Source organism: Micromys minutus (genome assembly GCF_963924665.1).
Source record: "Micromys minutus genome assembly, chromosome: X".
Taxonomy (NCBI): Eukaryota; Metazoa; Chordata; class Mammalia; order Rodentia; family Muridae; genus Micromys; species Micromys minutus.
In genome coordinates, this window is record NC_137970.1 from 99797365 (window position 1) to 99941543 (window position 144179).

Here is a 144179-nt window from a genome sequence, read left to right on the forward strand (position 1 = left end):
TTCTGCATTTCAACACTGATTGCAGTTGGTTCAAAATAATTGCTGTTTGGGTGGCCCTACACCTGTATAATATACATTGTAGGATATTTTTTAACACCAATAATTGTTAGTAGTCCTTCCCCAAAGTTCAGCAAAGAACTTGCGATGAAATATCTTTTGTGGGGCAAAGTTTTCTTTGACAAAAACTATAGTTATAAAATTATAAATTCAATTTGTAAATTATTAATACATTGCTAATAAAAGAAATCAATATGAGAAATATTCAATATGAGAGAAGAACAGTATCTTCTACAATTTGACTTTTATTTTTTAATTGAATAACTTTATTTTAAAGCACAAAGATAAATATACAGATATTAAAAGCATTTTTCCATAAAAGTATATGAATACATTTTTGTCAGTACTTAATTTTTGATTTTTTATTTTTTTTGGACCAAAGGCCTCTCTTCACACTTATTTATTTATTTATTTATTTATTTGTTTATTTATTTATTTATATATTTATTTTTAATTTTTTGAACAACTTTATTTTAAAAAACAAAGATAAATGAATAAATTTTAAGCATTTTTGCATAAAAGTATACAGATAAAATTTTGTCAGTGCTAGGCTTTTTTTCAAAGGTACAGTACTATGCATTAAGGACTTACTAGTTACAATGAGCATAAAGTACATATAAAACAGAATGTAACCCAGAATTAGTCAAAGTTTTCTTGGTGTGTAAGGAGTGAGCATAATGGTTTTTGCTTTGTTTTCTTTTTTTGTTGTTGTTGAAATTCACACAGTCTGTGAGTTGTTTCTGCGTGTTCAGAGCTTTCTGGAGTTAGTATCCCATTATCAGTGACCACATATTATGTCTGTTCTTTTGTGATTGGGTTATCTCACTGAGGATGATATTCTCTAGGTGCATCCATTTTCTTAAGAATTTCATTAAGACACTGTTTCTGATAGCTGAGTAGTACTCCATTATTTAAATGTACCAAAATTTTTGTATCCATTTATCTACTGAAGGACAACTGGGTTCTTTCCAGCTTCTGGATTTATAAGTAGAGCTGCTATGAACATTGTGGTGTATGTGTCTTTGTTGTATATTGGAGTGTCTCTGGGATATATGCCCAGAAGTAGAATAGCTGAATCTTCAGGTAGTAAGATGTCCAAATTTCTGAGATATAGCAGACTGATTTCCAGAGTGGTTGTATCAGTTTACAACCCCACCAACAGTGGAGAAGTGTTCCTCTTTCTCCACATACTGGCCAGCATCTGCTATCTTCTGAGTTTGGAACTTGGCCAATCTGACTGGTGTGAGGTGGAATCTCAGGGTTGTTTTGACTTCCATTTCCCTAATAGCTAAAGATGTCAAGCACTTCCTTAGATGTTTCTCAGCCATTCGATATTCCTCCATTGAGAACTTATTGTTTAGCTCTGTACCCCATTTTTAATAGGGTTGTTTGATTCTCTGGTGTCTAGCTTTTTGAGTTCTTTGTATACCTTGGATATTAGGCCTCTATCTGATGTGGGGTTGGTTAAGATCTTTTCCCACTCTATACGCTGCCATTTTGTTTTCTTGACAGTGTTCTTAGCCTTACAGAAACTTTGGAATCTCCTTAAGTCCCATTTGTCAATTTATGACCTTAGAGCACGAGCCATTGTTGTTCTCTTCAGGAAATTTTCTTCTGTGCTTATGTGTTCTAAAGTTTTCCCTACTTTCTCATCTAATAGTTTCAGTGTACCTGGTTTAATGTGGAGATCTATGATCCACTTACACTTGAGCTTTATACAAAGAGATAAAAAAGGGTCTATTTTCTTTCTTCTGCATGCTGAGTGCCAGTTGGACCATGACGATTTGTTGAATAGGCTGTCAATTTTCCATTGAATGTTTACAGCTCCTTTGTCAAAAATCAGGTGACCATATATGTGAGGGATCATTTCTGGGTCTTCTATTCTATTCCATTGATTCACATGCATATTTCTGTACCAGTACCATGCAGTTTTTAGAACAATTCCCTTGTAATACAGCTTGAGGTCAGGGATAGTGATTCTCACAGATGCTTTCTTGTTGTAGAGAATAGATTTCACTTTTCTAGTCCTTTTGTTATTCCAGATGAATTTGCACATTGCTCTTTCCAAGTCAATGAAGAATTCGGTTGAAATTTGGATGAGGATTACATTGAATCTGTAGATTGCTTTAGGTAAGGTGGCCATTTATAAAATGTTGATCCTTCCGATCCATGAGCATGGGAGATCTTTCCATTTTCTGAGATCTTCCTAGATTTCCTTCTATAGAGGTTTGAAGTTCTTGTGATATAGGTCCTTCTCTTGCATAGTTAGAGTCACACCAAGGTATTTCATAGTTTTTGTGACTATTGTAAAGAATATCTTTTCTCTAATTTATTTCTCCACGTTTGTCCTTTTCATATAGGAAGGCTACTGATTTGTTTGAGTTAATTTTTTAACATGCTACTTTGCTGAAATTGTTTATCAACTTTACAAATTCTCTGGTGGAATTTGTGGGGTCACTTAATTACACTATCATGTCATCTGCAAAGAGTGATGTTTTTACTTCTTCCTTTCCCATTTGTATCCCTTTGATTTCCTTTTGCTGTCTAATTGCTCCAGCCAGGACTTCCAGTACTATGTTGAATAGGTAGGGGAAGGGTGGACAGCCTTGTCGAGTCCCTGATTTTAGTGGGATTCCTTCAAGTTTCTAACCATTAAGTTTGATGTTGGCTGCTGGTTTGCTGTATATTGCTTTTATTTTGTTTAGGTATGGACCTTGGAGTCCAGTTCTTTCCAGGACTTTTAACATGAAGAGGTGTTGAATTTTGTCAAATGCCTTCTCAGGATCTAGTGAGATGAACATGTGTTTTTTTTTTCCTTGAATTTGTTACTATGGTGGATTACATTGATGGATTTCCATAAATTAAACCATCCCTGCATCTTAGGGATGAAGCCTACTTGATCATAGTGAATGATGATTTTGATGTTTTCTTGGATTTGGTTTGCCAAGATTTTGTTGAGTATTTTTGCATCTATGTTCATAAGTAAGATTTGTCTGAAGTTCTCTTTCCTTGTAGGGTCTTTGTGTAGTTTAGGAAAGAGGGTTATTGTAGTCTCAAAAAATGAGTTAGGTAGTGTTTCATCTGATTCTATTTTGTGGAATTGTTTGAAGAGTATTGTTATTATGTTGTCAATAAATGTCTGATAATATTCTGCACTGAACCCATCTGAACCTTGGCTTTTTTTGGTTGGGAAGCTTTTGATGGCTGCTTCTATTTCTTTAGGTGTTATGGGATTATTTAGATGGTTTAACTTTAGGATCTTGTATCTGTACAGCTTTGTTGTGTATAGGCTTCTGTCATAGGATCTGATGATTTATTGAATTTTCTCAGTTTCAATTGTTATATCTCCACTTTTCTTTCATATTTTGTTAATTTGGACACTCTCTCTTTGCCCTCTCTTTGGACTGGCTAATGGTTTATCAATCTTGTTAATTTTCTCAAAGAAGTAGCTCTTGGTTTTGTTGATTTTTTGAATGGTTCTTTTGTTTCTATTTGGTCTATTTCTGCCCAAAGTTTGATTATTTCTAGCTGACTACTCATCTTGGCTGTATCTGCTTCCTTTTGTTCTTGAGCTTTCAACTGTGCTGTCAGGTTGCTAGTGTATGCTCTCTCCAGTTTCTTTTTGGAAGCACTCATAGATATGAGTTTTCTTCTCAGTACTGCTTTCATTGCATCCCATAGGTTTGGGTATGTCCAGTTTACATTTTCCTTGACTTCTAGAAAATCCTTAATTGCTTTCTTTATTTCTTCTTTGACCCTACTATCATTTATTAGAGCATTGTTTAGTTTCCATGTGTATATGTGCTTTTTTTGTTTGTTGTTATTAAAGAGCAGCCTTAGACCATGATGATATGGAAGGATTCATGGGAGTATTTCTATCTTGTTATATTGATTGAGGCTCATTCTGTGTCCAATTATGTGGTCAATTTTTGAAAAGATACCATGAAGTGCTGAGAAGAAGGTGTATTCTTTTGTTTTAGGGTGATATGTTCTCTAAATATCTATTAATTCTAGTTGGTTCATAGTCTCTGCTAGTTTTACAGTGTCCTTGTTTAGTTTCTGTTTCTATGATCTGTCTGTTGGTTTGAGTGGGGTATTAAAGACTCCCACTATTATTGTGTGGAGTGAAATGTATTTTTTGAGCTTTTGTTGGGTTTCTTTAATGAATATGAGTGATTTTGTATTTGCAGCATATATGTTAAGGATTGAGAATTCTTTCTGACAAATTTTCACTGTAATTCGTAAAACGTGACCTTCCTTATCTTTTTTGATAATTTTTGTTGTAAATTTACTTTAAGCAATATTGGAATAGCCATTCCAGCTTGTTTCTTGGGGCCATTTGCTTTTAAGTTTTTATTCCTAACCTTTTACTCTGAGATAGTGTTTGTCTTTGTCTCTGAGATGAGTTTCCTGTATGCAGCAAAAGGCTGGATTTTGTTTATGTATCCAGTCTGATAGCCTATATCTTTTTATTGGGGAGTTGAGTCCATTTATTTTAATAGATATCAAGGAATAGTGGTTGCTGTTTCCTGCTATAATTGCTTTTATAGGTTGAATTATGCCTGTGTGTCTTTCTTCTTTTGGTTTTATTGCTCATTGTACTGGGTTTTCTACCTATAATTCATTGTAGTGCTTGGTTTATGGTCAGATATTGTGTAAATTTAGCTTTGTCTTGGAATACCTTTGTCTCTCCATCTATGGTGATTGATAGTTTTGCTGGGTATAGCAGCTTTGGCTGGCACTTGTGCTCTCTTAGGGTCTGTATGATGTTTTTCTTCGCTCTTCTAGCTTTCATAGTCTCTGTTGAGAAATCCGGTGTGATTCTGATTGTTCTGCCTTTATATGTTACATGACCTTTTTCCCTTATTGCTTTTAGTATTCTTTCTTTGTTTGGGCACTTGGTGTTTTGACTATTATGTGTCGGGAGGAATTTCTTTTCTGGTCCAACCTATTTGGAGTTCTGTAGGCTTCCTTTATGATCATGGTCATTTCATTCTAATTTTTATGCTTTTCCTCCTGTTCTTGTTTAGGATCTCTATCATCAACTTCAGATAGGATTTTGGGTCTGAGTCTTCTTTTTCTGGAGTGTCTAGCATTTTGTTGTTTGCTGTGATGGGAGAGCTGAGTTCTATTGTTGCCAGGTTGTCTTGGTTTCCTGGGGTACATTCTTTTCCTTTCCTTTTGCCATCTTGTTGTCAGTGATTGGTTCTTGCCTTTTCCTTGTACCTGGCCTGTGTCCCTGCATCTCAGCACTTCCTGGTGGCAGATGGTCTGAGCACCTGTTCTGCAGCCAAAAGCCACCAGCTGATAACAGAGGGCCCAATGCCAAGTTCCTGGTCCCTGGATCAAGCAGGGCAGGAGCACACTTTCCGCTCACTCGGCAGAGATCTCTCTGCCCCCTGGGTAGTCGAAACTCCTTATCACCAGGCCTGTGTTTCTGGGTCTCCAGTGTTCCTCTTGATTTTTTTTAAAGGTTTGACAGTATGCCATAAAATTTTACTAGTTAAAATGAGCATAAAGTACCTGTAAGACAAGATGAAACATGAAAATTGTCAAAGTTTTCATGGTGTTTAAAGAGTAAGCATAATGATTTTTCATTTTGTTGGCCTTTGTTTTTCTTGAACTTCATATAGTCTGTAAGTTGTTGCTCAGGTGTTCAGAGCTTTCTGGGATTATTATCCCATTATCAGTGACTACATATTATGTCTGTTCTTTTGTGACTGTTTTACCTCACTCAGGATGATATTTTCTAGATGCATCCATTTTCTTAAGAATTTCATAAAGTCATTGTTTCTGATAGCTGAGTAGTACTCCATTAGGTAAATATGCCACAATTTTTGTATCCATTCATTTACTGAAAGACATCTGTGTTCTTTCCAGCTTCTGGTTATTATAAATAGGGCTGCTATGAACATTGTGGTGCATGTCTCTTTGTTGTATGTTTTAGCTTCTCTGGGGCATATGCCCAGGATTGGAATAACTGGGTCTTCAAGTATTACTATGCTAATTTTCGGAGGAACCCCCAGAATGATTTTCAGGGTGGTTATACCAGTTTACAACCCCACCAACAGTGGAGAAATGTTCCTCTTTCTCTGCATCCTCGCCAGCATCTACTGTCATCTGAAATTTTGATCTTAGCCTTTCTGGCTAGTATGAGGTGGAATCTCAGGGTTGTTTGGATTTGCATTTCCCTGATGGCTAAGGATGTTGAGCAGTTCCTTAGTTGCTTCTCAGCCATTAAATATTCCTCAATTGAGAACTTTTGTGTTTAGCTCGGTATCCCATTTTTAATAGGGCTGTTTGATTCTCTGGTGTCTAACTTCTTGAGTTCTTTGTATATATTGGATATTGCACCTCTATCAGATATTAGGTTGGTACAGATTTTTCCCAATCTGTTGGCTGTTGTTTGTTTTATTAACAGTGTCAGCCTTATAGAAACTTTGCAATCTCATTAAGTCGCATTTGTCAATATTTGACCTTAGAGCTTGAGTCACTTGACTTTTCATGTGCATGTACTAAATCAACAAGATTACAAGTCATACCTATGATAGTGATCCAATCTACTGTTTTAATTGAATAATGGGTCTCAAATTATTGCAAGTGCTTTTTCTTTCTAAATTTGAGGAGAAGCTATTTTTCAATTTTAATTTTATATACTATATTTTTCACATTCTTTCTCCTTCTCTAAATTCTCCAAGAGTCTCTCAAACTTGATACAAACCCAATTACTCAACCTTAGAGAGAGACGTGGGGGGTGACTAGGGAGGCAGGGAGGGAGGTATTGACCAACAACTTATAAGCATGTTGTCTGCACTGGAGTGTAGATGATATGCCCACCACCATCCAATTGGGAGATAAATAATTATTTTCTTCTCCCAACAAGTATCAATTGATAAGAGTAACTTGGCTAAGATTGGGACTTTGTGTTCACTTCCTCTTCTCCATGATGGGATTTTGTTCATTTTAAACTTGTAGAAGTTTTTTGGTCATGCTGTCACAATCATTTTGAGTTCATATGGGCATCAGTCTCTTTTCTCTAGAAGAAGCCATTTTCTTGACAGCAGCCCTCTCCACTTACATCTGTGAAATTTCCGGTTTGACAAAACAACTCATTTAAGGGTTAATGCTCCAAAATCTCCCCCATGCACATTTTCAGTAGAAGGTAAATTATTTTAATTGTGTGTTCTTGTAGTTATACACATACACATACACACACACACACACACACACAAACATACACTTATTTAATTTTTCAAGACAAGATATGTGTGTTGACTCAGGCCTTTAATTCTAGCAATTGGAAGGCTGAGGCAGGAGGCTCAATGGAAATTTGCATAAGGTTATGCTACAGTAAGTACCAGACATACCTGAAATATAATATACTCTCAAAAAAATTTTCCATAACTGACAAGCACATTTGCTATATTTAAATCAGGTTTTGTACACTTACCCTTAAAGCTTTCTCTTTGTATATTCATAAAAAGATATTGTCTATTTCAAATAGCTTGTTAATCATTAAATAACATTTTAAAAATTATTTACTACCTGAAATTAATAATTTATAAACAATTGCATTCATATGTTTTCTTGACTAAAAATTTATAATCATGCAGTCTGCCATGAATTATGTATGATATATGCACCACCATCCAATTGGGGGACAAATAATTTTTGTCTGATTTTAAGTATTATAAAATCAATTTTCCATTACTTGTATTTATTTACCTATATGATACTTTTTGAGTAAATGATGTCACTTTTATTTACCTATAGTTATGTATGTGGATTATGATATATTAATTTTCATGTTTTATTATATTCTCAGTATACATATATATGGTATTTATTATTAAGCTACACATATTATGTATGGATTTCCCCTTATAAACAAAGCTTCCATGAACATTCATGTATGTGAAATATTCTTGGTTATTGTATGTGGAAGTTGTACCAATTTATACTTTTCATAGAGCTGATAAGAATTTTCATCATACTATGGCTCCTTCCTATACAGACAAATTTGTATTTTCTTTCATGTGATTTGTTTTAAAATGATGTGTATGTGTGTTTAAAATTTGAATATCAATAACACAACATAGTTTGCAAAGTAAATCTTCTATACCTTATTCATATATGTATAATAATATAGAGGAAGGTATTCATGGTACCTGGCCAGCTCCTTAGCATACTGTTGACAAGTAGTCATATGTATCCAGGAATGGATATTATCTTTTCTGACCATGGACTTAATGAATTCAACTATATGAATGCCATCCTGATTTTAGGCCTATAGTTGAATCCTTTAAGTTATTTTCACATGAATTTTGATTCTCACAGAGGTACTTGAATTTAGCCAGTCATGTTTTCCTACCATTAACTCACACAATATACCATGGGAAACTTAAAGAATCATTCCCATTCACCCTAATTTTCACAAAGCCAAGACATAAAACAAGTGAGAGTTGAGGTCAATCTGTATCTATCAAGCCTTCATATTCTAGTGAAGCAAATAGAAGGTGAAGTGACAAAAGGACTTGTTCAATGGCCTATAGTCAATTTGTTGATCACTGAAAATGCCAGACAATTCTATTTTTTTTTCTTTTCTTTCTTTCTTTCTTTTGAAAAAATAAAAGTGAAAAGTGCCACATAAAAGATTATGGATGGAAGTAGATGTCACAGGCATGGAATAAGATGAAAGAGAGGCCTGAGATACAAGATGAGAGGCAGAAATGATCAGGCCAAGAAGGCCATGCTTTGAGTGTGCTTTTTGTCATCATTGAGGGATGGTATCCATCCTGCCACACATGCCTGAAATAATCAACCCTTGGTCTAGTCTGGCCAATGTTACATAGTGCTTTCAAATGGGGCACTTCTCAGCTCTAGAGTAGGCTGCCAGCCACCTTGACATGGGCTTCCAAAAGTCATTGTTCTAAAGCAAGCCCCATTGCACTTGCTGAAAATATCTCAGCCAGATTATCATGCTCTTAATTAGCCATGCATGATGGCAATCAATTAAGGATGGCATAAAAGCCAATGGAAATAATGCAACTCTCATTAGAGATTTCTCATTTGTTATATGAGTCTGTCTACTGGTTGCAATCCCATTAAAGCAAACTGGGGCCTATTATTCAAGCCATTTCAGTAGAGTACAGGGTTATCTTTTCCTTTGGCATTTATTGTACCTAGCATAAAGGTTAAAAACAATTATGTTCACTAGATTATTTATTATCTTAGAAGATTCAAGCAGAGTCATTATGTTTGTTTTCTTCTTATCAAAGCTAGTAAAGAAGAGACTTTTTAATGAGCTTGAGATAAATATTAAGGAATTCTTGCTTTCCTTATGCTCAGAAAGATAAATTCGGAAATAGTGATACTTATTAAAAACAAAATTGATACTTACCATTCATCATTTTCATACTGTTGCTACTTCACATGCTTTAGGTTAGCTCCAATTGACTGAAAAAGTCATATCAGCACATTCAGCAATGCACAAACTTATAAGAAAGAAGGCCCCAAACTGAGAATTATGGAGATCTTGTTCCATAAGCCTCATGCTTTTAGCAATTGCTTGCATGACTTTGACAACTATATCCTTCTGATACCTGGGACAAAATCCTTGATTTTTCTCCTTTTTTTTATACTTTTCTAAAACTTCAGCAATTCTAATTGTTATAAATTCAAAACAAATTCCAAAGCAACAGACAGTATTTATATACATTCACCATACTCTCCCTTATAAAAGATAGAACATAGTACTGGTTTTCTCTGTGAACTCCATCATATCCAACATGTTACATGTTGTTAGAAAATCACCAAGGAGATACCTCAACCAATATAGTAGTGGTATATATATATATATATATATATATATATATATATATATATATATATATATATATGATTTTGACTTTAGTTTCTGCAAAGTAAACTCTAATCTCTTAATTAGTTGCTTGATGAGAGTTACTTTATTCACTTGAAATATTGGCTACTACACAGCCTAACATTGGGATTTGGAATATTCACTGTCCCCTATGAGTTGGGACATGGGAAGAAATAAAGTGCAGATACATGGTATTAGATATACCACTCAAGAACTTCTAAAGTGTGGGTGTTATGGCTTAAGTGTGACATGGTACTTTTCTATACATATTTGAACATTTGTTGTCCAATGGGTTAAATTCTTATGGCAGATTGTGGAATCATAGGGAAATGGGAGTTCAAGCTCACCTCTGATTTCTGAACGTCAAGATATAAACAGGCCATGCTAAAACCTTCTACTGCCATGGACTGAGATTTTTCAGATATCATGTACTGGTGGATCAGTAATTTCTTCTTGTTAGTCGAGATTGTCAAGCATTCTTTTAATAATTGGAGAAACAACTCATGAAAGGGTTAGTTGTATAACGAAGCAAGCATGGAACTCTTGTGAAAATATAGACAAGACTCCTCAGGATAACTCTCTGGATTGGCAATATTATTAAACATTGAATCTAATTAAACAGGACTGTTTATTATGCTATAAAACACAATGAGAAAATCCATATTTCCAACTTTGACATTTTCACATGCATATTTTCATAGAATAATTTTAATTTGTATTATTTGCTGTTATAAATCATAAACATTAAATATAACAATTTTGAATTAATTATATGAGTGTTTCTAGCACATTATTGAATTTGAGTGTGGTTTTGAAATCCCACTACTATACTTGCTGTTGGTAGCACAAGTAGGGCAGGTCAATATTCTGTCAGATTCAGAAGCTCACTATTCCCTTGGCCAATGACAGGAAACAGTTCCCCTTTTTCTTTCCTAAGATATCATACATATGTACATACATACATACATACATAAATACAGTAAAATTTTCAAGTTTTATTAATAAATGATTTTGAAATATTAATCTTCCAGATTTTACCAGTAGTAAATTTTAAATACCATGAGGACCCAGAATCACATCAAAGAGCATGCCCTAAAAATCAGCTATTGGTATCTTGAGATACTGATGTTGAAGGTCAAATATTATGAAGATTCTTACTGATAATCACAAAGAGAGGGTCTTATGATGTGTCTCTGGCATTACTTGTTCAGGAACATACAAAGAAGAATGTTTACATACATAGAGCACCACTCTCTCCAGCTTCATCAGTCTTTCTCTGCTTTCTCTTTTGTTTTCTGACTCCTTCTCCAGTTCTTCCCTCTCTTCATACCTCCATATATTATCTTTCTTAAAATCCATTAGGTAACTTAAAACACTGTACTAGTAGAAGAACAGCTCAGTTCTAACCCTATTCTAAACATTTTGAACATATTTACTATTTAAAATGGCTGTCAATTTTAAAATGTTGAGTAAAGATATAGCAAAAACTGAACATTCTACATGCATTAAAATTATATTTGTGGCATTTTCAGTGACATACATAAGTTCAAGCTGCTATTTCAAAAGCAGTATAGACATTTTATATATAAGGCATCAACTATATTTACATGCATTAACACAATGCATATAAAATGAAGAAAGTGTATAAAATATTATCAGTGATTTTCGCTGCTATTAAAGTTATGAATAAACACTTTAGTTATATATTTCTGCCTCTTGAAACTTTTAACTTGCATCATCATTAGACTCAACAGTTCATAGAAGAATACATCACTCATCAGTGCCATGCACTGTTCTCATCTCAGGTGTCATATCTTAGAGCTTCACTGGTGATTGGCAGTCATTTGAGCATTTGTTCTTTGGAGTTCAAGGTTATCTTGTCTTTTTCCTGTTAGCTATCTATCACCTGTGTACTTTTTCCATATGTCTATGCGGAGTTGTGGTTTTAGTAGTGAAGAAAGACAATAATGTTTCAAAACATGAGTTTTCTCTTTCATCCAAACTTACATTCCTCCAAGAACTTCCCCGGTGCTCAGGGGACCTGAATCAATCTGAGATGATTACTTTTCAAGCCATGTGGTTGAGAATATTACAAAGCAGAGAGGAAAAATACAGTGCTTTTATCACAAAACAGAGTGATGGACCAATTCTTTACTCATGATAAAAGCACCACATCTCCATGGAGTTCCCCATTACTTTCTTTCCCACTACTCAATTAACAGCATGTTAAGCATCATTTATGTAACAGTTTTAATGTCAATCCTGGAGTTCCCTGTGGTTTTCAACTTCTTTCCATTTATACCAATGCCAAGGCATATTGCTCTATTTCTTGAGGTGGCTCAAGTAGAGCTTTATTTATTTACTGCAATAGGAAGCAATTCTTACCCTTTCTTAAGATCTCTTGTGGTTTCCAGCCCAGACAGCAGCCTCACACTAACAGACAATGTTGCCTATCTGCAAGGTCCTCTGTTACCCAGAGAGATTTTCTGTCTGTCTTTCAGAGTTATAACTAGCTATGTGACTGAAATAGATGCCACATTCCATCAGCAATATGAATCATTTGACAAACTTTCCAGCAAATATTTGTTACTTATCTGTCACCCCACCTCTAGAGACATGACCAAAGCACAATGCCTATTTTTGCAGCCTTTTTGGAAGAATATGGCAGTGTTTAGGGATATAATCAGATAACTGGTGAAACATTCAACGTTCCCTGAAACAACATTCTGTAAAGTCGTTTTTCCATACATTATAGGGGATAGACCAAGAGCAAAAAAACAGAAAGCTCCTTTGTTCAACACTATGAGAATCTGATAATTTAATTGTACAGGAATTCATAAATACAAGAGAAAAATTGCAAGTCCTTCTCAAATAACTATGAAGTACATACGTAATGTGCATTGTAAGGGAATATGAAAAGAATGACTATGGAACTAATCAGGACAGATTTCCTGGAGAAGAGACTGTAGGAAGACTTTTAACAATGAAGGGAATACAGCAGGGTCTCATTGGTTATCTAGAAATCAGTGATGAGTTGCAACTGTTACTACCCACTATACTATAGTAGAGTTGCATAGGTCAAGAAAAGGCCCGGCATCAAGTGAGTCTGTTAATCTTCCAGAACTTGTAGATAAGCAGTAAGATCTAAACTATATTTTATGGAAGTAATGAAGTTTCCTCAAGGTTAAAAGAAGTCCCAGTATCTCAAAAGAATCATCTAAAAATTTGCAGAAAACCATTGCCTCTTTGTAATTAATAATTTTTAGTGAGACTTTGCCTATCTCAATTCATGTACATGTTAACTCTGTCTCCTCATGATTCTGATTCCTCATGGGCAAATTTATACTTTGTTTGTGACTACGTCTATACAACTATTACTAAGGACAGACCAATATATCCAGCTCCATGATTTGCAACTTCACATTTGAAATGACAAAATAATTCAGAAGATACAGTCATATGCTGTCAAACCCAGTGACCTGAATGTAAGTCAATATGAGTCCTGTCAGTTTTCTTTACCTGCTATGGCATTCATGCAATCTCCCTCTCCCTCCCCCACCTCTCTCTCTCTCTCTCTCTCTCTCTCTCTCACACACACACACACACACACACACACACACACACACACACACACACACTTAAAGAAGAACAAATAAATGCAGAAATAAAAAAGTTTAAATAGAACTTTACACATAATATTTTGTTAATTCTTTATAACAACATCTTGAAGTGGCATCACATGACTTGGGTCATAAAACTAAAGGTAGAAAAAATAGGAACATTTATCTGAATTTTTTTCATATCAAATTGTAGGGGATATCATGGAAAACCGGAAATCTACAATAAGAGAAGCAGAGGAAGGAATATATAGAAAAAGTAAAAAGCAAGAGGGGTAAGTAAAATTAAAAATGTTTTACAAAGATATATTGTTTTACAATTACCTAAAATTGCATATTGTGTGTGTGTGTGTGTGTGTGTGTGTGTGTGTGTTTGTGTGTGTGTTTGTGTGTGTGTGTGTATGAAGTCACCCAACTTGAAGTGATAATGTTCACTTAAGGGTCATAGCCTATTTAACTAAAAATTCTAACAACAAGCATTTCTAATTCTTTCCTAATTGTTGGGCAGGAGAGTCCATGTACCTTTCTAAACATTATATGAAGGTTATTGCCATTGCACTTGGTCTCTCCCCAAAAACTAAAGTCCCCATGCCCAAAGTCCCTTTGGACATGGGACTCTGAGAATCTGAGCTGAATATGACCCAAAAGTCTTCTTCAGGGAGACATAGTACTAGATGCAAGATGCCAAGGGAAAAATTTATTTGTAGTTCTACACAGCTGTGATGCATATAAAAAATAACAACGAATATGGAGTATATATGCCTAGTAATATAATAGTGGCACTCATTTCTTGGTGGTAATCACTAAATTTCCAATTAGACATATGGCTTGATCGTTAAAAAGGAAACCATGACTTGTACTGAAAACCTAGAAAACTACCTGTGGCTCGTGAGGTCATAGTAGAAACTATTTTCACTGTATTAAATTAGTGTGAATTCTAATTGCATTATGAATACTATGAAATGAGTAGCTCTTACTCCTCAGCAAAGAAGCTTCTTTTTACAGCAGAAAAAGACCACTATGGAAAACCACAACTAGTTCAAATTAAGAGATCAACTGGTCATAGGATGCACACATTCAACTGATACACCTGTAACAAAAGAGTTACATCTAAAGTTCATGAAAAATTGCAGAGGAGAGGGCAGAAATATTTTAAGAACAGAAGATCTGGAGATCTGCTGCAATGTTATGTCTTCTAGATATAATAGAAAACTCCACCCATGAAATCTGAAGAGGTTGTCTTGTTGCCTAAACACGACATGAGTTGTGATAGCACCAAGAGCCATAGTAATGTGGAAGAGGAAAATCTCATTCAGTCCCACAAAGAGCTATAGGCAATGAATAGTTGCTGAGGGAAAAATTGGTCTTGCCCAGAGATAAGATCCATAGTTGGTTATCTAATACCAAATGGCCTGACCTGAAAACATATTCAAACACTAAGTAAACTCAACAGGCTTCATTCATATATTTACATAAATATATAATAGTGTGTGTCTGTGTTTAACAGATAATAAAGAAAACCTGATGGTTTGTAACCCACCCATTTTATTTGGTCTGAGACAATAATCTCATTTAGTTTGGAAGGCAATATTTTTAAGAAATGCTAAGGTAGAGAAAAATTGTCTCTGAAGCTAAAACTAGACTTCTTTCTAGGCCTCAGACTGAATCTGCTCAATGTGCCACCATCCCAAAGGGCACTTTAGCTCAATTGAGATTATGAGGCTGAATCAATATAAATGCACCCTGAGTGGTGGGCAGAAGGGAAAAAGAAGAGGAAAAATCTAAAGGAAGATTTCTAGTCAGTAAGAATTTATTGTGTGTTCCTTTTATGAAAGAGAGGGAGGGAGGGAGAGAGAGGGAGAGAGAGAGAGAGAGAGAGAGAGAGAGAGAGAGAGAGAGAGAGAGAGAGAGAGAGAGAGAGAGAAACAAATGGTATGTTATACTTACTGTGACCATGGCTGTTGGGATGAGCATTGCTTTCAGGCAGTAAATTGGTTTATTTATGTTTTACTCCCCCCCAGAAACCATACAAAATTTGCACATAAAACCATCTTTACCTTGGAACTGTACAATGCTTTTGTAATCAATACCACAGGAAATGCATGAGTTTATCATTTTTAGCATTTAAAATTAGTCATATAATTAGCATTGGAAATTTTGCTTGCTGGCTTTTCAAATGAGTCCCAGACCTGCAGAAGCCTATGCAGATAAAATCGTTGAGGACTTGTTTCCTGGATTTGTTTGAAACAGTCCTCGGGTATCCTTCTGGAAAGAAAAAAAAAAATGTTTCCTTTATAGTGGCAATAGAACTTCAGTCTCTGGGAGGTGAGCCCAGTAACCTGACAGAGGCCCTAGTAATCACTTTTCTGTGCCAACTCATTTGATTTCCACAACCAATCTTGAGGCAATTAAGGCAGAGCATAATGGTCTTCATTTCAGGGGTGAGAATAAAGAGAGAGGAAGTGATTTGCCTAAGGCTATACAGCTGCTTATTGGTTCAGCCAACCCTCTAGCCTAGGTCTTATGATTCCCACATGTTGCTCATGTCAGCACATATTTGCCTGACCAGTTTCAAGAAGTGACTCAGATGAGCTACACTATTGCTAGAAACTAGGAGTGTTTCCCTCAGTCAGCTGCACTGACCTTGCTGTAGGGATGAATAAATTCTTCAGGATACCTTGGATCTTGTCTGTGTCAAGAGTCTTACAAATGGCCTAACTAAAATAAATCAGGAAAAGTTAATGTGATGACAACTTTGGACTCAGGTATCTTGTAGGACTTTTCCAATCCTACTCTACTTCCTCATTTCTCCTTTGTCACCATTCATTGTTAAACTGACGCTGGTAAAAATAAACATGTCTGTTTCTCCAGATTTTTTTTTTCTTTTGTCTCACATCACCTTTCGATGTGTGCCTCTGTATTCTCGTTCTAAGAGTGGTATAATTTCCACCAAGTACATTGGTAAGTCCTTTCTGATACCTCCCTTTTCTACCTCTAAAACAAGAAATAAATTCTAATTTGTAAACTTCTTTTTTTAAACAACTTTATTTTAAAAAACAAAGATAAATGAACAAATTTTAAGCATTTTTGCATAAAAGTATCAAAATACATTTTTTGTCAGTGCTTGGCTTTTTTTTAAAGGTTTGATAGTGTGCATTAAGGTCTTACTAGTTACAATGAGGATAAAGTACATGTAAAACAGGATGTAACCTGGAATTAGTCAAAGTTTTCTTGGTGTGTAAAGATTGAGCATAACGGTTTTCCTTTTCTTTCTTTTTTCTTTTTTTCCTCGAACTTCAAACAGTCTGTGAGTTGTTTCTGGGGTGTTCAGAGCATTCTGGGGTTAGTATCCCATTATCAGTGACTGCATATTATGTCTGTTCTTTTGTGACTGGGTTATCTCACTCAGTATGATATTTTCTAGATGCATCCATTTTCTTGAGAATTTCATTGTCATTGTTTCTGATAGCTGAGTAGTACTCCATTGTGTAAATGTACCACAATTTTTGTATCCATTCATCTACTGAAGGACATCTGGGTTCTTTCCAGCTCCTGGCTATTATAAATAGAGCTGCTATGAACATTGTGGTGCATGCGTCTTTGTTGTATATTGGAGTGCCTCTGGGGTATATGCCAAAAGTGGAATAACTGGGTCTTCAGGTAGTACTATGTCCAATTTTCTGAGGAATCACCAGACTGATTCCCAGAGTGGTTGTACCAGTTTACAACCCCACCAACAGTGGAGAAGTGTTCCTCTTTCTCCGCATCCTCACCAGCATCTGTTGTCATCTGAGTTTTGGATCTTGGCCAATCTGACTGGTGTGAGGTGGAATCTCAGGGTTGTTTTGATTTGCGTTTCCCTGATGGCTAAGGATGTCGAGCACTTCCTTAGATGTTTCTCAGCCATTCGATATTCCTCAATTGAGAACTTTTTGTTTAGCTCTGTACCCCATTTTTAATAGGGTTGTTTGATTATCTGGTGTCTAACTTTTTGAGTTCTTTGTTGCTACGGACAACTGATAATTCTGCATCTATACTGGAATTATTTCAAGAAATCTAGAAACCTCCCTGAACATTTTAATTTTTAAATTTGTTAATTTAAAAATTTGTAGGTCTTTTTCTTATGATTTCTAACATTCCTTGAGAGTAGTGATTATATTTCAGTTTTATTGGCAGCTTCTGACAAGTCAGCCAGATAAGAGCTCAAATGTAAAACTGCAATGCAGAAAAAGTAACACATTAGAGGAAGATGGGAATCTGATATGTAAGGAAAAATAAAGAATATTGTATTTCTCATCATATATTCTTTACAATGAGAATGATAGAACAGTATTATCCTTTCATCCTGTTATCCAATAATTTGAGGTATTAAAGTAATTAATATAATAACATATCATAATACTTGAGCACTACCTAAGATATATTAATTCTTAAAATATGCCCTTGAGTTTGAGAATAGTCCTTGTCCATTTCTTGACCTTTTCATAAATGATTGAGTTCTATAAAATAAAGATTATCTTGCCTATTTCTAATAATTCCTGAAATTTCTGAAGTCAAACACAGTCATCAAATTTGGCATACAATGTAACAGCTATGTGGAGACAAATAATAAACCTAAATCTCTAGAATGTTAGAAGATTACTCTTTGAAGTACAATATGTTTATATCTTGACTTACAGCAAAGTTACAGAACAGAAAAACCAAGAAAACTGATCAGATACAGATGCTCCTAGAAGCTCACATTTTTAATAAATTAATATTAATAGTATGATAGGCATTTCTATAGTAATTTATATGATATCTTATGAATGCAAAAAACAATAGAAGAATAAAATTAGAAAACAGTTATCAAATGACTTATGGCCTGATACATGCATTTTTTTTAAACAAGAGTCTTCTAAGTTAAAAAGTTGGTCAGGATATACCATGGTTCAGAGTCACCAACTATAGTGATGTATTCATGGATCAAACACTTCACACATGTACAGTTCTATTGTATATAACATCAGTGACAGAGTAAATGTTTGCATATAATGGAAAGAGTCATTTCAAGAGCCTTATAGCCTATAATGAGGGTTCCTGGTTATATACTACGTGCAGGCTTATGAATATACCATTCTGTTGTAATATTTGTATTTTATCTTTTTTTAAAAAGCACTCTAACTTCCAAATGTAAGAAATGTTGGATGAAAGCAATTAAAAGATGAGTCATAACGTCCAAGTTGTCAAGTACCTGCTCAGAGCTATCTAGTTCCTGAAACAAACAGTACTGAAGGACAGAGTCCAGTATTGATGAGAACCAAAGGTGGGGAAATTAATGTCAAGAGTGTATACAATAGGAAGAGCAGGGAGAAAAAGGAATGCTTAAAGTGAATGTTTACTGTGCATAAAACACAGAATTTTATGTTGTATGCACCACATTGCCTCATCTAATGTTTCTAATAATCCAATGAAGTGGGTGTGATGATCCGAGTTTATAGACAGAGCTTCTACAGCAGACATGCACAGTCTGGCCCAAGGTCATGTGTAAGTTAATGGTGTAAACAAGATTCTACTCTACAATGATAATTACTCAGGTAGACTAGGGAAAAACAAGAATGAGTACAAAGAGATCAAAAGAGAACACTCAGCCAGAAAAGCAAAGCTGAGGATCAAGTGAAAGGTCAAAAACAAAGAAGAAAATGGTGAGAAGAGGCAGGTTATACTATTCATTAACATTATTATACACTAACATTAGACAGGAAATCACTGAACTTGGCCTTTAAGTCCTAGTCTATTATACCAAAGGTGCAAGTGAACATTTCCTTGACAATTAGTCTGTAGCGTATATCTAGTCATAAGCCTGACACTTTTTTTAGGCTAACTTACGAAACTGTCAATATTTGATCATTTTGCCTATGAAAACAGCATCCCATTAGCTTCCTACCACACAAACTTTAAAGTAAAATGTGTTCACAACCCAAGGTCACTTTTCTAACTTCAAGGCTTATCATTCTAAATAATCCTAGCTCTCAGTGTACGGCAGGAAGCTGGGCCTATGCCAAACTGCAGTGGTTGTTGCTCAGCCTTCATGGGAGGGAAAGCATTTTTTCCCTTTATTGAAAGTTACTTGTCCTCACATACTACATCCTGACTACAGTTTCTCCTCCCTCTGCTCCTTCCAGCTCCTCCCACCTCATTTTCCATCTGGATCTACCCCCTTGATGTCTCCCATTAGAAAATAAACAGGCTTCTAAGAGATGTTAATAAAATAAAAGATAAGATAAAACCAAATCTAATACATCAGAGTTGGACAAAACAGAAAGGGTGAAAAACACAAGAGAAGGTACAAGTATCAGAGACAAGTATCATTCACACATTCAAAAAATCCCATAAATACACTGTACTGAATGTCGTTAAATATATGCAGAAGTCCTGGTGCAGACCCACGCAAGCCCTGTGTGGGCTGACTCAGTCTCTGACTTCATATAAACTTTCCTCACTTTGATTTAGTGGGCCTTGTTTTTCTGGTGTCCTCCATCTACTGTGGCTCTTACACCATCACTCCCCCTTCTTTTGGTAGTTCCTGAGCTCAGAGGGGAGGGATTTGATGGAGACATTCCATTTAGGGCTAAGTGTCTGTGTGTGTGTGTGTGTGTGTGTGTGTGTGTGTGTGTGTGTGTGTGTGTGTGTGTATGTGTGTGTGTGATTTCTTGCTCTGTGTGTATGTGTGATTTCTTGCTCTGTATTTGTTCCCATCTACTGCAAGGAGGAAGCTGTCTGAGTAAGTAAATGATCAATGTGTATAGCAAAATGTCACTCTAAGTCATTGTATCATGTAGCATTTGATTTTACCCTGGGTTTGTGGGCTATCTAATATCAGGTTCTTGGTCACTCAGGCAATGTCAGGTACGGGTTACATCTTGTGGAGTTGGAGCATGTTCTTATTTGGAGCAACCTAGCTGGAAAAACCTACAAAGGTGGGCACGAGGGAAATGGATCCTTCTTTTGATCTGATTTAGTGAGGATGCATGAGCACAACCATAGGAGAATGAGCTATCAGAATAATAAGTACATTTATAGGGAGTGGTCTGAGATCCTCTGAAACATGTAAGCTTTTTACATGAAAGCTCATAACAGGATGCTCTTGTACTCCTGTAAAAGGCTGCTACGTCCAAGCTAACTTCAACCTTGCCTCACAGTACTTAAAAAAGCATTCTACAACGTCATATAAATTATTGAGTTAGTTCATAAAAGATTTCTAGTTACAAATGGTTGTTATCTCCTTGGATGGACTGCCTGTTTACTCACAAGAAGGAAATCACCTCCAAGTAAAGATGTACTGAGATGCACCTCTACAATGGACAGTCACCAGGCAATTTTACAACCAGTGGTTTTTAAGAAGCCCTCTTTTCATGTTAGTGAAACTCTTAAAATGAAGACTAGAAAACAGATAGGAAATCAGGAGAGGAAACACAAAAACCAGCTGCTATACATTGAATAGTTTTCTGATTATCAGAAACCAGTGGAAGAAGAAAAAGGAAAACATATCCCCTAGCAGATATAAATTATATTCTTTTCACTCCTTTCTTTCCTTTTTTAATAAGTCATCACCTACTGGGAACAGAGCTTAGATTCAATATTGAACATGAGAATTTTAGAGCTGGAAGGGACTTTTAAGTATTACTTAGTTTTACACTTCATTTCATGCTTAGAAAACCAAAAATCTCAGATAGTTTCTATGTTATTTAAGGTTAAGTCAATGGCAGGTAGGAAAAAGCACAGATCTTCTGACTGATAATTAATGTTTTGTTCCTAACAATAGGCTATATCCAATTTTGTGATTATATTTGAGAATAATCTAATAGAGTATCTGTAAGCATTTTCTAAACACTTTTATTTTCTTATACAATAATGTTTCAACCACTATTAATGCATAATTTTGCATGGATAAATGTACATTCCAGAAAGGTACTTTTTTTAGGGTCACCTAGCCAGCCACCCTGGTTTTTTCTTTATTTTACTATTTTTAACCTAGTTGTGCGTGCGTGTGTGTGTGTGTGTGTGTGTGTGTGTGTGTGTGTATTACAAGTGCTCTGTGTATGTGGGTACAAGCACCTATGCATGCACCTAGGCCAGAGAATGATGTCTCTATCATTCTTACCGTTATTTCATTTAGATGAGGTCTGAAACTGAACACAGAGATAGACTGACCAGCCAGTGAGCCACAACAATTCTACTGTCTCTATTGCCCAAATTACTAGGGCTAAAGGGTTGCATACTATAATATTCAGCTTCTTTACAGGAGTGTTAGCCATTTGAATTCAAGTTCTTTAGTGTGTGTAGCAAGTGAACTTACCTACAAAAGCACCTTACAAGCCCCATACCATTGTTTATTTTTAGTTATTATTCTATATGGCATACTGTTTTTCTTCTTAAGTTTGTCTTTTTATTTTATTGTTATTATTATTGGTAGTAGTAGTAGTAGTAGTAGTAGTAGTAGTAGTAGTAGTAGTAGTAGTAGTAGTAGTAATAGTAGTAGTAGTAGTAGTAGTAGTAGTAGTAGTAGTAGTAGTAGTCTCTCTTGTATTACAACTCACTATGGTTTCCCTTTCCTCTCTCCTCCCAGTCCCTCTTCCCCTCCCAATCCCTCCACTGCAGTTCTAATCCATTCTGCCTCCATGTTTTTGTTTTTTTCCCCATAAAACTGCAGGTCTACCATAGATATCAACCAAGCATGGCATATACAATTGCAGAAAGACTAGGCATCTATCTCCCTTAGTACTAAGGATAGAATACGTATCTCAGTGTGAAAAAAAAGGCTCCCAAAAGCAGGCAAGAGTCAGAGATAGGCCCTGCTCCTGCTGTTAGGTGTCCTACAAGATAAACAAGATACACAACTGTAACATGTATGCATAGGTCCTAGGTCAGTTTTCATGAAGGATTCCTTGTTGACAGTTCAGTCTTTGTGGGCTCCTATGAGCCTGGGTTAGTGGCTTCTGTGGGTTTCTTGAGACTGTTCTTCACCCCTCTGACTTCTCCAATTGTACCCACCCCTGTTCCACAAAATTTTCAAGCCTAATATTTGGCTGTGAATCTCTGCACCTGTTTCCATCAGGATCAAGATGTAGCTTCTCTAAAGACAATGGGGCTAGACACTCCAGTCTATGGGTATTAAAGAATATCACTAAAAATAATTGTATTGAATTTTTTTGCTAGTATTGTTTGGTTCTCCCCTAGGTCTGTCAGCTATCCTAACACTGGGTACTGGATTCCCATGCAATATAGGCCACACAAATTATAGGTCAAATGTATAATTGTTTGTTTGGCATCCCAATCCCTCCACTAGAATTCTTGCTAGGTTGTAGGAGGTGGCTAGTTCAAGCTTTTTATCCACCATGGTTAGGAGTATAAGCTAGGGTCACACTCATAGATTCCTAGAAGTTTCCAATGCTCTAGGTCTCTTGCTCATCCCTAATATACTCCCTAATTCTAGTAGTCTCTCCTGGTATTCTTCCTTCATCTCCCCCTCAATGGATCACTCCTGTTGCTGTCTCACTTCTGCCCCAAGTCTACTTGAAATAATTCTACTACCCAGTGACATTCCTGAGCCCTCCTTCTTACTTAGCTTCTCTAGATCTCTAGATAATAGCAAGGTTATCCTTAGCTTTGCAGCTATTTCCTATACATAAGTGAGTCCATGCTATGTTTGTCTTTCTGGGTGGGTCACTGATCTCAGGATGATTTTTTTCCACATTTATCATTTGCCTGAAAACATTGTATTATTTTTAACAGCAAAGTAATACTTAGTTTAGATGTTCCATGACAGAAGAATGGATAAGGAAAATAGAGAACATTTACAGAAAATGAAGCATCACCAACAGAATACAAGAGATAGAGGAGAGAATATAAGGGAGAGAAGATACCATAGAAATCATTGATACAACAGTCAAGGACAATACAAAATTCAGGACACAATGAGAAGACCATACCTAAGAATAATAGGCATAGAAAAGAGTGAAGATTCCCAACTTAAAGGAGCAGTACTTCCCTAACCTAAAATTTCAAAAATTCTGTAAAGCAAAGGACATTGTCAACAGGACAAAATAGTAACCAACAGATTGGTTACCAATTCTACATCCCATAGAGGGCTAATATCCAATATATACAAAGAACTCAAGAACTTAGATCCAAGAAAAACAAATAATCCTATTAAAAAATGAGAGACAGAGCTAGACAAAGAATTCTCAACTGAAAAATATTGAATTGCTAAGAAGCACCTAAAAAACTGTTCAACATCCTTAGTCATCACGGAAATGCAAATCAAAACAACCATTAGATTTCCCCTCATACCAGTCACAATGGCGAAGTTAAAAAACCAAGGTGACAGCAGATGCTAGAAAGTATGTGGAGAAAGAGGAACACTCCTCCATTGTTTGTGGGATTGAAAGCTACTATGACCACTCTGAAAATCAGTCTGGCAGTTCCTCAGAAAATTGGACATAGTACTACCTGAGGACCCAGCTGTACCACTCCTGGGCATATACGTAAAAGTTGCTCAAACATATAACAAAGACACATGCTCTACTATATTCATAGCAGCCTTCTTTGTAATAGAAAGAAGCTGGAAAGAGCCCAGATGTCCTTCAACAGAGGAATGAATACAGAAATTGTAGTACATTTATACAGTGGAGTACCGCTCAGCCATTAAAAATGATGACTTTATGAAATTCTTAGGTAAATGTGTTGAACTAGAAAACATCATTCTGAGAGAAGTAGTCCAATCAAAAAAGAAAACACATGGTATGTACTCATTGATAGGTGGATATTAGCCCCAAATCTAAGATTTTCCAATATACAATTCACAGACCCCATGAAACTCAAGATGTTGGAAGACCAAAGAGGGCTTGCTTTAGTATTTCTTAAAAGGGGAACAGAATAACCACAGGAAGAAATACAGAGATTAAAATTTGGAGCAGTGACTGAAGGAAGGGCCATTCTGAGACTGTGGTGATCTATCTTAAATAATGTCACCAAACCAAGACAATAATGTGGATGCCAAGAAGAGCATGTTGATAGGTTCCTGATAGAGCTATCTCTTGAGAGGCTACCAGAGTCTGAGAAATAGAGTCAGATGCTCTCAACCAACCACTGGACTGAAAATGGGGTCCCAGTGGAGGAGTAAAAATAAAATTAAGGAGCTGAAGGGGTTTGCAACTCCACAGGAAGAACAACAACAACACAAATCAATAGGACATCCAACATCTTCCAGAGACTAAATCACCTATCAAATAATATACATGGAGAGACCCATGGTTCCAGCAGCATATGTAGCAGAGAATGACCTTATCAGGAATCAAGGAGAGGAGAAGTCCTTGACCCTGTTAAGGGTCAATAAGCCAGTGTAAAGAAATACCAGGGTGGGGAGATGGGAGGGAGTAGATGGGTGCAGGAACACTCTCATAGAAACAGGGGGAGGGAAGATGGGATAGGGAGGATTACAGCAGAGAAACCAGGAAAGGGATAACATTTGAAATGTAAGTAAATTAAATAACCAATAAAAAATATCTTCTGTGAAAAAAAATAAGAACAATATCTCCCTACCAGATCCCCCAGAGCTCCCAATGACTAAACCACTATCCAAAGAGTACAATGCAGAGGGACAGATGACTCCACCTGCATAAATAGCAGAGGATGACTTTGTTCACCATCAATGGGAGGATAAACTCTTGGTCCTGTAAAGGCTTGAAGCCCACTGTAGGAGAACACCAGGACAGGGAGGGAGTGGAAGGGAATAGGTGGGTAGGTGGGGGAACACCCTCATAGAAGCAGGGGAGGGGGAATACAATAATTTTTCTGGGGGAGGGGAACAGGGAAAGGTTATAATATTTGAAATGTAAAAAAAATCCAATAAAAAATAAAGAAAAGGCTATCTCAATCAAAATTCCAACACAATTTTTTACAGACCTTGAAAGAACAATACTGAACTTCATATTTTAAAAAAATAGTTAAAACAATCCTGTAGAAAAATTTCTGTGGTATCTCTACCCTGATTTCAAGTCATAATACATGACAATAGCCATAAAAACGAGATTAAGGAAACAGGAGAAGAAGAAGAAGAAGAAAAAAAAAAAAAAAGGCATGGAGAGCAAAGGCCAGTAGTGAAGCTAGCCAGGGCTTCTCAGATAGTAGAAGAGGCTGAGAAGTAAAACTAAAAAAAGGAAATTAGACACCTCAACAGGAGGAGCCTAAAATGTGTAGCTGAGCAATTTGCCTTCACTATTTTGGAAGTTAGGAGGTATTTAAGAGTTTTAGCACAGGAATGGTGGGACTATTTTGTAAGAATGCAATCTGGGGGTGTTGGAAAAGCATTGACTGATCTTTCTGAAGCCCTTGGTTCAGTTCCCAGCAAATCTGCTCACAACTCTAGTTATAAAGGATCTGACACACTCCTTTGGCCTCCTTTGGCACCAGGCATACATATGATATATTTTCATACAGACAGACAAAACGCTCAACTCACATACTTGTTTTCACAAAGAAAATCAATCTGTCATCATTACACAGATTGGGTTAAAAGAAGATGGCAACAAGATAAAGCAGGGAATTTACTGTGTTGAACAGGACTAGGTTGCCACCTAGATGGGGCTGAGATAAGAAAGCTCTTATGACCACAAACACATAAGGATGCAGCTTCCTAAATGTTACCCACAACTCACTTCTACAGCCTTTTCACTCTCCAGCGGGATACTGCTTGATGTCTGAAGTCCTATAATTAAGCACTCAAAAGCACTTCTCCTCAACACTGATGCTGCCCAACTCACTGCTGTGTACTTCAGGAAAACTGGATGTGTCTAATCACCATGACCAAAAAAGGAGATTGTGTCAGCTGAATTCCGTAGCAAGCGTTAAGTAGTCAGGCAGCAACTTAGAGAGGTCAACTGCACCAGGTAAGTGCAATTCAAAGTGAAGACCCAGCCCAGAAACCAACGTCATTGTCTGCAGTAAGTAAAGAAATGTGATCTACACACTTCTCTATGTACAAGTCCTGGTCTTTGAGTAGAGATAGATTACTAATTCTAGGTACCCTAAGAACTTAGGTCCCAGTTTTAATCCTACCATAGTTGGGATCATTTTCTTCACATTGCCACAGGCCTCTCCTTCTGAATAGGTAGGAGAGAAAACACGTCAGAGACAGCTGCCTGCAGGAAGCATTATGCCTCACAGTGGTTTGCATGGCGCATGTGGGGCATTAGAAGAATGACGGCAGTTAAAATTTGTTTGCAAATCTGTTGCTTCCTGGTTTGCCTCTAAGAAAACACACCACCATCTGTCTCACTGGTCTTAAATCACATCCTGTCACCGGAACACTAGTGCTTGCTGTCTCTTTGTATTCTGTTCTCTGATTTCAGTTTTGAAGAAGTCCAAAGGTTGTACTTTGAGCAGCTGCATAGCCCAGCAATCTCAAGCAAACTAAAATCATTCTTTTGAAGACAAAGACACATGACTGCACCGAAGAAGGTGTCCTTTACCCAGAGCATAATGGGAAAAGGTGCTGCTTGGAACAGGGAACAGAGTACTGCTTTTGAACTTGTTCCCACAGACCTTGACATTATAAGAAAGGAAGAACTAAGTAACAACAACTGTAGAAAGCCCTTTCTCTCCTTCATTCTACCTTCCCCCACTTTCTGTTTTCTCCCATGGCAAAGGTGATGCAATTTACTCTTGAAAATCTCTTCCTTAGTAGGTCACTGCTGTATCCTTTCTAAGCCCTTTGCATCTAGATAAGATTATATAACTAATGCTCACCAGTAAGTAAAAGTGTTTTTTGTTTGTTTGTTTGTTTGTTTTGTTTTGTTTTTGCTTTTGCTTTACACTGGGTCAAAGAGCTTAACAGTTCTGAGTTCCTTTGTATTGGTTGTCACACTAACAAAGCTGAACACATTGGAGCCCTATAAGATGGCAGAGGCACGTGGCAGAGGAAGCTGAGTCCCTCATTACAGAGTGGAGTAGAGGGTGACTGCAGTCCTACACAAGACAGTCACATGAAAAACAAATACTTTTAAGGTGATATAATGAGAATTGGTCTGGTAGGTACTTTTTTATACACACTCCCAGTGTTCACACAGAGAACCTTTCTCCTACACTCCTGGAATTCTATTACTAAATGCCATGTAAATCTGAACAGATACTCTCACCTGGCCATTCTTAAGCAAAGTATCTGTGTTCCAGTCCCATGCTATTTAAATACTTTGTGTGTGGTGGGCAAATGATCTGCCACTGGGCTACATGCCCAACTCCCTATGTCTTGAGAATATTTTATGAAGTATAACCAAGGATTTCATAAACAAGGATCTAGTGAATTGGCTTGATACCTTAATCTAGAGAGTCTGGATGAAGGTAGAGTTCAGAATGGCTCATGTCTCTTACAGTGTCGGTTGACATCAGGATAAGGCAACTATGTGAAAAAATAAAACAGGAGTTAATGGTTTTAGCAGTTAGAAACAGCAGACTAATGACTCCAAAAAACTAGTAAGTGAAACTGTCTTCCAGGCCAGGAATGACCAAGTATAAATTTTGACTGCCACATGATGTTAAATTGATTCTTTGAGTTTTAATTTCCTTATCTCAAAAATGAGGAGGAGAGGTGAGAAGAGATTCTTCAATGAGTTGTTTAACGATTAAATGAGAGTTCATATGCAAATTACTTAGCATAATGACTAGCATATAATGGGACTCAATAAATGTTGGCTATTATAATAGGGTACATATGATATTAGATCTAGTCATTATGCCAGTAATCACTTTAAATATGTCAGGTATCAAATCTAAAGGAAACTCCATTATTTACAAATTCCAAAAGGCAGAAGAGATAAATGGCTATCTCTGGTAGTTATTTCATCAGACCAAAGCTCATTCTGGACTCCAGGCTCCCTCAAAATCACAAGTATCTGGAACACATTTGAAAGTTCATGCTAGCAGCCTAGCCTTCTCACCATGACTCCTTCACTAAACTTTCATATCTCACGGGCTTCCCACCCACCCCCACTCAGTCTTCTTAAAACCCTACCATCTTGACTATGTTCACTCTCTTTTTCTTTCCCTCTCTGTTTCTACCACCAGCATCAATCAGCATCAGCACCAGCACCCCCCTGCATTACCTTATTCTCCCCCTCTCTGTGCCCTCCCCACCTCTGTTGCTTTGTGTTCCTTTTGCTTCTCTGATGGCCTTTAAAGTTGCTGCTCCCCACATAAATTTTCTTGGCTCTCCGACATGAAACTTGATTTCTATTGTGAATTTCTCCCTGTGAGGACATGCTCTTCTGCTAGTATCTTCATAGCTTTTATCTCACAGGCAGATAGGGAATAGACTTGCCCTATGCCTAGCCCTTTCAACATAGTTACAGGTTGCTCAAGGGAACAAGTTCTTCTGTCTCTAACACTTTTGTCCTCCAGACAGTGGCTGTGCTCCTAAGAAGAATTTCCAAATTTCTAGTTTTGCTTATATATTGCAAAGAAACATAATGACAGGATGTTTCACAAGTCAAATCACAATAAACTGCTTGAATATGGTTAGAGGAGTCACTGGATACAATACACAAATCTGACACTCACCCCCAGCCCCCCACTAATATCTTAATTCCTGGCTTTCAATTATTCAGGTTTGCACTCTGGCTTCAGTTTAGTCATGGCAACTAGTTCCTAATCTAACAGCAGTACAAAAAGCTTTTCTCTCCCCCCTTCCTTCCCAGAGCTATAATCAAATCAATCCCCACAATGCTGCCTTCCTGGCCTGGGGCTGAGCCAGCCACAGCCTCTAGAAGAACTGCAGTGCTGAGGGCTTTGTTATTTGTCACAGAAAGAGATCTCACTATTGATCACTAAGGCAAAGAAAAGGTGGTGGCAGGAATGGAAAAGCTAATGGAAAGAGATGAGATAAAATCCAGCTGGGTGTCCCTGAGGTCATTCTGTTGATAACTGAGGAAGTTCGGGTGAGAATCTGAAAAAGTAAATAAAAGAACCCTAATTCTGCAAGCACCACACAGAGTATTTGACAGCCCTTGCTTTCCTGGTGTATGCATATTTTTTTCAGCTGAACTACCTAATGATCAAACATGACATACCCCATGCTTACTAGCCTTTGTTCAGGAAATATTCTGAAATTTGCTACCCAGCTGGAGGCTAAGACTGTGCACATTCTTCCCATTTTACTGGAATACACTTTTCAGCAGAAGTGTCTATGTGTTCTTGCTGCTGTGCAGATGAACATGGCATTATGCAGGTGTGTTTGAGAATGGTCTCCTAAATTGAAATTTTGTTAATCTTTCGGCACTTCCTTTCTACAACATAATATAAGCACATCACACCGTTATCCTCATTCAGGCTTTAGTCTCCACTGATAGGCTTGAAGAAGATTTGAGTCTGATGTTGACTTCAAGCTTAGTAGTTAAAAACATAAAAACATAGACAGAGGTGGAGGGATGTGGTAGGGAATCCTCTTATTTTGGGGTATTTCTTTAAAAATATCGATAGTCTCAACATATGTATTTCATTGATCACAACATACACATTATACCAGACACATTTTAAATATTATATTTAACCCAAAATCTGCTTTTGACATTGGTAATTTTATCTCCATTTCACCACGGCAGTAACTAATTATCAGAGATATTAAGTAAATTAATGAAGCTCGAAGGGTAGATGAGAGCTATCCCAGGCTGCACTTCAGCACCTTTCTTTTTTAGTCCCTCTCCACTACCTTTCTAAATTGAAGCAAAAATGTAAATATGGCTTCCAATGTATCTCTAAGTTGAATATGGGTCAGGGAAGGATTCCCCAATTGTTCTAATCAGTACACGGTGTTCAGTTTGGGATGCTCCAACCTACATTGGTAAGACTGGCAAACAGCTTCTCTTCCCTAACACTATTAGTTCCATTGCCTATGACTTTCAAATGTAAATTCAGGACATGTAGAATGTCCTTTTCAACTCCAGAACCTCACTGCTGTAACACTGTTAAGTTCCTAAGACAAGGACATTCATACTCAAAATCCATCCAGGTGCTATTCAATGTCACTCAGCTTCCACAAGTTCTTCCCAAACGGATCTGTTCCCACACTGAGCAGCTATAAGGTGGATCCTGCACTGAGCAGACATGAAACAGGTCCCTGGAAAGCCTTTCCATGTAAACTTTTTGCACTGAAACTACGAGCCAGCACATATTGCCCTGATTTCAGTAACGTCAAACAGACAAATTGACTGAAATTTTCTCTTTTCACTTGATCATTTTGACTCTGTTGTCTAAATGCCCTGTCTTTGGCAATACAATGATATCCTCGTGGAAAATGAGTTCTTTTGCTTCCAACTGGCCTTTTTTGAAAGCAATAAAGACACTCTGAAAGACCTATCATTAACCTTGGAGTAGTTAAAAGCAGGATGCCAGTGACATCTCAGAAGTGGACCTCCCTGCCTCCCCCAGCTCTGCTGTACTTTCAGGAAACTCTCTGGAACACCAACCCCTAAAAGAAGCTGTGCTTCTGCATACTCAAATGTGCTTCAAAAGGCATGCAAATAAATATACATGAACTGAACTGAAACAGCTGGGGAGTTCTCAACAGGGACCTCTAATGACCTCTGAATTGGAAGGTCCACAGCTGATCAAGGAATCATTACTAAGATTAAAGGCTTATACCAAAACCACTGTGAGACTTAAACTACTGAATTTACAATGTTGATCGCATAAACTAGAAAGCACTAACTAACCATATTAATGTGCTGCTTGAAAGTCAGAGGACACAGAAATGCTGAGTTATTTCTCTATCCTTTTCTGCACTTGCAGTTGAGACTCTGCCGCTGAGCTTTAGAAGATAAATTGCTTTGTTTCCCAGCCTGCATTATTGTTGATGCAGGGGAGCATTCTTGCCCTTTAGGTAAGTTGTTTACAGCACAGCACTAAAGAACTAGGAGTTTGAGTTCAATGAAGAGTCCATTTCAGGAAACTTGGCCACGGAGCATGCCAAAATCTCAGGGACAAAGAACAAAAGGCTGACTTAGAGACAAGGGAAAAACATTTGGCTATAACACTTCTCCTACACGTGATAGTTGTTGAAAAGGATGGTACCTACTAATCATCTATAATTTCAAGCTTCAGCAGTATTGGGAACGGAGTTGCTACCTTGGAAAGGATAAGTAGTCAGGACCTTATAATAGGGAACTGTACCAAAAACTCTGCATGCAAGGGCAATGCAATGTCAAACACAATGGAAAAAAAATCATGTTCTCTGTCAGTTTGACAAAACACATTCAGCAATACCTACATGTTGACTGATTTCAAGTTCTGTGAGAAAAGAGATAACACAAGGGCTAGGTAAGCACAGAGTAACTGTCATGAAATAAAGCATGACTAAGGAAAGGGCAGAGATACCAAAACAACTAGGTAGTTATACAAAACTCAGAGGTCTATATTCATGAGTAGCTGAAGAACTGGTGAACTGATCAGTTCAACATGTGAATGGACATACCACATGTACTACTGAAGTATTAGCCAGGATCTGATCACAACCAAATAAAGGTAGAAACATGAACATGAAGATTTTAAATTAAAGGTTTAGAAAAAGTTCACCATATTCAGAAAATAAGAAAATAAGATATTCAGAAAATATCTGTAGCTCATTCCAACTCATCTGGTTAGACTGCAAAGGGATGTTCAGAGTCCTAGCTTCACTACATTCAATACCACATGCTATTAACATTAATTCTGATTTTTCAGGGCCATAGGTCCATCTGTTTAAAAGCATTATTTCAGTGATAAAGTCCAAAAATTTCTTACATCTGCTCCTATATATGTCCAAGTCACTCTAGAGTCAGAAGTCAAACTTTCTGCATGACCTTGGGCATAACCATTAACCTGCTGAGTTCTATTAAATTAAAACAAGATGTTAATCACTGAAACATACTGATAGCATTACTGCATCTATTAAACCACATTAGACATATAAAGTATTAGCCTAAACCTGACACAGAGTAATACATACAATAATATTACTAAAATCACATATTTTGGGGCTATTAGACAAATTTTCTTCCCCTTAAATTGAGGTTAATAAAGTAAACAGAAATATGCACCCATGTTACAATCTAATTGGCAGCCTAAGGCTAGCAAACTGTCATCAAGAACTCAGGAAACAGACTAGAATAAAACATGATTTCCTGAGAAGAACAACATTTTTGATCCAATAATTAAAACTAAAGTTCAAAATAATACAAAGGAGAATGGCATGTAGTCTCATTGTCATAAAGAAAAAAATGTGTTAGCTGTATTTCTCATTCAAGTGACCAAATACCCAATAAGAAGCCAATTTAAGGAATAATGTGGCTTATAGGTCTGAAGAAATTCAGTTCATCATAGGAGGAAAAGCTGATTTTTGCGACTAGGAAGCACCTATTCACTTTACAGCAGCACTCCAGCTGTCATGAGTGCTGCTGCTTACCTTAGGTTCCCTTTTATATTCAGTCCAACATCCCAACCCATGGAATGATGCCACCGAGAGCAGGTGGAACATCACTAAAATGCAAAGATCTTGAGTCCTAATTAGGCTTTTCATTTTATATGTGAGATCTGTATTGTACAAAAGATATAATCTAGATCTCTGCTTTGAAATCTGATAAAAATTAAACCTTGGCTCAGAGAAATAGTGGTGATACACGTGTCTATCCAAGTATTGTGTGGCAAAAATGTAGAGCCATAAGACTCTTGTATGGAGACCTCAAGGATGGTATAGGAGCCCTGAAGGCAGGAGACTTTCTTGATTTTGTGCTCTACCCCTGTTTTATGTGGGTTTAATGATGTGGTGACCCATTTACAATTATAATGTCCTTTTAGTGACAAATTTTATATTTGACTTTCTCCTAAAAGAAAATTCATTTGATGATGGTACTTCTGAAAGTACACCTGAGTTCAGCCAACATTAGCTCTTCTTCAGGAACCTTTAAATTTTGCTCATGCTGCTTCTCTCTCTCTCACTCTCTCTCTCTCTCTCTCTCTCTCTCTCTGTGTGTGTGTGTGTGTGTGTGTGTGTGTGTGTGTGTGTATGTGTCTTCCTGTGCCTGCTGGATTGTAAAACTATTGTTAGTAGTCTATCAGTAGCCTTAAGTAACATCAAGGTTTTGTAGGCAGCATAATCCTTGTATGCAGAAAATAATACTATCTTGTGTAAATGAGACTCCCCTACCCCTGAGTTGTAAACTTTATAGACCTGCTCTAAGTTAGCTTTAGCACTGATATTTCTAAACTACACATCAAGTCAAGTATTTTTTAAAATATGAAAGAATTGTCTATATAAAACCTAAGAAAATGTCACAGAGAATGAGGTGAATAAGATTCAGTTCTATTCAGCAAAACTTGATTTATGTAAATATATGTATATATTGCATATATGTGTGTACATATACTGCATACATGAATGTAAATATAGTTTGCTATATTCGACTCTCTAAATACATAAATATTCACATTATAAAATACCTTTCTATGTGTGAGTCACAGTTGAATCTTTAAAACACACTGGTGAGTCTTTAACCACAATTTGATTGGCCCCAAACCTGCTAACACAGTCATTTCTCTCTACGGATTTCAGGGAATTAATGTAATTAAATTATTAAATGAAAAAGTTTCCATCTGAAGAAAAATAATAATGTTTTGATCCAAAATGTCAATGATCTCATATTGAAAAAGACATGTAATCCTGCCTATTTTTTTTGTTTCCATAGGAAGCATTCCACTAACTTGCTGTCAGTATTTATAATTTCACCTCTCAGTCTTCCCACATATTATATATAAAATGTAATATATAATGTAATATATATATATATCAGTCAGCAGTACACAGATTCAGCAGGTTGTATTTCTTTTATATTTATTTGTTGATATGCATATATAAATAGCAACTGTTAAAGAAGAGGAAGTCCCAGGGTTGCAACATTTAGGATGTAAACAAATAATATAATTAAGTAATGTATTTTGGGAGGAACTATAGGTGGTGGACCTAGGAGTAGAAGGAGGAGGAGAGGAAGAAACAGTAAAAAAAAGGAAAAAAAAAGAATTTTTAAAAGAAAGAAAAATAAAAACAATAGCATATATCTCAAAAACTTGTGAGAAATATAGGGAGTATATAATAATGGTAAACATTTTTTACTTTCTACTGCATGGTAAGCATTAGTAATAGGGGGCAACTGAAATAGGAACAGTACATTGGCAAATATTAAACAACCTTTAATGTCATTCCTTTCTACTTCCATAGTTCTGGAATTCCAACCTAAATGGCTCTGTATGGAATCACTGTCTATTGAGTCTGAGAAGGAACTGGTAAGGAGAGCAAGTTGAAAGGAATGCAGCCTTTTATCAGGCTCCCGCTGGCTTGGGAAAAGGGACTGTGAATGGTTGCAGTGAACAAATGAGATATCACTGAGAGCAGGCAATCATCACTGAAGGTGCAGAAGAGAAATGTAATCATGTTAAGAGTAACCGTGTGACTGATTCACTAAAGCCTACCATCTATAGTAGGAGCCTTGACGATATTGCTACTCTTATTGCAGTAGGTTAACAAGTCCCCACTGTCCCTGAGGGGGGAAAAAAACCTCAAAGGCCTTATTAACATGTCATATAAGGTGTCCCTTATTATGACTCCTGCTTATCTCCCCGGTGCCATCCCAGTCATTCTCATTCAGATAACCTACGGTCTAGCCACTCCATGCCATAGACCTCTCAGCAATGTATTATGAATGGTTACTCTGTATAACATTATGTTTACCTGTTTGACAAAAGTGTCCTTATTAGCTTTTCTAGCCAGTGAATTTATATTATCTCTTCAAGACCCAGATTGTAAGAACATTTTTCTCCATCAGGTTTTTCCTGGCAGGACTCCCTTCAGGAAGGTCTGTAACCTTGTATATTTTGTTCTTATAGAACTTGGCAGCAAGAGTCAGAAAGCTATTATCCAGCATGCCTCTCTTTGTTATCCCACTCATCCCTTCCAATGACTACTTTTTATTAACAATTATCATGTGACCTAAATAGCAATTGCCTCCTTGATAAAAATCTCTGGCTTAGGAGAATGTCTTTATCGAACAACTGTTATTTGAGTGGGCATGAGGGAATATAGCCAATAGAAGAAAAAAAGGAATGCATTATAACCAGAAATTAATAAAATAAATGTTATTTTCTTCTTCATCACAAATTCTATAAAAACACATATTGTGTCTCATTCACTGAAGTACCTAACACTGTGCCTGAATGACTTAACATACAAAGAAGCAAAAGCTAGATATCTTAAGACCTGCATAACTGTCTGTCTTAGGCTGTGAAGGATGTCTAGTTGCAGACTTTATATATACCCAGAAGCTCCCAGCACTAGGACCACCATTACCATCTTCTCCAATAGGAATAACTAAAACTGTCTTCCATTGTTGTTACATGATACCTGGAAAGTAAAACATTTTTAGTCTCAATAAACCTGGCTGGGAAAGGGTGGCTGCTGGACGACAGCCAAAATAAACTTTATGTGATGTTTTAATTAGCAAATCTCTTCATTCTTGTATCTTTTAGCATCAAAAGGGAAAAGAATGACAGATGGACAACTGAGCCCAAAATCCTGAAGCTTTCCTAGGAGCCAGGCACTCCTGTTTCCATTCTGGCTCCCTTCTGCCTAGCCAGCTGAAACCTTATACACCAGAAGACTGGGTTCTTTTCTTTCCACGTCAGTCCACATTGTGTTTTCCTTGCTATAAAGAAAACTGTATTTTGGCTGTGAATACTGTTCTTCATTTTTAGAATAGCTATCCACCATCCATTCAACTCTCTACATTTTTGTTAATTTTTAGCATTGTACTTTATGATCACCCACTGCATTCATTAACACATGACCTATTAGAGGAAGCAACTATTCTGTGTGTGGAAGAACAGTGAATCATCACAAGGCTTTCTTCCCACTGATTTTATTAGTCTTGTTTCCTGTGGCTTTAATCCAGGCCTTCTTGTGTTTCTCATTCCTAAGTCTCATATTCTTAGAACTTAGTTCTCCAAAAAGATACTCAAGTAGCAAAAACTACAACAAGCCCATTTGATCATAGTCTTTGGTTTCAAGACTATGATTTTCTTTTGTGAAAAAAAAAATGCTGCTTAAGGAGCTTCCACAACTAGAGATTGCTCAAAAAGTGGGGGGAAATACTTAGTGGTTACATGATATGGAACCCTTATGTTTCAGAGAGGAGACAGGCACATTAACAAAGATGGCAGCTAGTGAATAGTAGAGCTGGAAGGATAAGTCAGATCCCACAACTCCTGTCTAGTATAGAATCAGAAAAGTAAAAGTAATATCAGTCTCCCATCAAAAAAATTATTGCAAGTGACCCAGTGAAAACAGGCCAATCCTTTGTACAGTCTGTCGGATAGAATTGTGATATGGACATTTCTCAGTTTTCTGTACAAGGAAATGAGTCACTGAACCCTTTGGGGCCCTGGATTAAAAAAAAAGTCTTTGCATTAGGTCTTGCTTTCTCCATCCCTGAATCTCAATCTGCTATAACTTACTGCAAGCAGCTTGCTCTCAGGTAATGCCTTACTTCCACTGTTAACGAGTTCTCAGATTTACCACAATACCTAACATTCTCAGTTATTGCCTCAGCTTTTGGTGTGCCTATTTTTCCCTTTGGAGGACTTCCTGTCTACTTTTGAGCATCTGTGCTTTTCAAATCATTGTGGTACATAATACAATCATCTTTACAGGTCACAGATGCACAGAACTAAATCACCGAGAAAGCAAATTTATTACATTACTCATGATAGATACCTCATTAAGTTTTCATAAAGGATCTATATTAATAAAGTCACTACCTGTTCTAAGGAGGAAATAGTGACCATGGTAACATAGCTTTAGATAATGCACTCACTTAAGAAAATGTACAGTTCAGAGTGTCACATATAAACTGGGACAGGAGTCCTGAGATCAGTGACTGATTTTAGAAAAAAAAAAAAAAAATATATATATATATATATATATATATATATATATATATATATATATATATGGGAGAAGTACAGAGGAGGAAAACGAGGATCAGATGGGGTGTACCATTGGAACAAGCTAGAAACCTAATAAAATAAAACTCTCATGTTTCAGGGGTTCAATGCCCTTTCCTATAGTGCACTCTAGGTCATGGTACCCTTGGAGGTTCAAAAAGTTCTTTCACAGAAAGTCAGCTAATGCCATCAGAAAACACAGATATTTATCTTAAAATTCATGACAGTCAAAAAATTACAATTATAAGGTAGCAATAAAAATAATTTTATAGTTGGGAGTCACTGCAACACAAGGAACAGTATTAAAGGGTTGCAGCATTAGGAAGGGTGAGAACCACTGTTACACTGTCTCATCTAGAACGGTTCATTACTCTAATATACTAGACTTTCCCTGAGAAGCATTAAAGCTTTTCTCCCTTTTATCAATGACTTTTCAAAGCATCTAGTTACAAAAGTGTACTAAATACTTACTATTTGAGTGGTAGAGTATTTAAAATGTATGACTCTATGAAATATGATAGCAGGTTAGTATATTAAATATAAATAATGTAGGAATTTACACAAAATTTATAAGAGCTCAGATAATTAGAGCATTTTATGTGTTTAGACTGTACATTGTTAACATAAGGTCACAGGATGCTTTCTCACAAGACAGCTCTGCAAAAGGGAAAAAATTACAGTGGAGTAAAGACAATTTCTGGGAATAGAAAAATCTGAAGAAAAATATTTTTTTTTCTGATCCCTCTACTATACTTGACTATTTTTCTTTTCTCTTTGTGGACAAAAAGTGGAGCCTAGAATTATGAACATGCTTTATCTGTTATCTAATGGCTTTAGGACTGTTTCATGTCATTGTTCTTCAGACAAAAGTCCAAACCAGATGCTGAGTAGTTGATGAGAAGCTAGAAAGGACATTAACGGTCTTATCCAGTACTGTACCTTGAACATAACAATATAAATTCGCCCAGCAAGATGTACCACTGGGGAAACAGTGGCATAATGGTTTTTTTAGTAAATTTAGGATGGTCAAAGCTGGTGCCTGAAGTCAGCACCTATCACCCATTCTTGTCAAGCCAAGTAAAAGAGACAAATTAAAATGGAAAACAGAAAGGAGATATAAAACTGTAGTAGTACTGGCTAGAAGGACAAAGAGATCCAGTAAAGCCCTGAAGTCAATCTTCCCAGTCTCGAATTAAGATTGAAGTTCAAATAAAGGGCCAAGGATATGTACAATGAAGCTATCCCAGGTAAGGAGCAGTCTCTGACTCATCATTATTGAAATCTTCTTACTAGTATATTTCCATTTCCATTTTCCAGCATGAGGCACATAGAGAAACTCTCGTTTTTTGGGGGCAGGAGGAGGGGGTTGTTATTCATGGTTCTGACAGTCTGATAGTCAGATAGTAAGATACAAGTCTCTCTTTACAAGTTCTTCATTTATGTTAGATGTATTATACTTTATTTGAAATATGTTTTCTGATTAGATTTAAGACCTGGTCCAAAAAAAAGATTCCATGCCTGGTACTGTGAATCCAGTCAAAAGAATATGTCTGGGACCATCTTAGGTTCTAGATGGGAACATACAATTTTTATATCAAATAATACAGTCAAACTGTTTTCTGCATATTTATATTTATAACCATAGATTTGGGCTCCTCTAAATTTTGGTCAAAGAAGCTTCTTTTTCATTGGGTTTTAGTACAGTTATATAACTGGTAAACATGCCAAATAAACAACTGTGTGTACTCTGTTGTGGATAAGACATTTACATTAACCTCCCACCATCCAAGTCTCACAGAATAAATATGGAAGACTGGGCAAGAAAAAAATTAAACAGCTGAGATGGGTGGGGAGGATTGTTATGAAATGCAGGCTTCTAGACATGATAGAGCTCTTGCACCTATAAGCTCACATTAACTGTAGTTACCTGAGCAGAATGGAGCTAGTCAAAATTCCAACAGAAATAGGAGAAAGGCCCTGAAGCCTCATGTGTGTTGGGGGAACTAGAGAAAATAGATTATTACTGAGTGAAGGAGAGAGTCAGTCTCCTTCAATGACATACCCACTAGTTTCCCATGCCCTAGTGGATGTTGTACTGTCATGTACCTGTGAGCAGCTCTAAATGGACTCAGAGATTCACCAACAAAGTAAAGGTGAGGACACAAAGCTGAGATGTAGGGTGGATAGACATACTCAAAATAAAAGCTATAAATGTAACACATGCCAAAAACTAAATCCAACGTATTGTCCATTTAAAACTGAAAACACACACAGGTATCAGGACGTACACAGTAGAGCAGGAGTAGGTCACAGTCAATCAGTGGGAGAGGATGTGCTTAGTATTGCAGTGACTCGTCATGCCAGGGTGAGCTGATATGCAGGGGGGCCTCTTCCTTCTCAGAGCGATTGGGATGAACAGTGAATAAAGAAAGAAAATTCTGAAAAAAAAAAGTCTATTTCTCATTTTATTCTTAGTGGGAAAGAAAAAAACAATACAGGTCTCAAATAAGTAGTCATGAAAAAAAAAGCACCCCCTTCACTATGTGTTTTTCATTTCATAAAGAACAGAAAAATAAAAGGCGAGGGGCATTTACAATTTATTCAGTGAACAAGTAATACATAACTACAGCCAGAAGAGCAGTTAACAAAACAGCAATTTGCATATTTACTTTTTATACTAAGTAATAGGACATAGAGCTATATAGCCTTGGGAAAATTATTTAACCATTTGGTTTCCTTAACTATAAAGCAGGTATTCTAACTATAGGTAATTTCTAGAATGCCTGAGTGTTAGATAAACCAAGTCCTATACAACACCATCCCTCGCTTGATGTCCTGTCTTTCTGCTGGGGGTGGGTTCTACAACTTCCCTTTCCCCCTCTCCCCGCTGTAGTGCATTTCATCTAAGGTCCCTCCCTTTGAGTCCTGAGAGTCCTACCTCCCAAGGTTGTTTGTTTCCATTCTTTCTACTGGCCATGGGGCTTCAGTACTTATTCCCCTACCCAATACCAGATCATGTTCCTCTCTTCCCACTTCCAAACCCCCTCTGTCTCCCAGGTTCCTTGCTCCCTCCACCTTTGTGATTTAGAAAACAAACTTTTTTTTTAATGGAACCGGGGGGATAGATTAGTAGATAAAGTATTTGTCATACAAGCATGAAGACCTGCGTTTAACCCTCAACATCCATGTAAAACATTCAAGTGCAGCAGAAAAGGTCTATAATTCCAGCACTAGAGAAATGAAGACATGAGCATCCCTGGCTCCATGGCCAGCAGGCTTCAAGTAAAGTAAGAGACACTGTCTTAAAAACTAAAGTGAACAATGATTGAGGAAGACATGCAATATGAATCTTTGGCCTACACACACAGACACACACACATACACACACATTAACACACACATAACTCACACACATACACATACACACACTCACACATACACACACATTAACACACACATAACTCACACACACACACACTCACACAGTCATACACACACACACATCACACACATTCATACACACTCACACACATACCCACACAATTCATACATACAGACTCACACAACACACACACATACACTCACAACACACACACTCTCACACACATACATACACACTCACACACACATACACACACAGACACACACACAAGATTTTTTCTAGGGTACAAAAATGAGGTTAGGACCCTGAAATTTCCTGAGAATATTTCTTTCACATATGTACAGATTCACAAGGCTTTCTCTATGTTTGGCCTTATACCCTCATCTTTAAAAATCTCCTTTATATAATTCAGTCTAATTGACTACAAGAAATCATGAGATGAACTTAGAAATAGAAAAAAAAGAAAGAAGACAAGCTATACTTAGCTTGAGTGAATTCAAATATTATGGGTTGGTTTGTTTGAACTCAATTACTGAAATTCTGTGCAAAGCTACATCTGTAGCAAGCCGCAGAGTCTGAAAAGGGGAACTGTTAAAGTCCAAATGAGAAAAAAAAAAAAAAAGCTGAACTAGTTTGGCAATCTCCGAAGTGCTAAAAGTGTTGTTGAGAAGCTGCAGTACTAAGTGCCTGTTAAAAAATCAGAAATCAGACAGCGAACCATGTGGGGAACAAGGTTAAATACCATCAAAGAGAAGGATTGAAAGAAGGTCAATAATTGCCTGGACAGGAAGAGAAGATGAATAGAATTTGCTTTTCTGGCCCACACCACTACAGACCTCTGCCAGATGGAAAAGTATTGACAGAATGTGAAGTGACCAGGAAAAATGCAGGAGGAGTGCCCTCTGCCTCCCAACTTGAACCATGAAACTTAAAAGGAACTCGAGGGGGTGGGAGGTACCCCTTAGCTCTCGAGTCTGAGCATGTTCCTTTAAAAAGCTAAGAATTCCTGAACTTGAGAAATTGACACAGGACCGACCCTGATGGTGAGAACTGCTATCATCAAAAACAGTTGATAGAATATAAGAGATATAGGATTAGTTGATTTCATGTGCTGAATGACAGACATCAAACTGTTTTTTTCTTTTACCTTCTTATATTGAAATTAGATTATTTTCTCATTAATATATCCTGATTACAGTGTCTCCTTCTACTCCTCCTAGTTTCTCCTGCCTTCTCTCCCCAACAGATCCACCCCCTTTCTGTATCTCATTAGGAAAAAAAAAAAACAGGCCTCTACTTGATAACAATTAAACATGACAAAATTAAAATATAATAAAATGAAGCAAAAACCATCATATCAAAGTTGGACAAGGCAATCCAACAGAAGGAAGAGTCTGAAGAGCAGACAAAAGAGTAAGGGACCTACTAGTCTTTACAATCAGGAGTCCCACAGATGTAGACTATAAAATCTATAATGTATAGGTGCAGGCCCTGGTATAGACCCATGTAGGTTCTGTGTTTGCTGCTTCAGTCTCTGCAAGTCTCTGTCTGCCTTTCAGTCTCATATGAGCCTTGCTTAGTTTTTTCAGAAGACCATGTTCTCCTGGTGTCTTTCAACCCCTCTGGCCCTTATAATATTTACCTTCTCTGTTACAGAATTTCTTGAGCACTGAGGGAGGGGTTTAATGGAGACCTCCTATGTCTGGCTATGTGTCTCTCCAGAAGATCCAATCTGTTGCTGGAAGAAGCCTCTTTGATGAAGACTGGATAACTCATGGATATATGTGCATAATAGAATATCCTTAGTAATAGTTTTCTTGATTTTGTTTTCTTTTGGACCATTAGTGTTTGGTTTTGACCTAGATCTCTGTGCTATGGAGCCTTTGGTTCCTGGTTACCCACACAGCGGACAGAGCATTTTGAAAAGCATTCAAATCTCCATTTGGTTAATACATTCTTGTTATTCTATCAGTAACATAAATAAAATTTAAAATTATACATGTATGCATTTGCATATGTCATGTCATATCATATGTATTGACATATATAAGGCAACCATAGCTGTCAAGTAAATCATCGGTGTGAGCAGCAATGCTCCCCCTTTGTAAAAATCAGGGTACTGAGAGAATCTTATTATCCCTGCTCATCATTTTTGCCATATTCTCCTAAGACCTAGGAAAACAGAACGAAAACAAAAAAAACAAAAAAAAAAAAAAAACAAAAAAAACAAAAAAAAAAAACCACAAAGAGAAACCCAGGAAAATTACGTCAACCCATGAAAATGGAGCCAACTCCTTGTTCTAGAGAAAGTGTTCTAAAGATACTTAATAAGTTGTAGAATAATGATCATGTTAACATGCATATATGGATGTCTCTCATATTTCACACCTCAGCCATTCATTTGATCCATTTTAAGTAATCTTTTTCTCTTGTTATGTCTGAGCATTTTCCTAGAGCTTTTCAAGTTTTAGCATGTAGATTCTACTGCAGCATTGCTTTGATTTCCAAATATCTCTTTGGATCTCTTCACATCCTAATTTACAATCACTCTTTACAATCAGAAAAAAAAAATGGCTGTAGACCATAAAATCACACCTGAATAAAAAAAAATTCCCCTTCTTCAACAACAGAGCTTGAAATGGTAGTAGAACTTGAGAATGGGCTGTTTTTCACAAAAAAATCCATCCCTTTGAGCTAAATTAAGATGGGATTTCAAACCCCCTACTGTGAAGCTCTATCTTCGATTTTAGTCTTTCCACCCAGTAGTTGTGACTTGCTATTTTCTACAAGAATATTTCAGGAGGCAGGGATTCACAGTGCCCACAAAGAGCTACCACCAATGCTATGGGAATAATTTCACAAAACCACATAGCTAATTAACAGGATGCTCATAGAACAAGAGCTCCTAAAATATTGAAATAACATACTGACTGCTATATTAAGAAACTTACGGCAGAGGAGAGCACAAAGAGATGGTTTTTATATTGTAAGGTCTTCTCTTACTGTATGAGCTCAGATTTTATCAGTTCTATTTTGTAAAACAAAAAAAAGACATTTGTTTTAAATATCCTCCAGCTTTATTCTAAGACACAGACTTTGATTTCTGTAAGGGTATATAGTACCTAAAGTTATGATCTATTAAACCTAATATTTATGAACAAAATTTGGCATGTTTGTGTTTGGGAAGCAGTTTCAAAGCTAGATTTTCTCTGATGTTCAGAGTCACTGTACCTTAATGAATCTAAGAGAGGCTGGAAAATATAGTAAAGGAATACTTGCTACATAAAATAAAAGTTAAAATCAGGCTAGCAATTGAAACTTGGTTTTCTGTTAAAATTATTACTATTGAATTTGTTGGGATGGAACTTCACAATTTGATTCAACACGGGAAGTGTGTTAATTTCATTAGAGTAGATTTTCAGTTCTTATATTTTAGTTATTGTGCTGAGACTCAGAATCCCTACCAACAAATAAGCAAAATTATATTTTTAAATACCAGAGACTCTTGAAAAGAAAACTCAGACCTCTGGACCATTGTTTTCTCTGTCTAGAGTTGCTTATCCCTCTTAGTTTCTAACAGAATTTGGAACTCTACACTCAGACTCACTAAAGAACATTTAGATTAAAAAAGGTGAACCTGAGATATTTGCAGAAGTTACAGAAGCTGAGAATTTATTTACGGGGCATTATTTGTACCACACTCTACAGTCACGGCCATGAAATCAGACAATAGTTGAATTAATCCTCACAAAGCAAATTAAGACAATATTGTGCTGGGTCACGCTTGTAGACTATCAGATTTCTATCCATCAATCCTGAGCTATTGCTCCACAAATACTCAAAACTTAATTTGATGCTCTGTATACAATTGGGACAAGGACAACTGAATTTCCTGTCATTTGTTAGGATGTCATTCTTAATAAAGATAAAAAACTGAAACATGTTTATAACTGTAAATCAATGAGTTACTTTTTTTTTTTTAACTTGGAATCTTTTTTGGGTTCATTCATGTGTAAAGAAAAGCTGAGGGCAAAATACTATACATTATTGGACTAGGGCAGAACTGCATTCAGTTTCCAAAGAACACAGCATGTTGTCATCAATTTTATCTCAGGAGGAGAGTACACCATCAGTTTACACATTGATTGCAGCCATTCTTCAAGAGGGAGAATCAACCCCATTGTAGTTGGTTTCCATAGAATCTCAAAGCACAAAACTATATTCTAATGGAATTGTCCAAGGAGACACCAACCAATATTGAGCACCCACTGAGTGCAGAGAATTAGGCCAAAAGAATAATATAGATATTCTCACTTATAAGGGTATAGCTGTTGACAGGGAGAGTCAACTCAAATTTCACAGGAGTGAAAGAGAGCTTACATGATTTAAGGCATATTTTCACAGTGTTGCTTCAGCTCAATCCTTGTCCAGAGTTTCCTGGGCATGCTTGTTTGATTGCCATTATATCCCTCATATTAGAAATGACAGCACTCTAATAAGATGAATGTGATGCTCCCACATGCAGTCAGATAAAGCACCTTCTATCTCTGCTCTGAATGGAATGGAGGCTCAGAGAAATATAAAGAGACTAAAAAGGCAACACATCTAGCTGTGCAAAGCTCATTGATATTCACCTGTCTTTACATTTTTCTCCCCCTTTCTCCTGGAATTCCTATACCCTGGCCATACAGAATCACCATCATCAGTGTTTCATTTGAGCCTGGAGAGTCAGAATTTGCTCCAATCATGTCATGGGGTGATCTCCACCCCTTCCCCATTATCCACAGCTTGGGCATGGACAAAAAGGAGGGCAGTTATTTTACTATCCTCTCTCTATATTTCACCATTTTAGTAAATGTCCAGGACACTGGCCAGGGTTTACGTAGTTCTCTAGTGAATATTTTACTTGGCCCAGATGGGAGAAGGAAAAAGAATGGAGAACTAAGTTTATCTAAATCTATGCCACTAAATATACAATAACTTACATTTTTTTTATATTCCACTATGCATACATATGCTATGAATGAAGAATATTCTATGAATTATGATATATGTTATCAATAATCTGAATTTAGACTGTACAATATAACACATATCACAATGCTAGGAAACAACTTGAGAGCAAGGTTCTTTTTGTTTGAGTAATATTCCTGTGACTTTGCATGTGTATAGGCACATCTGTGCAGGTGTGTGTGTGTGTGTGTGTGTGTGTGTGTGTGTGTGTGTGTGTGTGTGTGCGAGTGCGCATTTTTCAATATCTCTCTTAATCTCAGAGCTCATAAACTTGGCTAATCTAGCCAGTCAGCTTGCTTTGACAATCTTTTCTTTTGCCTGCTGAGTGCTGAGATTACAGACTAGGACATAATGTCCACTCAGTTCATGAGTGAGTTATGGGTTCGAAGCACCAGTCTTCCCACTTGGGTAGCAGGTATTTTACACATGTGTACCATCTTCTCAGTCCATAAAACTAGGTGCCTAAGCACTGCTAGTCCAGTAGGACACATGCTACAGTGTTGTAACTTTACAATTCCTTTTCTTTTATATGAAAAATAGATGGTCTTGTCCCATTCTTTCCTATGAATTCTCTGATATAAAGAAGACTACACATCTAATTTCACTGTGTATGATATTATAAGTACAAACTTTTAGGTCCGTAGGAAATTCTACTTCCTCAAACTCCAAACTTTAGTACAAATATCTAGAAATGAGCTCAATCTAGATATTTGGAGTACCTTTTGAATACTGGAGAAATTGGAGTTTCCTTTGAACATAAATCAATATTATACTTTTAAAAGTGTAGGAAAAGAAAAAGGTGATTCCTCACCTCTATAACAGTTTCTGGCTGTTATTTTATTTATTCATTTATTAAAAATTACCCAAATTAGTACTATCTATAGGAGTTACCATGTGGGTATAATATACATTTTATAATCTTAAAGACCTTACAATATTTTGGAGGTGAATACATAGAAAAATAGTTTCAAAACATAATATAAACATAATATAAATCTTCTGAGAGTTGGAGAGAAAATCGTAGGAGTCTAAATGTGAACTATTATTTATCTGTCTTGGATAACAACAAGAATACAACTATCTAGTACAAAGTATATAATATATACCGAGGAAATGGTAATATTTTGTGCATTGTATTTTATTTCCTTCTCATATTGCCTATTTTATAAGGTTGTCACCATTTTTTTAGACTAAGAAACTGAGAGGTTATGCAACATGCTCAAGATCATAAAATGTGTAGGCAAAGTTTTCCTGCTTTACTAGACCCATTATTTGATCTGCAGGGGTATATGGCTTAAAAAACAAACAAATAAAACAAAGGCCCATAGAGGTTCAATACAGTAAAGAAGGTTTGGGCTAGGATATCAGTATGTATCAGTTAGAAACTGGAAGGCTAAACACATGAAAAATAAAATAATCAAAAGCAGTGGCTGCTATGCAGGTTCACCTGGCATGTTAATAGCATTGATGTGACATAGACTAGAGCCAGGTATGTCAGATATGAAGCATATGGGGAAGAAACATGAACTGAAAATGATTGACAAGAAAAATACATGTGATGGGCATCATTAAATGACATAGTACAAATGGGATGAATAGGAAAACAAATCAAAACGCATGTGAAAACCTGCCCATACATTAAGAATGTGAAGCAGAGGAGCTGATTGGAGGCAAAAATGATCAAGTTCTTTGCAGAAAGGTTGTATCTGAGCTTTCTGTTACAACCTAGAAATTCAAAGCAGAGAATTTATTTCTACTGCCCCACGACCACCTCTCACAGTTCCCTCTTGCAGATTTTCACACATGTAAATTAGATGTCACAGCCCAATCTTTTCCTGAGCTTTCTGAACAAAGCATTTGTATTTTAGAAAGCAGTGTCTAAATGAGAAATAAATCATCTTCCTACAGATCTACATTCGATCAGTTCATCACGTAGCTGTTTCTCAGTTCCCCATGTAGCTGTTTCAAACAATAACACTAACAGAAACTTTAAAATATTCCAGCATCACAGTATTCTGTGTGTGTGTGTCTGTCGGTCTCTGTGTGTCTGTCTCTGTCTCTATATGTGTCTGTCTGTCTCTGTCTCTATGTGTCTGTCTGTCTCTGTTTCTCTGTCTCTGTCTCTGTCTCTGTCTCTCTCTCTCTCTCGCTCTCTCGCTCTCTCTCTCTCTCTCTCTCTCTCTCTCTCTCTCTCTGTCTCTCTCTCTCTCTCCAAATATAGTAGCAATGAGTTACTATTTTCTTTATTTTTTTCAACATTTTCTTTGTCAGCACATAGTGACAAATCTGGATGGACACATTTTTTAAATAATTCTTTATTATTTTTGTTACAGTCCACTCTTTATCCCCCTCCAGGTCCACCCTCTGACTGTTCCCATACATCTGCACTCTCCCCAACTCCACCCTTGTCTCTAAGAGGATGCTCCCACTTGCATCCCCACATCACCAGACCGCCAAACTCCCTGGGGCCACAAGTCTCTTGAGGGTTACAAGAGGTACATCTTCTCTGACTGAACCCAGACCCAGCAGTCCTCTGCTGTATATGTTTTGGGGGCCTCATATCAGGTGCTGTATGCTGTCTGGTTGGTAGCTCAGTGTCTGAGAGATCTCAGGAATTCAGGTTACTTGAGACTACTGGTGCTCTTACAGGGACACCCTCTTCTTCAGGTTCCTCCAGCTTTTCCCTATTTCACCACAGGGGTCAGCAGCTTCTGTGGGTTGGGTATAAATATCTGCATCTGGCTCTTTCAGTTGCTTGTTGGATTTTTTTCAGAGGGCAGACATGCTAAGCTCCTGTTTTTAAGCACACCATAGTAATGTGTGTATACATAGTATATATCGGTAATAGTGTCAGGCCTTGGGACCTCTCCTTGAGATGGATCCCAATTTGGGCCTGTCACTGGAACTCCTTTCCCTCAAGTTCTCCATTTTTGACCCTGCAGCTCTTTTAGAGAGGAACGACTATAGGTCAGAGTTTTTGACTATGGGATGGCAACCCCATCCTTCACTTGATTCCTGCTCTTTGTACTAGAGGTGGGCTCTACAAGTCCCTTTCCCCACTGTAGGGCATTTCATCTAAGGTCACTCCCTTTGAGTCTTGAAAGTGTCTAACCTACAGGGTATTTGTCTCATTCTAGAGGGCCTCACCACTTCCTATCTCTCAAGATTCCCCATTTTCATTCTTTATGCTGGCCTTCAGGGCTTCAGTCCTGATTTCCCCTCATAATAATTGATCATGTTCCCCTCCTTCACTCTCTGTCCCCTTTCCTACTGAGGTCTCTCCCTCCCTCACTCTCCCTCATGCCCTGAGATTCCATTCTTCTCCATCCCAAGTGGGACTAAAGTATCCTTACTTGGGCCCTTTGACTTGTTCACCTTCTTGAGTTCTGTAGATTTTATCCTGGATATTCTGTACTTGGATGGTCACCTTTAAGGTTATACCTTTCTAAAGAAAATGATACAGTATCCATGCCATGGTAGCTGTTAGTGAATATCCTTTAATCTTACCCAAACATCAAATAATAACAAAACTCCAAAATGACATTTGCACAACATGAGATATTTCAAATTTTTTTATTGCATGCATGGTCACATTCAATTTTAATAACAATCTTACTGATGCAGATATCATTAACCTTTTTTTAAATCAGTGCAGATACTGAGGATTTGCAAGCTTTATGAGATTTCCCAGGCTCCTAACAGCTAGTAAATGTCAGAGTTGGGATTTGAATCCAAGTCCTCTGATGTGTTATTCTTTCTGAGTCACAAATTGTCATCCTTGCATAACTGAATGCAATTAATTTTTATCAAAAGAGAATAACTTTTAACTACCACTATGATCCCTGAAAGCAACTGTAAAATCGATAGAGCTCTGGTTTATCCTCAATAAAGGGAACTATAGTGGTTAATTTGCATTATCCTTACTGCATCATTAAAATCAAGGATTGATTCTGAGTAAACCCTGGGAATTGTTAATTACCAGCAAGTTATTGCCAAACTTTTTATACTTTAATGCTAATTTCAGTTGTTATTTACTTCTTCACACAATGGACATTGAGTGTGCACCCACTATGTTATTACACTGTGTTTGATGCTTTAAATAAGATGACGTATATGCTTGAGTACAGAAAACACTGAATCAAGAGTCTACCGTGACAACTTCCAATCTCTCTTAACCTCTAAGTGCCTATGTCACCTTGGGCAACATAGCACAAGTCCCCAGACCTTCATTTATTTACATGACTGTTGCACAACCAAAATAAGAAATGCAGATGAAAGAAGGCTTAAAATTCCTATCTGGAAATTCACATGAGGTTAATGAAGGAAATAAAGAACATGAACTAAAGACCAACACAAACAGTGATGGGGAAAAACATAATTAGTGGGTAATTAAGTAACAGGTTTTTTTTTTTTTGAACGAATTTATCTACCATTGTTGTTGGATACCTTGGGTAATGAGAGCTGCAACTGGTTACATATCCAAACACTGCTACATACACACATGTAAAATACACAAGGCAAGTCTGATTAATTTTATTTAGTTCCACTAGAAACAGCCATAGCATCTCAATGCTTTGGCTTTTGTGGTGTGTGTGTGTGTGTGTGTGTGTGTGTGTGTGTGTGTGTGTGTGTGTGTGTGTGCAGAAGTAGCCACTGGTAAAGACTCATAGCATGGTCCTAACAGAGTTTCTTTAGCAAACTTCTAGACATTTAAAAGTGCAACATTAATTCTTTATCTTAAATAACTCGAAGTTAAACAATTTTCTTCAGCCCCACTTATTTAATTTAAGCCTATATCATATTTCATCTGTCCTACCACCTATGATTGAATAATAATCTTTTTCATTACTTGTTACTATGTGGTCAGTGATAAATAAGTAACTTAACCTCTGAGCCTTAGTTGCTTCCTATGTTGCAGAAGAATGAAATAATCCTAAATGATGGAATTGTCATATGAAAAGTTGCCTGAAATATGATATAACATAATACAAAGTGCATTGCTCCATACTTTTGAATAAGAAAATATATGGAGCTATAAACATAGGAACGGGGGGATACTTGTTCAGAAAAATAACAGTATATGGGTTTCATGTTGTTTCAACATAACTGATCATTCTACTGCTGGATGGCCAGCAGGGTAGAAGCCAAAAGAATAAAAGGCAAGAGCATGAATGAATGTGTGCGAACCAGTGTCCATGGAGTAGGATTTGGGAGTTTTTTGGGCATGTTCTGAAGAATAGCATAGCTGAATCATATCACAGATTTACTTTTAGAATTTTGAGGATTCCCAACACTGATTTCCAGTTTCCATCCCACTGACAGCGAATGAGGCTTTCCTTTTCCTCCCATCCTCTCGAGAAATTACTGCAGATCGTTTTGTTGATCTTTGTCGTTTTCACTGAGGTAAGTTGCCTTGATTTGCATCTAACTGCTATAGATCATGAACTTTGTTGTTGTTTGTTTCTTTAATTTTCTTTTATAATTATTCAGTTATTTGTTAGCCAGATTTATTGGATCTTTTGGAAATTCTCTGTACAGATACCAAGTCCCCTTTTGAATGTGTTTTTGTTTTTGTGCTTTTGTTGTTTGCAGCTTGCAAAGACTTGCTCCCACTCTGTGGGCTTCCTCTTTACACCTGTGAATGTTTCTTTAGCTGTGCAGAAGCATTTGAGTTTTATGAGGTACCCCTTGTCAGTTGTTGGCCTTATTTCTTGGACAAATGGAATCAAGTTCATAAAATCCTTTCCCACACCTATATCATGTAGGTACTGCCCATAGTTTCTTCCAGCAATTTTCAGTGTTTTGGGGTTTCACATTTAGGTCATTGATCCATTTGTAGTTAGTTTTTGTGTAAGGTGATAGATACAAGTATAACATCATTCTTCTTTGTGTGAACATACTGTTTTTATTTTCCCAACATCATCTGTGGTCTATGTCATTTCTTTTATCAGTGTCTTTGTCAAATTTTAAATGGATGTAGTTATGGGCACTTTCTAAAATTTTGAACAGTAAACACTTTTCTCTTTTTTTCTTTCTTCATTCCCTTCTCCTTCAGTGTTTGAGTGTGTGTCTTGTGTGTGTGTGTGTGTGTGTGTGTGTTTGTGTGTGTGTGTGTGTAATATAATATTCCAGAGCAATATTCATTGATTTACCTAATATGCAGAGCACATTCACTATTTCCAGGCCTCAGCCCACAAATGAGTTGAGAGGGTTAACTAATCTGCTTGCCTCATATTCCAGTTTGGAATGCCAATCTTTTTTCCACAATTGGAGTTCTGTCCCAGTATTACAATATAGAACTTCCGTAATGCTGGCCTGTGGGGATATGGATAATGGTGCCATCTGACACTTATCATAATTTCATTCTAACTCATATTGCTTTTACATTGTATTTCTCTTTGCCATTCTGACTCCTGCCAGGAACATGCTCAAATTTCACCCAAATGGGAGCATTTTGACTTGGGGATAGAACATTTCTCAGTGCCATTTGCTTAATAGTATACATTACTGCAAAAGGAAGGTTCTGACCCCAGGCCAAGTTCCTGACATCCAGGGCAGAAGAAGTTTCAAGGGCAAGACAGCAGCTCCTGCCAAGATGTAACAACCCATGCTGAGCAGTAGATTTGAGGGCAAAAGAGAGTTCTAGTGGAACCTGTCACTCCAAGGCATGGCTGGGCCCTAAGCACCTAGTTACAATGAAGAAAGAAAATAAAACAAAGTGGAACATTAGTTTTCAGAGAAATGCATTTAACAAGTATCCTCCTCCTAACAGGTCCTCCAAACATGCAATGCTAAGTGAATTGTAAGCGCTAAAGGCATGGCATGAAATACGCTTTTGAAGAAGATGGTGATACAGGATGACAAAAGTATAGGAACAGATAAATGGTTTGAATTGAGTAGAAAATATATTTTAAATAGTCCCTGGAAATGGAGATGTTTATAAACTGAAATAGGCAATAAGCCAATTCTAAGAGATTAAATTGAATGTTGAGAAGTAATAATGACATGACCAGAGGTAAAGAAGGAAGGGCAATGTGTGATTTCAGAAAAGACTTAGTTTCCCTGATACAAATAAATTTATGGATATTGTCAGTTCTGGTGTAAAGAGACAAAAAAGTCACCAGGAGAAAAACTGAATGCAATTAATGGGAACAATGGGGAAGGAATAAAAGAAGTGAAGAGAGAATATAAAAAGAATTTGCTTGGGCACGGAAGAAGTTTTGACTGGGTACATAGTGTCATCCTCTCCTTTTACTGGCTGACCATATTCTAGTCAATAATTATTTCCTCCCAGGTTTCACTTAAATCCTCACTGTATGATTTCTTATGGGTTTCACTGACATATTTCCATGATTAGGTTTATCCTTTGCCACCAAAATCCCCAAATTTACACTATCTTGTGACAACACATTCCTTCTGTCTACGTTTTTTTCTACTGCTATGATAGATCATCATGACCAATATAACGTGTATAAAGAAGCTGTTTATTTGAGGCTTACAATTACAAGGTTATAGGGTTTGGCTTGGTTAGGGTTTCCATTGCTGTGAAGAGACACTATAACCAAGACAACTCTTAAAGACAACATTTAATTGGGGCTGGTTTATTGGCTCTGACAGTCAACCCATTATCATCATGGTGGGAGGCATAGCAGCATCCAGACAGACATGGGGCTGGAAAAGCTGATAGTTCTACATCTTGTTCCAGATTCAAACAAGAGAAGACTGGCTCCCATGTGGCTAGGAGGAGAGTCTCAAAGCCCATACTTACAGTGACACACTTCCTCTCATAAGGCCATACCTCCTAATAGTGTCACTTTTTGGACCAAACATATTCAAACCACCAAAAGTTCAATGACCATCATATCATGGAGCATGGCTTCAGGTAGGCAGGCATGTGCTAGAACAGTAGCTGAAAGTTTACCTGATAAAACAACAACCAAAGGGAGAGAGAAGTAGAGCTATTTAGGAATAAAACAGGCTTTTGAAGCCTACCTTCAGTGATGTATGTTCTTCAGTAAGGCTATACCTCCAATCAATCTCAAACTGTTCTATCAGCTGGGACACGTATTCAAATATATGACCCCATAGGCGTCATTATCATTCAAGTCACCATACATTCACAATGAAATGTCTAGGTGTCTGGAATCAACATTTTCTTGTGGACTCTGGAACACGGTGCTTACTTAGACTGGTTAGGTAGGCTTCAAATTCTTTTGATTCAAAATGAAACTTCATTTTGTACACTTAAGTGTGGAGATATAAAATAATTATTTTCAAAAGAATATTGTTGTCAGAAATTTTAAGACTACTGTAGTAAATGCTGGGGACAGCTCACCATGACAGAGACTGCCAGCAGTGGCCTGGATGGAGATATCTTAAAACCTGCAGCTCTTTATGTAAAAGGATGGTGTCTGGGACCCTGAGAAACTAGGGCACTCACCTGCCTGCAGTAGGCTGGAATGGAGATATCTTAGTAGCCTGTAGCAGCACTTTGTGAAAAAAAAATGGAAAAACAACTGCTCATTTTATTTTTTTAAACCTTAGTCTTGGACAATGGCTGTATAGATTTTATTTGTGTATGAGTACATCCTAGTTGGTCTTGGTTTGTATAATTATTTTACTATATCTGACTTCTTTTGTTTTGGTGGATTTTGTGAAACTAGATGGTTTTTGATGAAATGATTTTTTTCTCTATTTTTTTTATAAATTGAACAACTTTATTAAAAAATAAAGATAAATGTACAGATTTTAAACATTTTGCATAAAAGTATATGAATAAATTTTTGTCAGTACTTTATTTTTTTAAAGGTTTGATAGTATGCATTAAGATCTTACTAGTTACAATGAGCATAAAGTACATGTAAAACAGGATGTAACCTGATAATAGTCAAAGTTTTCTTGGTGTGTAAAGATTAAGAATAATGGATTTTCATTTTCTCTTTCTTTTGGCCTTTCTTTTTGTAATGCTTTTTAAACAATTAGAAATTGGGGCACAGGGGCACAACACAGCACAGTCTTAATGGGCCATGTGTATGTTGTGTGTTTTCATCTTGGAAACAATGTAATAATTACACAATGTTAGTTTTAGGTTAATGTTCAACTTGCAAAGAAAGCTTGTAGAAGTTATTAAAAAATGAAGTAGAGCCAACAGTGGGACTCCAAGAAAGGGAAAAGTTATTGAAATTATGAAATAAGTTTTATATAAAATTTGAGAGTGGTTTTTAGACAATAATGTATAGAATTATGAAATTATATACTAGTAAAACTAAGGAAAAACTATGGGATTCTTAAGAGAGTCATTGTGTGCAACGTGTAGGAACAGAAAACTAGAAGAACTACTGAGTTAAGGGTTAACCTGACTCTTTCTGGCCACCACCTGGCAGATTTACCCATGTCATTTATCATTAGAGCTTCACAGGAAAATGCAAGTAGCTGAACTCAGAACTCTGAGCTCTGAAGTACAATAAGTTAAAAGTTAAAGTTTAAATAATGATAAGTTTGCAATTATTACTTTGGCCACAGGCCTGGGAATAGGGGATGTTTGAAATTTTGAGGAAAAATTATAATTCTTAATTCTTTGTGGGATATGGTTATTTTTTGAATATGATTTGGCAATGATTATACAGTGTTTTTTTTTCCTATCTGCTTTCAGAGTATTAATAAAAGACTGGGGCAAGAGAAAGGCTAATGAGTGAACAAGTGAACGAGTGAGTTACAGAGCTAGCAAGTGATCAAGTAAGTGAATGAGTGAGAGAGTGCAAGTGACCAAGCAAATGTGAGAGCAAGTGTGTGTGCGTGTATTTGTGTGTGAAAGAGCAAACATGAGAAGAACATGTAAAGAGTGAGTGAAGCAAGAATGTGAGGTATGTATAGAGAGTGTGTGTGTGAGTGAAAGGAGAATGTATGTGGTATGTGTGAGATATGTGTGAGGTGTGTATGAAGTGTGTATATGAGTGTAAAAGGGGAATGAACAGGAATGCATATAAGTGTGGGAGTTTGAGAAAAGAAAAGCACAAAGAAATAAATCAGATTGCACAAGAGAATACAGAGTGTATACAGGTGAGCAAGTGAAATAAAAAGCGAACAGAGAGAAAGAATAACTTAAACTTTGAAAAACTGACTGTAAGATTGCACCCAAAAAAGTAGTCTGTGTTTATTTAGTATGTGCCTTCCAGATATCCCTGCTTCCAGTTGAGAACTCTAATCCTGTGTCCAGCCTGGACACAGACAAGTAAACACGGATTATGTCTCCTCCTGAAAACAATCCTTTACAGATCCTTACCTGGCTATCTGGCCAACTTTTCGGTGAGCTATCACTTGAAAAATACCAGTTTCTTTTCCCAATAACCCTATTCAAAGGACTTTTCTACCTTATGCAAAAAGTGTTAATATAAGACTCATATTATCTCTTGCAAATGTTATTCCAAGTCCTAGCTAAAATCAGACAAAATTGTTGATATACTTTTACTGCTCAACAACCTTCTTATGGCACTAGGAACAGGGGACATCCAGGGATTCAGGCCTGGAGACTGAGCTATGAGTAGCCAGGGCACAGAGAGGTCTCGGCTGAGCACCTGGAAAGCAAGCCCCATTTGTTCATGGAAGCAGGAACTCTGCCATAGGGATACTGTTTCCAACACAGGCCAGGTACACAGGAGAGACAATAACCAATCACTGATAACAAGATCATGTATAATCACAGATGACAAGATGGCAAGAGAAAAGCTAAAGAACTTACGCAAGGGAAACCAAGACAATCTGGCAACACCATAACACATCACAACAAACAGAAAAATATCAAACACTCCAGAAAAGGAAGACTCAGACCTGAAATCATACCTCAAAATGATGATAGAGATACTTAAAAAAAGAATGGTAGGAAAAGCATAAAGAAATAAAAGCTTTTAAAGAGGAAACAAGAAAAACACTCGAAGAACTCAAAGAACTAGAGAAAAACAGAACCATAAAGTTGAAGCAATTGAAGAAGGAATTTAAAATGGAAATGGAAACACTAAAGAAAACACTAAAAAAGACAGCTCTACAGGTAGGAAACCTAAAATAGAAATCGGGAGTCACAGATGCAAGCATCTGCAACAGACTACAAGAGATGGAAGAGAGAATTTCAGGCGCCGAAGACAACATGGAAAACATAGACAAAACAGTCAGAGACGATGCAAAAACCAAAGATCTCCTAAGCCAAAATGTCCAGAGAATCCAGGACACAATGAGAAGACCAAACCTAAGGATAATAGGAATAGAAGAAGGAGAAGAATATCAACTAAGAGGCACAGTAAATATCTTCAACAAAATCATAGAAGAAAACTTCGCTACTCTTAAGAATGAGATGACCATGAGTATAAAAGAAGCCTACCAAACTCCAAATAGAGTGGACAAGAAATGAAATTCCTCCATGCACATAGCACCAAGGGACCAAAGTAAAGAAAGAATACTAAAAGTAGTAAGGGAAAAACGTCAGGTAACATATAAAGGCAGACCAATCAGAATAAGGCCTAACATCTCAACAGAGACTATAAAAGCTTGAAGATCCTGGAAAGATATAAAACAGAACCTTGGAGGACACAAGAATCAGCCCAGGCTGCTATACCCAGCAAAACTCTCAATCACCGTAGATGGAGGGACCAAGATATTACAAGACAAAACTAAATTTACACAATATCTGACCAAAAACACAGTACTACCATGAATTATAGGTGGAAAACCCAACACAAGGAGAGAAACTACATCCTAGTAAAATCAAGAAACTACCTAAGCAAGAAAACCAAAAGAAGAAAGACACACAGACACAATTCAACCTCTAAAAGCAAAAATTTCAGGAAACAGCAACCACAATTCCTTAATATCTGTTAACATAAAGGGACTCAATTCCCCAATAAAAAGGTATAGGCTATAAAACTGGATAACTAAACAGAATCCAGCATTTTGAGAAAGCATTTGACAAAATTCAACACCCCTTCATGTTAAAACTCTTGGAAATAACAGGAATCCATGGCCCATACCTAAACATAATAAAAGCAATATACAGTAAACAAACAGCTTAAATCAAACCTAATGGTGAGAAACTTGAAGCAATCCCACTAAAATCAGGGACTCGCCAAGGCTGCTCATTCTCCCCCTACCTATTCAACATAGTACTGGAAGTCCTGGCTGGAACAATTAAACAGCAAAAGGAAATCAAAGGGATAAAAATTGGAAGGAAGAAATTATAACATCACTGTTTGTAGATGACAGGATAGTGTATGTAATTGGCCCCAGAAATTCCACCAGAGAAGTTCTACAGCTGATAAACAAGTTCAGCAAAGTGGCTGGATATAAGATCATCTCAAACAAATCAGTAGCCTTCCTATACTCAAAGAACAAACATGCGAAGAAAAAAATTAGGGAAAAGGTACCCTTCACAATCGTCACAAAAACTATGAAATACCTTGGTGTGACTCTAACTAAGCAAGTGAAGGACCTGTATGAAAAGAACTTCAAACCTCTAAAGAAATAAATTGAGGAGGATATCAGAAAATGGAAAGATCTCCCATGATCATGGATTGGAAAAATCAACATCTTAAAAATGGCCATCCTACCAAAAGCAATCTGCAGATTCAATGCAATCCCCATCAAAATTCCAACCCAGTTCTTCATGGAATTGAAAAGATCAATGTGCGATTTCATATGGAATAACAAAAGACCTAGAATAGTGAAATCCATCCTCAACAACAAGAAAACGTCAGCGGGAATCACTATCCCTGACCTCAAGCTATATTACAAGGCAATTGTGCTGAAAACTGCATGGTACTGGTACAGAAATAGGCATGTGGATCAATGGAATAGAATAGTAGATCCAGAAATGAGCCCTCACATATATGGTCACTTGATTTTTTAAACGTCCTGGAAAGAACAGGAATCCAAGGTCCATACCTAAACATAATAAAAAGCAATATACAGCAAACCAACATCCAACATCAAACTTATGGTGAGAAACTTGAAGAAATCCCACTAAAATCAGGGACTCTACAAGACTGCCCACTCTCCCCCTACCTATTCAACATAGTACTGGAATTCCTGGCTGGAGCAATTAGACAGCAAAACGAGATCAAGGGGATACAAATTGGAAAGAAAGAGATAAAAACATCACTCTTTGCCGATGACATGATAGTGTACTTGAGTGACCCCTCACACTCATCACAAAAACTATGAAATACCTTGGTGTGACTCTAACTAAGCAAGTGAAGGGCCTGTATGACAAGAACTTCAAATCTCTAAAGAAGGAAATAGAGGAAGATCTCAGAACATGGAAAGATCTCCCATGCTCTTGGATCTGAAGGATCCACATTTTTAAAATGGCCATCTTACCAAAATCAATCTATAGATTCAACGCAATCCCCATCAAAATTCCAACCCAATTCTTCATAGAGTTGGGAAGATCAATGTGCAATTTCATCTGGAATAACAAAAGACCTAGAATAGTGAAATCCATCCTCAACAACAAAAAAACATCTGTGGGAATCACTATCCCTGACCTCAAGCTATATTACAAGGCAATTGTGCTGGAAACTGCATGGTACTGGTACACAGATAGTCACATGGATCAATGGAATAGAATAGAAGATCCAAAAATGAGCCCTCACATATATGGTCACTTGATTTTTGACAAATGATCTGTAACATTCAACGGAAAAAGGACAGCCTCTTCAACAAATTTTGTTGGTCCAACTGGAACTCAGCATACAGAAGAATGAAAATAGACCCTTTCTTATCTCCTTGTACAAAGTTCAAGTGCAGGCAGATCAAAGATCCCCATATTAAACCAGATACACTGAAACTATCAGAAGAGAAATTAGGAAAAACCTTAGAACACATAGGCACAGGAGAAAATTTCCTGTACAGAATACACATGGCCCATGCTCTATGGTCAAATTTTGTGAAATGGGACTTAATGAGATTTGAAAGTTTCTATAAGGCTGTGAAGAAAACAAATTGGCAGTCTACAAATGGGAAAAAGATATTTACCAACCCCACATCAGATAGAGGCCTAATATCCAAGGTATACAAAGAACTCAAGAAGCTAGACACCAGAGAATCAAACAATCCTATTAAAAAATGGGTTATAGAGCTAAACAAAAGGTTCTCAATTAAGGAATATCGAATAGCTGAGAAACATCTAAGCAAGTGCTAGACATCATTAGCCATCAGGGAGATGCAAATCAAAACAACCCTGATTTTTCACCTCACACCAGTCAGATTGGCCAAGATCCAAAACTCAGATGACAGCAGATGCTGGAGAGGCTGCGGAGAAAGAGGAACACTTCTCCACTGTTGGTCGGGTTGCAAGCTAATACAACCACTCTGGAAATCTTTCTGGCGATACCTCAGAAAATTGGATATAGTACTACCTGAAGACTCAGTTATTCCACTTTTGGGCATATTTCACAGAGAAGCTCCAACATACAACAAAGACACATGCAGCACAATGTTCATAGAAACCCTATTTATGATAGACAGAAACTAGAAGGCACCCAGATGTTCTTCAGTAAATGAATGGATACAAAATATGTGGTCTATTTACACAATGGAGTACTACTCAGCTATCAGAATCAATGACTTTATGAAATTTTTAACAAAATGGATGCATCTAGAGAATATCATCCTGAGCGAGATAACCCAGTCACAAAAGAACAGACACAATATGCAGTCACTGATAATGGGATACTATCCCCAGAAAGTCCTGAACACCCCAGAAACAACCCACAGACGGTGTTAAGTTCAAGAAAAAAAAAAAAGAAAATGAAAAACCATTATACTTAATTTTTACACACCAGGAAAACTTTGACAATTTCCAGGTGACATCTTGTTTTACATATACTTTATGTTCATTGTAACTTGTAAGATCTCAATGCACACTATCAAAACTTTAGAAAAACAAGTACTAACAAAAATGTATTTGTATACTTTTATGCAAAAATACTTAAAATCTGTACATTTATGTTTGTTTTTTTAAAATAAATTTGTTCAAGTAAAAAAAATCAAAAAAATAATAAAACAGCCTTCTTATGGATTCCATTTCAGAATTTTTATCTCACTACAACTTAGTCTTTATTATTATTATTATTATTATTATCATCATCATCATCATCATCATCATCATTATCATTATCTTCCATACTGCAACCTGTAAACTTTTTTTTGTTATGATTTTGAATATGGTTCTGTATTTAATATAGAATTTATATATTTTATTGTTTGCATTTTCATTTCCCATTTTCTCTATGATTATTTAATATTTCATGATTTTCGGAGTTCTTTAACTTTGGGCACTTTAAAAAAGATATGTATAGGTTCCTTGGACACCTACAGGCCATTCCAGCCAGGGAAGTAGATCAGTGCCTTGTTCAGCCATTATCAGAGAAGTTTCTCCCTACAGCAAGTGGGAAAATATTTAGAGACTCACAGTCAGACATTACACAGAGTGTGAGAGACTCAGGAACACTCAGCCTTAAAAGGAGTGTTCCATCAAATCCTTTGGAAAAATTCTAATCCAACAACATTGCTGTTCTGGCAAGGCATGACATCCAATATTCTAGGTCTATGTGATCTGCCTGGAATTCAGAGACACTACACACCTTATATATATATATATATATATATATATATATATATATATATATATATATATATATATATATATATATATATATATTTTTTTTTTTTTTTTTTTTAAGGAGGAAAGGGATTATTTTTTTTTGTTTTTTTTTTTTTTTGCTTTCTTTCCTTATTTTATTCTATTGTAATTTTTTTAAACGACATTATTTTGCAAAACAAAGATAAATGTAAAGATTTTAAACATTTTTTGCTTAAAATTATACATTTTTGTCAGTACTGTTTTTTCAGACATTAAAATAAATTTTACATAAAACCATGTGAATATGTTTTTTAGTCAGTACTTGATTTTTTTCAAAAGCTTGACAGTATGCATTGAAAACCTACTAGTTGCAATAAGCGTAAAGTACATGCAAAACAAAACGCAACATGGAAATACTCAGTCTTCTTGTTTTGTGAATATATGTATATTTTTTTGTTTTCTTTATTTCTTGGACTTCATACAGTCTGTGAGTTGTTTCTGGGGGAGTGCAAGCCTCTGGGGTTAGCATCCCACTATCAGTGACTGCATATTATGTCTGTTCTTTTGTGACTGGGTTATCTCACTCAGGATGATCTTCTCTAGATGCAGCCATTTTCTTAAGAATTTGGTTAAGTCATTGTTTCTGGTGGCTGAGTAGTATTCCATTGTGTATATGTACCACAATTTTTGTATCCATTCATCTTCTGAAGGACATCTGGGTTCCTTCCAGCTTCTGGATATTATAAATAGAGCCGCTATGAACATTGTGGTGCATATATCTTTGTTGTGTATTAAAGTGTCTCTGGGGTATATGCCCAGAAGTAGAATAGCTGGGTCTTCAGGTAGTACTATATCCAATTTTCTGAGGTATCGCCAGACCGATTTCCAGAGTGGTTGTATTAGCTTGCAACAACACCAACAGTGGAGAAGTGTTCCTATTTCTCCGCAGCCTCGCCAGCATCTGCTGTCATCTGAGTTTTGGATCTTGGCCAATCTGACTGGTGTGAGGTGGAATCTTAGGGTTGTTTTGATTTGCATTTCCCTGATGGCTAAGGATGTCAAGCACTTCCTCAGATGTTTTTCGGCCATTCGGTGTTCCTCAACTGAAAATGATTTGTTTAGCTCTGTACCCCATTTTTTAATAGGGTTATTTGATTCTCTGCTGTCTAGCTTTTTGAGTTCCTTGTACACCTTGGATATTAGGCCTCTATCTGATGTGGTGTTGGTAAAGATCTTTTCCCATTCTGTTGGTTGCCGTTTTGTTTTCTTGACGATGTCCTTAGCCTTACAGAAACTTTGCAATCTCATTAAGTCCCATTTGTTAATTTTGACCTTAGAGCTTGAGCCATTGGTGTTTTGTTCAGGAAATTTTCTCCTGTGCCTATGTATTCTAAGGTTTTCCCTACTTTCTCATCTAATAGTTCCAGTGTATCTGGTTTAATGTGGAGATCTTTAATCCACTTACACTTGAGCTTTGTACAAGGAGATAAGAATGGGTCTATTTTCATTCTTTTGCATGTTGAGTGCCAGTTGGACCAGCACCATTTGTTGAATAGGCTGTCCTTTTTCCATTGAATGTTTACTGCTCCTTTGTCAAAAATCAGGTGACCATATACATGAGGGCTCATTTCTGGATCTTCTATTCTATTCCATTGATCCACTTGCCTATTTCTGTACCAGTACCATGCAGTTTTCAGCACAACTGCCTTGTAATATAGCTTGAGGTCAGGGATAGTGATTCCCACAGATGTTTTTTTTGTTGTTGAGGATGGATTTCACTATTCTAGGTCTTTTGTTATTCCATATGAAATTGCACATTGATCTTTCCAATTCCATGAAGAACTGGGTTGGAATTTTGGTGGGGATTGCATTGAATCTGTAGATTGCTTTTGGTAGGATGGCCATTTTTAAGATGTTGATCTTTCCAATCCATGAGCATGGGAGATCTTTCCATTTTCTGATATCCTCCTCAATTTCTTTCTTTAGAGGTTTGAAGTTCTTGTCATACAGGTCCTTCACTTCCTTAGTTAGAGTCACATCAAGGTGTTTCATAGTTTTTGTAACTATTGTGAAGGGTACCTTTTGCCTAATTTCTTTCTCCACATGTTTGTCCTTTGAGTATATGAAGGCTACTGATTTGTTGGAGTTAATTTTGTATCCGGCCACTTTGCTGAACTTGTTTATCAACTGTAGGAGTTCTCTGGTGTAATTTTTGGGGTCACTCAAGTACACTATCATGTCATCGGCAAAGAGTGATGTTCTTATCTCTTTTTTTCCGATTTGTATCCCCTTGATCTCCTTTTGCTGTCTAGTTGCTCCAGCCAGGACTTCCAGTACTATGTTGAATAGGTAGGGAGAGAGTGGGCAGCCTTGTCGAGTCCCTGATTTTAGTGGGATTGCTTCAAGTTTCTCGCCATTAAGTTTGATGTTGGCTGTTGGTTTGCTGTATATTGCTTTTATTATGTTTAAATATGGGCCTTGGATTCCTGTTCTTTCCAGGACTTTTAATATGAAGGGGTGTTGGATTTTGTCGAATGCTTTCTCAGCGTCTAGTGAGATGACCATGTGATTTTGGTCTTTAAGTTTGTTTATATGGTGGATTACATTGATGGATTTCCTTATGTTAAACCATCCCTGCATCCCAGGGATGAAGCCTACTTGGTCATGATGAATGATGGTTTTGATGTGTTCTTGGATTCGGTTTGCAAGGATTTTGTTGAGTATTTTTGCATCAATGTTCATAAGTGAGATTGGTCTGAAGTTCTCTTTCCTTGTAGGGTCTTTGTGTGGCTTAGGTACGAGGGTTATTGTAGCCTCAAAAAATGAGTTGGGTAATATTCCATCTGATTCTATGTTTTGGAATAGTTTGGCGAATATTGGTGTTATATCCCCAATAATTGTCTGATAAAATTCTGCACTGAACCCGTCTGGACCTGGGCTTTTTTTGGTTGGGAGGCTTTTGATGACTTCTTCTATTTCTTTAGGTATTATAGGGTTATTTAGATGGTTTACTTGGTCCTGGTTAAACTTTGGGACCTTGTATCTGTCTAGGAATTCGTCCATTTCCTCCAGATTTTCCAAGTTTGTGGAGTATAAATTTTTGTAGTAGGATCTGATGATTTCTTGAATTTCCTTAGTTTCAGTTGTTATGTCACCACTTTCCTTTCTGATTTTGTTAATTTGGATACTCTCTCTTTGCCCTTTAGTTAGTCTGGCTAGGGGTTTATCAATCTTGTTGATTTTCTCAAAGAACCAACTCTTTGTTTTGTTGATTTTTTCCATGGTTTTTTTTTTTTTTGTTTCTATTTGGTCTATTTCTGCCCTAATTTTGATTATTTCTTGCCGTCTACTCTTTTTGGGTATATCTGCTTCCTTTTGTTCTAGGGCTTTTAGCTGTGCTGTCAGGTTGCTGATGTGAGCTCTCTCCAGTTTCTTCTTGGAAGCACTTAGGGCAATGAGTTTTCCTCTCAATACTGCTTTCATTGCATCCCATAGGTTTGGGTATGTTGTGTTATCATTTTCGTTGAATTCTAGAAAGTCCTTAATTTCTTTCTTTATTTCTTCTTTGACCCTGCTATCCTTTAACAGAGCATTGTTTAGTTTCCATGTGTATGTGGGCTTTTTGTTGTCTTTGTTGTTGTTAAAGACCAGCTGAAGACCATGGTGATCTGAGAGGATGCATGGGAGTATTTCAATCTTCTTATATCGATGAAGGCTCGTTCTGTGTCCAATTACGTGGTCAATTTTCGAGAAGGTGCCATGGGGTGGTGAGAAGAAGGTGTATTCTTTTACTTTAGGATAGTATGTTCTTTATATATTTATTAATTCTAGTTGGTTCAATGTCTCTGCTAGTTTTGCAGTGTCCTTGTTCAGTTTCTGTTTCCCTGATCTGTCCATTGGTGAGAGTGGGGTGTTAAAGTCTCCCACTATTATTGTGTAGGTGAAATGTATTTTTTGAGCTTTAGTAGAGTTTCTTTTATGAATGTGGGTGATTTTTTATTTGGAGCATATATGTTAAGGATTGAGAGTTCCTCCTGACAGATTTCCTCGGTAATGAGTAAAAAGTGTCCTTCTTTATCTTTTTTGATAACTTTTGGTTGGAAATTTACTTTATTCAATATTAGAATAGCCACTCCAGCTTGCTTCTTGGAGCTGTTTGCTTGGAAGTTTTTTTCCCACCCTTTTACTCTGAGATAGTGTCTGTCTCTGTCTCTGAGATGAGTTTCCTGTATGCAGCAAAAGGCTGGATTTTGTTTATGTATCCAGTCTGATAGTCTATGTCTCTTTATTGGGGAGTTGAGACCATTTGTGTTAACAGATATCAAGGAATAATTGTTTCTGTTTCCTGCCATTTTTGCTTTTTTAGGTTGAGTTGTGTCTGTGTTTTTTTCTTCTTTTAGTTTTCTTGTTTAGGAGTTTTCTTGTTTTTACTAGGCTGTATTTTCCCTCCTCGTATTGGGTTTTCCACCTATAATTTGTTGTAGTGCTGGGTTTGTGGTCAGATATTGTGTGAATTTTGATTTGTCTTGAAATATCTTTGTCTCTCCATCGATGGTGATTGATAGTTTTGCTGGGTATAGCAGCTTGGGCTGGCACTTGTGCTCTCTTAAGGAGTGCATGATGTCTGTCCATGCTCTTCTAGCTTTCATAGTCTCTGTTGAGAAATCGGGTGTGAGTCTGATTGGTCTGCCTTTATATGTTACCTGACCTTTTTCCCTTACTGCTTTTAGTATTCTGTCTTTACTTTGGGCACTTGTTGTTTTTACTATTATGTGTCGGGAGGTATTTCTTTTCTGGTCCAACCTATTTGGAGTTCTGAAGGCTTCTTTTATGCTCGTGGTCATCTCATTCTTGAGGGTAGGGAAGTTTTCTTCTATGATTTTGTTGAAGATATTTACTGTGCCTCTTAATTGATACTCTTCTCCCTGTTCTATTCCTATTATCCTCAGGTTCGGTCTTCTCATTGTGTCTTGTATTTCCTGGACATTTTGGGTTAGGAGCTTTTTGTTTTTTGCATCTTCTCTGGCTGTTTTGTCTATGTTTGCAATGTTGTCTTCTGCCCCCGAGATTCTCTCCTCGATCTCTTGTAATCTGTTGGAAATGCTTGCTTCTGTGACTCCTGATTTCTTTTTTTGCTGTTCTGACTCTAGGGTTATCTCTTTTAGCGCTTTCTTTATTGTGTCAATTTCTGTTTTAAGTTCCCTCTTCCATTCCTTTATTTCTTTGGTTCTGTTTTCCTCTCGTTCTTTGAGTTCTTTGAGTGTTTTTCTTGTTTCTTCTTTAAAAGCTTCTGAATCTTTTTGCTTTTCCTTTCTTTCTTGTTTAAGTATCTCTATCAGCGTCTTGAGGCATGATTTCAGGTCTGTGTCTTCTTTCTCTGGAGTGTTTGGAATTCCGATGTTTGCTACTATCGGAGAGCTGGGTTCTGGTGTTGCTAGATTGTCTTGGTTTCCTTAGGATATACTCTTTCTCTTTCCTCTTGCCATTTTGTTGTCAGTGATATGTTCTTGCCTTTCTTTCCCTTGTATCTGGTCTGTGTCCCTGGTACTCTTTCCATGTGCACTCCGCAGAGATCTCTCTACTCCCCAGCAGCCCAGGTTCCGAGTGGCAGCTGGGCCAGGCTCCGCTCTGCGTACTGAAGTCGCCTCCGGGTGGCAACAGACGTTCCTAAGATCTGTTCCTGGTCACAGATGCTCAGCCTCTCTGAGCCACCTTTCCGGCTGGCAGGTGGGCCAGGCTCTGCTCTGTGTCCTGAAGTCATCTCCGGATGGGAACAGAAGTTCCTAAGATCTGTTCCCGGTCACTGGATCGGGAGGACAGGGCAGGTTAGGGCAGGGGGTGCCCTTTCCGTCTACACTCCGCAGAGATCCCTCTGCTCCCCCGCAGCCTAGGTCTCCCACTCACCAGTTGCTCAGCCTGTTCAAGCCGCCTTTCCGGCTGGCTGTTGGGCCAGGCTCCGCTCTGCATCCTGAAGTCGTCTCCGGGTGGGAACAGAAGTTCCTAAGATCTGTTCCCGGTCACTGGATCGGGGAGGACAGGGCAGGTCAGGGCAGGGGGTGCCCTTTCCGTGTGCACTCCGCAGAGATCCCTCTGCTCCCCCGCAGCCTAGGTCTCCCACTCACCAGTTGCTCATCCTGTACGAGCCGCCTTTCTGGCTGGCAGTACCACACCTTTAATTCTTCTGGCTAGAATACAGACCTGCTTTAGTATATATTTAATCCCAAACAATGATATCTAATTGAGGACCAGAAAAAGTAAGAACTCACAAAAAGATTTGACAGAATGAGTCAGAGTCAGAATAAGGTCAGCTTTTATGAGAACAGACATGAAAGGGAAGCCATTGAGAGTAGGACAGGGAGAGAGAGTGAATTGTGACTCAGTGCACTGAGTGCAGTGCTGTGTAGTTGAGTTTGTCAAGTTCACTGCAGATCAAGCACAGTCAGGTGAAGCCACAGAATATGAAGACAGAAAATTAGAACAAATTGTCATAGTTAGTTTGAGACCAAGTAACACAATTCAGTGAGAAGCCAATAACAGCCAGATTGAAATAAACAGCTTGGAGAGGGCAGTTTGAGCCAGAGAAGCAGAGTTGAACCAGCAAGCCAGAGTTCAGAAACAATTAGAATGCATGAGCTTATTCATCAGTAAGCCTCTGAGAGAACAATTTCATCTGGAAATATGAGTTATTGTCACAAAAATACCTCCACTTAGAGCTCAAGAAATCCTGCTGATGAGAAAAATGAGTTAAGAACCAGAGAGGATGGAGGACATCAAAGAAAAGCGAAACCTCTAAAACATGATTGACCACACATGAACTCACAGAGACTAAAGTAGAATGGAAAGAACCCGAAGAACTCTTTGGGGTATTTTTTCAGCTTCCGGGTTAGTGTTTTTATGAGGTGTGATTATGTGGGTCTGTACATCTATACCTGTTTCTTGTGTCTTTTGTTGGGTTCATTTTCCTCTGTATTGTCCTATTCTGATGTGTTAGTTTTAGCTTTATCATACTTTGATTTTATTTTATTTTAATATTTTCACTTAGAAGACTGATTGTTTTATAATGAAATACAGATGGAAGATCTAGATGGAAGTGGAGATAGGGAGGTAATGGAAAAGAGAGATGCAGAGACAGATACACAGAAAAAGAAAACAAAAATCATAATATATTATGTGAAAAAACTAGTTTTATTAAAGGAAAAAATAGTGGAAATGTTGATATAAATATAGATATAGACATATAGATAAAGTTACTAAATTTTTATATTAAAGCATTGGTTGCATCATTTCTTATCATCCAGTGGTTTAAACTTTTGTTCCAAATTTCATTTTCTCTAGGGTGTCTTTGTTTTAATAAGTGTACAGTGTATTGATGGTCATTAGGGCCATCCCCGCTTTTGACAGCATTTTATCTTCCTTCATAGATCTTGAATAAATATGTACACTAACTTTCATTCTTAAGCAGGCCATGCAGATACACATTGTGTTTCCCTGACCACCATGAATATTAGGTCTCAATGTCTTGCTATTGATGATTGCTTTATTACAAGAATTTAGATGCTCAAACAATATTTGGGTGATTAAATTTTTATTGACTTTCACATTTTATTTCCTTACATTGCCTTATAATAATGATGTAATTAAATACTAGGAAATATAAATAGACATCTCTGTATTTTTCCAAGTGATAATTATGTACTAATTTCTCAAGGGTGTATAATATTTTCTCAAAATCTAAATTCATTATATTTACAGCTGTTTATAATTTGATCCACCAAAATTTTCATTATCAATATCCTACGGTTTCCAAAGCTTAAATTTTCACATCTCTTTTTCTTTATTAGTATCATCCCCATTGGTCAAAATGCTACTCTCTACATAGTATACTTACTAAAATGATACTTTATTTTCAAGACCCATATCAAATACTACCTTTCTATAGTAATATTTACTTTACCTTCTTAATGAAACTTAGCTTTCCCTTACTTTATGATATAATTTTGTTACTTTTGTTTCTGTTTATAGACTTATTAAATATATTTTTTGAATTCTGGTCATGTATTCCATGGTTTCTGTGTCTCAATAAATGGTAAGAACCAGAAGGCCAAGTCTATATCTAACTCATTTAGTAACTGACTCTGGCCCCACAAAATACTGCTTTTAATTTGCATCACTGTCTATAAGCATACTTAATTTAGATTATGATTGAAAATTGCCTTCAAATGCTATATTTTTCATTTAATTTCCTTTTTTGTTGGATATATTTTAAATACATTCCAAATGTTATCCCATTTCATGATTTCTCATACTTAATCTCCCTATACCATCTCCCCTACACCTGCTTCTGTGAGGGTGCCCCTATCTACATACTCCCTTCTGTCTCCCTGCCCTGAGGATCCTCTACACCAGGGCATTAACTCTTGGCAAGACCAAGGGCTTCTCTTTTCCCTGATGCCCAAAAAGTCCATCCTCTGCTACATATGAAGCTGGAGCTAAGAGTTTGTCGATTTCTACTCTTTAGATAGTGGTTTAATTCCTGGGAGCTCTAGTTGGTTGGAAATGCTTTTCTTATGGGGTTTGAAGACCCTTAAGCTCCTTCAATCCTTTCTCTAACTCCTCCATTGGGAAACCTATTCTCAGCTCAATTGTTGGATGTGAGCATTCACCTTTGTATTTGTCATGTCCCCTCCAGGGACAGTTACATCAGGTTCCTGTCAGCAAGTATTTCTTGGCATCTGCAATATTGTCTGGGTTTGGTGGCTGTATATAGGTTGGATCTACAAGTAGGGCTGTCTCTGGACAGCCTTTTCTTTAGTCTCTGCTTCAAACTTTGTCTCTGTATATCCTCCTATGTATATTTTATGTTACCCCATCTGAGAAGGATTGAAGCATCTGCACTTTGGTTTTCCTTCTTGAGCTTTATATTGTCTGTGAATTTTATTTTGGGTAATCTGAACTTTTGAGCTAATATCCCCTTATCAGTGACTGCATACAATGTGTGTGTGTGTGTGTGTGTGTGTGTATGTGTGTGTGTGTGTGTGTGTGTCTGTCTGTCTGTCTGTCTCTCTGTCTGTGTGCATGCCTGAGATTGGTTTACCTCACTCAGGATGATATTATGCAGTTCCATCCATTTGTCTAAGAATTTCATGAAGTCATTGTTTTTCATAGTTGAGTAGTACTCCATTGTGTAAATGTACCACAATTTCTGTAATCATTCATCTGTTGAAGGACATCACTGTTCTTTCCAGAATCTGGCAATTACAAATAAGGCTGCTATAAACATAGTGGTACATTTGAATTTGTTATATTTTAGAGCATCTGGGAATATGCCAAGGAGTAATATTGCTGGGTCCTCAGGAAGTACTATTTCCAATTTTCTGAGGAAGTGCCAGACTTCTTTCCAGAGTGATTGTATCAGCTTGTAATCCCACCAACAATGGAGGAGTGTTCCTCTTTCTTCACATCCTAACCAGTATCTCCTATCACCTGAGTTTTTAATCTTAGCCATTCTGACTGGTGTGAGGTGGAATCTTAGGGTTGTTTTGATTTGTATTTTCCTGATGACTAAGGATGTTGAACATTTCTTTAGGTGCTTCTCAGCCATTAGATATTCCTCAGTTGAGAATTCTTTATTTAGCACTGTTCACCATTTTTAATAGGATTATTTGATTTTCTGGGGTTTAACTTCTTGAGTTCATTGTACATATTGGATATTAGCTCTCTTTCAGATGTAGGATTGGTAATAATCATTTTCCAATTTTTTGTTTGCTGCTTTGTCTTATTGACAATTCCCTTTGCCTTACAGAAGCTTTGCAATTTTATGAGGTCTCATTTCTTGATTCTTAATCTTAGAGCATAAGCTACTGGTGTTCTGTTGAGGAAAATTTTCCCTGTTCCCATGTGTTGGAGGCTCTTCCCCACTTTCTCTTCTATTAGTTTGAGTGTATCTGGTTTTTTAGTGGAGGTCCTTTATCCATTTGGACTTGAGCTTTGTACAGGGAGATAAGATTGGATTGATTTGCATTCTTGTACATGATGACCACCATTTGGAACAACACCATTTGTCGAGAATGCTATCTTTTTTCCACTGGATGGTTTTAGTTCCTTTGTCAAAGATCAAGTGACCCTAGGTAGGTGGGTTCGTTTCTGGATCTTCAATTTTATTCCATTGGTCTATCTTCCTGTCTGTGTACCATATACCATAGAGATTTTATCACTAACCTCTGTAACACAGGTTGAGGTTAAGAATTATGATAGCCCCAGAAGTTCTTTTGTTGTTGAGAATAGGATTCCCCATCCTGGCTTTTTCATTATTCCAAATGAATTCGCAAATTGCTCTTTCTAACTCTAGAAAGAATTTAGTTGGAATTTTAATATGGATTGCTTTGAATCTGTAGATTGATTTTGGCAAGATGGCCATTTTTACTCAATTAATCCTGCCAATTCATGAGCATGGGAGATCTTTCCATCTTCCGAGGTCTTTAATTTCTTTTCTCAGACACTTGAAGGTCTTGTCATACAGATGTTTCACTTGCTTGATTAGAGTCACACAGGTATTTTCTATTATTTGTTACTATCCTGAAGGGTGTCCTTTCCCTAGTTTCGTTCTAACCCTGTTTATCCTTTAAGTAGAGGAAGGCTACTGGTTTGTTTCAGTTAATTTTATATCCAGCCACTTTGTTGAAGTTGTTTATCAGTTGTGGGATTTCTCTGGTGGGACTTTGAGGGTTACTTAAGTATATTATCATATCATCTGTAAATAGTGATACTTTGACTTCTTCCCTTCTGATTTGTATCACTTTGACTTCCCTTTGTTGCCCTGGTTAAGACTTCAAGTACTATATTGAATAGGTAGGGAGAGAGTGGTCAGCCTTGTCTAGTCCCCGATTTTAGGGGGATTGCTTCAAGTTTCTCTCCATTTAGTTTGATATTGGCTACTCATTTGCTGTACATTGCTTTTACTGTGTTTAAGTATGGGCCATGGATTCATGATCTCTTCCAAGACGTTTACTATGATAGGATGTTGAGTTTAACCAAATACTTCCTCAGCATCTAATGAGATGATCATGTGGTATTTCCCCCACTTTGGGTTTGTTTATATAGTGGGTCATGTTGATGGATTTCCATATATTGAAATATCCCTGCATCCATGGGATGAAGCTTACTTGATCATGATGAATGATCATTTTGATGTGCTCTCAAATGCTATTTTTAAAGTTGACTGTCTATCTTACACTTATTATTGTCACTTAAGCTTTAAGTACTAGAAAAATTCTTCCATCATCCTAGGACTTAATTGCAATGAGAATACCATTACTTAAAGCATGAAAATATTTCTGCAAGAAAGATTGAAACAGGACTAGATATAACACTGAAAACCATTTGTTTGCAATTTGGGGTAGAAATGCATCAAAAATGCATAACAAATATGAAGAACGGGCTTTTTCTACATTCCCAGGGTCTTTAAAATTAGGATATTAACTTTATAATTTTATTTCAGCAGTTGTGAAAATTGTACACAAAAACTTCTAAATCAAGAGAAGAAAAATTCCCATAGATTGAGTTTGTTTGATGAAATTCACTTAAAAAATAACATATTTTCCCACAGCAAATTTTTCTTGCAGTCATGTGATTTGTTAATGTATTTATTTATACCCTACAACTTTGTCCCATAGTGGCACTTAAATAAAGACATATTCTATAAAGAGATGCTAAATATAAATTGGAAAATGGGACCAGATCAAGTACAAACACATTTATGTGTTTACTCATTGGATTTCTCAGTCCCTCACTAGACAATAGTCAACAGAAAGAAAAAGTTTATATCTTGTTCATTTGCTATTATATACACAGTACTTAGCATATATTGCATAGTCAATGAAATGTGTTCATTTGATAATTTTTAAGGTAGCATTCAATATAGATCCCTAAACAAAACCTACTGGGTAAAATTAATCCTCAAATATGAACATGAATACTCTGGCAGCCAAAGCAAAAAAAAAAAAAAAAAAGAAAAAGAAAAAGAAAGTTGGTCTATTCTTAAAAGAAAACTTTAATCTAGAATTCATTTTTATGTAAATTATTTACATCATGAGTGGCATGTTTCCACATGATATACTTTTTGTCAAATTTTTCTTTTATTAGGTTTTTTTTTTTTTTAATTTTTATTCCCGTTGTTAGTGATCTTCTGGGTTTCCCCTCAGGAAACCCCATATTCCATCCCCCTCCCCTTGCCTCTATGAGGGTGCTCCCCTACCCACCCATCCACTCCTTAAAGCCTCCTTGCCCTGGCTCTGGCATTCTCGTACAATGGGGCATCCAGCCTTCACAGAACCAAGGGTGTCTCCTCCTACTGATGCCAGACTACGCCATCCTCTGCTACATATGCAGCTATATATCACCCCATTTGTACCCTTTGATTGGTGGTTTAGTTCCTGGGAGTTCTGCGGGTTCTGGTGAGTTGATATTGTTGTTCTTCCTATGAGGTTACAAACCCTTTCAGCTCCTCCAGTCCTTTCTCTAATTTCACGTGGCATTTTTTAATTATACTCCAAACAAAATCCAGCAAACTCTTATTCTGACATTTTTCAAGAAGGAGAAACCACTGTACCAAAAACAATTTTGAAGTAGATATGGCTCTGATTCTTAAAAGATTGGGAAAATATAGATATATTGATATATGTGCTTCCTGGGTATCTGATGTCATTAAAAATTAGCTTTCATCTTCTTTAATCCTCTCTAGTATTTGCAATATGCTTAGTGCCAAGTGATTATTAATTTTATATACCAAATTTCATTGAGTATTACTCTTACTTCTTTAGTATTTGTATGCCTTTATTTTTCACTATTGTCTGGGAATTCTTCTATAATCCATTTTTTTTTGTCAAAATATAACCTAGTTTTGAAGAATAAGCAGAAATTCTACTTATTCTTTCAACTACTCTTTTATGTTCTCAACAAACTGATTCTTTGCAATGCTTCTATTTTTCTGTTTAATTTATACTGCTTTGTAGTCAAATCATATATGATTTTTAAGTATAGGGCATGTATATTTTTCTTATCTATAACTTATTCAAAGAACATGCCTTATTGATTTTGTTGTTGATGATGTTGTTTTACTAGTTAAGCATTTACTAAATACTCAGCTTAATAATAATGTGTTAGTCATTGTGAATTTGGGTAAATCTCACTCAATAAATCTCATTTGCTTGTTTTTCTTGCAATTAGAATGAATACATAAGGCAAGAAGTTTTTTAAAGATAACTTTAAAGTAACAATAAGATGAATGAATATAAATAGGGAAGAATATGTTTAAATGGTAGCAATGGTGTATAGAATAAAATTAAAGGGTCTACCAACTTTCTGGATATAATTATTGGATTAGCCAGTTAGTCTTACTTGCTTAAATGCTCATCAATTATAAAACCAATTCATGTCCTACAATCAGTCATTGTTTTGGATGAACATAATGCACTCTAAATAGAATTAGAAAATAATGGCTCTGAAGTTTCTGGAAGTATTATTATTATCATTTTAGTTCTATGAATTTTTATTGAATGTCATCATAAACTGTGTTAACACCTTGACCATGAACACAAAGATATCTAGAAGCCTGTGGACAACATATTCTAACTTCTAATGTTGCTATATATCTAGTGTTACATATCAAGATCTGACTAGTGCGTCTGTCCTTAATCTTCCCAGCACTGCCATTAATAGTTTTTTTCTTTGGGGAAACAAGCTGTATACTACTAACAGTTGACTCTTGTTTTCTCCTTTGGCAAGTTTAGGATATATAAGCCAGTCTGAGAGCATACTCAAAGCCAATAAGAAGATGCTGCTCACTATGGAAGCAATGCTGAAGTGAAAGAGAAATAATGATTGCAAGGACTAAGAAACTCAACTGCTTTAAAAATACTAAGAGCTTTATTGAGATATATCTCTCACTATGGAATTTATTCTTTAAAAGCATACATCTCAGTGTGCTTTACTATATTCAGAATTGTTAAACCATCACTTTAGTCGAATCTAGGAATGTTCCCAACTGTATTTGATGAATGTTTTTAATCAAAAATGGGACTGAGGAGGAGGGTATTAGATGTGAGCCAAGCCCCACTGTAGAAGGTATAATTTAAAGTGTGAAAGATCATGAATAGTAACATGGATGAAAACAGCAACTTTAGCACTAGTCTTAAATTATGTCCTTTTTATTTTGCATTAAAGCAGTATAACAACTTTTTATGCCTGAAAATATAATTATATAATAGTGATGTATTCAGCTATATCAACTTGACCAATTTAGAACACAAAAAGGTAAGTTTAATGTAGGTTCTATATATAGAATCTCTGAGCTGGATTTGTGCTGAATTCCACCCACATAGTTTTACATCAATCAGGAAAGCAAAAGTGCATTAGTGAAATCATTTTCCTTTCTTTCTGGTCATAATTCAAAATGACCACATATTTTTGCTGCTAAAAACCTTAATTTACTTTTCTTAAGAATTCTAGGTTTGATCTCTAGCTTAAAGATCCAGAATTCTTATGGTTGCTAGGGAATTAACAAATACATTTTCCTAAGCTTTTCCATTATAAAGGTTTAATTGTGGACTTGTTTAAAGAAAAACAGATATCTAAAGAATATTTCCCCAAGATAAAATTAACTAATGTATCTTCTCTATGCGAGAAATGAGTAACATTAAAGAGGAAGATAACAGTCAGTGTGATAGTAAGGGACTCATCTGAACTTCCTATTCTTCTTTCTCACTAGCATCTTTAAATTTACAACTTTTGATGAAATAACCTGATTTGGCCCCTGATGTAAAATATAGTCTTTTGTTTCTGCCTTCAGTAATATTTCATCTAGCTCCCCTCCAAAATTAGAAACAAGAAGCTCATTACAGTGGGTTATGAAATTTAGTCTTGATAGATTCTAAAATTTGTTATTAATATTTCATTATTGTGATTGCTGATGGTCTTAGGTTCAGGGGGAAGCTTTTCTGGGATAATCAATCTCCTGTCTTTATGAGAAACATTATTCATAAACTTATGTAAAAGGTCTGCTCTTTCATTATAGTGTAACCAGCTAACAATCTATCTGTGTGTGCTCATCTGACCTTGCAATTACTGGCTTAGCTCTATGATGCATTGCAATGGAATTATTAATTCCACTTCCTTAAGACTTTTATTCTTTTGCTCTGTAGGTCAGCCAGAGAGAATGATAGCAATCCCATTAATAACAATTATCAGCAACTCAAGAGGCATATGGAAAACAGTTTTCTTTTTTTTTTTTCAGAACTTGTGTGTCTGCTTCTGAAGAGACAAAAATGAAGATGCTTCCAATTCCCGAGAAACCCTATTTTCTAATTCAGAAGCATCAGCTCATCAGTAGTAGTTACTGGCTATGGAAATGACAGCAGGAGAATTCAATGTCATCAGAAGCTTTCATCTATAAATACACTGCTGGTTTCTCATGAGCCTTCTGGCAAAATCTCCAACTATTAAGTCACCCACCTTTGTTCACTTCTCATATTGGTGCTGTTTACTGAAAGATTTACTACTCTTTGCATGATAATAAGAAAAGAGAGATCAGTCTTTAAGATCTGTCAAAGTAGCAGTCTTATAGGCAATAATGCACCTATTGCAATAGTGTTATGGTGGTATTCATTTGCAGTGTATTCATCTCAATATAAAATATTTGAAAATCCCTCCTTCAGCAAAATGTTTTGTTTGTATCCACATATAAGATCATATTATATCATTACAGATCTAAAAATAACTCATAGAGAATTCTTTTTCTCAGCATAGCAGATGGGAGTAGGTTGTTAAAATTATTCTGGATTAATTATATTCATTCACTCTTATATTTCCATGAGCAATAAGGTTAATGATACTAGGAAATCTCTAAGACAATGATAGTATGGTCACAGCACAGATTCAATCATCTATTTTTCTCTCCACTTACATTTCTTTCTACCCTAGAACCAGCTTTGTTTACCTTATGACAGAATTACTGTGTGTGTGTGTGTGTGTGTGAGTGTGTGTGTGTGTGTGTGTGTGTATGTGTGTGTATGTATGTACAAATGCTTAGTGGATTTTTCCCAATCTAGCAATCATCACTAAAATTATAATAATCAATTCCTTCAGACCATTTGATTTTTCCCATGACTCAGTAATTTTACTCTACCTTTTTTCAGTTCCTAGTAAGAATTTTTCCAAGAGCCAGTTTTTTATTACTATGTTTTTATTGAATATGAGACAAAATTCATCATAGAACAGAAAAATTAGTCCAGTATATAACATATTAAATATGTAGAAATCTTCTCAGTACAATATAATAAAAGCCAAAAAATTAAATCCCATAAAAGTAAACATTCACTACAGAGTTGCTAATAAACTCATTGAGATTCTGCTTGACACCCTCAAAAACACCATTTTAAAACTTATTGAGAAGAAACAACCTTATCACAGGACTTTTGAAAAATGACAAATATTTTTTTTCTACTCAGTTGTATTATCAGAACAGAGGACATCAGTGGGGCAAGCAAAAGGAAAACACAAAGATATGCTTGTTCATAATTCAGCATACATATGAATAGACCTCAACCTCAGAGACAAATCATAGCCTGAACACTGATGAAATTTTGAAGGCATTAGGGCCAGTACTAAGGGGGGTAAAAATAGAGTGTGTAACATGAAATTTTAAGTCCTCTCTCCATTCCCCTCTTTTTCCGTCTATTTTCTTCTCAGTACATGTGCTGGCTAGGTTTATGACAAACTGACACAAAGCAAAATCATTTTGGATGGGAGTGGAAATTGAGAAAACAACGTCACTAGAATGTTCTGTGTGCAAGTCTTGGGGATATATATATATATATATATATAAATGATGACTGCTATAAGAGGGAGCAGCTCACTGTGGAAGGGCCTATACCTGAGCCAATGGCTCTGGGTGCTATGAGACAGCGAACTCAGCAAGACATAAGGAGGGATCTACTAAGCAGCATTGTACTTAAATTCTGTACAAAAAACCCCCCGAATTCTTACCTAATCCTACTCTAGGGCTTAGACCACTACCTGAAGGCTAAGAATTCCATAATTAAGTACTGAAATTGAGCTACCCTGGCAATTTGATCTTAATTAGGTCATTATTTTCTTAAAAAGCTGTATTTTTTATTGAATAATATTTTTTCTTCTTTTTTGAATTTGAAAATTAAAACTCGCATGTCACTATTGGCCTAGCTGGCAAATCTGGCTATGAAATCATAACTATAGCTTATGGAGTCTACAAAGTAGGACTGTTGTGATTTTTCCACCATCATGTAAAATACAAAAGATATCAATTGTGCATTCATGCACACATATAAAATTTATATTTTTCCTGAAAATGTGAAAGTGTATCTAATAGGAGTATTTTTTTTTTCTTAGTTAAATTTATTTACACATATTATTCACTTGTTTTATGGACACACTATTCTTTTCTCTCTTTCTCTTACAACTTTATTTTTTTTTTTTAAAAGGAATACATGTACAGATTTTAAAGGCATTTTGGCATAACACTATACAAATATTTTTATCAGTACTTAATTCTTTTAAAGGTTTGATAGCATGCATTGAAATCCCACCAGTTACCATAAGCATAAAGTACAAGTAGGAGAGAACATAACACAGAAACAATTTTTAAGGCAAGTATAGATTAAGCATAATGAGCTGTGAATACCAAAAATTGCCACAAGACTATATTCTTAGGTCTTGGATTATTCGTGATTTAAGGTCCAGGTATACGACATTTTGAGAGGGTGCTATACATTTATTTTTCCTAAGAAGAAGTGAGGGTTTCATTTTTTTTTTTTTTTTTTTTTTGGCCTTTGTTTTTCTTGAGCTTCATATGACCTGTGAGTTGTTTCCGGGATGTTCAGCGCTGTCTGAGGTTAGTATCCAATTACCACTGACTGCATATTATGTCTGGATAATATTCTCTATATGAATCCATTTTCTTAGGAATTTCATAAAGTCATTGTTTCTATTACCTGATTAGTAATCCATTGTGTAACTATGCCAAAATTTTTGTATCCGTTCATCTACTGAAGGACCTCTGGGTTCTTTCCAGCTTCTGGTTATTATAAATAGGGCTGCTATGAAACATTGTGGTGCTTGTGCCCTTATTGTATGTTGTAGCATCTCTGGGGTATATGGCTAGAAGAGGAATAACTGGATCTTTAGGTAGTACTATGTTGAATTTTCTGAGAAATCACCAGACTGATTTGCAGAGTGGTTGTATCAGTTTACAGCCCCACCAACAGTGGAGAAGTGTTCCTCTTTCTCCACATCCTCACCAGCATCTGCTGTCATCTCAGTTTTTATCTTACCCATTCTGATAGGTATGAGGTAGAATCTCAGCGTTGTTTTGATTTGCATTTGCCTGATGACTAGGGATATCATGCACTTCCTTAGATGCTTCTCAGCCATTTGATATTCCTCTATTGAGAATTTTTTGTTTAGCACTGTACCCCATTTTTTAATAGGATTGGTTGATTTTATGAGATCTCAGTTCTTGAGTTCTTTGTATACATTGGATATTAGACCTCTATCAGATGTGGGGTTGGTAAAGATCTTTTCCCAATCTGTTAGCTGCTGTTTTGTTTTCTTGACAATATCCTTAGCCTTGCAAAAACTTTGCAATCTCATTAACTCCCATTTCTCAATCTTTGACCTTAGAGAGCAAGCCACTGGTATTCTGCTTAGTAAATTATCCCCTGTGCTTTTGTGTTCTAAGATTTTTCCTACTTTTTCTTTAATGGTTTCAGTGTACCTGAATTAATGTGGAGATCTTTGATCCACATGTACTTGAGCATTGTACAAAAAGATAAGAAAGAGTCTATTTTTATTCCTCTGCATGCTGAGTGCCAGTTAAATCAACACCATTTATTGAAGAGGCAGTCCTTTTTCCATTGAATGTTTAAAGCTCCTTTGTAAAAAATCAAGTGACCATATATGTGAGGGCTCATTTCTGGATCTTCTATTCTATTCCATTGATCCATGTACCTATCTCTGTACCAGTACCATGCAGTTTTTAGCATAATTGCCTTGTAATATAGCTTGAGGTCAGTGATGGTGATTCCCACAGATGTTTTCTTGTTGTTGAGGATGGATTTCGCTATTCTTAGATTTTTGCTATTTCAGATGAATTTGTACATTGCTCCTTCAAACTCTATAAAGAATTGTGTTGGAATTTTGATTGGGATTGCATTGAATCTGTGGATTGCTTTTCGTAAGATGGCCATTTTCAAAATGGTGATCCTTCAGATCCATGAGCATGGGAGATCATTCCAACTTCTGAGATCTTCCTCAATTTCCTTTTTCAGAGATTTGAAATTCTTGTCATGTAAGTTCTTCACTTGCTTAGGTAGAATCACACAAAGTTATTTCATATAGTTTGTGACTAGTATGAAGGGTATCTTTTCTCTAATTTCTTTCTTCCCATGTTAGTCCTTTGAGTAGAAAAAGGCTACTGATTTGTTTGAGGTAATTTTATATCCATCCTCTTTGATGAAGTTGTTTATCAGCTATAAAGGTTCTCTGGTGAAATTTTTAGGGTCACATACTTATACTAATATTTCACCTGCACATAGTGACGTTTTTACTTCTTCCTTTCCGATGTGTATCCCTTTGATTTCCTTTTCCTTTCTAATTACTCTGGCCAGGACTTCCAGTACTATGTTGAATAGGTAGGGGGAGAATGGGCAGCCTTGTCTAGTCCCTCATTTTAGTGGGATTCTTCAAGTTTCTCACAATTTAGTTTGATATTGGCAATTGGTTTGTTATTATTGCTTTTATTATGTTTAAGTATGGGCCTTGGATTCCTGTTCATTCCAAGACTTTTAACATGAATGTGTGTTGAAATTTTCAAATTCTTTCTCAGCATCTAGTGAGATGACAATGTGGTTTTTTCTTTGAGTTTGTTTATATGGTGGATTATGTTGATGGATTTCTGTATATTAAAACATCCCTGCATCCCAGGGATGAAGGCTACTTGATCATGGTGAATGATCGTTTTGATGTGTTCTTGGATTCGGTTTGCAAGAATTTTGTTGAGTATTTTTGCATCACTGTTCCTAACAGAGATTGTTCTGAAATTCTTTTTCCTTTTATGTTCTTTGTGTGGTTTGAGGCGAGGGTAATTGTAGCCTCAAAAAATTAGTTAGGTAGTGTTCCATCTGATTCTATTTTGTTGAATAGTTTGGAGTGTATTGGTATTAGGTCATGAATAAATGTCTGATATAATTCTGCACTGAACCCATCTGGACCTGGGCTTTTTTTTTTTTTTTTTTTTGGTTGGGAGGCATTTGATTACTGCTTGTATTTCTTTTGATATTATGGGATTATTTAGATGGTTTTCCTGATCCTGGTTTAACTTTAGTATCTGGTATCTGTCTAGGAATTTATCCATTTCCTCCAGATTTTCCAGTTTTGTTGAGTATAAGCTTTTGTAGTAGGATCTGATGATTTCTTGAATTTCCTCAGTTTCAGTTGTTATGACTCCATTTTCATTTCTGCTTTTGCTAATTTGGATACTCTCTCTTTGCCCTCTACTTTGTCTGGCTAAAGGTTTATCAATGTTGTTAATTTTCTCAAAAAACCCGTCCTTGATTTTGTTGATTCTTTGAATGGTTCTTTTTGTTTATATTTGGTCAATTTCTGCAATGAGTTTGAATATTTCTTGCCATCTACTCCTCTTCAGTGTATCTGCTTCCTTTTGTTCTAGATCTTTCTACTGTGCTGTCTACTTGCTAGTGTATGCTTTCTCCAGTTTCTTTTTGTAGATCCTCACAGCTATGCGTTTTCCTCTTAGTACTGCATTCATTGCATCCCATATGATTGGGTATGTTATGTTTTCATTTTCATTAAATCCTAGAAATTTCTTAATTTTTTTCTTTATGTCATCTTTGACCATGCTATCATTTAGTAGAGCATTGCTTAGCTTTGATGTGTATATGGGTTTTTTGTTGTGTTTGTTGTTATTAAAGACCAGCCTTAGTCCATGGTGATCTGATAAGATGCATGGGAATATTTCAATCTTCTTATATCTATTGAGGATTGTTTTGTGACCGACTACATGGTCAGTTTTGGAGAAGATGCCTTGACGTGCTGAGAAGGTGTATTCTTTTGTTTTAGGGCGAAATGTTCTGTAGATGTCTATTAATTCCAATTGGTTCATAACCTCTGCTAGTTTCACTAAGTCCTTGTTCAGTTTCTGCTTCTGTAATCTGTCGATTGATGACAGTGGAGTGTTGATGTCTCCCACTATTATTGTGTGTGGTGCAATGAATTTTTTGAGCTTTAGTAGTGTTTTGTTTTGTTTTGTTTTTTATAAGTATGGGTGCTCTTATATTTGGAGCATATATATTAAGAATTGAGTGTTCCTCCTGATAAAGTTTCCCAGTAATGTTTGAAAGGTGTCCTTCCTTACCGTTTTCGAAAACTTTGGTTGGAATTCTACTTTATTTGATATTAGAATGGCTACTCTAGCTTCTTGCTTGGGTCTGTTTACTTTGAATGTTTTTTTCCAACCTTTTACTCTGAGATAGTGTCTTTCTTTGTATCTGAGATGAGTTTATTGCATGCAGAAAAATTCTGGATTCTGTTTATCTATCCAGTCTGATAGCCTGTATCTTTTTATTGGGGAATTGAGTCCATTTACGTTAACAGATATTAAGGAATAGTGGTTGTTGTTTCCTGCTATTTTTGCTTTTAGAGGTAGAATTCTGTCTGTGTGTCTTTCTTCTTTTGGTTTTCTTGCTTTTTCTAAGATGTAGTTTCTCTCCTTGTTTTGTGTTTCCCATCTATTATTCTTTGTAGGGCTGGATTTGTGGTCAGATATTGTGTAAATTTAATTTTGTCCTGGGATATCTTGGTCTCTCAATATATGGTGATTGAGAGTTTTGCTGAGTATAGAAGCCTGGGCTGACATTTTTGTTCTCTTAGGGTCTGTATGATATCTTTGCAGGTTCTTCTAGCTTTCATAGTCTCTGTTGAGAAGTCCAGTGTAATTCTGATTAGTCTGCCTTTGTATGTTACATGACACTTTTCCCTTACTGCTTCTAGTATTTTTTTTCTTTGTTTTGAACACTTGGCATTTTGACTATTTTTGGGGGATAATTTGTTTTCTGGTCCACTATATTTGGAGTTCTGTAGGCTTCTTTTATGCCTATGGTCATCTCATTCTTAAGGGTAAGGAAGTTTTCTTCTACAATTTTGTTGATGATATTTACTGTACCTCTGAATTGATATTCTTTGCCATTTCATTGTGTCCTGGATCTCCTGAACATATTGTTTTAGGAACTTACTGGTTTTTGCATCTTCTCTAAATGTTTTGTCCATGTTTTTGATGTTGTCTTCAGCCCCTCTGATTCTCTCTTACATCTCTTGTAGTCTGTTGGAGATGTTCACCTCTATGACTCCTGATTTATTTTTTTGGTTTTCCACCTTGAGGGTTGTCTCTTTTTATTTTTTCTTGGTTCTATTTCTATTTTCCATTCCTTCATCTCTTTGGTTGTGTTTTAATGTTGTTCTTTGATTTCTTTGAGTGTTTTTCATGTTTCCACTTTAAAAGCTTCTATTTGTTTATGGTTGTCCTCCTGTGCTTGTTTATGGGAGTTATTTATGCTCTTCTCAAAGATCTCCATCATCATCTTGAGATATGATTTCAGGTCTGAGTCTTCTTTTTCTGGAGATTTTGGCAATCTACTGCTTTCTGTGGTATGAAAGCTGGGTTTTGATATTGCCAGGTTGTCTTGGTTTTGATTGCTTAAGTTCCTACGTTTTCCTCTTGCCATCTTGTTGTCTGTGATTATATGTGGTCTTGTTGTCAGTGATTGGTACCCGTTTCTCCTATGGACCTGATTCCCCGTGGGTTCAGGGAGAAAACTTCTTTTGAGAGTTCTGCTTATGTGGGCAAGCAGTGAGTTCTTGTAGCAGTAACTCAACTCTGTCTTTGTGGGCTTAGATATGGGAGCTCTTGTGAGGCTGTTTTGGTAGATCAGCCCTATATCCCCAGGTCCTGAGTACTACTGGAAGGGACATAGCTCTTTCTCTATGCCACAACTGACCCTTTTCCTGATATCACAGTACTTTCTCCTCTGTGAGAACCACTGATGTTTTCTCATTGGACCTATGTGTCAGACTCCCATCTGGTCCAGGTGTAAGAGGTTCTGTAGAGTTAAACTTCAAGCACTGTCTTTCCTGGGCAAACCACGGCTCCCACCAACAAGGTCCTGTGGCTTACTGTGGGCCTCTGTGTCTAGTCTTTGAGCCAGGGATTTTTGGGTGGATCCTGAGTCCCTGTGCCAGAGTTCCAGCTCCATTGAACTGGAAGGCTGTGTTTTCTGCATGCCCCACTTAGCGCTCTCTGCATTTTGGCTACTCACAGCAACAGTCTCACCAGGCCTGTGTCCCTGGATCTCCACTGTTTCAGGTGCCAATGGGCCAGGCCATTTGGTCTGCACCCAAGGACTCTCTGGGCTGATCCTGAGCCCCTATGCCAGAGTCCTGTCTCTGCTGATCAGGAGGGCCAAGTTTTCCACGTGGTCCGCCTAGCCCTCTCTGTGCTTTGGTTACTCACAGCACAGCATCACTAGGCCTGTATCCCTGGATTTCTGCTGTTGCAGGTGCCAAAGAACCTGAGCATTTGTTATGTGTCCAAGCTATTTTTTTTCTTTTTTTAATTAAATATCTTTATTTTAAAAAACAGAGATAAATGTATAGATTTTAGAAGAATTTTTAAGGAACCTACACAAAGGCACATGAAACAGGTACCCACTCATTTGCACACTCAGGAATCCCATAGAAACACTAAACTGGAAGTCATCATTTATATCTAGGTATCTGTAAATAGAGAGAAGAAATATATATAAATAAACCAAAGAATAAACATGGAGAACCCATGGCTCCAGCCACATATGTAGCAGAGGATGGTCTTCCCAGTAATCAATGGGAGGAGGGGCCTTGGTTCTGTGCATACTCACCCAATATAAGAGAATGACAAGGCAGGGAGGCAGGAAGGAGTGGGGGGAACCACCCTCCCAGAAGTAGGGGGAGGGGAAATGAAATGGGGGATTTCCAGAGGGAAAACCAGGAAAGGGGATAGCATTTGAAATGTAAATAAAGAAAATATCTAATAAAATTATTTTTGGAAAAATTGTAATTAGCTCAATTGAGAAAATGAAATTGACTTTTGAGTCTGGATGAGTAATGACTATGAAATGCACACTGAATATAAAAGATTGTAAGAAGATGAAGATAAACGTTACAGTAATGGTTATACTTATTAATGAGATTAATCACAGTATATACATTGATTTAAATAAAATATGTTTTTAAACAAAACAAAGAAAAACATTATGCTCAATCCTTACACACCAAGAAAACATTGACTAATTCCGGGTTACATCCTGTTTTACATGTACTTTTTGCTCATTGTATCTAGTAAGACCTTAATGCAGAGTATCAAACCTTAAAAAAAAAGCCAAGAACTGACAAAAAATGTATTCATATACATTTATGCAAAAATGCTTAAAATTTGTTCTTTTATCTTTGTTTTTTAAAATAAAGTTTAAAAAAATAAAAATATGTTTTTACATTTACCTTTACTTATTTATTTTGCTTAATAAATTTGATCCCCAGAATATTATAAATTTTTAAAAAATCAAAATAAGTATTTTGTTAATGAAGTGTACTTTCTGTCCTAACACTATGCAACAACCTTCAAAGATGCCATTGAGGCCATTCCTTTTGTTGGTGGTAGTGGATATCTACTTCTGCAAATGTAGCCTACCCTTAAGAGTAGTTCATTTCCCCAGTGAGACTCCCTTGAAGCAAATTAAACTTTCATTTGCAAATGGTATACTGCTTCTGGTTTAGGGGATAGTGGCATTGTTTCCTTTCAGCTCTAGGACCCCAACTGGTACAAACCTATATAGGCTATGTTCATTCTACCTCTGTCTCTTTGAGTTCATATGTGCATCAATCTTGTTGATTTACAGTCTTATTTCCATGGTGCCCCCCATCTCCACTGGCTTATATACTCTTTCTGACTATACTTCTAAGCAGTTTCCTGAGCCATGATTTTATGGAGGTATCCTATTTAGAGCTGAGTGTTTTAAGGTTTCTTACTATGCTTATCTGGTTATAGATCTTTGGAGATCCCAAAGACTGAAGAAAGATTTTCTCTGATGACATCAGAACAGGGCACTGGCCATATTGGTCTTTCTGGGTGTGAGATATTTCACACAGTATTTTTTTCTAGTCCTACCCACTTATCTGAAAATTTCATTTTTAATGGCCGAAGAATATTTCATTGTGTAAATATACCATATTTTCTTAATCCAATCTTCTGTCAAGGGGCATCAATTTTTTTTCTAATTTCTAGTTCTGATAAATAGACCTGCATATGAACATGGTTCAGCAAGTGTTTTGTGGAAGGAAACATCCTTTGTGTATATATCTAAAAGTAGTATTGATGTATCTTGAGATAGATCCATTTCCATCTTCGTGAGGAATCATCACAGTGATTTCCAAAGTAGCTGTACAAGTACGTACTCCCTTTTTCAATGAATGAGTATTCCGTAAGAGCAAGTTTTCATGAAACTTCCATTACCACTATTTTAGAAACTGAAAATAGCAAAAACCCAAAATAAACAAAATTAAAAATATATAGATCTAACATTTTAATTAAGCTGCAATGATTAACAAAATCAATTATATATGTGTGTGGTATGTCTGATGCTGATCCAGAATAACACAGAAGCAAGATGAAAATTGCTAGAAAACAGAAGCAAGGCACAAATATTAATGGCTGGCTAAGAATTGTGCTATTTTGGGGTAGATTTCTTTTCTTATATGAATAATAAATCCCATTACAAAAACAGAAAATACATTTATAGCTATAAACATGTCCTATATTACCTATGCATCAGAAAAAGACGGGTCATAAAGGTATAACAATTACTCTTGTAAATATAATAGTTTACTTACTTAATAACAAAGAGTAGGTGGCTGACTTTTCAATTCCTAGACTGGCAAGTCAGTTTAGTTGTTCTTAAATGGGCTAGTAGGATAGCTCAGAAAATAAAGGCACCTGCTGCCAAGTTTGATGACCTGAGTTCAATAACTTGGACTCACCGTGTAGAAGAAGATAACTGATTCTGATAAATTGTCCTCTGATATCCATTCACACATTGCATTGTATCATGTTTACATACACACATGCACACACACACACACACACACACACACACACACTAACTAATACATGAACATTCACATGGACATAAAACTGTAATGTAAGATTTATAAAAGGAAAACAATTTAATTTGTGCTCGGATGGGAAGAAAGGAAGGATTGAAGGTGCAATAAAAACACCCAATTGTCCATAACCTAATATTTAGGGATGAGGAAAAGAAATGAAGAAGAATGTTTTCCTGTCAAGAATGAATGGTGGCCTATGCTTTTAAGATTGGTAGAATACTTGGAAGGAAAGAAAACTTGTTGTTGTGATGTACTTGTATCCAATCAAAATTGTATAATGATTGTGTTTCCAATTGAGCTGAGAGTATAAGAAAACAGCAACAAATCTCTTCAGCACAGTAGAAAACTAATAAGGATCAATTGACCAAGGGCAAAAACACTCTCTGCTTATACCCAATATATCCCAGGGGAACTGTGGATGGAAAAAGGAGTGGGAGTTTATATTAGTTCCCTAAGGTTTCCATAACAAAGTAACACAACCTGGATTTAAACAATAGAAATTTGCCCTCTCAGAGTTCTGAAGTCAATAAGTCTAAAATCAATGTGCTGGCATGGTTGATTCCTCTAATGGCTCTGAGACAAACTTCTCCATACCTCTTTTCTAGAATCTGGTTTTTGGTTTTAGTTTGACATTTCCTTCTTTAAGGATATGTTAAATTAACTTAGGTCAGACCCTGTACATGACATTTCTCACTTTTCTCTCTATTTGAAATCTCTATATCTTTCCCTATTATATCTATATCAATCATTGGAGCTTCTGGTTAATGGTAGCTGAAGATCTTTATATTGATTCTATATACAAAAATCCTATTTTATAAACGAAGTCTTCACAGAGAACAGGAAGAATTAATTCAGTTTATACAACTACATCTCCTCCTTATTTAAATGTGAAGCACCCCCAGTGGAGAAAAAATTCATTGCTTCGGAGCAAGACTCCTCTAAAACCTTATTTTGTAAGGTGGGTCTACACCCCAGTTCTCTTCCACAGGTCATCATGCACCTAAATGTTCTTGTTCCATCTATCTATAATATTGATTTTATTTTCCCTTTGGACTGAGATTCTGTCATTCTTGCTTGGGCCCTCCTTCTTATGAAGCTTTTTTGGGTCTATAAATTGTAGTGTGGTTGTCCTTTACTTTTTGGCTAACATTTACTTGTAAGTGAATACATACCATGCATGTCTTTGTGAGTCTTTACTACCTCACTCCAAATGATATTCTATAATTCCATCTATTTGTCTGCAAATTGCATGTCTTTGCTTTTTTAATAACTGAAAAATATTCCATTGTGTAAATTAAGTACATTTTCTTTATTCATTCTTTAGTTGACAGACATCTAGGTTGTTCCAAGTTTCTGACTATTATAAAACTGGTATGAACATAGTTGAGCAGGTGTCCTTGTGGTATAATGGGGCAGCTTTTGGGTAGATGCCCAGGAGTGGTATGGCTGGGTCATGAGGTAGAACTATTCCTAATTTTTGGAGAAATTGACATATTTATTTCCAAAGTCACTGTAAAAGCTCACACTACCACCAGCAAGTAAACTGTGTTTATCTTGCTCCACATCCTCGACCGCATGTTCTGTCATTTCATGATTTAATCTTAGCCATTCTGAACAGTATATGAACAGTATCTCAGAGTCATTTTGATTTGCATTTCTCTGATGACTAAAGATACTGAATTTTTCTTTAGTGATTCTTGGCCATTTGAGATTGTTCCTTTAGGGGGAATTCTCTGTTTTTTTAAATTGGGTTATTTGGTTTGTTGCTGTTTAATTTCTTGAGTTCTTTATATATTTTGGATATTAACTCTCTGTCAGATATGGAGTTCATGAAGATATTTTCTTATTCTGTAGGCTGCCATTTTGTTCCTTTTTCAGTCTTTTGCCTTAGATAGCTTTTCTCTTTCATGAGCTCCCATTTATTAATTGTCTTTGTCCCCAGGCTATTGGTGTTCTGTATAGGAAATTGTCAATGAATTCAAGGATATTCAGCATTTTCTCTTCTATGAAACCTATTGTATCTAGTATTATGTTAAGGTATTTGATCCATCTGGAATTGAGTTTTATGCATGGTGACAAACATCAGTCTATGTGCATTCTTCTAAGTGCAGACATCCAGTTAGACCAGCACTATTTGTTGAAGACACATTTTATTTTCCACTGTATAGTTTTGTCTTCTTTGTCCAGAATCAAGTGTCCATAGATGTGTGGATTTATTTTGGGCCTTTTGCTTTATTCCATTGTTCCAGGAAAATGAAAAGAAAGAGATAAAGGGATGGGAGAAAGAATGAAAATCAGTGGGTGAGGGAGAATATATGGGGCAAGATGGAGAACTGGGACAGGAGAGGTTCCCAGGAATCGATGGGGTGACTCTAGCTGAGAACTTTAGCAGTGGTGGATACAGAGGCTGATGCAGCCACCTTCTGTGGCCAGGCACAACTCCCAGTATATGGAAAGGGACATCAATGTGCCTATAAAACCTTCTTCCCCAAATTTGTCCTGCCTACAAGATTTGCAGGAATAAAGATGTAACAAATATTGAAGAAATGGCCTACCAATGACTGGCCCAACTTGACACCCACCCCATGGGAAAGAGCCAAGACATGACAGTATTAATGATACTCTGCTCTATTTGCAGACAAAAGCCAAGCATAACTATCTCCTGAGAAACATCATCCGGCCGATTATAGGAACACATGCAAAGATCCACAGGAAAACATCAGGTGGAGTGTAGGGAGTCTTGTGGAAAAATGAGTAGAAGGATTAGAGGGTGGAAACCACAAGAATACTTACAGAGTCAACTAACCAGTGGGAACTTACAAAGATTAAACCACCAACCAAACATGTATGAGCTGAACCTAGGGCCCCAAAACATAAGTGGCCATTGTGCAGCTTGGTCTTGATATTGGAGCCCTAACAATTTGGTGTGGGAGCTGTCTCTGACTATGCCACCTACATTTTGATCCCTTCCCCATAGCTGGGATGCCTTGTCTGGCTTCAGTGGGAGAGACTATGCACAGTCCTACTGCTACTTGATATCCCAGGGAAGGTACTCATGGAGTCCTCCCCTTCTCCTTAGAAAATGGAAGCGTGGAATGGGGAAAGGTGTGTGAGGAAAGTACCAGAAGGAGAAGAGGAAAAGGGGTGTGATCAGTGTGATCAGGATATAAAGGGAATAAGTAAATTTAGAATTAGGGCTAGAAGGATATATTTATTTTTTTCAAGTTTTATTTTATTGGATATTCTATATGTTTACATTTCAAGTGTTATTCCCCCCCCACTCCCCTTGATTCCATGAAGATGTTCCCTCTCCCAACCACCCTCTCCCACCTTGGTGCCTTGGCATTCTCCTCCACTGGGAAAACGAGACTTCACTGGACCAAAGACCTTTCCTCTCTTTGAAGCCAGACAATGCTATCCTTTGCTACATATGCAACTTGAGCCATAGGTCTTTCCATGTGTATTCATTGGTAGGTGTTTTAGTCCCTGGGAGCTGTGGTAGGTTTGATTAGTTAATGTGTACTCATTGGTTGATGTTTTAGTTCCTAGGAGCTCTGGATTGTTTGGTTGGTTGATAATGTTGTTTTTCCCATAGGGTTACAAACCCTTTCAGCTCCTTCAGTCCTTTCTCTAGCTCCTTCATTGGGGTCCCCATGTTCAGTCCAATAGTTAGCTGTGAGCATCTTCAACCATATTCTAGAATATCCATGCATTATGGTGTTCTAAAAAGAAATATTTTATGGCAACAGTAAAACCTTAAGAAAACTAAAAATGATTATATAGTAAGCCTAATAATTGGTACACTGAGTGCTGAGCTGCCTAGTGTATAGTAGAAACTCAAAACAAGCTAACTATGAGTGAAAATCAGATTTCTGTAATAAACCCACATTTATGGTTCAGCTATAAGAGAATAGTACTCCTGGGGTCAGAACTATGCATCTGATTTCCACATTGGGTGGTAATATAGAGAAAACTTGTTCTTTTCTCATAAACAAATTCTCTTCAGTATTCTAAACATCATCGGGGAAGTTGATAACTAAAACAAGATGTGTAGACTTTAGTGGTAGAACAAAAAAAAGAGAGAAAATAAACATTCTAGGACCCAGAATATAGCACGAAGCCAGGTATAGTCATGCAATGGCTACTGTAAATAAGTTCCCTTCATAACACTTTTCATGTTGACAAGACACATCCATTCCCTCCACTTACCAATGATGCATGTGATAGATGAATCAAGCATTACATCTACACCTCACTTTAGGGTAAAAATATTGAAGGGAAATAGCCAACAGTGCTCATATTTCCTATTATAATAAAGCCTCAAGAGATATATTGCTTTCTCAAATAGGAGGGTTGTGATAGAACACAAAATGAAATAGCCCATTAGCTCCTTCCTATAATATTATCTGGCATAAACTAGCCCATACCCCCTCCTATACACTACAAATCTTAAATCCAGGAGAGACCCTACAGAGTCCCTTAAGAAATACCTGTCACTTCCCTTTCAGAGCAAATAACAATAATAATGAATGCCTTAGCTCCCTCTCCCTTTATGGTTTATGTGAATACATTTCTTAAACTTACTGTGTAAGAAAATGTATAAAAATTAAATGAGCCTAAGTTGACCTGGTGGACAAAAGTAGAAGCATGATAATGAAAAACTGCCCTTCAGTATTTTCCCACTGTAAAAAAATCTAGGTCTTTTTTTTTTTTTGCCTGTAGATAGATCACAATTAGCCTAATTGACTTGTAATTTTAAGGTATCAGAATGTAATAAAATATATTTTCTTGGTGCACATGCTCATACACAGATAGAGAGAGAGAGAGAGAGAGAGAGAGAGAGAGAGAGAGAGAGAGAGAGAGAGAGAGAGAGAGGAGAGGAGAGACAGGAGAGACAGGAGAGACAGGAGAGACAGGAGAGACAGGAGAGACAGGAGAGAGGGGGGAACTACTTGGGTATGAATTTGAGCTCCTTAGAACCTCCACAGAAAAGGCTATAATGAAACACAAATTATTCTGCCTTTGAGCTATAAACTTGAGGGTTGACACCTTAACTTGCCTGTTTCTAGGTGTGTGCTTCTTTCTAGCAATTAACCATGAGAGTTTTATTATGGTCCATAGAACAGCTAATCAATAGGGTGGGATGCTAGTTGCAGTCCACAGCCGGTTCTGTGTGCCTGCATAATACTCACGATTTTGCTCCCAGCTGTTCAGTCTAATTCATTTATGGTTGTTTATGGCTCACAGTCAGAGAAATCTTCTATTTACAGCTCATTCATCATTCTTAACATTTTCACAAATTCAGGGCAAAATGCTCTGAGGTGGGAAATAAACCCAAACTTCCCTAGTCCTCTTTGCTATCTCAGCACATCAAACTTTCTTCTTCCTCTGGAAGGCTCACAAACAATATTCTGTTATACTACCAATTTATATTAAAGTGCTTCCCCCAACACATTTTATTGTGTTAGTGGAGGTTCAAAAGGGAAACCCACAATCCTTGTTTCTCTCCTGATTTAGAGAGATACATACCATTTTAAAAGGTGGTCTGAGTTCTTTGGAAATGTTGTAGGACAGGTTTTGGTGAAAACTCAATTATTAGTTGCAAATATCACCATCTTGTGGGTGAAAACTCAAAATATAAAATATCAGACAAGAATATTATTAATGTATCAACATAAATATCTCAAATCTAACCCTGTGATAGGCATATTTGTTGCTACAAGAATAATACCTAACAGAATAGCTTTAGAGAGACAAGGTTATATTCCTCAGGGTTTCATAATGCTCAGCCATGCTTGCTTGGTTACATGCTATTGAGAAGACCACAATGTCAGAAACATATGAATTTGGAAATTTTACCATCTTGAAGCAAGCAGGTAAACAGAGAAATAAAGTTTGACTAGAAACGATAAGCTTAGAAAGCAAGCTTCCATTTTATATACACCTATTCAGTTGCCACCATCTTCCATGACAGAAGCCAATACACAATCCTTTGGGAGCACTTTATAGTCAAATCAAAATATTATGCAATCCATTCACCAAGCCTTGTGATTACCCCACAATGTCAAAAAAATTTATTCCATTTCCAAAATACTTAAATCTTTCTATCTGGAACTTTTTAAAAAAATATTAAGTACAGAGTTTCTGCTGAACCTCAAAGCAAACTGGTAGTTATAAGGCCCCCCAAAACTTAACAATTTGTGTGATTCTAATATATAATTACACAGAGTAAATGCTCTTATTTCAAATGGAAGGCATTATGGCATCGAAAAATGGCATGGGACTAACGTAAGACTGCAAAACATAACAACACAGAGTAAGCCCTCTAACAAGTGTTCAGAGCACAGGAACATTATATGAGGTCAAAAATGCAAAGATAACTGTAAATCTGTGGTCTTCTGTCAGCAAACTATACAACCTTTCTCCTAGATTGATCATTCTTTACTTACTCTCTATCATGATGTGCCATAGCTGTCATGCCCTTCCTACCATGATAAGCTGAACCTTTGGAAACCATCAACAAACTAAAATTTTCCTTTTAAGTTCTTTGTAACAGACATTCTAACACAGAGAGAAAACTAACACAAGTCCTAACCATATCTGGTAGCTAAGGGATATCACATTCTCATATACATTATGATTGATACGTTATAAAATGTTTTGATCTATTCCTTTTTAAATGATTTTCTCAAAGTTTTACTGAAATTCTAATGAAATTTTTAAAGCAAATTAATCTCATCAGGTTGAAAAACACAATTATTTAGAACCCAATATGGTCAATATACCCTGAATCTGGATGTGGACTTCTACCTTACTGTCATGGCTATTAAAGATAAAATTTATATTTCATACCAGGTATTGTATTTAAGTTTGTCTGTTCTAAGAAATATTCTTGGAGTGGTCTGCTTTGTCAGTATTTACTACATGCTTATTGGCATGTATTTACATGTCTTTTTTATCATGTTTTTCTGAACTCAAACAACCTTCCTTGGATCATTGCCTCCTATGTTTCTTTTGTGTACAAAAAGTACATTGAAAGAGAAGTGAGGTTGTATATAGCATGAGACGATATATAATCACCCCAATTTCTTCAGGTCCTCAGATCCCAGGTCTCTCAGGCACAGATCTGCATATGTCAAGAGAGGTTGACGAGTTAGTTGTGGATTTGGACTTAGATGTGGTATTTGGGGAAACATTTAAACAAGTGTGGTCTTTCTTCAGATTAGGTTCCATCAGGAGACATCGATCATTCTGTAATTGGACTTTAATAACATTTTTTTTTGTAGACTGCGTGAGGGAATGGTAAGGATTAAACTATAATTGACAGAAAAGCATCAGTTTATGAGATTCATCAGGCGAAGGGCATTTCATCATTTTGTAGTTTATAAAGCATTTTTGGGTTTGTCTATAGCAAGACATGACTACAAACAAGTTCTCTTTTGTCTTCCTCTTGCATGGTCACAGAGTGACCTTATCTAGTGTACGTGCTCCAAATTCATTTTTATGTCCAACAGAATAGCCAAGTGTATCTGTGAGCACCATGCTTGCTCTCAGCAGATATCAAGCAGGGACTATGCTTTCCTCTCACATAGGTTTTTATGAAAGAAATGGAACTGGTATAAAATCTTAAAAGCAATCATAAACTTAGGTCAACATATAGGTATGCACTATATCACCTCATACCAAATATAGCACAGGCATTCTAGACAAATTCTGCCTAGTTTTCTTTATTGCTGAAAACTGACACAGTTCTCTCTAGTATCAAAGCTTGGAGTTCTAGGGGCTTATTTCTGATTTCTAATAGGATTTTCTATTTACTAAGTCTCTTCTAAGACAATGAGAAAAGTGAAAAATCTAAAGAATAAAAACAATGGAATTATCTGGCATAAAAGGGAAGAGAGGCCTTTGGTCCAGCAAAGGTTCATTTTCCCAGTGTAGGGGAACGCCAAGGCATTGAGGTGGGAAGAGGGTGGTTGAGAGAGGGAGTATTTACATGAAGGTAATCTGAGGGAAATGGAGTTGGGATTAGGGCAAAAGGGATAACATCTGAAATGTAAGACAGAGAATATCCAAGAAAAAAAGAAAAAAAAGAATATGTAAAATTATATTTCTATACTTCATGATGATGACAGTTCGGTCCTATAATTCTTTTTTTTCTTAAGAAATTCATACCCGAGGTGCTCAGGCCATCTGCCACTAGGAAGAGCAGAGATCCAGGGACCCAGGCCTGGTTAAGACTGCACTGCGAGTAGCAAGGGCACAGAGAGTTCTGGGCCAAGCACCCAGAAAGGACTCCCACCGCCCCATTGGTTCAGGGGCAGGAACTTTGCTGTAGGGACTCGGTTACCAACCAGAGGACTCCTGTATGCAGAACAGGCGATAGGGCCATCTGCCACCAGGAACAGGTGAGATCCAGGGACAGAGGCCTGGTGAGACTGCACTGCAAGTAGCCAGGTCACAAAGAAGTCTGGGCCAAGGGCCGGGAAACCTCCTCCCACCCCAGATAGATTCAAGGGAGCAGGAATTCTTCTATAGGGACTCTGTTTCCACCCCAAGAGCTTGTGCATGCAGAACAGACACTCAGGCAATCTGCCACCGGGAACAGCTGAGATCCAGGGACACATCACCATAGATGGAAAGACCAAGATATTCCAAGACAAAACTAAATGTGCACAATATCTGACCACAAACCCAGTACTACAATGAATATTATGTGGAAAACTCAATACAAGGAGAGAGACTACATCCTAGTAAAAACAAAAAAAAAAAAAATACCTAAGCAAAAAAGCAAAAGATGAAACACACTGAGGCAATATTAAACCTATAAAAGCAAAATATCAGGAAACAGCAACCACTATTGCTTAATATCTGTTAACATAAATGGACTCAATTCCCCAATAAAAAGACAGAGGCTATCAGACAGGATACATAGACAGAATCCAGCATTTTGCTACATACAGGAAACTCATCTCAGAGACAAAGACAGACACTATTTCAGAATAAAAGTTTGGGAAAAAAAAAAAAAAAGCCTTCCAAGCAAGCAATTGCCCCAAGAAAAAAGCTGGAGTGGTGATTCTAATATCAAATAAAGTAATTTTTCAACCAAAAGTTATTAAAAAAGATAAGGAAGGACACTTTTTACTCATTAAAGGGAAAATTTGTCAGGAGGAACTCTCAATCCTTAAAAATATATGCTCCAAATACAAAAGCACACATATTCATAAAGAAACCCTATTAAGCTCAAACAATACATTGCATCCCACACAATAATAGTGGGGGACCTCAACACCCTACTCTCACCAATGGACAGATCATGGAAACAGAAACTGAACAAGGACACAATGAAACTAGCAGAGGTTATGAATGAATAGGAATTAATAGACATCTGCAGAACATATCATCCTAAATCAAAAGAATATACCTCCTTCTCAGCACCTCACAGCACTTTCTCCAAAATTGACCATATAATCAGTCACAAAAACAAGCCTCAATAGATTTAAGAAGATTGAAATACTCCCATGCATCCTATCAAATCAAAGAACATTATGCACTGATAAGAATGTTTTTTTTTTTCTAATTTCAGTGGCTTAATGTATTATTGGAAATGCATGGTAAGTACTTGTTCACATTGTGCAGATTATCACTATAATGGTAAATGGAACTTATAATTCTGTTCAAGGAGAAGAATAAGGAAACTACTGACCTTCATAAAGGAATAACATTTGCATAAAATACATACATGGTCAAACAAATATATTTATGTATGTATGTATATATATATATTTTCTTACAACATTATTTAAAAATGAAAGATACATGTCAAGATTTTTAAAGCATTTTGGCATAACACTATACAAATATGTTTTTGTCAGTACTTAATTCTTTTAGGTTTGATAGCATGCATTGATATCCCACTAGTTATAACAAGCATAAAGTACATGTTGGACAGAACGTAACATGGAAACATTTTTCTTGGTATGTATAGATTAAACATAATGATTGTTGAATACCAAAAATTGCTGCAAGGCTATATTCCTAACTCTTGGATTATGAATGATTTAACATCTAGGTGTACCACACTCTGAGAGGGAGCTATAAGCTTATTTTTTTCTGAAGAAGAACTGAGGCTTAAAATTTTTGGCCTTTTTTTTTTTTTTTTTTTTTTTTTTTTTTTTTTTTTAGCTTCAAATGGCCTGTGAGTTGTTTCTGGGGTGTTTAGAGCTTTCTGGGCCTAGTATCCAATTATCAATGACTGTATATTATGTCTGTTGTTTTGTGACTGGGTTACCTCACTCAGGGTGATATTCTCTAGATGCATCCATTTTCCTACAAATTTCAAAAGTCATTGTTTCTAATAGATGAGTAGTACTCCATTGTGTAAATATAGCACATTTTTGTATTCATTCATCTACTGAAGTTTAAATTTTGTCAATTGATTTCTCAGCATTTAGTGAGATGACCATGTGTTTTTTTTTTCTTTGAGTTTGTTTATATGGTGGATTACATTGATGGATTTCCTTATGTTAAACCATCCCTGCATCCCATCAAGGGATAAACCACCCTTGATCATGGTGAAGGATTGATTTGATGTATTCTTGGATTCAGTTTGCAAGGATTTTGTCAAGTATTTTTGCATCAATGTTTTTAACAGAGATTGGTCTGAAGTTCTCTTTCTTTGTAGGGTCTGTGTTTTAGTAATGGAGATTAATGTGGCTTTGAAAAATGAGTTGGATAGTGTTTCATATGACTCTATTTTGTGGAATAATTTGGAGAATACTGATATTAGTGCGTCAATAAATGTCAGATAGAATTCTGCACTGAACCCATCTAGTCTTGGTCTTCTTTTGGTTGGGAGACTTTTGATGATAGGTGTTATGAGATTGTTTAGATGGTTTACCTGGTCCTAGTTTAACGTTGGTATCTGGTATCTGTCTAGGAATTGATCTATTTCCTCCAGATTTTCCAGTTTTGTTGAGTATAGGCTTTTGTAGTAGAATATGATGATTTCTTGAATTTCCTCAGTTTCAGTTTTTATGACTCCACTTTAATTTATGATTTTGTTAATTTGGATACTCTCTCTTTGCCCTCTAGTTAGTCTGGCTAAGCATTTATCAATCTTGTTAATTTTTTCAAAGAACCAGATCTTGTTTTGATTGATTCTTTCGTTCTTTTTGTTTCTATTTGGTTAATTTCTGCTCTGAGTTTGATTATTTTTTGCCATCTACTCCTCTTGGGTCTATCTGCTTCTTTTTGTTCTAGAGTTTCAACTGTGGTGTCAAGTTGCTAATGTATGCTCTCTCCAGTTTCTTTTTGGAAGCACTCAGAGCTATGTGTTTTCCTCTTAGTACTGCTTTCATTGTATCACATAGGTTTGGGTATGTTGTGTTTTCATTTTCATTAAATTCTAGAACATCCCTAATTTCTTTCTTTATTTCTTCTTTGATCATGCTATTGTTTAGTAGAGCAATGTTCAGCTTCCTTGTGTATATGGGCTTTTTGTTGTTTTTGTTGTTATAAAAGACCAGCCTTAGTCCATGGTGGTCTGATAGGATGGATAAAAGTATTTCAACCTTCTTATATCTATTGAGGCTTATTTTGTGACCTACTATATGGTCTTTTTTAGAGAAGGTGCTGTGAGGTGCTGAGAAGAAGGTGTATTTTTTTTGTTTGTTTGTTTTAGGATGAAATGTTCTGTAGATGTGTCTTAATTTCAACTAGTTCAAACCTCTGCTAATTTTACTATGTCCTTTTTCAGTTTTTGCTTCCATGATCTTTTCATTGATGAGAGTGGTGTTCTGAAGTCTTCCACTATTATTGTGTGTGGTGCAATGCATGTTTTGAGCTTTAGTAGGGTTTCTTTTATGAATATGGATGCTCTTGTATTTGGAGCATATATGTTAAGGATTAAGAATTCATCCTGATAAATTTCCCTTGTAATGAGTAAAAAGTGTCCTTCCTTATCTTTTTAAATAACGTTTGGTTGAAAATCTACTTCATTCATGATTAGAATGGCTACTCCAGCTTGTTTCCTGGGGCCATTTGCTTTGAAGTAATTTTTCCAGCCTTTTATTCTGAGATAATATTTCTTTGTCTCTGCGATGAGTTTTGTATATGCAGCAAAATGCTGGATTCTGTTTATGTATCCAGTCTGATAGTCCATGTCTCTTTATTGGGGAACTGAGTCCAGTTATCTTAACAGATATTAAGGAATAGTGGTTGCTGTTTCCTGCTGTGTTTGCTTTTAGAGTTAGAATTATGTCTGTGTGTCTTCTTTTGGTTTTCTTTTTTTTTTTTTGTCAGTACTTTTTTTCAGATTTTAAAATAATTTTTACATAGAACTGTATGAATATATTTTTTAGTCAGTACTTGATTTTTTTTAAAGGTTTGATAGTATGCATTGAAAACTTAATAGTTACAATGAGCATAAAGTACATGTAAAACAAAATGTAACATGGAAATAGTCAAAGTTTTCTTGTTGTATAGACATTTTTTTGTTTTGTTTTGTTTTGTTTTGTTTATTTCTTGGACTTCATACAGTCTGTGAGTTGTTTCTGGGGCAGTGCGAGCCTCTGGGGTTAGCATCCCATTATCAGTGACTGCATATTATGTCTGTTCTTTTGTGATTGAGTTATCTCACTCAGAATGATATTCTATGGATGCAGCCATATCTGAGGAAGTGCTCGATATCTTTAGCCATCAGGGAAATGCAAATCAAAACAACCCTGAGATTCCACCTCACACCAGTCAGATTGGCCAAATCCAAGACTCAGACGACAACAGATGCTCGAGAGGTTGTGGAGAAAGAGGAACCCTTCTCCATGTTGGTGGGGTTGCAAACTAATACAACCACTCTGGAAATCAGGCTGGCGATACCTCAGAAAATTGGACATAATACTACCTGAAGACCCAGCTATTCCACTTCTGGACATATACCCCAGAGACACCTTAGTACACAACAAAGATATATGCACCACAATGTTCATAGCAGCTCTATTTATAATAGCCAGAAGCTGGAAAGAACCCAGATGTCCTTCAGAAGATGAATGGATACAAAAATTGTGGTACATTTACACAATGGAATACTACTCAGCCACCAGAAACAATGGCTTGACCAAATTCTTAAGAAAATGGCTGCATCTAGAGAATATCATTTTTTTTGTTTTCTTGCTTAGTTATTTTCTTGCTTTTTTGAGGATGTAGTTTTCCTCTTTCTATTATGTTTTCCATCTATTATTCTTTGTAGGGCTGGATTTGTGGTGAGAAATTGTGTAAATTTAGTTTTGTCCTGGAATATCTTGTTCTTTCCATCTATGGTGATTGAGAGTTTTGCTGGGTATAGTAGCCTGGGCTGACATTTGTGTTCTCATGGAGTTTCTTTGATGTCTGTCCAGGATCTTCTAGCTTTCATAGTCTCTGTTGAAAAGTCAGGTGTGATTCTGATTGGTCTGCCTTGATATGTTACATGACCTTTTTCCCTTACTGCTTTTAGTATTCTTTTTTTGTTTTGAACACTTGGCGTTTTGACTATTAAGTGTTGGGAAGAATTTCTTTCCTGGTCCACTCTATTTGGAGTTCTGTAGGCTTCTTTTATGCTCATTGTCATGTCATTCTTAAGTGTAGGGGAGTTTTCTTCTATGAATTTGTTGAAGATATTTACTGTGCCTCTTATTTGATATTCTTTCCCTTCTTCTATTCCTATTATCATTTGGTTTGATCTTTTCATCGTTTCCTGGATCTCCTGGACATTTTGTATTAGGAGATTTTTGGCTTTTACATCTTCTCTGACTTTTTGTCTATGTTTTCAGTGTTGTCCTCGGCCCCTAAGATTCCCTCTTCCATCTCTTGTTGTCTTTTTGAGATGCTTGCATCTGTGACTCCCAATTTCTTTTTTAGGTTTTCCATCTCCAGGGTTGGTTTGTGTGTGTGTGTGTGTGTGTGTGTGTTTTCTTTATTGTTTCTATTTCCATTTTCAATTCCTTCATCTCTTTGGTTGTGTTTTCTTGTAGTTCTTTGAGTTCTTTCAGTGGTTTTTGTGTTTCTTCTTTAATAGCTTCTATTTGTTTACGGTTGTCCTCCTTTACTTGTTTATGTGCGTTATTCACACTCTTCTCAAAGATCTCCATCATCATCTTGAGATATGATTTCTGATCTGAATCTTCTTTTTCTGGAGTGTTTGGCAATCCACTGCTTGCTGTGGTGGGAGAGCTAGGTTCTGATGTTGCCAGGTTGTCTTTTTTCCATTGCTTAAGTTCTTTCCTTTTCCTCTTGCCATCTTGTTGTTTTTGTTTATACGTGGTCTTGTAGTCAGTGACTGGCACCTGTCTCTCCCATTGATCTAAGGGCCCATGGGATCAGGAAGAAAATTGTTTCTGAGTATTCAGCTTTACTGGATAACAGTGAGTGCTGGTAGCAGTGACTCAGCTCTTTCTTCTTGTGAGACTGTTATGGTAGCTCAGACTGTGCCCACAGGGCCTGAGTACTACTGGCAGGTATGTGGCTCTTTCTCTAGGCCAAAAGGGACCCTTTTCCAGCTAGCACAGTACTTTCTGTTCTCTGAGAACTCCCGATATACTCTCCCTGACCCCATGCTCCAGGGTCCCCTCTGGTCCAGGTTTAAGAAGGCCTGTAGGGTTGAACTTCAAGCACTGCCTTTCCTGGGAAGATACAGGCTCCCACTGACAAGAGCCTGTGCCTTACTGTGGGCCTATGTCTCTATGTCTGTGATCCTGGGCTTTCCGCGCAGACTGGAGTCCACCTGCCAGAGGTCTGATCCTACTGTGGGCCACAGGCGTTCATTTTCCACGTGCTCAGCCCAGTCCACTCCATGCTCTGGTTACCCACAGCCCAATCTCACCTAGCCTGTGTTCCCAGATCTCTGCTGTTCCAGGTGGTTAAGGGCCTGAGTATTTGGTCCGTGCACACAGGCTTTCCAAGCAGATCCCAAGTCCCTCTGCCGGAGGTCTGACCCTACTGTGGGCAGCAGGGACAAGTCTTTCTCAAGCTACGCCCAGCCCTCTCTGTGGCCGGGTCACTCACATTGCAATATTACCAGGCCTATGTCCACGGATCACTGCTGTTCCCAGAATGATTGTTTTAAAAGCAAAAAAAAAAAAAAAAAAAAAAACTTATCTTTATTTATTTGTTTATTAACTTATTTATTTATTTATTTATTTATTTATTTATTATTTTTACACTCCAGATTTTAATTCCCTCCTAGTCCACCTTCCAACTGTTCCATATCCTATACCTCCTTCTCCCTATCTCCGTGAGGATTTCCCCATTTCACCCGTCTCACCAGACCTCTAAACTCCCTGGGGCCTACAGTCATTTGAGGGATAGGTTCATCTTTCCTAACTGAACTCTGACTGGGTAGTCTTCTGCTCTGTATGTGTTGGGGACCTCAGATCAGATGGTGTATGCTGCCTGGTTGGTGATTAAGTATCTGAGAGATTTCTGGGGCCCAGTTTCATTGAGACTGTTGGTCCTTTTACAGAGACACCTTCCTCCTCAGCTTCTTGCAGCTTTACCCTAATTCTACAACAATGTATAAATTGTGAACAGTTCAAAGTGTATATTCAAGGAGAACATAATGACGATCTGTAAGGGCAGCAGACATAGTGATAAACAGAACTTCTGGGAGAGGCAGGAAACATGAGGAGAGAACAAGAGAATGAGAGGTATAGAACTACAAAGCCAGCGCTAGTGCCTGTCAAAGGAGGAAACTGACTCCTAGAAATAGCTTTAGCACAGTACAGATAGCTTGTCAGACTACCTTATAGTAGATGCTGAGACAAAGACAACTAGGGGAGGAGGCACAACATGAGTGAGATTAAATAACTATGTATAACTCCAGGCTTCTATATAAATTGTATCCCCTATGTCCGGACCATAAAAATGGACTAGGAGTGTTCGTGAATTTCTTCAAACTGCCATATGTGACTGCATCAAATAAACTTTTTTTCTTAGTTTTTACTATTGATGTGGCTCTTTTCATTTTCTTATTGAGGACAGTTGTTCCTCATTAAGACAGTGGATTATTAGGATTGCCCAGAACAGACCCAAATTCTCATAACGACTTCACTGTCACAGATACCACAGATTTGAATTATTTTCCAATAGTCTAGATAATAGAAATGAGGCAAGGCAAGGTAAGTTGGGTACCTAAATTGCCATCCCTGCTGGATAGGGAGACAACAGGTTTTATTACGTACATATGCAAGGCTTTCATTTTATTAACTTAAATTTATTTATTTGTTAGTTTGTTAACATTCCAAATGCTGCTACCTGTCCCAGTCCCTCCTCATCTGTCCTATCCTCTGAGAGGGTGGACCCTCTTGGCTATCTCCCCCATCCTGGTACATCAAGTCTCGGCTAGATTAGGTGCATCCTCTCCCAAGAAGATGACAGGGCATCTTCAATAAGTGGTGCTGGTTTAACTGGATTTTTAAATGTACAAAAATGCAAATAAATCTATATTTTTAACCCTGCACAAAAATGAAGCCCAAGTACATCCAAAGTCCTCCACATAAAATCATATGCTAAATCTAATATAAGAGAAAGTGGAAGGAGCCAAGAACTCATTGGCACAGGGGAAATTTTCCTGAATAGGACACCAATGGCTTGTGTTCTAAGCTCAACAATTGACAAATGAGATCTCTTGAAAATGAAAAGCTTCTATAAGACAAAGGGCACTGCCAATAGTACAAAACTGCAGCCTACAGATAGGGAAAAGATCTTCACTAACCCTATATGTGATAGAGGGGAAACATCATCTTTAATGAATGTTAGAGAAATAAACAAACAAACAAAATCAATTCTGTCTGATAAGAAAGGGAGTCCATTAGATAAACTGCTTTTCTCTCCTGTAGTTCCAGTTTTGGATACATTACTTATTTTGAGATAGTGAATAATAAGAGTATACTCAATAATGTTTGCGAGTGGCATTTATATCATACTCAGGAAACAACAAACTAGGAAGTGAATGAGTTCTCTAGTTGGTACCAACTCTTTAATACTAATGCCCACCCCACCCCCGAAGAAAGTATAACTTCAGTCTCTAAGACCTCCTGCCAGGGAAATTTTGCCAGAACACAACCTTATTTAGAATTAGTACATTCTAAGGAGAGGAGTTAATCTCTCTTGGACTTCAGATACTGAAATTTTATGATACAAAATAAAAAATAAGATTTAAATAAGTTATTAGGATTTAAAAACTCAGTGGATATATTAGAAGAATTACACAAAGATGAATATGAAAATGTAAAATTAAACAGAAGTAACCAGAATAAAAGAAGAAGTGACAGAAGTAAAAAGACCTGACATACAAAGACATAAAAGACATAATCAGAAGGCTTTAAGTGTGCCTAATTGAACATATTAAGAAAATGATGAAATAAATATTCTAAGAAATTATGGTTAATGAGATTCCAGAATAAGTAATTAAAAAACGAAACAAAATGAAAACAAATGTATTCTTTGCTTTGACAAAAATAAAATAAAATAATAAAAACAATATTTACGAGTCTACTTAGAAACATTGGTAAACCATCAAACAAAAAATGTTAAATGCAATAACAGAGAAGAAATGGATAACTAATAAAATTTATAGTGAGAATAGCATTCTCTACAGAAAAAAAAAAAAATCAAGTAGTAAAAGAATTGTTTTCAAAGCACCAAGGAAATTCATCTGAATCTTAGAGGTGTCAAATCTCTTTAATCAAGGAGAACAAAATGTCAAATGAAAGTTCTGTTCACCACAGAAGGTGGTAGCACAAGCCTGTGATCCCAGCCTTCAGAAGACCACAGGAGCAGGATTAAAACTCTGAAGCTCTGGCTAACTACTATGTGTTTCAGGCTAGTCTGAGCTACACAAAAAACACTGTCTCAAAAGTCAAGTTTCTTACCAAGAAACCCTGACTGAAGCAAATGAAAAATCATCGCTAGGAAGCATGTTACTCTATAGACTTTTATCTGGAAGGATAATGTGATAATTCCCTCAACATCTTATAGGAGAGGTTACCTAGGCCATGGAGAAATGCCCACTAATTATCCTATTGCAATGAATGCTACAGTGAATCTATGTGCACTGTAGTTATGATAAAGATGCTGGTTATCCATAGGATAAAAAAGGAATTGAAACATTACAAGACTCCCACCTAGGATTCAAGCTATTACTTGCTTATGTCCTTTTCCAGCTGCAAGCGGTCTTAGGAAGTTTCACACTTCCGCGGGAAGTGGAAACAGAAATGGCAGGAGGACTCCAAGATGCATCTACCATGAGGATATCATCCATAATCAGATGAGACTTTGTCAACAATGCAACTTCTCAGGTCATTCACATTTCTGTAACTGATCCTTTACCTACAGGAAGACCAGTATCCACCAATATACTCATTTGTTTGGCAAGTTAGACTTTAGTAGAATCATACGGTGATCTGATTGGTGCCCGTTCAGGTGAATCACATTTTGACCATGTTTCCATAAGTTAATGCAGTGAAACAAACTGCCTTAAAATGTGATTACAAAGAAGTAGAATGGAAATGATATCATCAAAATGATAAAGTCACACTCCCTTGGCTCTGAATTTCCTCCTAACAGCACTACAGCAACAACAAAATGTCTGTGGGAAGAAGTATGCTGCTTTAAATATAAGGAAAGCTATATTGGAAAAAGTAGAATGGCTCACGTAGAAAGACATTCTAGGCTTCCTTCGAGGGAAAGGAAAATCTAAGGTTGCATGTCAAACTGCCTATGCACGACAAGGCTTTCTAGCAGGGCCACTGCTATCTCATCGCATGGCAGACATGGAAGAAATTGCCAGGACTCTAAACCTGGGATCAGGCAGAAATGCCAGAGGTTAGGGCTCACAACTAACTCTTGGATCGTGGCAGCAGTGCTTCTGACAGCCCAAACCAAACCAAAGTCTCAAATCTAAAGCCGAGTCAGAGCCCCATCTGGCCAACAGCAAGGCAAGCAGTTCTGCCTGCATGACATGCATAACCAGCAGTCAGTTATATCATGGAGCACAGAAGTCAAGCATCTTCTCTGGGCAGGAAGCCTAGCCAACAAGCTGGCTCCAGCCCCATTCAAACAGGCCAGCCTGAAGCCCTACCCAAGTGTGAAACACAAGCTAAAGTTTCTCCCGGACACATAGTACAGTCTATCAAAGCACCTGGCCAGGAATTCCTCCAGAAAATCCTTGTAAACAGGGAGACTGCAAAGCATATCCCAGGACATAAAGTCAGCCGTGCAGTTTTACCTGATGAGAGTTCAGCCAGCAAAATCACGATACTTCAGAGCCTAGCCATCAGAAAGAGAGAAACCCAGCTATGGATTTTCAATGGAGCCCAGAACACAACAAATTACATTGAGAAAATGGATATCCACATGCAAAATAACGAAATTGGACCATTATAGCAAACAAAATCAACCCAAAAGGACTTTAAAATAGAATGCTTGAAATAAAGTTTCTGATAAAAGGAAAGTTATTTAACATTGGTCTTGCCAGTAACTTATTTTATAAGATAACAAATAGACAAGGAAGGAAAATAAATAAATTGGAGCAGCACAAAAGAAAAAAAAAACAGCTAATTAAATGAAAAAGTTGGAAACAAATAAATACAAGCTATACACCTGATATCAAAAATATAAGGAAATTACTAAAACACAAGCTTAAAATAATCTTATTAAATCAAGTTCTATAATTTAGATATAGAATGTCTTAAGAACTACTAAATATAAAGTTTAAAAATAAGTCAAATGTTAAGTAATCACTTAATATATGGATATAAGAATACACACACACACACACACACATATAGTAATAAAAGTTCAAACACTGTAACAGTTATCTACTTGGAGAGAAGTGTAGCTACAAAAATGTTTTTATAATTAGATAAAAATTTATGATGAATTCATGTACTCAATTTTCAAAAACATAAAAACGACCAAATGGAACTTAAAAATCAATTCAAAAGAAAACAAAGGAAAAAGAAATAAAGAAAATGAGATAAATGCAATTCTTGACATGTAACAGCAAAATTTTACCCAAATTAATCAATAATTACAATAATGTGAAAGACATAGTATACATAATGCAATAAAATAAAGTTTAAAGACACAAAATAATTGAAACATGGTTTCAACTTGGACATCTACTGTCATTGTACTAAGTGTACCTCCAGTTTACTGCCAACTCACTTTCTTTCCGCGGTAATGAGTTCCAGAAGTTTGCCACCCCCATCATGAGAGAGAAGGTAGATTTTTCTCTACTTAAAACGACCACCTGAGATTCAAGATAAAACAATGGAGGTTTATATTCTGGCAGTTGCTAATAATTGTGTAATTTGTTTGTCAATTGTCTCCTACTTCACTGCACATTAATTCTATTACCTCTCCCTTTTTATTTTTCTCACATTGCAAAGGTCTTGCTGCCATGCTCTTTCCATAGACTTAGGTGTGCACACGCTCTGTCTTATTTTGAGACCTTGGGAACTAGTCCAGATGGCAAAACATTAATACATTCATTAACTGCTGCGAAGTAAACCTCATCAGTTTCAAGAAATAGTAATGCCCCAGTGACAGAAAATATCACAGCCACCAGATTCATAAATTCATAATAAAATAAATAAAATTCCATGCATTACATTGTGTAAGAATAAAATTTCATCAAGGCATTTTTATTCCTTTTTGTTCTAAGATATCATCCAGTAAATTCTGAAAGTTTTTTTATTTTTTTTATTATTTTATTGGATATTCTCTGTATTTACACTTTAAATGTTATTGCATCCTCCCTCCCATTTTCCCTCTCCCTCCACTTGTTTTCATGAAGGTACATGCTCTCCCAATCACCCTCTCTATCTCAGTCCTTTGTTATTCCCCTATTCTAGGAAGACACACCTTCACTGGACCAAAGGCCCCTTCTCCCACTGATGACAGACACTGCTATCCTCTGCTACATATGCAACTGGAGCCATGGGTCTCTACATGTGTGCTCCATGGGGTTGATGTTTTAGTCCCTGGGAGCTGTGGAGAATTTGGTTGGTTGATAATGTTGTTCTTCCCATAAAGTTGGAAACCCTTTCAGCTCCTTCAGTCCTTTCTCTAACTCCTTCATTGTGGTCCCCCTGTGCTCAGTCTGATGTACTTATAAGAAAAAAAAAAATGTTATATTTAGATTATTATATTTTACACATTTTAATGCTGAATTTAATTTGAACTTGTTCAATTACAAGCAATTATAATTAATTATTTTATATAATATTTGGTATATTGTCAACCTATAGTTTCCTATATTTTAGGATTTTTTGTTTGTTTCTTTTTGTACCAGGTGTGTGCAAGTCATGGACACTATACCTCATTCAGCCTAGGATAGATATGACTATAGTCCAACAAAAACTGGCAATTTTACTTAAGATATTCTGAGGTAATCTTTTTGTTTTTTACTTCTAATTTGATTGAACAGTTCTCAAGCATAAACTGTATAAACATAAATATCTTGTCCCAATGACATGCAAGATAAAAATGAAATGCTCTTGCTACTTGTACCCATATGGCTTTATCTACATGGTATTGTGTGAGTATCTCCCAAGCTCAGACAACCAAAACAGCATGATAAGATACTGCATGCTCTTGTAGTAACTTTGGATGTTAGACACAATGATTATCTGATAATGTTTTATACTATTATTGCATACAATAAGGACTGAATAATATTTGAAAGTAAGGTGAGAATTCACATTTGATTATTAAGAGCACTTCCGTACCTTACGTGCCCCTTGCATGTTGCCCACTGAACTTCACAGTTACCCTATTTTATGCTGCACCTGAGATGTTGAAGGACACAAACCTTCCTTGCACTCTATATTCCTGTCAGTTCAGTCTCATAATAAAAGTTAATATAGGCACCCATCTGTGATTATCTTTAATTCCAGCATGGCTTCCAAAGCACTTCAAAAGAAAATATCAAAAATATATTACAGATAAAGGAAGACAACCTAAAGAAAAGTGAAGAGATGACTGGTTTTTTTGTTGTTTTTTGTGTGTTTGTTTGTTTATTACTCTTCTTTTTGTAATGTTGAATATCAAGGCACTTTTTTGTAGAGAATTTGTAAAAAGTTTCAAAGGCCAAAGTTTGAACGGGCATTTTATGGAAAACAACGATGCCAAATTTTGTCTATAATCAACTGTATCTTGCTGACAAAATAACAGAACTGAAAAAAAAGTTTGTCTTTTCAACAACTTTTTTTAATAAAAATGTACAAACCATATGGTTTCTGTAAAAGTTAAGTATGGGATACAATATTTAAATGTAAGTAAATTCACACCACTTAAAGATATTGTATTTGAAAAGAAAAAAACAACTGTAGTCTCACTACATATGGAAGCTAGAGTATGCCCTGAAAAGAAGGAAAGATATTTCCAAAATCAGTGTTTCTCACTGAGACTTTAGCCAGGTGAGTTTAAGAAAAATATTGCAAAAATCTATGGAAAGAAGTTGGGGACAGAGAGTAGAACCACTAATTCTAAGTTTTATGCTTTAGTGATGGATGCCAGAACTGATATCACAAATTGGGCTCAGTCTTCGACTTTTATTAGAGGTACTGATGATAAATAAAATGTCACTCAATAAATGGATTCTTTATGGCCACTAAAAGATAAAACAATATCAGTATAGCTATATGAAGCTATAGACAATATTTTAAGCCATATTCTTTGTCCACCGTCAACACATCTAATATAGTTACCAACAGTGCTTTGTTCATAATAGATAAACAAGAGTGATTTGTAAAATTACTAAAACATAAAGTGATTAATGTACCTAGACATGTTTAAGGAAACAGTCTCAAGTACCTCAAGGAAATTCATGTGGACAAAAGAACATTTAAAGAGGATAAACATCATGCTAATCAGTATCAGCAATGGAGTTTCTAAGGAGGTTTAGCTCATCACTAGTTCTGGGAATTCTCAAAGACTACTGATGCCTCCTACCTTGACATCATTTACTTTCCAGAAGTAAGATGATTACCTGAAGGCCAAATGTTGAAAATATTTTATGATTTGTGACAAGTTATCGAGTTGTTTATGGTATGAAAACAAAATTCGGTTTGGATGTGAAGCGTCGATTTCAATGGTAGTTTTTAGTGGATTTAACAGGCCAATTACGTGAGTTAATTATGCATCTTCAAGGTGGAAACTACTATATGAATGTGATGCTTGAAGTTATAACAACCTTCTGAATGACAGTGAAATCAAGGCAATTGAATTTATGGAATTTGTTTTTGTCACATTGGCCAAACACAGTCTTGTGAATTATAAAAACACATAGCCAAGTTTTGCACTTTGATACGGGAATTTCAAAACAAGGTTCCATATCTGTGTATATAAGTGGCTCCACATTCAGTCTCCACAGATTTGCTACCTGCTAATTTTCAAATAAAACAGGGAGAGCCACAATCTGACTTTCAACCTATAGAAATATTTGATTATTTCATTTTGCCAGACTTTTATATATTCTACTTTGCTCGATATGAATATACTCTCACAATCAAGCCTTATTCATGTCATCAGATCTTGGCAGTACCTATATTTTTGAGCAATTATTTTGAAGAATGAAGAACACTTAATAAAATTGGAACCAAAGTATCTGATGAGCACTTTGAGAACTCAGTGACCTTTGAAACAACATCGGTCAAACCAGAAAATGATGAATTCATTCCTCAAACATCAAAATAGCTTTCTTGTTGCCCTCTTTTCTTTTACTTTTATAACAGAAAATTAGAAGCATAAATGATATTTTATTGCTTAGATGTGTTTGTTTTGTTCATTAGCAATAGTGAACTGGAAACCAGTTTGATTTTAGAAGTCTCTGAACAAGGTGCTGTATAACTGAGATTATTTGAGGACATTCGTGCTTACACAGATCCTTTTAAGCTCATTATCATTCTTTATTGAAATAAATTTAATGTGAGTCACAAGAAAGTCCTTTTCCATCCAATACGTCGCAGAGAAACTGAAAGGTTGGGTACTCTCGGTTTATACAAAAGGAGGTTGAAAATCATAAATCTTTTTCTTTTTTTTTTTGAAAATATTAAATCTTATAGCATCAAAATGAAGATGAACTGATTATTGATTGGAGCCTTTGCATTTTGTGTTTAAAACAATAAATTGCTTATTTTCATAAGTTGGCTGCTCATTTTCCAAATGACATAATAAACATGCTTGTGGCATTTCACTCTCTCCCACATAATGCATTGTTTGTGAAATATTTATTTTAAATTAAAGAAAAATCAGACATAGCTATAATTAATTTTCCTTTTCCTCTTGTACTCTCAATCTAGGTTTGAAGACGAACTTTTACTATATCAAAACAAAAATAGGGATTAGATGAGGGCAACTGTCTAGTAAGAAGCATCTAAAGATGCATGCTTTATTTTCTTATTCTTTTTGTTGACATGTTTTTAGCATCTTTTAAAAATGATTTCTGCCTTAAACCATCATTGCATTGAATATATTTATTTCTGTAAATATGGATATAATACAAATAAATAAAAGTGTGAAATGGCAAAAAGAATGAAATTGATTTTAGAAATAATGATTACCAATACAGCAGCTAATACATGAGTACATCAATCTGGTTATTACTTATTACCAGACATTATCATTCCATGTATGCTAGAGAACACTAACTTGTCCTTTCTTAGGGGTAATAGAAACATATTTTGTATGTGTTGAAAGAAATGCCAATTATTAATGCCTTTTTCAAAACAAATACTTACCTGGACAAATTGTTAAGCATGAGGACTGAGCATTTCTATATAAAACAACTATCGAAAACATCACAGAACATCTGTAAGCTGATTATTCCTTCAATGAAGCTTCATGAAGAGAAATATTTACTACAGAGGTATGCCTATTGCTGGGAAATAAATATGACTGAGTAGACCCAAGTCAAAACATAAAGGAAAACTACAATGTGAGAACTTGCATGGAAACTCAGCAAAGGGTGGTCACAGTATAATAAGACTTACTTCAACAAACAGAAGTGATACACCATTAATAGTGAAAATTCATCCACTAGGAAAAATGGACATCTTTTGAGGAAAACTACCCAAGTTTGTGATTACTTTTATTTACTTTTTATGTTGCTTTCTTTAATTAGATTGCTCAGAGAATTTAATATATATTCTGTTCACACCATTCTTGCTTCCATCTTTTTCCTCTAATAAATTCTATGCCCTATCTCAATTCATAAACCCCCTTTACTCAATAATTTTTGTTTTACATACAGATATACACATAAAACCACTACTCAGTCTGTTAAAGGTTGTGTGTTTTTAGACCTGAACACTTGGTTTTTGATAACCATCTAGTTGTTTCATTCACCCAGAAGACTGATTTCGCCTTTCTTGGCAGTAATTAATAGAATGTAGCTCTTCATCTCGGTGTGCGGCCTTGAGAGATTTTCTTCTCAATATTGGCATGACAATTGGTGCTGCCATTGTTCTTGTTTTATCTAAACATGTAGAAAAGGAAGGAATCTTGCTTTGCTAAATTTGAAAATTGCCTTCATACCTTCTAACATGTCCAGTCTTTGCTGTTAAGGTGAAACATCTAAGTACATTGAAATAAAAATGTCTCTTCTTAATCTTACATTCTACTCATAATGTCTCTTTTAAACTCTTTGTTTATTTTTTATATTTATCCAATCTCAAAAGAATAAAGCCCGTCATAAAAGAGATTTAGAGTGCTATTCTGTTCTAAAACCATGTATTATATTTTTAAAAAATCTATGACTGATCATATAATTTATAATATATATTCCTCAGTTTTAGAGCCTAAAGGTTCAATATCAAAGAAGTCATACTTGGCAAAAACATAAAGGTATAAGAGTGAGAGGGAATCAAAATCCTTTTTACAGTGGGCCCATCTACATCTGGTGTGGAGCACTGATGACCTAATCACCTCTTACTACATCTCAATTTCAAAAGTGCAATTAAATATCATTTTTAATAATGACCTCTGGACTCATTCTAATAAGCATACCTTTTTCAGTATTTATATAACCCATTTATTAAATTCCTAACTCTTTCTAGGCTGTCCAACTTATAATTCTAAACTTCATGTAGAAATAGTTTCTTTTCACTTAAAACTACAACAAATGCTTTAAAATAACCAGGCATCTTCTTCTATTTTTCCATTAGAAATTTTACTTATCATACATCCATGTTGCCTGTTCTTACATTTAGTGATTAGGCACAGACACACTTCAGCCAGGCCTTTTTAAGGCATTACCCTCTACTTTCCAATATCAAAACATTTCTGTCTCATTAGCAGGGCCTTCATTATTCATTTTTTTGGGTTAGTTTTTCCCTTTTTTAGATTTTTTTCTTTTTTTATTGGATATTCTCTGTATCTACATTTCAGATGTTATCCCCTTGTCTCCAATGCCCCCTTCCCCTTCCATTGCCTCCATAAAAGTACCTCCTCTCCTAAACTTCCCACCCACAGTTCAGCACCTAGCCATTCCCATATGCTGGAAAAACCAGTCTTCCCTGGACAAAAAGACATCTCCTCTCCTTTATGCCAGAGAATAATATCTTCTGCTGCACATGCACCTGGAGCCATGGGTCTTTCCATTTGTGCTCATTAGTTGGTGTTATAGTCCCTGGAAGCTGTGGTAGGTTTGGTAAGGTAATAATTTTGTTCTTCCTATGGGATTGCAGACCCTTTCACCTCCCTCAGTCCTTTCCCTAGCTCCTTCATTGGGGTCCCTGTTCTAAGTCTGATAGTTAGCTGCAAGCATCCTCCTTTGTAACAGTATGGCTTTAGCAAGCCACTGAGGAGGCATCTATATCAGATTCCTGCCAGTAAGAACTACTTGGCATCAGCAATAGTGCTTGGGTTTAGTGGCTGCATATGGGACGGATCCGCAAGTGAGGGAGTCTGGAGATGATGTTTCCTCCAATCCTTGCTCCTCTACTTGTCCCATTATTTCCTCCCATGTGCATTTTGCTATTATTTCTAAGAAGGGATGAGACATCCACCTTCTGGCCTTTATTCTCTTTGAGCTTCATAATTTCTGTGAACTATTCCTTGGGTATCCCGAGCATTTAAAACTATTATCTCCTTATAAGTTAGTACATACAATGAGTGTTCTTTTGTTACTGGGTTACCTCAGTCACAATGATAGCTTCAAGTTCCGTCTATTTGCTGAGGAATCTCATGAAGTCGCTTTTAATGGCTGAGTAGTACTCCATTGTATAAATGTACCACAATTTCTGTATCCATTCCTCTGTTGAAGAACATCAGGGTTCTCTCTAGTTCTGGCTATTATAAATAAGGCTGCTATGAACATGGTGGTACATGTGTCCTTGTTAGATGTTGGAGCTGCTTTGGGGTATATGCCGAGGAAAGGTATAGCTGGGTCCTCAAGTAGTACTATGTCCCAATTTCTGAAGAACTGCCAGACTGATTTCCAGAGTGGTTGTACCAGATTTACAACCCCACCAACAGTGGAAGTGTGTTCCTCTTTCTCAACATCCTTGCAAGGATCTGCTGTGACCTGAGGTTTTGATCTTAGCCATTCTGACTGATGTAAGGTAGAATCTCAGGGTTGTTTTGATTTGCATTTCCCTGATGACTGGGGATGTTGATCATTTCTTTAGGTCCTTCTTAGCCATTTGATATTCCTCAGTTGAGAATTTTTTGTTTAGCTCTGTACCCTATTTTTAATAGGGTTATTTGATTCTATAGAGTATAAATTCTTTTTTTCTTTTTTATTCATTTTATAAAATATTATTTTAGCTCTCAAAATTTGTTACATAGTAATATACGATGAATACACATTTTTTCCTTTTTCTTCTTCTTTTTTTCTAAGAAGGACTAAGGCTTCCACATTTTGGCCTTCCTTCTTTTTGAGAGTCTAAATTTTGTAGTTCTTCATATATATTGTGAGATCTTTTCCCAATCTGTTGGTTGCCAATTTATTCTTTTTACACGGTTCTTTGCATAGCAGAAGCTTTGCAATTTTATGAGGTCCCATTTCTCAATTCTTGATCTTAAAGCAAATGTCATTGGTGTTCTGTTCAGGAAATTTTCTGCTGTGCCTGTGTTCTAAGCTCTTCCCCATTTTCTCTTCTATTAGTTTCAGTGTACCTGGTTTTATGTGGTGGTCTTTGATCCACTTGCACTTGAACTTTGTACAAAGAGAACAGAAAGGATCTATTTGAATGCTTCTGCATGCTGACTGCCAGTTTAACCTGCACCATTCGTTTAAGAGGCTGTCCTTTTCCACTGAATGTTTTTAGCTCCTTTGTCAAAGATCAAATGACCAAAGGTGTGTGGGTTTATTTCTGGGTCTTCAAATCTATTTCATTAATATACCCGCCAGTCTCTGTACCAATAACATGCAGTTTTTTTTTTTTTTTTTTTTTTTCACAATTGCTTTGTACTATAGCTTGAGGTTAGGGATGGTGATTCCCCCAGAAGGGATTTTATAATTGAAAATATTTTCTGCTATCCTGGGTTTTTGTTATTCAAAATGAATTTGCAAATTTCTCTTTCTAACTCTATAAAGAATTGAGTTGGAATTTTGATGGGAATTACATTGAACCTGTAGATTGCCTTAGGGAAGATGGCCATTTTTACTATGTTGATCCTTCCAACCCATGAGCATCAGAGATCTTTTCAGCTTCTGAGATCTTCTTCAATTTCCTTCTTCAGAGACTTAAAATTCTTGTCATACAGATCTTTCACTTGCTTGGTTAGGGTCACAAGTTATTTTATATTTTTTATGACTATTGTGAAGGGTATCTTTTCCCTAATTTCTTTCTTAGCCTGTTTATCCTTTGAGAAGAGGAAGGCTACTGACTAGTTCAAGTTAATTTTATATCTAAACACTTTGTTGAACTTGTTTATCAGAAGTCAGAGTTCTCTGGTGGAATTTTTGGGATCATTTAAGTATACTATCATATCATCTGCAAATAGTGATAATGTGATTTCTTCCTTTACAATTTGTATCCCTTTGACCTCTTTTTGCTGTCTGTTATCTCTGGCTAGTACTTCCAGTACTATATTAAATAGGTAGGGAGAGAGTGGCAACTTGTCTAGTCCCCGATTTTAGTGGGATTGCTTCAAGTTTCTCACCATTTACTTTGATGCTGGCTACTGATTTGCTGTATATTGCTTTTACTATGTTTAGGTATGGACCCTGGATTCCTGATCTTTCCCAAACTTTTAACATGAATGGTGGCTAAATTTTGTCAAATCCTTTCTCAGAATCTAAAGAGATGATCAGGTGGTTATTTTTCCCTTTGTGTTTGTTTATATAGTGGATTATATTGAACATTCAGTGTCTTGACTATTATGTGTTAGTAAGTGTTTCTTTTTTGGTTCAATGTATTTGAACCTCTGTATGCCTCTTGTATGTTTATGATTTATCTCTTTCTTTAGGTTAGGGAAGTTTTCTTCTATAATTTTGTTGAAGATATTTACTGGGCCTTTCATTTGGGAGTCATTACTCTTTTCTATACATATTATCCTTAGATTTAGACGTTTCATTGTGTCCTGTATTTCCTGAATGTTTTAGGTTAGGAGCTTTGTAGTTTTTACATTTTCTTTGACTGTTGTGTCAATGCCCTCTGTGTTGTCTTCTTCCCCTAAGATTGTTTCTTCCATCTTTGTATTCTGTTGGTGATGCTTGTGTCTATGATTTATGACCTATTTCCTAGGTTTTCTAAAATAGCCAGGGTTGTCTCTCTTTTTGCTTTCTTTACTGTTTTTTTTTTTTTTCATTTTTATCTATCTCATGGATGGTTTTGTTCAGTTTCTTCATCTGTTTGCTTGTGTTTTATTGTGTTTATCTAATGGGTTGTACTTGTATAACTGTTTTCTCCTGTATTTCCTTAAGACAGTTATTCATGTGCTTCTTGAGGCCCTCTATCATCAACATGAGGCACGATTTTGAGTCCAAGTGTTGTTTTCCTTGTGTGTTGCATTATACACTACTTGCTGTGTTGGGAGACCTGGGTTTTGATGTTGCCAAGGTGTCTTGGTTTCTGTTACTCAGTTTCTTGTGCTTGCCTCTTGAAATCTTATCTTCGATGATAGTTGATCTTGTTGTCTCTGAATGGAGCTTGTCTCTCCTGTGTGTCTGTGGGCCGTGGGCTCTAGAGGGATTTCTGGTTCTGGGTCCTTCAGTCCTGGGTGTTCAGCTGTCTTTGGGGAGGATGGGAGTTCAAATGGAGATTGTCTGGCTCTAGCTCTGGGTGCAGATGGATGCCTGAAGGGCACAGAACCAAGCAATGGCATAACACCTGTGCCCTGAGTTTTTCGTGGAGATCTCTCCTCAAATAGGCCGTGAAGAGAGGGTGTGGGCTCACCAGTGGGCTCCCGACGGAGAGTGGTCCTGTGTCTCCTATGGGTGCTCAGTTCTCTGCATGCAGGCCATGAGTTCTGATAGCTGTGTGCAGGCTCTGCCTCTATTATTCATTTTTTGACAGCATTTGGGTCATGACCATTTGGATATCTCTAAGACATTCCAGGAATTTCTAGAGTATTCTTTTTCCATGAAATTTAGAATGACCATTTCTAAAACTAAATTAGATTTTTGGTGTATTTAAAATGAAGGCCTATTACATTAGAACCAATTTTCTGGTTTATTCAATATACACATAGGAAAGAAAAAAGGCAAACAAATGTATTTTCTCTTATTCTGGAATTTGAGCAGTCTGTTATTAAAGAATGGGCTTTCTGTGAGTACCTACTTTTATGTATCTCCCATGGCAGAAGGTAAAAGAGCCAGAGAGTGCAAGAGCAAAAGAGTAAGGGTGGGGGGCGCTGAACATGCTTTGTGAAAACTCATGTTCTTCTTAATTGTATTATTTTTCAAAGTTCATTTATCACAATCTGTTGAGTATTTCTTATAGCATTTTATCATAGAAAATGCCAAGGGTGCTTAGATATAACTAGAAAATATCATGCTGAGTGAGGTAACCCAGTCACAAAAGAAAAGACATGGAATGCAGTCACTGATAAGCGCATAGTAGCCCAAAAGCTCAGAATATACATGATATAATCCACAAACCATATGAAGCTCAAGGACAAAGACCAAAATGTGGATGCTTCGGTCCTTCTAAGACAGGGGAAAAGTACTCAAGGTGAAATATAAAGAAAAAGAGTAGAGCATAGACTGAAAAAATGACTTCCCCACTTGGGGATCCATCCCATATGCAGCCACCTAACCAGTCACTATTGCTGATGCCAATAACTGGTTGCTGACAGGAGTCTGATAGGGATGTCTCCTGAGAGGCTCTGCCAGAACCTTACTGATACAAATGAGAATGCTTGCAGACAGCCACTAGACTGAGAACAGGAACCCCAATGGAGGTCTTAGAGAAATTACTTAAGGAGCTGAAAGAGTTTGCAACCCCATAGGAAGAACAACAATATCAATCAACCAGAACTCCCAGAGCTCGCAGGGACAAAACCACCAACCGAAGAGTGCACATGGAGGGACCCAGGGCTCCAGCTACATATGTAGCAGAGGATGGCATTATCTGGCATTAATAGGAGGAGAAGCCCTTTGTCCTGTGAAGGCTCATTTCTGCAACAAAGGAAAATACCAGGGTAGTGAGGTAGAAGTGAGTGAGTGGGAGTGGGAGCATCCTCATCAAAGCAGTGTAAAGGGGGATTGGAGAGGGGATTCTGGGAAAGAGGGTCTGGGAAAGGGGATAACATTTGAAATGTAAATACATAAAACATACAATAAAAAAGAAAAAATACTTTAAAAAATAGAAAATGGCAAGTTCACACAAAAGTATCAAGATGATGATTTCCTTCTTTTCAATGATTTCAGCTTTTATGGTTCCAATTTCTATTACTCTATTTACTCATAAAAACTTGGGACTTAATTGCCTCTTACTGTCTTTCTCTTTTTCACAAACAATTGCATCCGCCATTAAGTTCCCAACACACCAAGTGTACCAAACACAAATTGTCCCAATTCTGCCATGATGTAATTTTTTAAATTGTGTCACTCTAATATACTTTCTAGTCTACTTACTCGAAAAGAAAATGGAGGCATCTGTTGCACATCTTTGACAACTACATGAAATATTTTCACCTACAGTTGGAAAAGAGACTATCTTTAAATTGTATAGATTACAAACTTTATCTACCCAGACCTGGTCAATGGTATGGTGATAGCTTCAGACAATAAGTAACTAGAGCATATAAAAAAATTAAAGAAAAACCTGGGGTTTCACAACCACTTAAAAACAAATTCCTTGATGCTGAGACCACATAAAAATACTTATGATCCAATTGTCAAAAAAAAAGTTGCCTGAATATTTCAACACTATATGTAGGATATAACTCTAATGGTTACCTTTTTAGATCTGTAACCAAATAGCTTACAAGAAGTAGATGAAGAGAACAAAGGTTTGCCCTGGCTTATAGTGCAATGGTATACTCCACTGTGGCAGTGTTGGCATAGCTGGAGAAGGCAGATAAGACATCCTCAGCAAATGAGAAGACATGGAAAAGAAAATGGCATTAAAGAGCTCTTTTCTTATTCTGTCTAGGAACCCAGGCTATGGAATTGTGCTGCCTATGTCCAGTGCAGACTTTCACTCAGCACTTACACTCTCACAAAAACACAGAACTTATATCTTAATCTGATGTACTCAACAGTCAAAAGTAAGTATCACATTCATAACCTTACTTATATAGAAATGTCTGATCTAGTATTTGACTGTTACTGAGCATTTAATACTTAGTAGCTGATAATTTTATATTCTCACAGAGTTTGACATGAAGATCTTCAAACCACTAACAATAATTGTCCTTTTTTCTCTGTGTCTAACACATACTTACTCCATGCAAAATCAAGAAGAAAAGGAAGAGGCCAGGAGCCCATAATGACTAGTATGAATGCACAAAAACACCAGTGTAATTTAGCCATCCTGAACACTATGAATTCTATTTCAACCTTTAACAACTTTACTGCCCAGGAGATTCCCATGCTCCAGGGAGACTGGTTTCTTCTTAGCACTGGGAACAGATAAAGAGAATGCCAGAAAAGAAATAGAACAAATGAAGAATCAAAGTAACAAGAACTTCAGCGATTGAAGTATGAGTGCTTAGGTCCCAATCTAATCACTCCTCAACACTACAAAATTACTTTTGTCGTGCTATCTTGTTAAGCCTGCATTTTCTCATCTATAAGTAAATAAAATATAGTCCTTATTAGTCATCCTTCTAAAGTTCATGCTAAGGATTAAATGGGATAAAGATAAGAAAATATTCAGCCAAATACAGTTTTACCATACAAAGGTAGCTAATATGATTGTATTCATTAATGCATTATGAAGGAAATGAGTACACATTGCCAGTGGAGGAAATAGGACATGTGTAATAACAGGAAAGTGAAGCTTATTTTTACCAACCACCTAACTCAGAACCACCACCACTATCATGTAATTCATAACAGTAGAACTCTAGAATCCATGATTCCCTTAGAAAACTCCAAAACCTAGCAGTTTAGAAATTCATAACAAAAATTGACAAATATTAGAGAGGCACACAGCATCACTGCCTTTTTTTCTGTGTTCAAGGTCTATGATATTCATTTTAATAGTCTATATCCATGCGTATTGCAGAAAGTTCAATGTAGTAGTATACCATACATCTACAGTAATGCTCATAAGCCTACTAATGTTTATTCTTGATGAATCAGGACCTGTTCTTAAAGAAATACATTTTTAGCCACAACCTACATAATGAAAAAGAATCAGAGGTAACGTGGGACACTGATTGTATCATAGAAGGGTCAGCATTCTTTCTGGGGCTTCCAGTGAGCTAAGTCACAGCAGTAAAATGCTTGAGGGACCTTAGTTGATCCCATCATAGGATAATGGTAGTTTGCTTTTCAGATTGTCATTTCTTGTTTCCCTACATTTTAACTTTGTGCTTTTCTGCCACCATATCCCCACTTTCTTCCTTTTCAATTCCTCTGGCCAATTTCATATGCCATTATCCTCTTTTATGAGAAACTTCTTCTCTGAAAAGCTGGCTGATAATCACCTCCCCATTTCTATGCCTCCTTTCTGACATGTGAAATGCCTACTATCAATTCACCCTCATTCATTTCTGTAGGTTCTTTTTTATTCTTTGCCTTAGCTGTTCATTTTCTTGGCTATCTCCTATTCTTGATTTTATGGGATTTCCCAGTTCTTTTCATAAAATTTTGCCTACATTTATCTCAGTCACCTTAGAAAGTTCTTGATTCTGACAGCCATATGATTTTGAGCTGTTTAGGCCTTTATAATAAAAACAATTTTGAAATTTTATCAAAGGCCTTCTTTATTCTCAAAAACTTAACTCCTTTAAAAGAGGCTGTAACTTAAAAATGTCTACTGTTACCAGAGTGTTTGGAAATTTATTATCCAAAATAATACAGGAAGAATATAACACTTAAGCTTGAGAAATTTTTTTCTGTTTTTGTTTTTGTTTTGCTTTTTATAAAGGCTAGCATCTCTGTATTTAGTGTGTAGAATACTGGATTTTCTTTTTATATTTTTTAACAAATTTATTTTATAAAACAAAGATAAATGTACAGATTTTAAGCATTGTTTGCATAAAATTATGCAATACATTTTTGTCAGTACTTTTTTTTTCAGATTTTAAAGTAACTTTTACATAAAACTGTATGAATATATTTTTTAGTCAGTACTTGATTTTTTTAAAGATTTGATAGTATGCATTGAAAACTTAATAGTTACAATGAGCATAAAATACACATAAAACAAAATGTAACATGGAAATAGTCAAAGTTTTCTTGTTGTATAGAGATTTTTTGTTTAGTTTTGTTTTCTTTATTTCTTGGACTTCATACAGTCTGTGAGTTGTTTCTGGGGCAGTGCGAGCCTCTGGGGTTAGCATCCCAATATCAGTGACTGCATATTATTTCTGTTCTTTTGTGACTGGGTTATCTCACTCATAATGATATTCTCTAGATGCAGCCATTTTCTTAAGAATTTGATCAAGTCATTGTTTCTGGTGGCTGAGTAGTATTCCATTGTGTAAATGTACCACAATTTTTGTATCCATTCATCTTAGGAAGGACATCTGGGTTCCTTCCAGCTTCTGGCTATTATAAATAGAGCTGCTATGAACATTGTGGTGCATATATCTTTGTTGTGTACTAAGGTGTCTCTGGGGTATATGCCCAGAAGTGGAATAGCTGGGTCTTCAGGTAGTATTATGTCCAATTTTCTAAGGTATCGCCAGACTGCTTTCCAGAGTGGTTGTATTAGTTTGCAACCCCACCAACAGTGGAGAAGGGTTCCTCTATCTCAGCAACCTTGACAGCATCTGTTGTCATCTGAGTTTTGGATCTTGGCCAATCTGACTGGTATGAGGTGGAATCTCAGGGTTGTTTTGATTTGCATTTCCCTGATGGCTAAGGATGTTGAGCACTTCCTCAGATATTTCTCAGCCATTCGATATTCCTCAACTGAGAACGTTTTCTTTAGCTCTGTACCCCATTTTTTAATGAGGTTATTTGATTCTCTGGTGTCTATCTTTTTGAGTTCTTTGTATACCTTAGATATTAGGCCTCTACCTGATGTGGAGCTGGTGAAAATCTTTTCCCATTATGTTGGCTGCCATTTTGTTTTCTTGACAATGTTCTTAGCACTATAGAAACTTTGCAATCTCATTAAGTCCCATTTGTTAATCCTTGACCTTAGAGCTTGAGCCATTGGTGTTTTGTTCGTAAAATTTTCTCCTGTGCCAATATGTTCTAAAGTTTTCCCTACTTTTTCATCTAACAGTTTCAGTGTATCTGGTTTAATGTGGAGATCTTTGATTCACTTACACTTGAGCTTTGTACAAGGAGATAAGAAAGGGTCTATTTTCAGTCTTCTGCATGCTGAGTGCCAGTTGAACAAGCACTATTTGTGGAATAGGCTGTCCTTTTTCCATTGAATGTTTAAGGAACCTTTGTCAAAAATTAGGTGACCATATATGTGAGGTCTAATTTCGGTATGTTCTATTCTATCCCATTGATCCACATGCCTATTTCTGTACCAGTACCATGCAGTTTTCAGCACAATTGCCTTGTAATATAGCTTGAGGTCAGGAATAGTGATTCCCGCAGATGTTTTCTTGTTGTTGAGGATGGATTTCACTATTCTTGGTCTTTTGTTCTTCCATATGAAATTGCACATTGATCTTTCCAATTCCACGAAGAACTGTGTTGGAATTTTGATGGGGATTGCATTGAATCTGTAGATTGCCTTTGGTAGGATGGCCATTTTAAAAATGTTGATCTTTCCAATCTATGAGCATGGGAGATCTTTCCATTTTCTGAGATCTTCCTCAATTTCCTTCTTTAGAGGTTTGAAGTTCTTGTCGTACATGTCCTTCACTTGCTTAGTTAGAGTCACACCAAGGTATTTCATAGTTTTTGTGACAATTGTGAAGGGTACCTTTTCCCTAATTTCTTTCTCCACATGTTTGTCCTTTGAGTATAGGAAGGCTACTGATTTGTTTGAGTTGATTTTGTATCCAGCCACTTTGCTGAACTTGTTTATCAGCTGTAGGAGTTCTCTGGTGGAGTTTTTGGGGTCACTTAAGTACAATATCATGTCATTGGCAAAGAGTGATGTTTTTATATCTTCCTTTCCGATTTTTCTCCTCTTAATCTCTTTTTGCTGTCTAATTGCTCCAGCCAGGACTTCCAGTACTATGTTGAATAGGTAGGGGGAGATTGGGTAGCCTTGTCGAGTCCCTGATTTTAGTGGGATTGCTTCACGTTTCCCACTGTTAAGTTTGATGTTGGCTGTTGGTTTGCTGTATATTGCTTTTATTATGTTTAAGTATGGACCTTAGATTCTTGTACTTTTCAGGACTTTTAACATGAAGTGCTGTTGGATTTTGTCAAATGCTTTCTCAGAATCTAGTAAGATGACTATGTGATTTTGTTCTTTGAGTTTTTTTATATGGTGGATTACGTTGATGGATTTCCTTATATTAAACCATCCCTGCATCCCAGGGATGAAGCCTACTTTGTCATGATGAATGATCGTTTTGATGTGTTCTTGGATTCAGATTGCAAGGATTTTGTTGATTACTTTTGCGTCATTGTTCATAAGTAAGATTGGTCTGAAGTTCTCTTTCCTTGTAGGGTCTTAGTGTGGTTTAGGTACGAGGGTTATTGTAGTCTCAAAAAATGAGTTGGGTAGCATTCCATCTGATTCTATCTTTTGGATTAGTTTGGAGAGTATTGGTGTTATATCCCCAATAAATGTCTGATAAAATTCTGCACTGAACCCGGCTGGACCTGGGTTTTTTTTTTTTTTTTTTTTTTTTGGTTGGGAGGCTTTTAATGACTTCTTCTATTTCTTTAGGTGTTATAGGGTAATTTAGATGGTTTATTTGGTCCTGGTTTAACTTTGGGATCTTGTATCTGTCTAGGAATTCGTCCATTTCCTCCAGATTTTCCAATTTTGTGGAGCATAAGTTTTTGTAGTAGGATCTGATGATTTCTTGAATTTCCTCAGTTTCAGTTGTTTTGTCCCCACTTTCCTTTCTGATTTGTTAATTTGTATACTCTCTCTTTGCCCTTTAGTTAGTCTGGCTAGGAGTTTATCAATGTTGTGATTTTTTTCAAAGAACCAACTCTTGGTTTAGTTGATTTTTTCAATGGTTCTTTTTGTTTCTATTTGGTCTATTTTTGCCCTAATTTTGATTATTTCTTGCCGTCTACTCTTCTTGGGTATATCTGCTTCCTTTTATTCTAGGGCTTTCTGCTGTGCTGTCAGGTTACTGATGTAAGCTCTCTCCAGTTTCTTTTTGGAAGCACTTAGGCCTATGAGTTTTCCTCTCAATACTGCTTTCATTGCATCTCATAGGTTTGGGTATGTTGTGTTTTCGTTTTCGTTAAATACTAGAAAGTCGTTAATTTCTTTCTTATTTCTTCTTTGACCCTGCTATCGTTTAACAGAGCGTTGTTTAGTTTCCATGTGTACTTAGGTTTTTTGTTGTCTTTGTTGTTGTTAAAGACCAGCTGTAGACCATGGTGATCTGAGAGGATGCATGAGAGTATTTAATCTTCTTATATCGATTGAGGCTTGTTCTGTGTCCAATTGTGTGGTCAATTTTCGAGAAGGTGCCATGGGGTGGTGAAAAGAAGGTGTATTCTTTTACTTAAGATCATATATTTTGTACATATCTATTAATTCTAGTTGGTTCAAAGTCTCTGCTAGTTTTGCAGTGTCCTTGTTCAGTTTCTGTTTCCATGATCTGTCCATTGGTGAGAGTGGGGTATTAAAGTCTCCCACTATTATTGTGTGGGGTAAAATGTATTTTTTGAGCTTTAGTAGGGTTTCTTTTAAGAATGTGGGTGCTTTTTTATTTGGAGCATCTATGTTAAGAATTGAGAGTTCCTCCTGACAGATTTCCCCAGTAATGAGTAAAAAGTGTCCTTCCTTATCTTTTTTGATAACTTTTGGTTGGAAATTTGCTTTATTCAATATTAGAATAGCGACTCCAGCTTGCTTCTTGGAACTGTTTGCTTGGAAGTTTTTTTCCCCACCCTTTTACTCTGAGATAGTGTCTGTCTTTGTCTCTGAGATGAGTTTCCTGTATGCAGCAAAAGGCTGGATTTTGTTTATATATCCAGTCTGATAGCCTATGTCTCTTTATTGGGAGTTGAGTCCATTTATGTTAATTGATATCAAGGAATAGTTGTTTCTGTTTCCTGCCATTATTGCTTTTGTGGGTTGAGTTGTGTCTGTGTCTTTTTCTTCTTTTAGTTTTCTTGTTTAGTAGTTTTCTTGTTTTTAACTAGGCTGTATTTTCCCTCATTGTATTGGGTTTTCTACCTATAATTCATTGTAGTGCTGGGTTTGTGGTCAGATATTGTGTAAATTTTGTTTTGTCTTGAAATATCTTCATCTCTCCATCGATGGTGATTGATAGTTTTGCTGGGTATAGCAGTTTGGGCTGGCACTTGTGCTCTCTTAGGGTGTGCATGATATCTCTCCAGGCTCTTGTAGCTTTCATAGTCTCTGTTGAGAAATAGGGTGTGATTCTGATTGGCCTGCCTTTATATGTTACCTGACCTTTCTTCCTTGCTGCTTTTAGTATTCTTTCTTTGCTTTGGGCACTTGGTATTTTGACTATTATGTGTCTGGAGGTATTTCTTTTCTGGTACAACCTGTTTGGAGTTCTGGAGGCTTCTTTTATGCTCGTGGTCATCTCATTCTTGAGGGTAGGGAAGTTTTCTTCTACGATTTTGTGGAAGATGTTTACTGTGCCTCTTAGTTGATACTCTTCTCCCTCTTCTATTCCTATTATCCTTAGGTTTGGTCTTCTCATTGTGTCTTGGAATTCCTGGACATTTTGTGTGTGGAGCTTTTTGTTTTTTGCATCTTCTCTGGCTGTTTTGTCTATGTTTGCAATGTTGTCTTCTGCCCCCGAGATTCTCTCTTCGATCTGTTGTAATCTATTGGAAATGATTGCTTCTGTGACTCCTGATTTCTTTTTTTGGTGTTCTGCCTGTAGGGTTATCTCTTTTAGTGTTTTCTTTATTGTGTCAATTTCCGTTTTAATTTCCCTCTTCCATTCCTTTATTTCTTTGGTTCTGTTTTCCTCTAGTTTTTTGAGTTCTTTGAGTGTTTTTCTTGTTTCCTCTTTAAAAGCTTCTGAATCGTTTTGCTTTTCCTCCCGTTCTTATCTCTATCAGCATCTTGAGGTATGATTTCAGGTCCGCATCTTCTTTTTCTGGAGTGTTTGGACTTCCGATGTTTGCTGTTATGGGAGAGCTGAGTTCTGGTGTTGCCAGGTTGTCTTGGTTTCCTTGGGATATACATTTTCGCTTTCCTCTTGCAATTTTGTTGTCAGTGATATGTTCTCGCCTTTCCCTTGTATCTGATCTGTGTCCCTGGATCTCCACTGTTCCAGGAGGCAGATGGGCCTAACCTTGTTCTATGCCTCAGAGTCGCTGGGTGGGAACAGAGGTTCCAAAGTTCTGTTCCTGGTCCCCAGATCAGGCAGGTCGGAGGGTGCGCTCTGCGTGCACACTCCGCAGAGATCTCTCTGCTCCCAGGCCGCCCAGATCTCACACTCACCAGTCTCTCAACCTTAGGAGCTTGCGGTCCACGTGGCAGATCTTTTTATATTTTTTTAATTGAACAACTTTATTTTAAAAAACAAAGATAAATGCACAGATTTTAAACATTTTTGTATAAAAGTATACAAATACATTTTTGTCAGTGCTTGTTTTTTATTTAAGGGTTGATTGTGTGCATTAAGATCTTACTATTTACAGTGAGCATATTAGATGAGAAAGTAGAGAAAACCTTAGAACACATAGGCATAGGAGAAACTTTTCTGAACAGAACACCAATGGCTCATGCTCTAAGGTCAAAAATTTACAAATCGAGCTTAATGGGATGGCAAAGTTTCTGTAAGGCTAAGGAAACTATCAAGAAAACAAAATTACAGCCAACAGAGTGGGAAAATATCTTTACCAATCCCACATGAGATAGAGGCCTAATATCCAAGGTATATAAAGAACTCAAGAAGCTAGACACCAGAGAATCAAATAATCCTATTAAAAATGGGGTACAGAGCTAAACAAAAAGTTCTCATTTCAGGAATATCAAATGGCTGAGGAGAATCTAAGGAAGTGCTCAACATCATTAGCCAGCAGGGAAATGCAAATCAAAACAACCCTGAGATTCTACCTCACACCAGTCAGATTGGCCAAGATCGCAAATTCTCATTACAGCAGATTCTGGCAAGGATGTGGAGAAAGATGAACACTTCTCCACTGTTGGTGGGGTTGTAAACTGGTACAACCACTCTAGAAATCAGTCTGGTGATTCCTCAGAAAATTGGACATAGTACTACCTGAAGACCCAGTTATTCAACTTCTGGACATATACCCCAGAGAAGCTCCAACATACAACAAAGACACATGCACCACAATGTTCATAGAAGCTCTATTTCTAATAGCCAGAAGCTGGAAAGAACCCAGATGTCTTTCAGTAGATGAATGGATACAAAAATCGTGGTACATTTACACAATGGAGTACTACTCAGCTATCAAAACAATGACTTTATGAAATTCTTAAGAAAATGGATGCATCTAGAGAATATCATGCCGAGTGAGGTAACCCAGTCACAAAATACTTGGTTTTCAGAACATGCACTGAATATTTTCCATATAGTAGTGGTTACAGTTTTAGTGAAAGTATTATTATGACCCAATTTGACCAAAGATTGTTTTCCACATGAATTTTCCTATTGTAGAAACAGTCAAATCATACTACTTATTTACATAAATAAGACAAAAACTTCACTGTTAAAATTCATTCTATATTGTCTTCCTACATTGAGTGTTCTTATTTTTAAATGAAATTTTCAAACATTTTCACTTGGATCATATGGAATTCCAAAAAGAATCAACATTAAAAATTTTTGTATAATTATCAAAGACTTCAATAATGTAGGAAATCCTATGAAGGCTATTGAAAAATCATTATTCTTTATTCATAATCTGATTTTCTCAAATAAACTAATCTTATACCTTTATGGACTCATTTTTGTCCCCATAGTAACTATTTACAGAATAATTTCTTATGTAAAATTAGTATGACAGTTTTATTGTGACTGTACAGATACATCTTCTTAATTTGTACAGATGTCAAATGAAAGAGTTTATAACATAACTGGCCTGAATTTTTCAAACCTGAGATGGTTATAAATAATAAAGTAGGTATAAGTAACTTTTGTAGCTCAAAACTTTTATGTAACAAGTAAATATTATTCTGAATGAGGCCCTTGAACTAAATTATTTAAAATGTACAAACCAAATGAGCATAATCTATTGACCTTATTACTAGTAATATATTAAATCTACTTCATCAATTACAAAAAATATATCACATAATGTAGGGTATCAATAATGGGAGAAGTAGGAATGAAATATAGAATGTGTCTGGCCCATGTTTACAATTACTCCTTAACTCCAAAACCTGTTCTAAACTTCATGAAGAAGTCCAGTAAACAAAAATAACCAAGCACAGAAAAAGATATTAGAGCATACAACCATTAAAAAATAACCAAGAAATTCCCAACAATAGGCAGGAATAATAAAGAAAAACCTACAATGTAAATACTCATAGTTTTCTCATATAGATAAAAGGTAAAATTAAAGCTGTAGCAAGGAACTTCATAGCAATAAAATACCAGTTGTAAATTTAGATTTTAAAGTAAATAGTTCAATAACCAAATATAGTTATGAACAAAAGGATTTTGAAAGGGAAAATAAATTATGGAAGTAGAAAAAAGGTATACTAAAAGAAATGTCAAGATGTGACAAATAGAAATAATAAGTAAATAAAATAAGGTAATATACATAGAGGAAAACACAATAAAATGTAAAGTATGTGTAACCCAAATCTCATCAATAAAGTTTACATGGGTCAGAAGTATTTTAGGAAAGAAAAACAAAGCTTGCCAAAACTGATGGAAGATACCAACCTGTAGTTAGATTTTTGAGATATCTGGGTGGCCCCATACCTCAACTGGTGGACATGCCTATCTACTAAAGGTGGACTCTGCAGGCTCTCTCTTACAGCAGGAATGGCAGGGCTGCCTTTATATAGATGCTGGAGGCCATGCAGATGTAAAAGCATTTCCTGCATTAGGACCTACCTCATAAATGCCTGTGAAACCAGCATTCTTGGAGGAGGATCTAAATAAGGACTTCCTGAGAGAACAAGGATTGCTGTTGCAAACAGTGCTAGCCAATCAGAAATTGCTGTTTAGAATAGATACATTCAGGGTAATATCCACTTATCTGTGAGTACATAACATGTATGTTCTTTTGTGTTTGGGTTACCTCACTCAGGAAGATATTTTCTGGTTCCATCCATTTGCCTAACTATTTCATGAAGTCATTGTTTCTAATAGCTGAGTAGTACTCCATTGTGTAAATGTACCACAATTTCTGTATCCATTCCTCTGTTGAAGGACATCTGGGTTCTTTCTACCTTCTGCTTATTATAAATAAGGCTGCTATGAACATAGTGGTGCACGTGTCTGTGTTATATGTTGGAGCAGCTTTTTGGGTATATGGTCAGGAGTGGTATAGCTCAGTCCTATTTCCTATTTTCTAAGGAACTGCCAGACTGATTTCAAGAGTGGTTGTACTATTTCCCTTTTGTTGGTATTTAGGCTAAAGTCAATCACCTCTAGGTCTTAGGAGCCTCTTGCTTCCCTGGCATATGGGACTTCCTGGTGGATAGAACTCCAAATCTCTGAAGTGAAAAATTAAAGAAGCCCTCAGAAGATTGAAAGATCTCCCATAGTCATGGATGTGTAGAATTAACCTAGTAAAAATGGACATCTTATCAAAAGCAACCTACAGATTCAATGGATTTCCTATCAAAATTACAACTCAATTCTTCAAAGAGATAGAAAGAACAATTCTCAAATTTATTTGGAAAAACAACAACAACAACAACAATAACAAAAATAGGATGGCTAAAACCATTCTTAACGATAAAACAACTTCTGGGGGAATTGCCATCCCTGACCTCAAGCAGTACTACAGAGCAATAGTGATTAAAAAGAAAAAAAAAAAAAAACTGCATGGTATTGGTACAGAGTCAGAAAGTTAGATCAACAGAATAGAATTTAAGACCCAGAAATGAACCCACACAACTCTGATCACTGGATCTTTGATAAAGATTCCAAAACAAACTAGTGAAAAGAAGATAGCATTTCCAAAAATGGTGCTAGTTCAACTGGAGGTCAGCATGTAGAAGAATGCAAATTGATCCATTCTTATCTCCTGGTATAAAGCTCAAGTCCAAGTGGATCAAGGACCTCCACATAAAACCAGACACACTGAATCTAATAGAAAAGAATGAAGGAAATATTTTCAAACACATTGGCACAGGAGAAAATTTTCTCCTGAACAGAACACCAGTGGCTCATGCTATAGATCAACAATTTACAAATGAAACCTCATAAAATTACAAAGCTTAAGTAAGGCAAAAGACACTGTCTAGAGGACAAAACAGCAATCCACAGATAGGAAAAAGTTTTTTACCAACACTATTATATGATAAAGAGCGAATTTCCAAAATTCGCTCTTTATCATATAATACAAAGAATACTTGAATACAAAGAACTCAAGAACTTTTTAATACAAAGAACTCAAGAAGTTAGACTCTAGAGAACCAAATAACACTATTAAAAATGGACTACAGTACTAAACAAAGAATTTTCAATTGAGGAATCTTGAATGGTGGAGGAGTACTTAAAGAAATGTTCAACATACTTTGTCACCAGGAAAATTCAAATAAAAACAACCCTGAGAACTCACATCCCATCAATCAGACTGACAAAAATCAAAAGTGCAGGTGACAGTAGATGCTGGCAAAGATATGGAGAAAGAGTAAAACTCCTCCATTGCTTGTAAGTTGGTAAAAACCACTTTAGAAATCAATCTATTTGTTCTTCATTAAATTGGAAATAGTTCTACCTGAAGTCCAAGTTGTACCACTTCTGGGCACATACTCAAAGATGTTCTGACACATGACAATAACACATACTCCACTATGTTTCTAGCACCTTTATTTATAAAATCAGACGCTGGAGAGAACCCAGAGGCCCCTCAACCTAAGGATGGATACAGAAAATGTGATACATTTACCTAATGGATTACTACTCAGTTACAATGACTTCATGAAATTGTTAGGCAAATGGATGTAACTAAAAAATATCATCCAGAGTGAAATAACCCAGTCACAAAAGAACACATATGGCATGTACTCACTGATAAGTGGATAGTAGCTAAGAGCAAGCTCAGAGTTTTCATATACAAATTATAGATAATATGAAACCCAAGAAGAAAGTAGATGACACCTAATTGTGAATGCTATACTACTGCTCAGAAATGGAAAGAAATCAGTTTCTGGGAAGTAGAGGGAGAGAGGAATCTGGGAGGGAGAAAGGAGAAAGAGGGACAAATGGGGTCAGTTGAGATATGGGAAGAGTCAGGAAGAATTACAGAGTGTCATAAATTTGAAAGTAGTTGTGTAGCATTGGGGGAGGGGAAACTCGAGGTAGCCACTAGAAAGTCCCAGATGCCAGTAACAGGAAATGTTCCCAAGACTCATCAGATAGGACATTAGCTGAAATAAGAAACAAAGGGGTGAGAGTACCTGTAGAGACCATATCTAGTGGATAGGCACACCCCCCCAGTTGAGGGATGGGACTACTCATCCACTTCAATAATATTAATCCAGAATTCCTCCTGTCAGAAGTAAATGCAGGAGTGGAGCAGAGCCTGAAGGAAAGGCCATCTAGAGACTGCCACACCTAGGGATCCATCCCATTAGCAGACAGCAAATCCAGACAGTATTGCAGAAGCCAATAAGAGCTTATTGAGAGGAGCGTGAAATAGCTGTTCCCTGAGAGGTTCTTCCAGAGCCTAACCAAAACAGATGTAGATGTATGCTGCCAAACATCAGAGTAAGTGCAGAAACCACAATGGAGAAGTTAGGGCAAGAACTGTAGGGGCAGAAGGAGTTTGCAGCACCATAGGAAAAACAAAATCAACCAACCAGAGACCCCAGAGTTCCCATGGACTAAACCACCAACCAAAGAATACACATGGGGTGATCCATGTCTCAAGCATATATAGCAGAGGATTGCTTTATCTGGTGTCATTGGAAGGGGAGCCCCTTGATCCTGTGGAGGCTTGATAACCCAGGGTAGGGAAGTGCTAAAGTACTGAGGCAGGAGTTAATGGGCAGATGGCAGCCACCCTCATAACAGCAGGTGGGGGCTGTGGATATATGGAGATTGTGTAAACTGAGAAGGGGAGTTACATTTGAAATGTAGATAAATAAAATAATAAAAAGTAAGAAAGCAAGACATAAGAGAGAGAGACACACACTCAATTGCATAATGCAATGTACATCATGTGTAATTATATTCTTATGAGACTTAAACTAATAAGCACTATGGACTTTATGGCATTTAAATGAATAAACATTACTACTAGTTTTATATCAATTTCACATATGCTAAAGTCATCAGAGAGGAAACATTTCCATAAGATTCAGGTTTTTCTTATCTAATAATTTTTTAAATTAGTGATTGATGGGAGAGGTCCCAGCTCATTTTGCATGCTGCCACCTGAAGGCTGATGGTCCTGGGTTCTCTAAGAAAGCATGCTGAGCAAACCATGGGGGGAAGCTATTAATCAGTACCTATTCATGACCTCTGGATCAGAACCAACCTCTAGGTTCCTGCCGTTTTGAGTTTTTGTTCAGGCTTCCTTTAGTGATGAACTGTGATATGGAAGGGTAGTCAAATAAACCCTTTTCTCCCCAACTTGCTTTGGTTATTGTGTTTCATCAACAGCAACAAAAACAGTAAAACTAAGTCCACAACAAATGACTCTCTCATTTTCCAACTAAGGAATCTCAAAAGTAGAATATTGGTTATACATAAACAGGAGTATGTAGTTGGAAGAGGATAAAAAACAGAGATCTCTTAACCCTCTAACCATATCACAGTGGTTATTTTGGAGTATTCACAAGTTGTATATATGTGTATATGTTATGACAAATATATGTCAGAAATGCTGAGTCCTTAAAGAGGTAATGAAGTAATAAGATATAGAGGGAGAATTCGAATGCTATTGGAACACACAGTCTTCAGATCTTCATGTTGAACAAAGAAGGTTTCTAAAACCATATTTCCCCTTATTTCTGCTCAGGAATGGAGTTGTAAAACCAATGCATATACAACACGAGAACCCCATGGAAAGAAAAGAAACAATGAAACTAAGTTCAACACTACACTAGAACTCTGAACTCTCTTCCAAAGTCTTTTTCCTTATAAAAGGAGTTAAGTTTCCTGCCCCACACGTATAACCCCATCGGGAAAAATCAACAATGTTTTAAGGCCATCATAAAACACACAAAACTGAACAAGTGTGTAGTGTGATGTGGCCATAATGAATGGACCTATACAACCAAGTTCTAAGGATAGCTAGGTATTTTTCATCCACAGTGCTGAATAGACAGTAATACATCTTAATCTCTTCATTTGAGGCACTGCCAGATAGAATAAAACAAAGGAGTACATAAAAGGAACACTTCTCTCATATATCTCAACCTCCATTAGCCTCAGACAAGTCTCTGAATTTTTTCCAAGATGTAGCCCTATCAATCTGTCATTTGCTAAGTAAATAGAAGAGTTTTGACCTAAGACTTGATTTTATGAATTTTATTTGTCTGTTCTCAGCTGAAAGTAAAATGTGCCAAAACATTACTTCATTTTCACGCTAAGGTTTAAACACAAATAACCATTCATTTACGTTTTGGACCACACAGTACAGATACACTTAAAGCCCAGGAAGCTGTCACTTGTACTAATGGCTTCCTCTAGTGTATGAGGAAATGTTACTTGCATCTTGCTGACTACTTTGGATTGATGGTGACAATGAAGAAGGAAAAAAAATGTCTCAAAGGAATTTCTCTTCTGTCATTAAAACATATGGAGTCAAATTACTGAGGAGTTTGTAAACACATTTCATTGTCAATTCTTCAACTTCTCCTAGAGGCGAGTCCTCCATTAACTATTAAACCTATGCTGTCAAGAGCCAAGCAAGAAATTTTTTGGACAATGAATATAGATTAAACTAAGATTTTATTAGACTATGATTATAATATTGTATATAACAGCATTATTATTTATGATTGTACTACAGTAATGTAAAATTATCTTTGATTTTTAAGAAATACAGTGAAGTTTTAGGATTAAACAAATGCCACGTATATAGTTTCTCATAAATAGATCAGGAAAAGAATATTGATTTTTTCCCATAGAAATGTGCACCATCAAATCCACACATGTAGTTAAAGGTCAAATTGAAAATCTAAAAAAAAAAAATTGTTTACATGATAAATTTCATAGATTTTTTTTTCTTTTTTGCTTGTTTGTTTTTACTGATACTATTTTTTATTTACATTCCAGCTGTTGACCATACTCCCAGTCCACCTTCCCACAGTACTTCATCAGATTCCACCTCCCCTTTCCTCTGAGAATGCACACCCCTATAATACGCCTCTGCCTTCTCTGGGGCTTCAAGTCTCTTAAGAATTACACTGTAAATTCTTACCTTTGATCTTAAACTTATCTCCCATAGGCTGGTTAACTTTGAGACGTATCTCAACTCACGGTGAGATAAACATTCTAACTGAAGTCTCTGATATGAGGGCCAAATCCTTGGGGACAGTCTCCAGCCATATGGCAAATTGAAGTGATGAATATTACATAATATCGCTCTTCCTGTCTTCTTATATGCTGTACTGTGAGTGTCATGAGATCCATGTGTCTTACTACCTTGAGTGAATGATGTCTCTGATTTCTGATTATCAGATATAACCTTGGGTATAGCCGGCTTCATGATTAACAACTTATTTTTTTTCTTTTTTTTAAATTGGATATTTTTTTATGTCCATTTCAAATGTTATACCCTTTTCTGGTTTCCCCTCCAGAAACACCCTATCCCATCACCTCTTCCCCTACTTCTGTGAAGGTGATTCCTCTCCCTCCCACTCATTCCCTCCTGCCTTCCCACTCTGCAGTTCCCCTACACTGGGACATCAAGTCTTCACAGCATCATAGGCCTCTCCTTCCACTGATACCCAAAAATCTACCCTCTGCTACATATGCAGATAGAGCCATGGGTCCCTCCATGGGTACTCTTTGGTTGGTGGTTTAGTCCCTGGGAGTTCTGGAGGGAGTCAGGTTGATTGATATTGTTGTTCTTCCTATGAGGTGGCAAACCCTTTCAGCTTCTTCATTTTTTTTTTTCTTTAACTCCTCCAGTGGGGACTCCATGCTCAGTGCAATGGTTGACTGTGAGCAACTGCCCCTGTATTTGTCAGGCTCTGGCAGGGCCTCACAGATGACAGCTGTATCAGGCTCCTGTTAGCAGGTGCTCCTTGGCAACCACAATAGTGCCTGGGTTTGGTGACTGTATATGGGATGGATCTCAAGGTAGGGAAGGACCTGGATGGTCTTTCCTTCAGTCTCTTCTCCACTCTTTGCCCTGTATTTCCTGCCATGAGTATTTTGTTTCCCCTTCTAAGAATGACTAAACCATCAACACTTCCGTTTTCCTTCTTCTTCTGCTTTATGTGGTCTATGAATTATCCCTTGGGGATTCTGAGCTTTGGGTTATTATCCACTTATCAGTGAGTGAATACCATGTGTGTTCTTTAGTGATTGGGTTACCTCTCTCAGAATGATATGTTCTAATTCCATTCATTTGCTTAATAATTTCAGGAGTCATTGTTTTAATAGCTCTGTAGTACTCCATTGTGTAAATGTTTCTGCTCTTCCCTTCAAGAATGTGATGTCTTCACCTGTAGGGTCTTATCACCAAGTTATGAAGGGTGACCAGTGGCAAAAGATTGTGATGTTTGTGGACAGGGGGGTTATGAAATCTCATTGACAGACAAATGGAGAAGAGGTATAACATACCTGGCTCTGTAATTCTTTAGTTGCTATCCCATGGTATCTGAGAGAGACACTGTCTCCCTATAATAGGGTAAACCAATTTGAATTATATATATAACATTTCTTTAACTCTTGATAGGGGATTTAGTGATTGCTAGGTTATATATCATCTAATACTAGTCTACATATGCAAACAAAAAGGTCAAACTGACTGCCTATGGACATTGTGGTATGGTCCAAAACGAAATCTTTCGTCTTCTGACTCAACAAGCATTCTTGGCACTTACCAAATATTTTTAGCACCATCCTGGGAAAATCTACATTAAATATGAACTCCTATTTTAATTTTAACTTTTGGTATGATGACTAATAATTAACTTAATTAAGCTGGACTAAAGACCTTTACAAAATTGTGATCAATAACAATTGTTACACTTCTAAGTACTTAGCCATTTAGATGAATATAAATAAATTCAATTATTTTCACTTACTATCTTGCTTCATGAATTACAGATTAACATAGAAAACTAACTTGATTCTATCATCAGAAGAAAATCTTTTAGAGAAACAAAAGTTAGTAAACAAGCCTCCAAAATATAAGATACAACTAGAATCAGAGACGTCTACAGTTCTCCCAGTAAGAAACAGAACTGTAGACAGGGCTTGGCAGAATATGGTATATATTTGTTTTACTTTCTTCTTTGTATTATTTTTTTCAATTCATCATACAAAATAATGAGTTTTATTAAATTTTTTGGCTTTCCTTCTGGTCTCATACAATCAATTTCTCACCCATAAATAGATTAGTAGGTACAGCCATTGGAGCAGCATTTGACATTGAAGTTGTATGAACTTCAATATTAAGAAAGAAATTAGAGCTGCATGCAGTAGTCCCTACCTGTAATATCAGCTATCATTTAAAGACAGTAAGATGAGGAGTTCATAGATATTTCCAGTTACATGGCCATTTTGAAAAGGACATCCTGTGCTATGTGAGATGGGGGAGGAAGTAGAGAGGGAGAGAGGCAAGGAGAGAAAACAGAGGGAGGGAGAGACTAAAACATGTACTGTAGGCTCCAGTAATTTAGAAGGCGTCACCTCTGTTCTAAAATACTTGTGGGATTATTTAGTATTTTGACAAGATGTCAAATAATAATTCTTCAAATGTCTATTAACTTGACAATTAAACCAGCAGATGCAAAACTTTTGTTGGTTACAAATGAAAATAAGGATACTTGATAGAATTGATTAATAGTGTTCTCTCTCAATAGCTTGCTCCAGGGTTTCCTTTTTTTTTTTTTTTTTTTTTTTTTTTGTCTCTGATCAGGAAGAGCAGTGTTTAGCTAGCAAAAAAAGTTAAGGAACCAGCACATTTACCACTGAGCAAAATTCACTACATCTTTGATATCCTTTTGCTTGCTACCATAAATAACATTTGAACCCATAAATTTGTATCAAAACAACTTTAACTCCAAACACTAAGATTTTCCTTAGCTTTACTTTTTAAAATTTTAATGAGATAGTCTGTATTTACATTTGAGATGTTATCCCTTTCCCGTGCCCCACTCCTCCATCTCCACATGTCTTCGGAAAGGAGCACACTCTCCTAGTAAACCTCTCAAACACATTGTCTTGGCATTCCCATACACTGTGAAACTGGGCCCTCCCTGGACCAAAGGATCTTCTCGCACTGATTCCAGACAGTGCTATCTTCAGCTACATATGCAACTGGATCAACCGGTCTCTCAATTAGTACTCAATGGTTGGTGTTTTGTCCATGGGAGTTTTGGAGGGTTTGGTTGGTTGATAATGTTGTTCTTCACATAAGGTTGCAACGCCTTTCAGCTCCTTCAGTCTTTTCTTTAGCACCTTCATTGGGGTTCCTGTGTTCAGTTTGTGGTTAACTGAAAGCATGCTCAGCTGTATCTGTATGACTCTAGTAGAGCCCCTGAGGAGGCATCTATATCTCGTTCCTGCCAGTAAGTACTTCTTGGCATCAGCAATATTGCTTGGATTTGGTAGCTGCATATGTGGTGGTTCCCCAGGTGAGGAGCATCTGAATGATCTTTTCTTTAATCCCTGTTCCCCTATTTGATCTTGTATTTCCTGCCTTGAGTGTTCTGTTCTCACTTCTAAGAAGGACTGAAGAACTGAGGCACCCCCATTTTGGCCTTCCTCCTTTTTATGCTTCATAAGGTTCAGAAATTTCCCAAACTGTTGGCTGCCATTTTGTCTTCTTGATAGTGACCTTAGCCTTATATAAACTGCAATTTCATGAGGTCCCATTTATAGATTCTTGATCTTAGATTACAAGCTATTGGTGTTCTATTCAGAAAAAAATTTCTATGTGCCTATGTGTTCTAAGCTCTTCTCCACTTTCTCTTCTAACAGTTTCAGTGTTCCTCGTTTTATATGAAGGTCTTAGATCCCCTTGCACTTGAGCTTTTTACAAGGAGATAAGAAAGGTTTGATTTCTGGGGTTAGTATCCAATTATCAGTGACCGCATATTATGTCTACTCTTTTGTGACTGGGTTATCTCACTCAAGATATTCTCTAGATGCATCCATTTTCTTAAGAATTTCATAAAGTCATTGTTTCTGATAGCTGAGTAGTACTCCATTGTATAAATGTACCATAATTTTTGTATCCATTCATCTACTGAAGGACATCTGGGTTCTTTCTAGCTTCTGACTATTACAAATAGGGCTGCTATGAACATGGTGGTGCATGTATCTTTGGTGTATATTGGAGTGTCTCTAACCCCAGAAAGCTCTGAATACCCCATAAACAACTCACAGAATGTGTGAAGTTCAAGAAAGGAAAAGAAAAGAAAAGAAAAGAAAAGAAAAGAAAAGAAAAGAAAAGAAAAGAAAAAAACATTATGCTTAATGCTTACACACCAAGAAAACTTTGACTAATTCTGGGTTACATCTTGTTTTACATGTACTTTATGATCATTGTAACTAGTAAGATCTTAATGCATACTATCAAACCTTTAAAAAAAAAGCCAAGCACTGACAAAAATGTATTTGTATACTTTTATGCAAAGATGCTTAAAATTTGTACATTTATCTTTGCTTTTTGTTTTTTTAAAATAAAGTTGTTCAATTAAAAAAAAAGAAAATAAAGAAAGGTTTGATTTGCTTTCTTCTATATGCTGACTGCAAGCTGAACCAATACCACTTGTTGAATAGGCTGTCTCTTTTTCCATTGAATGTTTTTGGCTCCTTTGTCATTGATCAAGTGAACATAGGTGTGTGGGTTCATTTCTGGGTCTTCCATTATGTTCCATTGATCTACCTGCGTATCTCTGTACCAATACAGTGAGGTTTATCACAATAGCTTTGTAATATAGCTTGAGGTCATGGACGGAGATTCCTGCAGAAGTTCTTGTATTGTTGAAAATAGATTTCCTTGTTCTAGGTTTTTTGTTATTCCCGGTGAATTTGCAAAATGCTCTTTTCAACTCTTTGAAGAATTGAGTTGGAATGTTGATAGGGATTGCACTGAATTTGTAGATATTTGTAGATATTTGACAGTTTTGTCAAGCTGTCCATTTATACAATATTGATGCTTTCAATCCATAAGCATGGGAGATTTTTCTATCTTCTGAGGTCTTCTTCAATTTCTTTCTTCAGAAGTTCTTTTCATATAGATCCTTCACTTGTTCGGTTAGAGTCCTCCAAGGTATTTTATATTCATTGTGACTATTGTAAAGGGTGTCAATTCTCTAATTTCTTTCTGACTGTTTATTCTTTGAGTAGAGGAATGAGGTGGATTTGTGAGTTAATTTTATATCCAGCCACTTTGCTGAAGTTGTTTATCATCTGGAATAGTTCTCAGGTGGAATTTTTGGGGTCACTTAATTATACTATCATATTGTCTGTAAATAGTGATATTTTGGCTTCTTCCTTTCAAATTTGTTTACATTTGACTTCTTTTTGTTGTCCAATTACTTTGGCCAGGACTTCCAGTGCTATAATGAAAAGGTAGGGGGAGAGTGGTCAGCCTTGTCTAGTCCATGATTTTAATGGGTTTGCTTCAAGTTTCTCTGCATTTAGTTTGATGTTGGCTACTGGTTTGCTGTATATTGCTTTTACTATGTTTAGGTATGGGCCTTGGATTCCTAATCTTTCCAAGTATTTTAACATAAAGGGGTATTGAAATTCATCAAATGATTTGTCAGCATCTAGTGAGATGATCATGTGGTTTAATTCTTTGAGTGTGTTTATATGGTAGATAAAGTTGAAGGATTTCCATATGTTGAATCATCACTGCATCCCTGTATGGAGTCTTTCCAGGATCTTCTAGCTTCTCTGTTGAGAAGTCTGGTATAATTCTGATTGGTCTGCCTTCATATGTTACTTGTCCTCTTTTCCTTACTGCTTTTATGGTTCTTTCTTTGTTTTGTACATTTGGTGTTTTGACTATCATGTGTCAGGAGGAATTTCTTTTCTGGTCCAATCTATTCATAGTTCTGGTCATCTTGTTCTTAAGTGTCGGGTGTAGATTGTACTGTGGCTGTTTGTATTTTAATGTTAATTGCACTTCTCCAAGAAGGGCTGCCTAGTTATGTGACTCCAACTAAACCTTCATATTTAAATTAGGAAAATAAAGTAAAGCCAGTGACTGGGCAGGGCGAGGGAGGTGGAGAGAGCTGAGAGGTCTGAGGAGGTCAGAGGACAAAGGGTGAAGGTCGTGGCAAGATGGAGTTTCCCAAGGACCAACTAGACCCAGGTGATAATGATTGGTGTTAAACAGCTATGAACATCAAGGATTTTATAGGTCTAATATCTCATATAGAAGGGCAGTTTGTATCTTTGTCTATTGGTTGTGTAGAGGGTTTGTGGATTGAGAGTTTAATATATAAACCTGAATGAAAAGCTATGGGATCTAGAGTTGTATTTATGTGGGATTTTGAGGTACAGAAACACCCTGGGACACAGGCAGAGAGCAGGCAGTAGCAAACTGCCAGGGAATGGAGTTTTGTGGACAGGGTTGGGCCTTGGGCAGCTCAAACCGGGAGCCAGAGGTGCCTGCAGCTCCATATCAGGGTCAGTAAAGAGACACGTATTTATTATATTTTTTAACATTTCTGCAACACTAGGGAAGTTTTCTTCTATGATTTTGTTGAAGATATTCTTTGAATGATTTTTGTGTTTCCTCTTTAAGGGCTTCTATCTGTTTACGTGTATCCTTCTGTAATTGTTTAAGGGAGTTATTTGTGTCCTTCCCGAAGTTCTGCATAATGATCATGAAGTAGGATTTCAAGTCTAAGTCTTGTTTTTCTGGTGTTTTGAGAAGTCTACTACATGCTGTGGTGGAAAAGCTGAGTTTGATATTGCCAGGTTGCCTTGGTTCCCATTGCTTAGGTCCTTTCGCTTTCCTCTTACCATCTTGCTAACTGCAATTATAAGTGATCTTGTTTTCTCTGAATGGAGCTTGTCTCTCCTGTGGGTCTGAAGTTCCTTGTGCTCAGGAAGGAGATTGCTCCTGGGTGTTTGTCTCTTTGGGGGATGGCAGTGGGTTCTCATGGCAGTAATTCTGTTCTGTGTACTCAGGTGGGGAAGCACTTACTTGTGAGGCTGTTCTGGGAACTCAACTGTCTGCTGGCAGGTCCTAAGTCCTGATAGCAGTCACCCGGCCTACTCTCTGAGACGGAAAGGATTGGATCCCATAGTGTACCATGCTATCTGCCCTCTGAGACCTCCAGGTGTTCCCTTTCTGAATAGATGGTGGGGTGGTTGGCAGGCTCCTTGTGGGCTCAGGTGGGAAAGTGCCTGTGAGGCTGGTTTGGGAGATCAGCCATCTGCTAGAAGGTCGTTGTCCTGATGGTGTTCACCTGGATCGGAAAGGACAAGATCCCAGAGTGTACAGTGCTATTCGTGCTCTGACAGTTCCAGGAGTTCCCTCACTGGATAGCTCGTGAGGATGTCTGGTGGTCTTAGGGCTTTCCATGGGCTCAGGTGGGAGAGCGCTTGTGCGGATATTTAGGGGGCTCAGCCTTCTGCTGGCAGGTCCTGAATCCTGATGGTGGTCACCTGGCCCTCTCTCCTCTTAGCTTTTTTTCATGTAAAACTTTATTAAGTATAGTAATACTGTCTACAAGATTCACATAATATCCCTTTCACACACACATTTATATTATCATCATGTTCATGTAACCACAGAGTAGTTTTTGTAAGCTATAGAGATGATACAAATATTTTCATTCTGGTGCTTGTAGCTAAAACTAGAAAGTTGTTCTCAGGTTGAATAAAAAAGAAGAGGAAATAGTAAATACAGAATGGTTTGGGTATAACACAAAAAATGTAAAATGTTGACTTCTTGGACCTATTTTGCTTTTTTTTATAATCAAAATATTTTATATAAATCTCATATACAACATTTGAATATAACAACTTAAAGCAAAAATTAATAGCTAGAAACATTTTTATACGTAAATCTCCAAAACAAGGTTGTTTTATAGTACATGTGTTATCTAACTTTTGGTATATTCATTTCGAAAATATATTATATAAAGTTTAAAAAATAAAGTCAAAAGGCAGAAATAACTTATATCAGAAAAGAGTTGGTTTAAAGCTATCGTTTTGCTGTGTTGAAAGCAGTGTCACTCATTTTTTAAATTGAACAACTTCATTTAAAAAAATAAAGATAAATGTACAGATTTTTAAAGCATT